This window comes from Centropristis striata, chromosome 8, assembly GCF_030273125.1.
Source record: "Centropristis striata isolate RG_2023a ecotype Rhode Island chromosome 8, C.striata_1.0, whole genome shotgun sequence".
Classification (NCBI taxonomy): Eukaryota; Metazoa; Chordata; class Actinopteri; order Perciformes; family Serranidae; genus Centropristis; species Centropristis striata.
Genome location: NC_081524.1, coordinates 33,159,247 through 33,302,066, shown reverse-complemented (window position 1 = coordinate 33,302,066; position 142,820 = coordinate 33,159,247). Strand labels below are relative to the sequence as shown.

Sequence of the window (142,820 nt, the reverse complement as noted above, 5' to 3'; positions counted from 1 at the left end):
TGCCACATTTCTTTAAGAATGGAAGATTTAAAAAGAGCTTTTAAAACAACTGATGATACAAATCTGTCTTATTTTGACTAGAAACATTAGTATAATCTATAAATAAAATTTTAAGCCGATTTATCTATTATCTGCACCTTTTTCTACGATCTCCCTTGATTTTCAAGTTTAAACTAAAGAAAACAGAAAAATATAGATTTAGGCATGAACCACTGATCCATTATTTTGCTTGCAGGAGCATGACTTGCAAGCATGACGTCCATGTTCAAACTGTGACCACTGATGCTGAATGGTGAAAGGTCTGCATGTTGTTTAGAAAAGGTTATACACCAAGTGACATTTTCTGTGTGTAGCTGAGTGTGTATGTGTACATTGAATTCAAGCAAACGTAACCTTTGCTCTGGGCACATGTACATGAAGTGCCGTGTGAGTGTTTAATAAACTTGTTCATGTTTCACTGAATTGCAAACAGAGAGCGGGATGCTGTGACACTCACGTTCATTCATATTAAATGAATTCCCACCGTAATGTTGTCATCACTAAACCCCACCACCCCAGCTCTGATTTCCTATTCCAGTGAGCATCCCATAATCCTTTGTGGGTGTCCGCTATGAAAGCAGGTGTGCTCAGTAGCAAAGTGAACATCCTGCTGGCTTAATCAAAGACATGGAAATGGAAGTATTAAAGTGTGAGAGACCGCAAGAACATCCCTGTATGTGTGTGTGCTTGTGCATACCTGTGAGTTCAGTGTGTGTGTGTGTGTGTGTGTGTGTGCACGCTTGATGTGGAACTAGTGGGTGGCGGAATAGCAGAGGTCTGGCCCTGCAGGCTAGATGTTGGCTGCTGATAATGAGGCACTGTTGGAGCTAATGGAGGCAAAGCCAATTTAGACTCACTCAGTGGCCGTGTGATATCACCACATCGACCAGATTGACGAGAACTCGAAGACAAGCTACTGTGCATCAGCATTTGAAGACTTGGGAATTCAGTCTAGACAGCCTTAAAAATACGAGAGGTGGCAACAGGAGTGGAATTTAAAATCAAATCAGGGTAACACTCACGGTTTATGGGGGAATGATTTGTTTCTTAGACCATGTCCACTCGGAGAGACTGGACAAATAAACCATGCCAACCACCTTTGTTTTTACACATTTATTCATCCCACACACATTTGTAATCACAAACCTGAACTAAGCCTGTGTTGTGCATGTTGTTTTAAGCAGAACCGTGCAGAGCTCCACTTTGCTTCTGGAGATTTGTCACAGCAACACATCTTAGCAGGGTAATTGCAGTATCCCAGAGATGGATCAGTCTCCCATGTGTACCGCAGTTTATTGCCTTATAATTATGAGACTAATTACGAAGATGTATTACAACCCCCCGTGTGTGTACGGATGTATGTGTGTACACACAATTCATACGCTCACATCAATCAGAAATACTGTAGCCGATGATTAAAATCTCAATGTGAAAATGGGAGGCAGTAATGACTACACCACTGCCTTTTCCGCGCCCAAATGTTTGCTGTGGAGCAATACCAATGGTTCAGTTTAAGGTTTGACTTTCAGATTTATTGTCAACAAAGCTCCTGATTTCATTTTTCACAAAGTGTGAGGACAACAAAGAAGCAATTAAGCTGCGTTCAAATTTCCACACCTTGTTAATGCAGCTTTCAAATCAAAACCTTTTAGAGAAATCCCCTACACCATCATCATTGCAGTTACAGAAAACTATTTTATTGTTAGTGCAGTGTTTCACTTGCGAAAGTTTCTTCTTGTTAATTAAGTTCCAGCCAAATCTCTTTTTTTTCTCCTATGCACCTGTCACCAAAAATACTGCGAAGTGCACTACAGCCACATCAACATTACAGAAGCACAATAATTGCAACAAGGCTCTTCTGTGTAACATCAATCAGAATACAAGAGTATAGTAAATTAAAACAACTACACATACAGAGCTTAATATTCTTTGGTCCTCAGGCATGTTACAAAAGGTTATACACTCAATGTTTGTTCAGAGGGCACACACACACACACACACACACACACACACAAACACACACGCACACCCTTCCTGGTGACCTCAGGGGGATCTCTAAGGACAATGGTGGGATACTGTACACAAGGACAAGGTGTGTCTTCTCGGTCACAGCAGGACTCGAGCGGTTTATGTGTTTTCACACAGTTGGAGGCAGGGACTCCATCGCACCAAAGAATTCCTTTCCAAAACAACTTAGATGTGAATCATCTGGGCAGACTGAGCCCAAAGTCCATGCTGTGAAGAAGAAAATAAAGGCTACATGTAGGATCTTTCTGCTTTATCCTAAGACGTGACAAAATTCAATGACCCTGTATATCTATTTCTGCTGGATTGAAACACACACAACTAGCAGACAGACAGAGCTCAGACATTTGCTGGTTTTATACAGCATTTTTCCAGCATTGGTCCAAAACACCATGGATGGATTACTGATTGAAAAAAATGACCAAAAAAACATTAAACGACTGCAAAGAGACTCAAATAGAATTAGAAATTAGAAATTGCAAAGACACACAAATTGACTCACAATGACTATGAAAAGGGGGAAAACATCTACAAAGAGACAGGAAATCACTATAACAGACACAAAGCAACTGCAAATATACTCAAAATGATAATAAAGACACCAAAACAACCACAAAGAGACACAAAGCAACTACAAAAACACTGAAAATTTCATATAGAAACTGTACAAAAACCCTAAACAACTAAACTAGGTTTAATAATTAAGTCTGTGTGTTGTGTTCTTATGGAGGGGAGGTGGCTGGGTCTTTGCATGTCTGTGCCCAGGAGCCCATTGTCTCATAATGGGCCCATGCCAAACAGCCATCCTGCACCCACAGACTGAGATACCACTAGAGAAGCAAGTTAAGGCCTTACAGTGGACGAAAAAATTTGCTTTCATTAAACTTTGACTGAAGTTCATCAAAGAGCATTCTGCGCCTTCAGCGCATCCAGTTGTGCTCTTGATCTGTAGCAGCGAACCAGTGATAAGTAGTTAACTCTTTCATGATAAAGACTCCATTAGTGCGACAAACAGAACTCTGGCGACGAGGGAGAAGTTGATAACTCCATGTTCCTAAACAACAGGCAGACTTATCTCCCCATGCCTTCCTGTCCAGGATATCTCAGTTGGCTCAGCAGCAATGCCATTAACATGGAAAAGGCTGTGTTTTTTTTTTTTAAGTTCACAGATTGTGATGATAATTGGCAAACTTTCACTTCTGCATGGCATTTTGCAAAGTCATATTAACACGTTAAGTTTGTCTCATCTTTGGTGTGTTGAGAGATACTGGAACAAAGGTTATCTTGGTGTCAAATCCCAGCAGTGGCTGTGCAGACAGGCTGGTGGGGCTGAACCAATCTGAACACACAGTCTGCTTATAAGAGAAACTAAGCAATTTCCTCTTTATAAAACAAGACACAGCCCCGTGGCCCCTCAAATCACCCCATACCTGGCATCTGAATGCAGAATTTGATGCCTACACATATCCCAACAGCACACCCACATACACAACACAATGAATACTATCCTGTTGTTCCAGTATACTGACACAAAAAGCGTACAAATATTCAAATATATGTTTGGCATTTTCACCACGACTTTCAGATGAATAATTCAGGTCTAATCTTCAGAGGGTGGCATGAACTGAACGTACACCAGTCAGCGGCGGCCATCTCTGTCTGGTGTGCTGTGTGGTTAGTCGAATGATCAACACACGGGCGGGTTGCCTCTTTAGCCCGCCTCTCATTGACTTTTAATGTATGTACGTGGAATGTATGATCATTAAAAATCAGAGCGGCAACGCAGGGGGGTCAAGCTGAATAAAAGCAAAAAAAGACAACCCCTCCAACCTTTACTGTCTGTCTGTCTCTCTCTGTCCATTCATTAATGATATCTATAGCCCTTTAAGCCCTTCATGAGTGTTGGTGGAGTGTCGGGAAGCTCTCTAATCCCCGCGTTGCTCTTTATTCTGCCCATGACGCTCATCCCCTCTGTGTCAGATCCTGAAACCCCGCTAATCCCCTGGTGGCACTGCGCACGGGGCCCCAGCTGTCGGCTCCCATGCTGCGCTGCTTCTCGCCCGTCTAATTTGTGCCCCTGCTTGGGATGCTATTGATGTCACCCTGCCCCATCTACTCCAATAACTTTTTTCCCTCCCTTGCTCTTTCCCACTGCTTCCTTTCTCTCTCACGTTGCCCTCTCTCTCCTGGCTGATGATGAAACTCCCAGCTGGCACCAAGAGAATGCTTTTGTTCCCTCTCTTGTATAAAGAGTCAATGTCCTTTTCCTTCCATGCCCGCACATTACAAATCTGCCACTGAGCCCTTCCTCCCTTCCACCGAAAGCTGAATGGACGTGCAGTGGAGGAGGTGGAGATAAATGCAGCACAGAGGGCAATTCGGACTAAGCAGCCGAGAGCACACAGACTAAGCATTTGAATGATGGCACATTAAGAATCCTCAAGTTCAATTAAGAGTGCTTAACAAAGCATCAGTATGCAGGCTAGCTCTCTCGGACTTATTTTAATGAGAGGAAGGAGGTGGGAAGGAGCAGAGAGGAAAGGGAAGGGCGGTGGGTGAGGGTGTGGGTAATGATTAGCCCTGTTTTCTTTCTTCCTAAGCTCCTCTGTGCAGCTCAGTGGAGCAATGGGCTGCACAAAGATTTTGGACACCTTGGTGTCGCCCACCCAGACTAATGCCACCCGCCTGGCACTCTGTGGGAAAGAGGGGGTGTGCATGTAGAGAAACAACACAGGTGCAGATTATCACCAGTGGTGTAATGGAAGTTTTAGTCAAAATAGAATTAACATAATACAGGAAAAAGCTTCACTTTTTAAATACACTTTCTGTGAAATGCTCTCAGGCATCAAATGGAAAGGTCTCACTATCAAGATTTGCCATTGCCAGTGGTTACATACTATTACTTTATATATATTATATTATAGTATAATTATAGATAATATAGAAGAACAGTTCAGCATTTTGGAATTATGCAGGTATTTCTTTACAAGAGTTAGATAAGATGATACCACTCTTATATATATATATAGTGTTACATATATGGAACTGGGATGCAGTTAGCTTAACAGTAAAGCAATATCTGCATATGAATGCAGAATCAGTAGGCAACAGGACAATTGGTATCAGAAATATTCTGGTTTCTGTTTGTAGTCTGAGTTTTATTGACCAGACACATTTGAGCTGACTTGCAGGTAAACGATCTGCATGGAGAGCAAAGTAGGCAGAACACATTAGCGGAAATGCAATCTCAGAACTTACTAGTTATTGTCTGGGGTTGCATTACTTTTTTATTACCTTTTTAAAAATGTGTCTGTATGTAGGCATATAGTTACAGGGTAAATTGTTGTCAGACCGATAGCCGATGTGTTCCAAGATTGCTGTAAGGCAATCTGTTTTTCCTCACATTACTTCTTAGATGATTTGATGTTGGAGTTGTTGTGGTTCAACGTGGCTCACTATTTTCTCGATTTTGCGTAAACAAAGAGGAAAAAAAAGCTGAGCTTACAGGGCATGCAGTGGGTCAGATGGACAGAACCTTCCAAGTTTTGAATTTGAAAATGTGATTCCCAAAATTCAAAAAGTGACAGTCCCATATCATACTATCATTTATGTTGCACAAACAGGCTTTAAAGGGGCTTTTTTAACATCCTGGCTTCATTTCTTTTACAAGAAAAAGTTTAGAGTTCAGAACATAGAAGTGAATTGTAAAGAGTTTGCAGAGCCTGAGAGAAGAGAGAGACAAAGAACAGAGTGACAGATGAATAGTGTCCATTGTCGAAAGAGTAGGGAAGTGGAGGGAAGAATAGTAACAGTGAAAGAGAGGCAGATTAGAAAAGAAAAGACGAATACAGAGACAGAGAAAGACCAAACAAATGATAGCAGTGAAAATTGGAGTTAGAGCCCCAAGCAGAGATGCTGGGAGACGGGATGCGGAGCTGACCCCGTTCTCAACTTCTCTCGGCGTGGCCTCATCGATGTGACATGCATTACCATCGCAGCTCTTGTCACTGGCCCTGCCGTCCCTTTCCTTCACTGTTGTCTCTCCACTGCCACTCATGATCACAGCCTCTCCCTAACACGCAGGGCCAACACACCGCACTGCTCTGGCTTTCTGTCATCCCCTTCTCTGGACCCACTGTCACAAAGATAAATAAGAAAAAGAAGTCAGTGAGAATTTTCCAACAGTCACTCTGTCCCGGCGGATTTCTCTGCAGAGTTTCTCTGCTCTTCAGCGAGTCTGCAGGATTATCTCGGAGGGCTGCCTGGCTTTTTGAGGTCAGGATGAGTATTTACAGGTCTGGTACGCAGAGACAGAGAAGCGGGGAGAGAAGATGTACTCACAAAGTGACACAAATCAAATCAGCTCGAGTCTAGTTTGCATAAAGCGCAAACCCTGGTACAGGTGTCGGAGCCCATTCTGCTGAAAAGACCATAGCTGGAAATGAGACACAGTTGACATTAAATGACATTAAGTACACTTACAATACCAGTTAAATGACACAAGTATAGGGAAGGCCCTAACGGGTTTTGGTCGTTTGTGTGTACTGTAGGCTATACAGACACACCATTAAACTCAAAAAATATTCATCTGCTTGTACAAGTGATACACAAGAGCCCCAATGTATTCCTGTGTATAAACAGATAAAACCACTCATGATGCTCATCTGTGAAACCAGCTCATTGAATTCCAAATTGCCAAATTGTGTTTCCACTTCTCATTAAACTGAAACACTGTAATTTCAACCATCACTCCGTGACAGATTTTTTTGTTTTCTTTCGTGTCACTTTGTTTGGAGGGAAATATACTCTAGCCACCCCCGAGTGGAAAATGGAAGTGTTTGTTGACAAGAGTTTGTAATTTCTATCAGGCACCATGCATCTGTTTTTGTTTGACAACCAAAAGCAGCACTCCTTATGATCACAATGAGAGAGGATTCAGATAGAGAAACAGAGCACTTTTAACAGAAGGACAGACAGTGTGAGGGGAGGCTGACAGACTGAGCATGAGAGGAAATGACTGAGGAAGAAATTGACACAGGGAAGTGCAGACCCTATGAAAAGAACACTTTCATTTCCCACCGAATGACTTTCACAGTAGAAAGTCTTTGCCTGTGCCAGAACGGCCAGACTGACTCTGCCCGGTTACATCTAAAAAGAGCCATGTGTGTAATTACATGCCCTAAAATGAAATTTGTAACATATTCCATTAGATTACTCAACTTAAATTGTCTTGCTGAGCTCATTTGTCTGTGTCTTATATTTCCATGCCAAAACAACACATTTCTGACAGTGTCCTGGCTGTGTTTCTCCTCTGCCATTGTTGTGTGTCAGGTGTCCTGCATGCACATTTGAATTTTAGAGCAAACAAAACAAAACAAACTCGAAGGGCATACGGAGAGTTTGAACCTTTGCCAAGGCCATGTTAACAAAAGCGAAATGTTTCAGATCCGCTTCAGAATTCAATGGGTTCTTCCTTCCTCTCAATACTGCACCCTTCAACTGGTTTTATGAAAATCTGGCCAGTCATTTTTCTGTTATCCTGCTAACAAACTGAAAAAATAACCCCCTTGGCAGAGTAATCCTTTCAAGTCAAAGTATTAAAAGCATATGTAATGTCATCTACCTTATCCTCAAATTAAACACAATGTGGTTTTAGTGACAGAAACTACCCCAACCCCCCACCCCAACCCCCCAAAAATCCAAACAAAAACAAACCCTTATTCCATTGTACAGCAGCTTATAATAACCCTTTTTGGTGGTGTCTTATAGGGGACGTAGAAGACTTCTGACGAAAGCCAAGTGATGTTACAGCGTATAAAGAACACAAAGTCCGCTTTATCAGTGTCATGCAAGTTCACAACTTGCACAAGCTAGCTCAAAGTTCAGTTCACACAGATTAAAATGAAATAGTTTATGTTAATCATTCACTATTTGGATTTTTAATTGAATTCACAGGGCTTTCACCCAGGACACCTGTGTTCGTGTCCCCAGCAGAACCCAAAAATATGTTACCATTTTAAGCTACCTATGTAAGTTAAATTCCATATATAGCTATCTCTTGTTGTACATCACACACCCAACCCCCCGCAGAAATGTGCTGTCTGTTGCTCCTAAGCCTTGTGGGTTCACTGGTGTGTAGAAAGGATGGGTTAAATGCAGAGGTTGAATTAATGGAACTAATAAGGGAATCTTAATCTAATCACCTGCGTAACTACTTAATGTCTAGCAGCAGTTATTTTACGCCAAACTATCTTTTTCTGGAGGACTTGTTAGAGTGACTATATGTCAGATCAAATCAAATTAAACTTTATTTATTAAGCACTTTTCATACAAGGAATGCAACAAAAAGTGCTGTACAGAATATAAAAAGATGCAACACTTAACCACCACAAACACACATACAAACACACAGACCCACGCATCCACACACACACAAAACTACACAAACTATCACTGAATTAACATGGCAGGGCACTGAGGAACCATGAGAGGAAAACCACCTATGGGGGGCTAATCCACACTGAGAGGGATCGCAGCCCATGGCTGCAGGGATGTGTGTCTATTCATTGTATACATCCTATACATTAACCCCACATGTACGCCCTTTCTTGAGAAGGTCCACACCCACAGACCCTACTCCCCTGCCACAGTATTAGAAAATCATATGCAGGAAATATTTCAAATACTGAGCATTTATCTACCACAAAAAAAAAAAAAAATCAGAAACGCAGCTTTGTGCTATTGTTCCACATGCCATTGACTCCTGAATGAAGGTATTATATGCACCAGAGTTCACACGAAGTTTGCAGGACAGATTACGGAGGAGCCAAAGAGCTGCAGTGCACAAGGTTATAAGCTAATTCCTCAACAACAGTGAGTTTGGTGGGTGTTATTGATGCCATGCAAGAAAGCAGACAATATGTTAGTGTATTTGCATTAATGCAGCATGTGATTGTTGAGTCACAGTTTCTGTAAAGTATGCGCACATGTACACGTATGTGCTTATCTTCAGCTATGTGTTTTTCCACAGACTCAACTTTCCACATTCCAACAGCATCCTCCTACTCCTGCACTCTCTGTAGATCATTTCAGCAGCTCATACTTTGCAATATTGTGTAATGCTGACTTTCAAAACAGTTAGAGTGTGTCTTGTCTGGTGCTGATTTGTGAATTGAGTCTTGGAATAAAAAAATGTATTGCATTGATAAAATAAACATTTGAAAAGGCAGCAAATAAGCAATACATATATGTATGTTCTGCTTGTTAATAAACCCCTCTGATCTGTTTTAAGTGAAACAAATATCAGATCTGGAATGACTTTGATTTATTTATGTGAAAGGCAAGATCTTATACACCAGAGCACTAATAATGCACAGAGGTGTTGCACCATCGCTGGGAGAAAAACCCCGGGGCAGGCTTATGCCCAGGATTTCTATTGAGATCTCCAGTGGGGTGCAGTGGGTGATTTGCATCGCCCCCTCCAGGCACTTTCATCCTGACCCGGCAGCACTGTGCATGTGGCGGAACGGTAGCCAGTGCCGTTGCCTGGACAACTGATCGCAGGATTACAGGTCGGGAGAAGGGAGAGAGACAAAGAGAGGAAGAGCCAACAAGTGTTTGTATCACTGGTGTTCAATGCTGGTCCTGCTGGTTTTTCATTTTGTCCAACTAATGATGGACTGCTTTAGGCCTGGGACACAAGACAATGTAATTAACCCGCTTGTTGGAAAGAAATGCTCTGTGGAGCACTGATGTGGGTTGGTTTAAATAGGCTTTCAGTGAAGATGTTTTTTCTTGTAGTTTTTATCAGTTTCATCCAGTCATAAACCCTTATTGCTAAACTGTATCAAGATGTGTCCCTTGTTGCCAGATTTCGATGTTTTCCACCAAGTGAGTTTCTTTTTATTTAACTGGGCTAATAATGGATGAGGGATAATGATATAATAACAATGGGATCATTTGGGTGACTGTTTCGGTGGCTCCCCTCTACAAAAAATTTGACTACATTCCAATATCATTCCTCTCTCCTGAGTAAATAATTGAGATTGACAGAGCAATGACTTTAGCAGGTTCAGCTCGACACTCAGTGGCTGATAACTCATAACTGTCATAACCAAATGTCATCGTAGTTCGTTACAACCAGATTTCAACTTTTTTTTCCCATATCAGGGACTATTCCACCGTAGCCAAGGGGAAACCTCTGGGCCTTAGAATGAAGCCAATGTGGAAATGCCTTAAATCTGCATTCTTTCTAATGGCCAGCAGGGGGTGACTCCACTAGTTGTAAAAAGAAGCACAAATGCATAGAGGTCTATCAGAAAATGCGCTTATAATAAGGTCCTTAATAACCATTAATTAACAAGTAATGAGGCATTGTTCTCGCTTTAGATCCGGTAGTTGCAAAAAGCATAGTTAACTTATAGTTAACTTATAATAGATGAGCAATAAAGTATATTTTAATATCAATAAGAAAACAAAATAAGATTAATAAAGGCATGACAAAGACATAATGGGTGGGTCATGGGTGTTAGTAATGCCATTATTAACACTTATATAAGCTTATAAACACACAATAATGTTAATAAGCATCTTGTAAAGACTTACAAGGGCCTTATTACTTGTTAATTAATGGTTATTACAAGGACCTTAATATAAAGTGTGTGAAGGAAATTTGGGTTTTCCTGCATGGTGGGACATGAAGTAGGAGGCGACCTACTTGGTATTCAAGACACAAGGCATTGTGGGAACTGACTCTGTGAACTTAACAATTGTAACACCATGACTGAGAGGAACGTGTTGACCAGTGGGCTCTGTCCTGATGTGATGTATAGGGCAGGAAGATAGGGCCACATTGAGGCTTACTGAAGAATCAATGCTGGGAACTGCAACAGTCATAAGTCGAGCGGTGTACGGGACTTTGTTGTATTGTGAAAGAGTCATTCGGGATTTTGCGGTGTATGGAATACAAATGTACTAATAAATTGTGCTGAACAGAGTATTGAGTGCTTTGTTCTTGGCCAGCTCACCCACTAACTTAGTGCAGTTGTCAAAACTGCCACGACAAGTGTTACCGAAAATGATTGTACTTCCAACTTGATTTACCTCAGTATAGAATTTCCTAATGGGATTATCACTTGCTAGTTTCAAGTCTTCTTCAATACAGCTTGTCCATTTTGTAAATTTTGGTCCCATTTACAGTGAACAAGGATAAAGCAGGGTATGTTTGAGGGTGTGACTACCTTATAATTGACATGGTGCTGCCACGGCGCACTGTAAACATTTCAATAGCCATGAACTTGTTAAAGGTGTTGTCAGTGTTTTTGTTTTAGAACTTTTATCTTTTCAGTGTGTTTTCAGTTCACAAAGTAAATTGTAACATTTTAAACACCTAAAATGTCTTCAAGACAATATAAGGAGCTGGCTGTTTTTTTTTTTTTCAGTGAGTACATTTTGTTTTTTTGCTAACCAAAATTAGCATCCCAGTTAATATCCCAATTAACATACATTATGGATGCACCTTGCTAACCTAGCTAGTTAGTTGGTAACTGTTCCTGGCCCTATCAGATTTTCGCCATTCAAAAAACAAAATGCCAAACTCTGGATTTCAAAACCAAAGTCCACAAATCAATGCAGTCTATGATCAAAGCTCTCAAATCTCAATTTATTCATATATGTTAAAAAAAGTTTAATGTTCAATAAATAATTTTCTATTGTATTCTATTTGTATTGTTTTTTGCCTCACCTAAATGTATAACAATTATACCAGAGAGTAGAAGTGAACCTTATTTTTTTTCCTGCATTTGTAATCAGCTACAGAACATAACAAGGAGGCTCTGGGGCTCCTTCCCACATCAAATTATATGGAGAGGGAAAAACTTTGCCAAAATGAAAACAAAAATTATAAAATTACTTTTATGACGAGCAGTTAGGTCTGAGGCTATTTGAAAATTTGGCACCATTCTCCTCAGTTGCTGTCTGACTGAAGTTTTGACATGAAGTGAAATCACATAGTTTGGAGTAAAATTGGATTCTAAGGCACAACTGCATACATTTGGATTAAAATCTGCTGTTAACAGCATGCGTATCACCAAACGGACATGTATGAAAACAGCAGCAGATATGTGAATATACATGAACTGTAAAATGTTACTGGTCTGCCTCACTCTGAATAACCTTCCCTTCAAATCCATTAAGAAGCCTCTTCTCATCTGTGTTGTACTCTGTTTCCATGTAGACCAGGCCATTGAACAACGGGATATGGCACACTCGAATCTAATGCCTTCAGGGGAAAGAAAAGTTCCTCCTGCTGCTGCATATTAAAGCATAGTTATTTTCTGTGAGTGTGGCATGTCTTTATTCAATATCAGGGCCTCCACAGGGACACGTACAGCTTAAGGCTGGCAGCAGTGCGGTGAGAGTGTGAGCTGTAATCTGACTGAGTGATCGTTTTTAATAATGCTCACCCCCTCTGCTCACATTTGTTCATATTTAACTGGGGAGATGTTTGAGTGGACCAGTGTTGCTCTGTTTTTCTATTAACCTGAAAGAAGGACAATGGTCATAATTTGTGGCAACAAGGGGAAGGCCTCCCTCTTTCACTGTTTAAATGACCTCTTGAGTTAAAACGCCTCAGCCACTCATGTTTGCCCACGCAGGAAGGAGAACTCCACAGGACCATAGCGTGTTTGTGCTAAGTACTTGCTATGGTTGTCACAATATCAGATTTTCAGTATATGATTATTCTAGCCAAAAGAATTCAAGATAATGACTATTGCAATATCCATGGGAAATTTGAAAAAAAAAAAAAAATAGTGTCAGTCAAATTCACGTTGAACTATATTTATTGTGCATTTTATCTTTGAATTAATTACTCTCAAACGTGTTGGAAGGTGGAGAGAGTCTGTAACCATAACTGCAGAAAAGTGTACAAAATTAAGACACGGACATGATTTAAAATGTGCTGGATTATTTACATGCTATTTTCTTAAATTCCTAGGTGTCAAACACATCCTGATCAGGATTTAACAAATGGCTCATCTTTCCACCCCCAGCTACCCATCTGTATGCAATGGACGAGTTATTTCATAAGTGTTTAATGACATCTAAAGGCCAAAGCATTCATACCTGCTCTGAATGAAAATATTCAAAGATGAGAAAGAAATCCTGCTGTGTGACATGCAGGGTTGAGACATGATAGTGATCCGAGTGGAGATAAGGGTTTCGGACAGCCTCTCCCCCAAGGTGTTCGTGGTATTCCATGTTGTTGATGTGTGAAGAGCCAAATTAAAGAGAAGTTATACCTTTTTTCTCACCTGGGCAACCTGACGGCAAATTTCCGATGTTACAAAATCTTTGGAGGGTGGCTCCACCACTTCCGACACAGACAGGCAAGATGAGGTTTTAGACGCAGTTCGATCATTTGACAAGCAGTTTTTTAAGTTCTCTTTTGCTGCACTTATGGTGATAATTGGTAATTGTATTTCTGTTTTTGGATCTCGTCATCTGTAAGTAAGTAAGTAAGTAAGTAAGTAAGTAAGTAAGTAAGTAAGTAAGTAAGTAAAATTTATTTATATAGCACCTTTCACAGACAGAAATCACAAAGTGCTTAACATAAAAATCATACACATAACATAAAAATGTACATACAAGTTTTAAAAGACCAAAACAACAGCAATTTAAACAACCACAGCAGTCCCAAAACAATTAATCAAAAGCCTGAACAAATAAAAATGTCTTCAGTTGGCTTCTAAAAGTCCTCACTCTTTTCTTAGTTTGGCCATACAGAACTTAGCTCCATGCTCAACTGACTTGATGTTTGGAAATGTTGCCAGTGCCACAGACACCAAGTTCATACTACTGCAAATGCAAAGGCTTTTATCAGTGGGCTAAGCCTATATATTTAAATGAAGGTACAAACTTTCTGTTGATTGGAGACTCAGCTATCAAGTTTGTTGAGATCTTTGGATGTCTCACAAGTTGCAGCACTGGTTTTAAAGTATGTAAGCATATTTTCAAAGATTCCTGGTCCATCTTAGAGAAATGAGAAGAAGTCTTCCTTGTTCTTTAAAGAAAAGATGAACTCTCTTTCTCTCACATGGGTCCTCTTGTTGACTCACACATTGACAGGTAACCCAACTCTTGTCCCAGTTCGGCCTCCTGTCTCCCACATCTTATTGACACGGTTAATTGCATGAAAATCTCCTCTAGCCCTGTGGATGTTTTGCCAACTCATTATTTAAAAGAAGCATTGGTCCAAGCCTGCATATGATTATTGAGCTGCTTTTCCTCTGGTTATGTGTCTTGATATTTAAAGCATGCAGGTGTTCATCCATTTTTTAGAGAACCAAAACCTTGACCAACAGCTTCACAACAATTACAGAGCCATCGCTCATTCTTTAAAGAAACAAAGATAAGCACTTAAATCAGGTACTATTCATTTAAAAGACATTATTATCTGAAAGACTCAAGTAGTGGTTCAGAGTCAGGGGTTAAGTTGTTATTTTCTTTCTTCTGTCATGTGTTGATGAGTTAAGACAACAAAAGAAAAGTTAGCCTTTAGTTTTACTCATTGATAAGTGTACCTGAGTAACCTCTATCTGATGTGTATATGCAAAATTTTATCTGTTTAATGTTCACATTTTACTGTAAAGATTTATTGTCTGCCTCCAGTCTCAATGACATCTCCTTTACATCTAAAAATATAAAAATAAAAATCTCTCATTCACAACAAAATTGAGCCTAAATCACATAAAAATTGTAAAAATGAGATCCATTCTGCGGGTCATGACACTTATAAATCCATCAGTGCCTTTGTGACAAGCTGCTGAGAATATTGTAAAGTACTTTTTCATTTACATTCAGTATGTCTTCAATAAATCACCTCCAGCTTGTTCAAAACTCTGCTGCCAGACTTCTAACAAAAAGACTCTGCTCACTTCAGTCGAGTTTTAGACTCATTACTGTGGGTTTGAGGGAATTTTTCAACCAGTTTTTTTGCTGTAATTTCACTGCACTACATGGTACAGCCCCAGAGAAGAACTCTAAACCTTTAAAACCACACTACCTTTTACTGTGTCTAGTCATCTATCCAAGATCTTCCACTAACCAAAGTTAAATCTAAAAAAACAGACAGTCTTTGTACACGATGCCCAAACCTATATTATGTTAGAGTGGTTGATTCTTTTGATATCATTATTTCACATCATTAGTCTTAAAGTGATAGTTCATATTTATTGAAGTGAGGTTGTATGGGGTACTTATTTATAGTCTGTGTATTATCTATAGTAGATGGGTTAGACACCCAGTTTGTAGAAGCAGGCAGGTGTACAGAGATAGAAGCTACACATAGTTCTGCTAAGCAGCTAAACACATCTTAGCCACCTAAAAATGAACTACACCATATTTTGAATATTTTCCTTGCTGTCAAACATACCTACATGCAAGCAGCTGGTCTGATCTGCCTCGATTGGTTAGTTTGTTCGTCTCATTGTGTGACTTTGGTGAATCCAAAGAAACACTTCAAACACCAAAGCCACATAAACTAAATGATCAAGGCATTGGTAGACCAGCAACTCCTATACTATGTTCTGCTTAAATTACTGCTTCTTTTTTTTTTTCCTCAGAAAAGCAGACTTTGACAAGAGACAAAAACAGCTTCAGTTAACCCCGGTGTCAACTCAAACTGGGGAGTTTGACAGCAAGGTAAAGTGGTGAAGATCTTCCAAATATAGCATACTCTAAAACTGATCTAGAATATTTGGTTGGGACATTTTTTAGGTGGCTAAATTATGTTTTGCTGAGGCCCTGTCCTTTAGAAGTACTCAGCTTAGCTTCTATTAGTTTTTCTGTCTGCTTCTCCAAACTGGGAGCGTGCAAGCCAACATCTACTGTATGCATTACACTGACTATGGATAAGTATCACATACAACCCACTTCCAAACTATCCCTTTCACCTTTATTTATTGCCTTACTCTGCCTTTTTTTTAATTGTTTTTTTTTTATATCTTAATGCTTTTCCTTCTAAATGCAGCATTAAAAAAAATTGTTGTGTTTTATTTTTCTAACAATCTGCAATCTTTTCTGCCTCCTTTTGTGAAACACTGAACACACTGTGAACTTCCAATTAAAATTATACATATATATATATATATATATATATACAGACATATATACATACATACATACATACAATATATTACAATATATTACAATGTCACAATTCTTTGCCTATTGGTTACTGAGGGAAAGTATTGAGCACAGTACACCTTTTGCTATAAAGAAAAGCTTGTGTAAAACACTTAGCCCTTGAATAGCAACCCTAGTTCTTAGAAATAATATTTTTCTTTAGAAAGCGAACCTTCTAGCTGTGACGCGAGAGTGCTCCCAACTGCGCCACCGTGCCCCTTTAAAAAAAAAGGGAAACCACTTTCTAAAGAAACAACATATATAACTTTCTAAGAGCTAGGGTTCCTATTCAAGTAATACTGTGCTCAATATTTTCCCTCAGTAACCAAGAGGCAAAGAACTGTGACATTGTAAAAAATTGTTTAAAATAGAAACCTCAACCAATAAACATACAATGTTCCTACTGTCTGAAAGGCATTGGAAAAGTATATTTCACATTGCATACAATATTTCACATTACATACATAAATGTCAGTGTGTAACAGGAGGCCTTTTTCCCACAGGCGGTGAGTGTTATTGGAGTGTTATTGAAAACTAGCCTCAGCTCAGTGTAAACAATGCCATTCAGATATTGTTAAAAATAGGAAATTAGTTAGTAAATAGCAATTATCTGTTCTGTTTCCCAGTTTTCTCAATTACACACCGAAACAGACGGTGTAGATGGGACAAGACTGCAAATGTAGGTCCACTGCTACAGTTCACTGAACGGACTGCACTCAATGAAAAAATATTGAAAACAGCTCCTGAGGCCAAGGACGCTGACACAAATATAAAAAAACACAACAGCGTTAAGGGAGTCTTTCTTTGAATGTTTTCCTATCCTAATAAACACTGTTTGTGCGCTTACCGAATGTAAAGAATGGTGTTTGGATGCTGATTTGGAGCCAGAACATTAGCTCTAACAACTTGCATCCCTTCCAGGAAAGAGATACATGTGTCCAAAACAGATTAAGGGCGAGAGAGTACTTTCACAAGAAGGAGGCATTCTTCATTCATTGGAATGCTTGCTCCAAATAGTCTTATATCAGTGTTTACATGATTAGCTCCTGATGTTCCTTTTAGGTGAATGCATATGCAGGCACCGAATGGGTCTGGTTTGACAAAACATTGCCATCTTAGACAAGGTCAGAATAGTCATCATCCCCAAAGCTGCATTATCTGCTGCTAAAGTACATTCCATTAACGTGGATGCTGTTTAGAAATATGTGGGAGGGCGATGAGGGGGAGGAAAGAGTGGGGGAGGGCGGAGGAATGAGGGAGGAGAAAAGAAATGTAACAGGTTTCCAGGAGGACCTGGGGAGGCATAGAAGAAGAAGAAGCTGCATGAATTATAACGTGGTGAAAGCCAAGAAGAACCTGAAGGAAAAGATGGACGTTATGAGAGAGAGGAGGAAGAGTTCAGCGTAATAAGAGAATCTCAGAAGGATCAGAAATGAAAGGCTGAGCTGAGAGCTTGGCATTAACAGGTTTCCCTTGAACAGAAATTAAGTTCTGATTTAGAAACGGGCCCCTGAGCAAGGCCCTCAGTCCCTGAACTGCTCTGTGGCCAACACATCCGATTGTGGTGGGACTGGGCAGCCTCCAGGTGTGAATGTACACTCTGTTAGTGTGAACAGCATGTTCCTAATAAAGAACGCTTTGAAAGAAGCTCCCCAGAAAAGTTAAAGTTTAACCATCATTTATTGTTTTTTATCAACCTATACAGTTGAAGCAGCAATTTTTTTTAAAGCAGTTTCTTACTTCAGGCTGCTATCATTCACTGTTCATACTAACACCTCTGAAAAGTAACGCACTATTATATGTATATAACCCAGATACTCGTGAGCCGGAAGGTTTGTTGTTCGGTGGTGACCTCTAATGGAGGTTGGAAAAGCACGTTCTGCCATTAATGGAGGCAAAGGAGGTTGTAGGCAACGCAGTACACTGTAAAAAATGTTTGTGGGAATTACAGTAAAACACTGCCAAATTACATCAGAAATAGGACGTCAAATTAAAAATTGTATATCACCATATTAGACACTTTTAATTACCGTAAATCAAAGAATAGCACAAAACTTTTACTTTAACATAAACTGTAGGAAACACTGTTTCGCTGTGTAACTTTTTTATTTTATTTTTACAACTAACACCATTCAATCTAAATTACAGTGCACTGCATTTTTTATGATGAACTTCTGGCAACCACAGCTGCCGGTATTTTACTGTAAATTTAACAGATTAATTTTTACAGTGTAGGCCATGGAGGGAAGAGGTCAGGAGGGATGGATGGGTCAAACAAACAGAGGACCCAGGAAGCTGGTGTTCCTTTCCCCTGTGAAACCAAAAGTCAATATCGTAATTTTCAGTTGGATTGCAAGTTAACTTTTAAGTTAATATCCATACATAATTTATACGTTCTACACCATGTTCTACAGGGTCTACCAATGCTACTTTAGTATATTGCGAAGACGTATGCACGATGGTTCATCTGATTTCCTATGTAGTGTGAACGTAAAGTTTAATGTTGTGAAGGTTACTGCTTTAAACACGTTACATTGGCAAGAAAGTGGTTAAAGTTAGAAAAGTTTGGATTAAAATAACTACTTCCTCACGTAACCACTACAGGTTGTTGTACTACTGTATGGTGATGTAGGTGATGACACCAAGAATTTGTAGAAAAAATAAACGTTTTACAAATTCACTTAAGATAACAATTCACTTTTAGTAAAAACATGAACAGCGGTTTCTTGTGTCAAAGTTTTGTGTTTGTTTGATTCATCCACCACCTGCCCCACCTTATCCTTTATCTATTATTATCATTACTAGTGCAGTGCCCGTCCATTGATGCTTAGCTAAAGTTTTGTTTTTACTGTTTTCAATGGATCAAACTGATGCGGAAGAAAGGGTTTAAATCTCCGCTTAGTATCGTGAGAGCAGTATGCTGCACTAAAAGTGCATTGACATGAACCCAATGAGCTGATATACTATATTGCATGTAAGTATCTCATATCAAATGATTATGAGCATTACGCTAAGCAACATGAAAGTCATTCCTGAATTATATATTTTACGATCCCCTTGCTCCCGTCACGATTACTACGGCTACTGAGGTCTCCACTTGACTACAAATAGCACCTTCTGGTTCATAATTAGATGAGTTTTCTACTTATTTTTCACAATTATATCCACCAACATTTGGCTTTTTAACTGCAAAGTGCTCCACAATGTTTAATTGCTTCTTGCTAACTTTGTCTGTTAGTTATTTAGTGTGAGGCAAATTGTGCACAGTGGGTGTTAGAGCTGCTTTAAAAAACAAAACAAAAAACTATCTGGTGTTAAAACACTGCAGAGCTGAGGGGGACTGTAGAGACTGTGATAATTCTTTGATGGTTCATCACAAAGAGCTTAACCCTATTCTCATTACACAGTCATTTGATCAACAGTGAACATAAAAACACTGATTGTAGCAGCTTCTAGAAAAAAAGTCCTGGTCATACTTCAAACAGCGATAAGGAAGGGGATTCTTCTTTTCCATCAGAAACCTGTCACCCCCTCTGTAGAGAGGGGTGCTATTTGTTCTTGCTCTACAAACACCCTTTATTTACCTTTCAAAACAGTGTATTAGAGAGAACCTGGCAGAAAATAGTGTGTTTACCTGCTGTTTGAAACACAAGGCTTGCACCAAAGAAAATACAAAATACCGTATTAAGGAAGGGTCAGTATAGAGTCGAAGCCAAAACCCCTAAAGGAATGTTGCATTTTTGAGTGCTGGTCTGTTTAACGGCAGAACATGCTTTTTCAAGTCTTTGCCAATTATTCTTTTGTGTTATTGTGGAGTCACTGACCCTCGCCGAACCTAAAAAGCACTCATTTGCCCTGTTTTGAAACCTGACATTTCCACTGCCTGTCCCTGCATCCTCCACTCCCTCTGTGTCCATCTGTTTCTCTGTCTGTCTGCCTGACGGCCAGAATACAGAGGGGGAAGACGGTCAAGGCCTTCAAAGACATCTGAGTAATTTCACCTCCAGAAACCCTGCAAAAGTGTTCTTCTCCTCATCCCCTCCCGATACATTTTCTCTCTTCCTCTCTCTCTCTGTCCCGTTTTCCTCTCTCTGTGTCTGTCTATTCATCTCCACTGCCTTTGTATTTCTGCTGTCTTTCATGGCTTCTCTCTTTTCCTCTATATTTCTATCTCGCTCCCTTGTTCCCTTTACTCCTGTTCCTTGCTCGTCCTCTCTCCTCTGAACCTCGGGTACACCTGGCTGGCTGCTGAGGGCTGACACTTTAAAGACATTGGCTTCAGCTTCTGCTGCATGTGGAATATCAATATCTGCTGTGCACACACACATAGGCAGACACATACTCACCCCGCCCTCCCACACATGTAGCAACATATAGCACACATAAATGCACACACGTATCACCAAACGCTGCCCTCTATCCACTAACCCCCATAGCCGGCTCTATTAGAGCAGACATAAAGGGAGGCTGTATCTGCCATGCTGCACAGTGGCGGCGACTGAATGACCGCCATACCAACAAGAGTGGAACCTTGGGAGAGCTACAGTGGAGGGCACAATGAGTAAACACAAAGCATTTCCCCCTCCACCTCCACATATTTTTGTTGCTACAAAGCACTTTTATTCTCTACAAATAACATGTCCTGCATGTGTTGGTTACATCAGAAGAATTTTAAGCAGCTAACTGTAAGCCCTTTAAGACCTCATCCCTGCTTGGGCATGTGTGAATGTACAGGAACACACACACACACACACACACTTACCTTCCCACCACAAAGCACCCTACCCAACTCTCCCTCTCTCTCTTTGTCTCTGTAGGCTACTCCTCAAGCCTCCGCCTCTCCCCCTCTCTCTTTGTTGATTTACGCGTGGACGTCTCTCCATCAAAGCCAGATTACTGCTCTCACTGTTGCCCGGCATGGATCTCTTTGCACTTGGGAGTAATACCCCTCGGCAGATTGACTCGAGAGGTTATCACATGATTTTTACTGTCTGTTTCAATTGTTCTGGCTATCTGTGTCTGAGTAAATGGCCATTTTAAATTCCACACCATGGGTGCAATGTTGGCAGCAATAAAAAAAAAAAAGAGATTGGGAGTTGGGAAAAATTGCTTTATTTTCTTTCTGAGTATTTTTAGAAGATATTCTGTTGTGCTGGCCTTAAAATAGCTAAATAATAGGTAAACAATTATCATCTCAGCAGTTTATATTTGTGTTCTGTTTACAGAGTGTGTTTTGAGTGTAGCCTTGATCGCTTGTTGGAAATCACAGGGGAGAAAGTAAGCTTTTCACTACTCTGAAATTTGCATAACGTTGGCCTGACACCTAGTGGATACAATACTGTTGCTCTAAAAGGTTTATCAGCAACACACTGTAAGCTTGATTACATTTCAAATCTTTATTTGTTTTGTTAAAATCAGTGACCTCAGAGTTCAGTTTTTATTGAAGAGTTGTCTGTGCACTCTACTCCTACAAATACAGTACACTATGATAGTAGGTCCACATCTTGAGTGTCTGGCTGAATCTGATGTCTAATTTACAAATGAGATATGCATGTTTAGTCAAGCTCAATAATCCATATCATTTAACACTTGAAAATGGCATTGAAAACTTGAGCCAGAGCAATATTAGCACATCAATTTAAAATTAAAATCTTTATTCAACTATTTATGGCAGCTATATCCATAAGTTGTATTTTCAATCATTAGTTCTCTCTATATACAGTAGTTTGCATTGTCAGTGGTGGAGCACACCATACCTGTCAGACTCTTTCAGACGGTGTACAGCCCATTCACTGATTGCTTCTCATATGTACATGAGTCACATGATAACAAAATCTGGAAAAGAAAAACAGCCTTTCTTGGACATTTATCATTTGGAACTCAACTGTATTATTTTAAAGTTCTTAGCATTACCACCAGGAACCACAAGTGTCGCCAAATCAACTCTAACTGAAATTTAAGGATTAATACTTTAAAGGTTGAGTCTGCAATTCTAATCGAATATACTTTTGTCAAATTCAACGAATGTCTCCTCACGCTCTGACTATTGTGTGCTGAGTAAAGATCTAGTGTTCATACACAACTCTGTAATCAAACAAAAAAAGCGACACAGCACTAATAAGTCAATGAGCAGTTCATGCACTAATGGGAAGGGTGTACTTGTATGGGCGTTAACTTCAAATATTAACAATCTTTCTCAAGAATCACAGACTCCACCTTTAAGGACTTCTCTAAATTCTGACCTAATGAGGGAATTGATGGCTAAACTCTTTATAAAGCTGTATATCGACCTTGTATAGCTCGGCTGACGATCTATTGCCATTTGCAATTTGCGAGTCATTAATTATGTTTTTGCACGAAAAGTCAGTGGCACAAATCAAAGACACTGGCTAGTCTTCTTGCACTCTGCTTGTGAAAAAGAGGCTTGTTTGCGCTGCAAATCTCAGCAAGCTTGGTCAAGCGCAGAATCAGTTCCCCTGGGGCCGAGGAAGTTATCCTAACAGACATGACAGAGTGACAAACCAGTATACTTTAGACCAGGACTCAGATTTATCACAGAACAACAAGACAGAGAGTCAGGAAGAAACTTCCAACGCAGGGAAATAATAAGCACTAAACTCATTCAGGAAAGATAGTTGGGTTATGTGCAGTTTTAGGGCTGGACTAATTGCTGGTGAGCATGATAATCTACAAAAACACGACTGACTGCATTAAACCTCATTGGTTTTTTAACTTTTCCCCCATGGGCTGTGGAATAGCTCTGACCAGGACTAATACAAAAGGATTTATTTACTTTCACATTGATTTAATAAAAAAGGCCTTAATTGTACAAACAGAGATGTAAGGGAATAATTATCTGGGCTTTTATCTGGATGAGCGATCCCCTTTCCCCTACTTATAGCCAGTGCTTTGTGTTTTCCGAAGCCATCATGGAACATTGAAACAACATTTCAATACTATTCATATTTAAGTGGTAAAAATAACAGGACCACATGCAAAATTAATATAATCTGCAGCGAGGCAATGTGGAGAGTCCAATCAAATACAGTCAAGCACAGAACAGAAAATAGGCTCAGTGTAAACTCACTGTCTGTGTTGCTTTAGAAAAGTCTTTTATTTGACCAAGGAGAGCTGTCTGCCCTTCACACACACACACACATACACGCGCATGCACGCACATGTACACACACACACACACACACACACACACACAATACTAATCAGTGAGATCTAAATCCCCTGGGTATGGGCTCTATTAGACCATGTGCTTATGAGAAGATAATCATTTGGTGATATGAAGACACAGCACCGGGCGGTGGGTGGCAACAGTCATGCTGCTGCATGAAAATGCTCGGCTGCACGCTGTCAATGTGTGCCAAAGCCTTAACTTTTAATATAAGTTGTTGCCTGAAGGCAGACATTAATGAGTCCTTTTTGTCAAGGTGAAGGAACAGAGATAGCAGACAATGTGCTTAACTTTAAAGGATGCAATCACAGCTTTGAATATGAGTGTGAGAGTTATGAAATCACTCTGGTGTCCTCTGGGCAAACAAGTTAAGCTTTTGCCCTTCACCGTACCGATCGATGAGATAGTTTTAATGTCAATATCACGCAAGAAGGGTAGGTATTCATTTATGACATTTAGTCAGGGTTGTCCTACAAGTATAGATGACAATTTATCACCTTAGCTGACCTGTTTATTGTGTGTTTTACTTTGAAAGCATGTCTAATTATAACAAAAAAAAATAAGAGAGGGAGTTAATTAGAAAAGGTACCAGTTATTCTCAATAACCAAAGTGACCTTTTTTAGACACAAACACTAGATGGTGCTGTTTAGTTTTAACTGCTTGCTAAGCATGACTGCTGACTGCTGTGCCACATTATTGTTACATGTGGCATATTGTACAATATTGTGGCCTTGAATGTATGTTTTCAGTCTGCTTTTATATAGTTTATTTTTTGTCTAATTTGTGCACGTCATGCATGTCATTTAGCACTGCTGCATGCATTTGCTGCAGTGTTGCCCACAAACAACAAAACGACAAGCTGAAGGCTAGCAGGCACAAATAGTTTGTGGTCCAAGCTTGTGATTTTGTTGCACAATCCACACTGAACTGCAGTCTAGTGGTCGTCAAAGCCCAAGCAGCTATTTATGTCTAATTTGCCTAGCTCTGTAAACAAGCCTGAGTACAAGAAAAACATCCATCTGTAACAAGTGAAGATGCACTTTCATGCTGTTTTTCTGTAGTCGCATCTATGAAAGAGTCCAGGAAGCACTGATTATATCCCAGTCTTTCGGTACCTGAACATTGTGGGATGCACTTGATGAAAGCTGGTAATATAGTGAAAAAGCTTGGTTTATTTCAGGGAGCATGCAACAAATGAGGTGGAAATGAACTTAAACAAATACAAAGATGGAAATTGAAGTTGAATAGTTGAATAAGGACTTTTCTTTAGGCTTTATGCTATAAAAACAATGCCAAAAACATCACATGGCCAGAGTAGGACTATTTTCTTCTCCACTAACTGGGTAAATCTGGGTAAATCTGAAACATCTTCACTGAATTTATGGTGACTTTGTTGTTGTTTTGCCAGTAGTCATGACAGGATGTTTCACATGTGGTTACTATCTTTGTGTTTATGTTGCTTCTACAGTAACCTAATCCTGTTTTTGTATCTCTGTGTTTTCAACCAGACAGCCAACAGTGTGAGCAGCCAACAAAATAGTTGTTGTCAAGTATCAGTGCTGTTTTTTATTGCTACAATCATGTGCCACACAGAGATAGAGATAATGGAGTGAGCAGGAATGTTGTAGTTATAGAGAAGAAAGGGCAGATCAGACCATGAAGAAGCACTGAAGTGAGGATATTATATCTGAGGAAGATGGAAAGAAAGACTGAGAGAGAAAAAAATAGAGATTAAGAGAGAGTCAGACGTATACTGAGAAAACGCTCTAATGTGTCACATGTGAGTCTGCAGCCGTGTTGCCAAAGAGAGGCCCTATTTTTAGGGTAGGAATGTACACAGAGGCCTCGTGGCAAGAGAGCATAAGAAACAAACAGTACGCAGCACGCTCCTACAAAGAGACAGCCCCCTTTGGAAGAGAGTCACACAGCATCAACACGAGAGCAAAGAGGAAGAAAGAACGGGAAAATGTCAAGGCATCAGATTTTCTGCTGAGATCTTGCCTCGAAAACAGAGTGGGACCCCCAGAAAACATAAAAACAAGAAGAGGAACAGGTAAGAGAGGTATTACAGTACAGCACTGGGCATGCTTTGCTTAATGTATGATGTTGGGATAACTTTGAAAAATTATTATTAATATTTTTTTTTTATATACTTAGCTTACATGGTGAGGAACAATTTAACAGTGTTGTATCATTTGTTAAAGTTGACATTTTTTGATGATGTTGCGAATATATTTATTTTGTGTTATTCTGACATTTTGCTTTCATATATAATGCATGTAGCAGAGGGGAAAAGCAGCAGTCACATTCATCCATTTTAAAAGTCAAAATCAAAACAAAACAGTTTTCTGCTCCACGTGAAGCACCATTACTCAACAGAAGCATCACTTCTTCCATGACAATGAATACAAATCCCACAGCAGAAATAGGTCTGCAGGTGTTTCTACAGTTATCTACTTAGACAACTTTCAAAATATCGGCACTCTGTGAGCCATATTTATAAAATGTCTGAGAGCAGCAGTGCTGAATTGGGCCCATGTGGCTGAAGGCAGGCTTTTGATGACTGAATGCCAGAGTAGGGAGCCGGCATTTGATTGAGAGCTTCAGATGTTCAGCCACTTTCACCAAGCACCAAATTCTCCATCACTGAACAGTTTAGCAATTTCCTGTGTTAAAGCTTCGCTGCTATTCACAAGATTTGAGACGCCTGTTTGGCAGATAAGACTTGTTGACACAGTTGAACCTTATGCATGCATTCTGCACATATTATTCTCCTAAGGTGTGTGGCATTTAACATTAAATTTCTTGAGCACCAAATTCATCTGTTTGCAGATAAGGCACTTTGTCTGCCCCCAAGGTCAGATAAACTTTATCTGTTTTCCTGAAACTTCCTCACCCATACAGTATTTTTTCCTCTGTGGTTTTCCATCCCTCTTCAAAGTTTAACTACCGAGATTTCCACAAAGGTTGTTGTTAACTTCAATTTACAGCACCAATATTGATGATCAAATGTAATTTCTTCTACATTTGCAAAGTGCCACCAGTTGTAAGGTACTGAAAGTAAAAGTATTGAAATAAACCACAGATTAAATTTAGTTTTTTTGTAACTATACACTGAATTCTGAATTTGATACACTCTATTTTTATTGACATTTTACAGGCTTGAGTATATGCTTATACTATTTGAGGAGGTTTGATTTAAAATTTATGAAAAAAAAAAACAAATTAATAGAAGTCTGAAAACCAGCTAATGTGACAATAACAACATGGTCTCTGTCATCAGAATGGACCAACCAGCAGTCAAAGTCTTCCACTACAAAGACAAGGAGCAGTCCTCCAACCTGCTCCTGCAGCTCAACAGGCTAAGACAGGAGAACGTCCTGACCGATGTGTCCCTTTGGTCAGATAACACAGAGATCCCATGCCATCGTAACGTCCTGGTCTCCAGCAGCCCCTACTTCAGAGCCATGTTCTGCAACAACTTCATAGAGAGGCAGCAGAACAAGATCAGCTTAAAGGGCATCACATCGACCATTCTGAACAGTATCATTGACTATGTTTACACAGGACTCATTAGTATCAGCATGGAGATTGTGTTACCGCTGATGCAGGCGGCATCCATGTTGCAATATGGCCGCCTTTTTGAGGCCTGCTCGAGCTTCCTTCAAGAGCAAATGAGCCCTGACAACTGTTTGAGCATGATAAGACTCTCTGAGATCATGAATTGCAACAGTTTGAGGGACAAAGCAAAGGAGATGGCCATGAAGAGCTTCTCCGATGTGTCAGCATCTGAGGATCTGTGCGAGCTCTCCTTGCCGGAGCTCATGGGATACCTGGAGGATGATGGTCTTTGCGCAGAAGAGGAGCAGGTTTTTGAGACACTTGTTGCTTGGATCCATCACGATCCTTTATCTAGGCGTGGTGCCATTAGCGACCTTTTCAAGAAAGTCCGTCTACGCTACATACATCCCACCTACCTCTTCCAGTTCATAGCCAACGACCCTCTGATCCAGTCATCCACACTCTGCACCGAGCTCATTGAATCTGTGAGGCGCCTCATGTTTTCCGTAAGCACAAAATGCATTGGCAACACAGCAGTTGACTTCAAACCTCTCTGGAAGGCACCGAGACGTTACTCCTACCACGACATGTTGGTGGTGGTGGGAGGGAGGAAGAACAACGAACAGACCTCGAGGGAGGCTCTTGTCTTTGATGAGAAGAGCGAGAAATGGCAATGGCTCGCCAAGCTGCCCATTCGTCTGTACAAAGCCTCCTACGTCGCCCTTCACAGTGTCTTGTATGTAATCGGAGGCCTGACCACAAACACAAAGTACAGCCAAGTCACTACAACCGTTTACACCCTCTCCCTTAAGACCAACCAGTGGCGGACAGCAGAGCCCATGCTGGAGCCACGCTTTGCCCACCAGAGTGTCTCCTACCTCCACTTCATCTTCGTCCTGGGGGGCCTTGGCCCTGACAGACGACTGACAGGCAGTGTGGAGAGGTGAGGTCGACCGTAATTATCCTCAATACAAAACTTTTTCTGGTAATAGCCTGCAACACAAACAGCACAAGATTAAATACAAATAATAACCTCTCAATCTCTCAATAATGCTATCAGGTACAACAGTATGTTCAACCAATGGGAGTCAATGGCGCCCATGCCTGAGGCGGTGCTGCACCCTTCAGTGGCTGCTACGAACCAGAGGATCTATGTGTTTGGAGGAGAGGATGCAATGCAGAACCCAGTCAGAATAATACAGGTAAGAAACAATTATTTGTTCTATCCATCCTCATTAAGGCTGGTTAAAAATACACTTGAAGGTATCGACTAAAACAACGTAGTACCGAGTAGTATTGACATTTCCCCAAATGATACTTGCATCAATCCTTGGTGTACCCAGATCTACAGTATTTGTATGGTTTTGCTTGCAGCGAATCAAGTGTAAGCGTTCTTTGATTTATTGTGACATGATTGGCCAACTACTGCAGCAGCTACAGTGTATTTGACCAAAACGTTCTCACTCCAAACTCAAAATTGTTCAGTGCACCTCAGTATTCGGGCCATGTCAGGGACGGTGTGTCGGTTTTGCTTGTTATGTGCCTAGTGGTTTTTCAAAATAAACTTCCATTTTCACAGGAAATGTTAAGTTATGGCAACAAAACAACTTGGATAAGGTTAGGAAAACTATGGGACACAGTTACATTAGTGATGTATATAGAATGTGTCATATTTACATATAGGAAGTAGTTTATTTACAAGTAGCTTAAAAATTATTGACTTTTAGTTTAAATGGGACACAAACCCCTTTCTCATTGGTCAAAGTCTGTTTTTTTAACACATGCACCCCCCACCCACCCTGCCTTCTTTATATTATGTCTAATGCCTAATAATAAAATGGTTGGGTTTAGATTGTGTTAATGTGGTGTACATTGAAGGTTAATGGAAAACATGGACATGAACACTTTAAAGGTACTGGTTTTGTTACTGGTCTGATGATACTAAGCCTAATTCTCATTCATTCACTCAGTCTATTTCCCCTCACCCCTTCTCCTCCTGTGCAGGTGTATCACATTGCCAGGAACATGTGGTGTAGGATGGAGAACAGAACAGTGAAGAATGTGTCTGCTCCTGCAGCGATTGTGGATGACAAAATCTACATTATTGGAGGTAGATAGTAGCAGTTTGCTATAATTCATTACTAATGATTTATATCTTCATGAATCAGATTAGAGTTACATCACAGCATTCCGCTTGAGCCACACGTGCCGCTCCTCTCAAATGAATGTCTGCCTTGTCACAGGATACACCAGGAGAATGATCGCTTACGACACCAAGGCCAACCGGTTCATTAAGTGTGCCAACATGAAGGAGAGGAGGATGCACCACTCTGCCACCGTCCTCAACAACAAAGTCTACGTCACCGGCGGACGCCACATCAACGGCCATGATGTCATCGAGGACTCAGACAGTTTTGAGTGCTATGATCCAAAGACAGACACTTGGACGTCTAAGGGGACTCTGCCGTATAAACTGTTTGACCATGGCTCGTTGACTCTAACGAATGTCTCACAGACATGGGCAAAATCATAGCTGGGATCTGATTCATAGTAATTCTATTGATTTAGAAAACAGTCAATCATGCAGAAAATTACACATTGCAGATACAAAGGTTTCATTTTGTAGCAAAACTGCACTTTTTGCACAATTTAAGTCCCTGACACATTAAATCAAGCACACCTCAAGTAATTTAAAGAATCACATAAATATGACTTTTGCCTGAGACATTTTTATATCTGGGAATGTACTTTTTTAATGTTCTATGCACTTTTCTATGTTTTTACTTTTATTTCTTTTAATTTTACACCCAACCCTATGAAAACAAGCTACCTTGCTCCACATCCCCTTCTCAACCTGTCTGACTTCACAAAGGGTGAGGGTGCTATTTTCAGCCTGCTCTAAATCATGAGATTTCACTTGTCATGTTTGAAATCCCAGGGCTGTGTACTGTTTGGTGCAAGTCAGAGCTGTGCTCAGCTGTTAGGTGTGAAGCTGCTGCAGTTTCTGGTGAACGTTTGGATCAATGTCTATTGTTTCAATGCTAAATGATGAACAAATATCTTTTGCAGTGCTGAAATCAAAATAGAAGCATAGTGTTTGAAATGTAGCTTTAAACTGCACTTAGACAAAATATAACTTTTGATTGTCGTTGTTTTTACTTCTTTTTTTACACTGCTATGGACCCATTATCATAGTATGATTGAATGCATCATCATACATATCTATTGTATGCTGAAATAATAACTGGCTTTGCTGAAAAATCTGTGGCTAAAAGAACTTGAATTCTGTAAATTTTCCCTTTTTTTAAATGTTTTTTGATGTTTTGTATTGCTTTTTCTGGTTCATAATAAAATTTCAATGTATACATGTGGGCTCTCTCCATCACTCAGTAAAGTATCATTTCATTAGTGTTCAGTCAGTTGACAGCAAATGCAATGTGAGCAGCACATGTGTCCTATATGTGTCATCAGGTATCTGCTTGGCCCACACAGACCTTCACATGCCCAGGCAGGTTGCAGAAGATAATATAGGAAAATGTATCATTTTACAAACAGCAGCTTTAAATATTACACAGAGGGGGAACATGTTGAAATGGCTTAGCTCCACCTGTTTGTTTCTGCTCATACAAAAACACATGGTGATGGGCAGGAAAATGGAAGACTTTTTTTGAAAATGGCATTTAATGTTAATATAAAAACATGCAAGCAATCCAGATATGTATTAAAGTAAGGATCAGCAACAGCTAATGAGACAACATAATTGAATTCATCAATGACTTTCAGAGAGCAGTGTCAGCTGTTTCATGTAGAGTAAACATAATGTGATCAGGAGGACTCTGTGTGCATTTCTTTGAAACCAGAAGTCAATGGGTCAGATGTTTCAGACGCTCACTGCCAGCGAATGGAGACCAGGGGACAGTGGGTGGAGCGGGTGAGAAAAGGCGGGTGACTGGAAAAACTATAGGTGATCTGATGTTATTTTGAGAAACAAACAAGAGGGCGAATGTTACACCACGTGAGGCATGTGGTCCTGTCAGTTGCCACGCAAGCTGGCAGATGTGAGGTGACCAGAGAGAGCGATGAAACGGATGAGCAGGGTTTCACAACAGAGAATCTGAGCGAGTGATGAAACTGAACCAGGAGGGTCAGCAACAGGTGTGTGTGTGACTGTGTGTACATGTGAGAGCGTGTGTGTTTGTGATTAAAAGGTTTTTGGAGGGTCGAGCACGACAGCTGTCCCGTCTGGTCACAACATCACAACAAAAACAGGGATCAGAGAAAGGGGGGTGGGTGGGGGTGGGGGTGTGATTCACCACTAAACTTTTAAATCGCTCTAATTTGATGCCTCATGCAGCCACATGTCTCAGAAATATGGAGATAAACATGAACAAGATTTATATTTTGGATGCTGCCAGCTAACATTCTCACAGTGACAATGCTAACATGCTAATGCTCAGCGGGAATAATGTCTGCAATGATTCCTCTTAGTTTACCACGTTATCATGCTGACATTTTTTGCTAAGGACTAAACACAAAGTACAGCTGAGCATGATGGGAAGTCAGGGAATCACCAATCAATACATTGTTTTGGGAAAATGAACAGATACACAATTTTGTGCCATTCAATTATGTCCATACTGAGATATTTTGATCTTGATGTAAAAAGTTTTACCTGCTGAATGAGCTAGATATAAAGGCAGTTCATCACTAAAGTCAGTGGGATTCTCTGTAGAAAACGTTCATGGCAATACATCCAGAGTGCTGGACTGAGAAACCTTTGGTAGTTATTGTCTGTTTCTGTTATGTAGATATTTTGTGTATGTTTGTTGATGTTTTGTGCCTCTTTGTAGTTGTATTGGGTCTATTTGTAGCATTTTTTTGGTCTCTTTACTGTCATTTTGTGCCTTTTTATAGGTGTTTTGTGTCTCTTTGTGGTCATTTTATGCATCTTTGTGGTTGCTTTGTGTCTATTTGTTGTCATTTTGTGTCTATTTGTAGTTGTTTTGCATCTATTTAGGGTTGTTTTTGCCCTTTCCATAGTTGTTGTGTTTGTAACACGTCTCTTTGAGTGACATTTTGCAGGTGAAGGCCTAGGGGGGCTCCTGACACTTTGGGCCTCTGGGCCTGTGCCAGGCAGGTCTGTTCAGTATTGCATCCATGACAGAAGCTTGGAAACAAACAAGCACTAATTTGCATTTCCTTTTGCCAATTTTCTCCAAATTCAGTAAACACCTGCAATACATTTGCATGGAGACCTGGCTAAACGAATCCACAAAGCCATGACACTGACACTAAACAGAGAATATCTGTTTCAACATTGTTTGTGATTCAGAGCATAAGATGAACTGATACTCTTCAGAGCTTTAGGTCATAGCTTCTTTCTTAGTTAGTCAGTCCCCAACTGACCAAACACTTGCAGGGACTTTCCATGTAATCCTGTAGTTTGGCCTACTCTGGAAATAGATTTAATTAGACTTGAGGGACTCACAGCAGCATCCACATCAGTGTATTTACTGTCTGCAGTTAACACAATAACTTTTTTAGTCTTGAAGTTCCACTTTTTTCACACGCCAATGCAGCTCTGTGTGGTTACATGGGGAACTGTTGAACTATTTCAATGTGGCTCACTTCTGCAATGACTGCATTATATTTAGTCATTTAGCAGACGCAATTGTAAGTTATGATAAGAACATCTAGTCAGAGTACATCTGTCCAATGTGCTTTGACATATTCTCATGTGACGTCTTGCTGACAGATTTTAGCGTGCAAAGTGTATGCAGAGCTTTGACCTTTTGCATATCAGGGTGTTACATGAAAACCACAGCCATGAAGTGACGGATACACCTGTTCCAGAAGCGTCAAACATAGATATAAAACACAACATTATATCTACGGCTTCAGTAACACAGGATCTGAAATGAACTGTGCAGTAATGTTTGAGCATATATATTCAAGGATTTCCATTAAACTGACAGCGAAATGCACTTTTTTGCACTTGTTCATTCTTTGTTCATGTCACAAAAAGGCAACTAAATGAAAGAAGAAGAGAAAGAAAGCAATCAGCAGAGGCCTTGTCAAAACATAAATTAATAGCACTAGATGTTAGTTTGTAACCACAAGTGATGACTCTGCATTGCAAAAATCACAAGCCTTTTCTTGCTTAACACACAATGTGTCTGAACACAAGCGCTGGATGAGCTGAAACACTGTCCTGCTGGTTCCTGGAAGGAGTGCACGTTCGTTTTGCACCATGTGCTGCTGCTGATGACATGTTTTGCAGATTGTATAGCGTGTCATGAATCATGAGGACCCAGAAAGCCCCTCCTCTCTTTCTCCTTCCTCTCACTGCCTCAATGCATGTAAGTGTACACTTATTCACTTACATGGATGCAGAGACACACACATGCAAACCCACAACTGTGGTGTCTTACTGAGAAATAACACACAAGTGGTTATCGTGTTGCAGGGTTTTTAGGAAGTGAGCCTAAGCCCTTCACTTCAGCAGTCACATGATCACTTATCAGACCAGGGTAAGACATTAACAGCCTTTGTTAACAATCTTATTGACAAATAACACTCTCATCTCTTCCTGATCATTCCCAAAAGCGTCACAAGTGACTGTGTAAATATGGCATGTGTATAATTAAGCTGATAATAGTTGACCCAGTGGCCTGGACAGACTTAGTTACACATTATCTTTAATGGCACTGTCCAAAATAAACAAAATACCCTGATCCAGTCCTCACAGATCAGCTGGTGCTGTTCTGGGACACTGAAATACAATGGTAAAGTCCCTGCAGGCACATACACACGCAAACTCCCACACAATCCACAATGCAGCCTAATACTCTGGAGAAATCCAAAGGACAACTTGATCTATTTATAATACCAGGAGTGAGTAAGAATCAGGGGACTTTACAGCCACCTTACTGTCAGCCTGGCTTCTTTTTCTTCACAGTGATGTAAAGCCAGCACTGACAAGCAAGGACAAAACACTTCCTGACCACAAATTACCTTTTGTACAAACCAAAGCATCATCCAATAAAACTGTTGTGTGACTATTCTTGTAGTTCAGAGGTTTTCAAATTGTGGGTTCCTGCATGGGCTCTGTAAGAAAATCAGAGGTAGGCTGCAGTTTGATTTTACCATTGTATCCCATACTTGAATGTGTACAAATGATCAAGCCTCATTAATAAAGTCACAACCAGTGGTGAAAGAAATGTTCAGATCATTTACTGAAGTAAAAGCAAGGCCACAATGTAAAAAACCTAATAAATAAAACTGCATTAAAATTTCTACTTTAATAAAAGTAGATAAAATGCCAGCAAAATGCACTTGCACTATTAAAAAGTCTCTCTTTAATCGTGTACAAGATGAAAAATAAAAATGTTTTGAGTCTTCGGGTGTGCTGTCTTTAGTTTTGTCGTGGGACAAGTTACCTTATTACCGTTGATAGCCTACATATCTTGTAACAACTCAAACCTGAGCATGTGTAATTAGGCACAAGGCTTTTCATATTTTACAATGCATCATATTTCACAAATTAGTCAGAGCCCCTTTAAGAAGCAACTGTTAAAAAGTCAATCAAATGACTACAAAGAGGTGCAAATCTCAGAAAACCACCAAAAGGACACACAAATTGACTACACAGAGATGCAGAAAAAGAGACTAAATATGACTACAAACAGACACCAAAGACAACAAACAGAATCAAAACTACAAAGAGCAGCTGTTCTATGAGTTACATTTGAATGTTGATTGCATTTTAAAATGCTTAAAAGTCATTTAATTCTGCATTATATGGCTGTTATATGCTATATGCTTGTCCTGGACTTTGAACCTGACATAAGCTGTGACTTGAGTTGACCTGCCCAAGACAAAATGACTTGAGACTAAATGCTTGAATCACATGTCTGGAAGGAGGGGTTAGGGTTTTCTGCACGGCTCACGACTATACTGTTATTAAATCTATTTTGGTTGAGTTACTTTTTTATTTCCTTCTGAAATTTGGTGAAGTTGGAGTACAAATTAAATATTTGAATACATGTCGAAGTATCTTTAAATTGAGTAAGGCTAAGTAAATGTAGTTACTCCCCCCTGACCACAGCAGAGCCAGTTACATAATAGTCTCCCAAGCCGTTTAACAGTTAATAAATGCTTTCTTAAGGGATTCATGTCGTTAAAATCCTTCAAAATTAATTCCCCTGATGTCCTCTGGCTCTACGTTTCCATGACATGCAAAGGTTTGTTACCTCTGCTGTTCTGTCCAAAAGGTTTTGCAACGCTGAAGTTGATAAACAAAGCCACGTGTTGCAGCGAAGTTTCCAAAGTGGGCGGACCTCGTGTATTTCCGGGTTCTGAGTTGAGGATATAAGAAGAGCTGCGCAATGACAACAGTAGACCAGAAATACGTCCAGACACATCGCTTTCAAGAGGAGATACACAATAACTGATACAGGGGATATTTCCTGATATTTTTTATTTATTTAACTCGACGTCATCGAACCAGGATGCCTTTCCTCGGACAGGACTGGAGGTCACCGGGTCAGAGTTGGGTTAAAACCGAAGAGGGATGGAAAAAGACAGCAACAGATGAGAAAAACAACAACATCTCCGTGGAGAGGTTGGTCACTAAACATGTCGTGAGAAATACCGCTGTTCCCATAGTGACAACAGTTTGCGCAAACGCTTAAATGCGCCACCACTTTTCAGTTAGAGGAAGATGGAGGGGGAGGAAGGGGGAGATGTTTTGAAGAAAGCTTCATGAACAAAGGCAGCAGGCCTGCACCTTCGTGCTGTGTCCATCTCATGAAGCTCTTTTCATTATTCTGGGACCATGTTCCTTTTCCAGGCTAATCACTGCGCTATTAATAACCTCAAAACAAGTGAGTGGATTAACAAAGGTCTGCTGAGTCTGTCCACTTTCTGAAACGCCTACACTAACATGAAAAGCCAGCCTACATTACAGTTCAACCACATGAGGAAGTTAGATTTATATGCAATACCTTTTTGCTTTCGAGAGTGTGTGCTCTGTACTGAAGAAAAGCGTAAAAAGTGCTGCATACTGAGATAAAGTGATGCCTTTAATGAAATATGTGTGTGTTTTTCCAGCTTCTGCAAAGCCGAGGAGGAGGAGTGTTTCAACAAAGAGAACCTGCTGCTCTCTCTCGGCTACGACATGGCTGCCAAGAAGAGGAAAAAAGACCTAATGAACAACAACACCAAGGTCCCCTGTGAGTCACAATGAAAGGGCCACACAGTCTGACTTATTGTTTTTAAGAATGCAAAGGATAACATTTTGTAATTGTATGTGTGGGGCTATAAATCACATAATAATATACCAAAGTTCGGTTCCTGACCAAAAATATTAACAGGAGAGCCTCATGAGGATGTTGTGTAAGGTTCACGAGGGAAACACTTCTGTGATAATAATAATGTTTGTGATTAATTTTCCATTTTATAAAGTCTATTTCAATAACTATACTGAGTCTGAAATTGCATCTTGTTGCTGCTGTGTGCGTGTGCATTTGTCACAATGCTTATAAGCTGCTTAATGAGGGCAGGCCACTAATATAAACATTCTGCTCTCTCACAGATTTCCACAGGGAAAAGTGGATTTATGTTCATAAAGGAAGCACCAAAGAGGTAACAAACCAACTCATTTAATTTCACATCAACTTTTCACATCATTGCTAATGTAAACATGCTGAGAAAACCTTGTGCTCCTGCCGAGGCTCGCAATCTAATACCCTGATAATTGAATTCTCCCAGCGCCACGGATATTGTACACTGGGAGAGGCCTTCAACCGCTTAGATTTCTGCAGCGCCATCAAGGACACGAGGAGATTTAATTACATCGTCAGGGTGAGTCTTCATCTCTTTCTCTTCTTCCACTTTCTTCTGTCCCTTTTGTGTTTGTCTTCCTCTGTGGTTGTTAATAGGAAATGTTTCGTAAGTGGCCGAGAACAGGGTTAAGGTTAAGAGGGTGTGGAGGCTTCTGCCAGGCTCTTATCAATGCTCTGCAGACAAGGGGCTCTCAATGGTGACGAAACCAACCCAGGGAGTGTGTTTGTGGTGGGGTAAAAGTGTGACATAGCATGACATTATGCTCTATCTCTAAAGCCATATGACATCCCTAAATCGAATAATGCTTTATTTACGATGAATGCCTATTTGCAGAACATTGTAGTTCATTGACTTTAAACACTTTATATGACACCGCACTTGTGCATTATTTTTCCATAGTACATACACTAGGGATGCTCTAAAGGTAGGATGTGACATCATCAACATTCATGATATCATTATCGATGCATCATGGGATATCAGTAGAAAATGCCTTAGTTAAATTACGAGCTTTCCCCCGGCACATCTAAGTGTCAGCACCACACTGAACCAAACTCTCCCACATGTGCTCCCATGTGAGCATGGCGCTGCATGTGGTCATGTTCTCCCGTGCTGCTGCTGGTGGTGGTGCTGGGGTGGGGGTGCTGTGGGGGGGTGACAGCTGTGCGGTGAGGTGCGACCACCCGACAGGGGTTTATGAAACCAGACCCGGTGGTTGTCAGGTGATTCAGACCCTCAAACACAAACACAAAGACACACACACGCACTTATCTCTGCCCAGCTCAAGCTGCCTCCTACACTTTTTTTTTTTTTTTTTCTCTCTTTCCAGTTTTACTATGCTGCAATTTTCTTATGAACTCTGTCTCCTATTTAACTGCCTGTCTAATGAATGTGATTGGATGTACCAACTCAGGAACAGTCAAGAGGAGACATACCAATCTTCCGTTCTGGCAGGGCAGTGAGATTGCAGGGGATCATGTTTTATGGCTGTTTTTGTTTTTCATCAACAGTCATTACCCCAGTGTAGGGTATCAGCATTATAATGTTCCTGTTACCAGAATATAAAATTATCAGGTATTCCTTCTCCCTTTGCACATTACTTTTCCACAGAAAGTTGTCCATTTGTTTCTGTCTCTGTGGAAGTTTTCGATTGACCTTTTAGTGCAGGTTCCAGCTAACAAGTGCAGTGTAGTGTGGTAAGTCCAAAGAACAATATGGCTGTGTAACACTAGCGTCTAGTCAGGACACCGTGTCCTAGGTCACTGCTCTTCACTGGTTGTGTCTGATGGCATTTGCGGGTTCATTTAACTTCGTCTCAGTTACACAGATCGGGTTCTTCCACAAAGATACAACAAGAGGTCTTCTCTTTTCTCAGAGCATGCACATGGAGGTTATTTGAAGGAGACAGAAACCTTAAAATGAGCGCACTGGCAGAGCTATTGCATAGAAACCACAAGATGCAGAGCTTCTGATACTGTAGAGCGTTTGTGGAAAAGTTTCAGCCGCACGCCAAGCTGTGAAGTGCAGTTTAGCGAACAGCGGGAGCTAAAAGTAGATACGGAAACGCACATTGTTCTGCCCGGCTGCTCTACAAAGAGAGGAACACTTGATGAGCTGCTAAAAGAAGAAGGGCATGGGATTAGGTTTTAGGAATGGAGCTGGAAAGAATGAAAAAGGAGAGCCAGGAGGAAGCGAAGAAGCTTAAAAATGGTTAAAAACAGACAGGGATGGCGAGGTTGTAGGAGAGAAGTAATTAAGTTCAAAGTTTGGATTTATTAAGACCACCAAACTCCTCAGCTTTTCAGTTTGGATTTGACTGAATGCTTAGTGTATGTGGTAATGAACTTGCATTTTTCATTAACGAGTTTTATGACTTCAGAAATATGCAATGAGGGAAGTTTGCGCAGTCTACTTTCTTTTATACCTTCCACAACTTGCCCATTAGGACTGAAGTAACCCCTCCAGTTGACCAGAAAGCCCCCCACAACATGTTGACGTTGATATGAGGACAAAGGTCACATGCTCCGTCCACAATTGAGCAAGGGGGAACTTGAGTTTCTCCATGATGTCACAGCATCTGCTACATGCCAGACATGCCATCCTGGTACCCACGGTTTGTCCGCTAGCCAACGGCAACAAGCTAGCAGACTCATGCACACACACAGAGCACAAACACTCTGTCAAGTGATTCAGCTAATTCACATGACAGCAGGATCAGGAGTCAAATGATTAAAAGCTTGTTTGCGGAGGCTGATGTTGTTGACAGCCCGGGCTGTTGTCCAACACCTTTCCAGGAGCTTCTTCCCCTGAAGAGACCCTGATCAGGAGCGATCCCAGCCAAGAATGCTGTTATGTGGTTGTTGGATCCAGTCTCAGTTGAGAGTAATGACCAGGTGGAGCGGCTCCAAATTTGTTCTAGACAGCGTTTTGTTAGGGGTGCAAGTGCCTGAGAATGCAGCATAACAAACATTAAGTAATGAGGCAACAGAACAGAGAGTCTCTGCAGCTGACAGGGTGAAATTTATGTTGTGTTTCTTTCTTTCTGTCTCTTCCTTTCTCTGCTCTAGCTCCTGGAGCTTATCGCCAAGTCCCAGCTCCCCTCACTCAGCGGCGTGGCACAGAAAAACTACATGAATATTCTGGAGAGAGTGGTACAGAAAGGTGAGCTCTGTCGCTCTTTTTCTGCGCTTTTTAAAATCACTCAACTAGTTTGTCTCTTAGTTTTTCTCCCTTTTGTGTCCAAGGGTTTAATTTTCTGCTATTTTCACTCACGCATGCACCTCTTCCATGCACAAAAACATTCAGTGTATCTTGTGACAAGTAGACTCAATTCCTTAGAGACTCATAAAATTAGCCTTGCTCTGTTGTTTGCACCAATAGGTGAGAAAACGAGCCCTGTCGACCTGTAAAGAAGGCCAGGCTTTAATGGCACAGTGAAAAACACTGACAGTCTGCAGATGCCTCAGTGAGCCACAGTGTAAACTAAATGTTCCCTCTGCTAAACAGATTCAGGTTGTTTAGGTGGCGTTATGAAACCTGTTGGCCGAATATCATTAACGTCACAGTATGAGAGTACAGCCACTCCAAAACGTTTGCTGCAACAATGTGCTTTCCAATGGCTTAAAATGAATATGTTTCAGTTTGGCTGGTTGTCTGGTAGCTACTAATTTCTTTGTAATATCCAGACTGTAAAGCACTTTAAGTCAGAATTTAAGTAATACATTAAGATCAATTAATATTTTCTAATTTCCTCCCCAGTTCTTGATGACCAGCAGAATGTTCGTCCCATCAAGGAGCTGCTGCAGACGCTTTACGTCTCGCTGTGTGGTCTCGTTCAGGACATGGGCAAGTCTGTCCTGGTGGGGAACATCAACACCTGGCTGCACCGCATGGAGAACATACTGCAGTGGCAGCAGCAGCTGGACAACATCCAGATCAACAGGGTAAACATCTGGCCAAAATACAGGGCGAGGAGCCACATTCATGATCGCTCTCTTATGATTGTAGCACAGGATGAAAACATTCATTATATTCATGACTTTCTGTGCCTCCTGTTTCCCTCAGCCCAAATCTACAGGCATGAGTCTGACCGACCTGCCTGCCAGTCTGCAGCTGAACATCATGGAGCGTTTGTCGGATGGCAGGGACCTGGTCAGCCTGGGCCAGGTGTCCCCCGAGCTGGGGGGCCTCACTGAGGACCGGCTGCTGTGGAAGAGACTCTGCCAGTACCACTTCACAGACAGACAGGCATGTACAAATGAATGGATGACCCACATATGGACAGAATGATGCACTCTCTCTTCTTACACACAGCTGATTACATAGTAGGTTAGCTGTCTTGTTAACTGTGTCACTGCTTCAGTTGACCCCCACGTTACATACTTGAAACCATTATAATAAGACAACAAAGCTATCTTTTTTGGTGTTTTTGGCATTTTGGATTTTTTTTAATTTAACCTTTATTTAACCAGGGAATATCCCATTGAGATTAAGAACCTCTTTTTCAAGGGAGCCCTGGCCAAGAGGCAGCAAACACAGAATACAGTTACATATTTACATAACATACAGACCTTAAACACGTCATGAGAAACAAGTGCATGTTATGGAATTGGCCTCAACAACTCTTAGCTTGGATTTAAAAGTGCTCAAAGAAACAAATTCAGTTAATTTCCATTCTTTCTGGTGCATATTCCATGCATAAGGTGCAGAGTAAACAAATGCCCTTTTATCCAACTCCGTATGAGCATAAGGGACAGAAAGCAACTACTTTCTATACTTTCTACTGGAAAATAGGAGGCCATCGAGTGTGCGGACAGTTTACAGTGAAGCTACATGTTTGAAACCTTCAGATTTAGTTACTGTGTGTAGAAGAGACTTTGGGATACAAAAGAAATTCTTAAGAAAGCTGACCTTAAAGCAGGTATTTCAAAGTATTTTTCTCTTCTTGGGTCTTAAAGTGTGTTTACCTCTCCTTTTTTTTAGATCCGAAAGCGCCTGATGGTTTCAGACAAAGGTCACCTGGAGTGGAAGAAGATGTACTTCAAGCTGAGCCGCTGCTATTCACACAGAGAGGAATACAGTGACACCCTGCACTTCTGCACACACTGCCACATCCTTTTCTGGAAGGTAGTATTTTTTTATATCCCCTTTATTTTGCACAGTGGATTTTGACAGTGAAATTTTACTTTGAGTGAAACTGCAAAATAGAAAAAAACATTGATCCTTGTGTGTTTGCGTTACTTTTCCCAGGACACAAACCATCCCTGCACAGCCAACAACCCAGAAAGTTGCACCATGTCCCTCTCCCCTCAAGACTTTATCAACCTTTTTAACTTCTGATCCAGAATCAGATGAACTGCCTGTACATACTGTACATAGAGGTGTACAATAATGTTTTTGTTTAATAGCCCAATCAATTCCTGGATGTGTATTTAGTCGAGGTATGACTGGAGGGGCCTCAGGCAGTGGGACAATTATGCAATAGAGTTTCTTTTGAAAGGGTACGGAGACCTCTGGGAGAGTTCACAGTTGAAAGTGAGTGAATGTGAGAGAGAAAAAGAGATGTAGCAGTCAGCCTGTGGATAGAGGATAAAGGGAACACTCAGCTGACAGATTTTAGTCTTAGTTTAATGCTTTTTTTTTGAAGTTGCTCCTCCAAAGTAAACACACCTTGACCTCAGATGTGTGCACTTTTATTTCCCTCATTAGGAGAATTTGGTTTTATTTTTTTGGTTTTCAAACTTTGTAATGTTTTTTTTTCAACACAAGAAGTGGGAAGATTATTTAAACCTGTTTGACACTTGTGATTTTAATATGTTAGAAGTCCTGCTCTCATGGGTGGATGGAATGTGTTTGATGTTTGCAGTACTCTTCTGCTCAGCACTGAGATGGAGTCGTAGCTTCTGTGCTATCTGAGAGATAATGAATGTAAGCAAGTCGGTAACTGTTTGTTAGACTGAGTGACAATTCTGTGATATGTTAACACAACAAGATCTTTTCTATTTCTCTTTGTTGTTTTTCACTTTTATAAAGATTTGATATGACTTTTATTTTTTAAATTGTGTGTTCATTTGCTGCTGTGGCTGCTATAGCAACAGCACCTGAGTGCAGTATTACCAAAGATTGTAATCAAAGTCAGTATAACGATGGTGTGTGCCTTATCACGAAACTTGAAACTGGTACAGCTTAATCCTTGTTTGCAAAGTTTTCAGATCCTGATGCTGTTGTTTTTTAAATTTTTTTATTATTTTGTTATCCTCAACAAATGTCTGATTTACAGAAGAGTGGTATTGAAGATCTGAGGCTCTGATATCAAAGTTGACTGTCTGAAGCATCTTGTTTTTCTGTAGCCTCCTGCATGTTTTTTTTTTTTTAAACACCCAGCTGATTGTGTTTACTTATTTATTGAGATTCTGGGCATATTGGTATAAAGATGCAATCTGACCCAGACTTTCCTCTATCACTGCCCAGACAGTGAGGGATGATGTACATGCTATGCAATGCATTCTGTTTATGTTCTGTTGAATAAATAAAAGAAAGTAACCTTACCTCTGCTATATCTTAATGTGACTGTTCTTATCACACACTAGATTTTGATTGTTGAACATAATCTTCAGATTTAGACTTTTTTTTTTTTTTGGTACATTTAAAAAAATGATGCTTAATAAATACATATCTCTAATCGATTCATGCAAACATCACCACACAATGGATAACCCACAAAAGCCTGTCACTTGGTCAAAATCCCTAATTTATCTCTCAAAAGTAAGCATTTAGGTCAATTAACATGTTGGTGCCATCAGAATAAAAAGTTATTCTTCATAAACAAAATGGTCAAAATGCAAATATGTTGTATTATAATGTCTATAAGATCATCTGACAATGTTATGATGTAAACTATGGTTAAGGTTTTGATGACTGATTGAAAATGCATAAGGCTCCACTTTTTTCTGTGTGGCATTTATCAATTCCAATAGTACCAAGATCTATTTTAATCAAGAGATTACAAGAGACTGGACAGGATTCAGATTTACGGCTTATTGTTTGTACTGTAATTTGTTGACAGACCATGATGTGAAAAAGAAAAAAAAGATGACTGTTTTACAGCATGGCATAGTACAAAGAAAAAAAATCAACAAAGGAAACACTGTTGTACATGTAGCACTGTTTTGGGAATTTCTACACCTCCTAACAATCATTTGTTGATCCACCACTTTCCCCTTCAACAGTGAAACCCAAGATCCACTTGCAAGCAATTCATCAATTCAGGACACAGTTGGAAAAATCTATAGAAAACATGCTTGAGAGGTTTTGACAACTTGATTAACCATTTGACATGAGATGACTTATGCAATGAAGTAATGGAGGGTAAGAATATTCAACAGAAATATACATAAAAATGTAATTGATCATGTAGGAAACGACAGACTGGTGTAAATTATGCTTTTATGATGTCCACAAGCAGCTAGATGACGTAGAAACTGAACAAGTAGTTTAAGGAATTTTGATACTGATCTGAAAAATAGAACAAAGCAACTGAGGGAAAGTGTAAAATGCAGTCTTCTTTCTAGAGCTTTGTATTTTTGCCTGTTGTGAACAGCAAAATTGTGCTCTCTGTTGGACAAATGATAAACTGCAAGGTAATAGCTCAAAAAAACAAAGTGATGCTGGGATGAGTACTGTTTGTACTTGGCAGCATAAGGTCATCCAAACAACAAGCTATCTCAATGAGAGATGGGGTTTTCTCCCCTCAGAGTTTCCATCACTGCTCATACCTGAGTGTTTCTTTCTGGAGCAGAGAACGGAAACAGTACTTAAATGATAAAAGTTGAGACTCTAATAAAACACAGAACAAATAGCATTCCCCGACCTCTCATAATCACTAACTTTTAACTACCGTCATATACAGGATGACCTCTCAAGAGTCTACAAATCAAAAATATCTCTTTTGAATAATAACACTATGAGCTGTGATAAGGAGGTTAAAAATGTGTAATGCAACGGAAATGATTGAAGACATAAAATGAAGTTATAAAACTGATTGTTTTGTTAGAGGAAAATGTTTCAATGCTTCTGCTGTGGACTGCCTGAACATCAAAAAATAAGCAAGCATAATTTTTCCTAGGGAGAGTACCAGTGGCGGTTCTACACAGGCGCCTCCAGGGGCCACTGCCCCTGTGAAGAAGCCCTTGGCCCCTGCTGTGGCCCCTGTGTCAAATTAATAATAAAATGATCAATTTATAACGATGAACGATGGCACAATTCTTACCTATTTTTTGTTCAAACAATATCTCATTGTACACAAAATGATCCCAGAATGTGTAAATTGTATAATAGTTTAATTGTGCAATAAAAGCTTGTGTAAATTTAAAAAAGATAATTCTCACTGTACTGCACTTTCAAAAAAAAAAAGTAATTGTGCACAAAAATGGGAAATGTCATTGTCGTACAAAAATAATTGTTATTGTTGGTAATTTTCATTGTTTCAATCAGTGTATTTGTATCTTCCAAATATATTTAGATTTTTAAATAAGCTAAAATAAAGGTTTTGAATGCTTAAATATCATTTTTGCCGTTTTTTAATGTGCCCCTCTGATTAAACACTGGCCCTTCCTTGGCGCCCACAGTAAAACTGGTCTAGAACCGCCACTGGAGAGCAAATTTTTAATCAGATATCTTGAGGTCAGCAGTCAAGCAACCTTTTTAAAATGTCAGTGTCTGTTTTTCCCTTGCTAAATTTTAGCCTAACTTTGGAGCTATGTGTAACCCCATTCCCAACAAGATACCATAAAATTCCACAGGACAGTAATATTGACTGGTTCTCAGAGTGTTAAAACAAACATACACTGTGTTCAAGTTGGAAAATATCATTTTCTCAAACAATTGTTTTAATTGTTGCAGTAGAACAGTTGAAGTTAAAACAAAAATGTAAAAAGCAAATTAAACTTTTTCTTTTTTTGTATGACATTCAGGCAATATAAACAAAACAATAATTCACTGCTTTTTACACAATATTTTTTTTAAATAAATAATATTTATACAAATATTATGTAAATATTATTCATTTTACAAAGAAATAAGTTTGAGCACATAAGTCTTTGTAATTGTGTGCATCTCCCACTGCAGTGGTGCACATACAGTACTGCCCTGCTCCTCAGGGTGTAAAGGTAGCTTTTTACAGAGAGGTTCAACATTTGGAAGCATGTGTGTGACTGGACAAGGCATGAATGATACAGCTGCCAAAACAATAATACACAGGCATCATTTTAAGGCATGTAAAAACATAATTCTGCCCACATCTTTTCACTGTACTGGTCACAAAAGCTGAACATGTCCCCTTCCTTATTAACTGAGTTACAAATCTGCTGGTTTTAGGCAATATTGCCCAGAATGTTGCCACTGTATTGTTGCCTTGACAGCAGAAAAAGAAGGCAATGTTACTGTTACATTCCCATCTTTTTTCCTCAAATACCCAAAATAATTGATTTGTATTCCATCTAAAGCTGCATTAGCAAATGTAAAGCTACCTAGCTACTACACGTGTTTCTTTAATACCCCCTCCCTTTTTTGCGACAATCATGCACACATATCATCTACAGTTTGTGCCTCTTAACACACAATAAGCACTTGTAAAAACCTTCAGGTTTGAACTCCTGCAAAAGGAGCCTCCAGTGTTTGACGTTACAGAAGAATTACATCATTCAAATAAAAGTTTGTTGCATATTGTAACTGTACCATATTTTGTTTTCTAAAAAACTGTGCGCATCTGCAGCCCTCCTCTGCCTCTCTTCCACATTATGCTAAAATATGACATGAGAGCAAAGGAAATGTGGGGTAGTAATATAAATGTTCAAACCAGTAAAGTGTGGTAGGCTCATGATGTTGACAGCAACACCCTTTAAACCTTCTGCTTACCTACACATCCTGTTCACTTTTCTTGTGTTGATTAGAATAGCTGTTAATGGGTTATTGAATACTGACTTAGCACTGAGCCACACCTACCACACTAGGACCCAAAACCGTTTAAATTACAGAGCTTGAATCCAGCTCTATAAGCATTCGACTTTGGCAGCGTTTCACTCTGCGTCCAGTGCATGGCGGTAGAAGTACCAACTGTAGATCCAGAAATGCTGAGAATCCCCGGTGGTTTATGAGGTGTAACGGGGAAAGTCGTCGTCACTGTAGAACTGCCTGTGTGCAAACCAAAGAGCTCTGAGCATTGTGTGACACATGCACACACAAATATAAGACTTTTGTAGTTTTGAGAGGGAATAAAGGAGTTGCATGCTGATAATAATTTGATAGGTTGCAAAGGAAAGCAAAGAGAGGAGTTACCAGAGTTAGTAAATGTCACAGAGAGGTACGTTCTCTCTTTCAGAGTTCTGAATAATCCACTCAATAGCATCCCAACCCTACAGATCCACACAGAGAAACAGGAGATTAAAGAAGTGACAAGAGCCAAACACAGAGATAGATAGGGAACGCTGCAGGAAATTGTATTTTTTGACTGAAGTACTGTGCAGAGAAACAACACAGTAAAGTCCCAATTACAAAGCGTGCAAAGAAATCACCAGCAATATCTTAATGATTTGCATTGAAGTTCAGACTCCATGCAAAAGTTAAAATAAGTGTATCAATATAAATGCATTGTTTAAATTGAGTTTTACCTTCCTGGCGTTAGCGGACATTCTCCTCGCCATCATTCCCTCGAGGTAACTGCTGAGACTCACTCCCTTGACTGTGATGATGGCCTCCTGGGTCAGGACGGTGCTGAGGAGGGAGAGAGGATGTAATTACTGTGAGACATAAACAAACACGGTGTACCCCTTCAAGAACACAATGTCCCTGTTAAGTGTGAAACTAGGACACAAGTACACACACTCTGGAGCCAGGAATGTTTCCAGAAATTAAATTATGTTGAATAAATTGTTGAGTGTACTTACACGTCAGGGTTGTCTGGGTGCGGTCTGTAAAGAAGCCTCTCATCCACAGAAATCAGGTTGGTGAGGGTAATCTGGAAGATATTGGATTTCCATTTTTATGGGATATTTACATTGTATATTATAACCCATATTCTACTGAGCAAAATAAATATTTTTCTCAGTGTAATGGTGCATTTTAACTGTTGAGTACATCTATATTGTTTATATTGTTCCAAATTCTTATATTTCCTTGTTGAATTTGTTAATATTTCGTTTTTTTTATTTTTTTCTTGTCAAGATTGTTTATACTTTTATCTTTATTTTGGTTTATATTGCACAGTTATTATTCATTGTTATTTTATTGCTTCTTTGTATTTATGTTATACACTGTTGCTGCTGTAACACTGAAAATGTCCCGTTGTGTGACTAATAAAAGAATATCTTGAAGCACCAATTGTGAAATTCTGCACCAATGTTTTAAAAAGCAATTCGGCCCGATAGCTGATGCCCACACAAATGTTTTTTGTTGTTGTTTACTTGGTTTTTGTTGTTATTTATTATCTCTTTTATGCCTGGGAAACAAAGAAATCTTCATTATCAAAAAATAAGTGACAGTTTGGTCTGAGTCCAAGTGCAAATAACCAAGACAACCTTTATCCAGTGCAAAATTCATGTGACACATCAGATAAACATCAACCACTGCCATCAGGGAATGTCATCTTATTTGCCGATAGGTCAGCTGCAGCCAGCAGGGCGAATATCAGCCAATACCAATCTTCAGCCAGTGTATCAGTGCCCCCCTTATATACTGCGCACAACTGTTTATTCACAAATAACAATTGATATCATAAGGTATCATATTCTTGAAAATAGGTTCATGCAGGTGGGCAGACTCAATATAAACTTACATTTGTTGAGCACAGCTCCATCTTTTTCTCATCAGGGTCCACTATGGAGTGTTCCTTCACGTACGTCTGCGTGTGGTTGGTACCCAATATCTACAAGTCAAAGTCCAGTCAAGTCAAAGTTTATTTATAGAGCACATTTAAAAACAACCTCAGTTGACCAAAGTGCTGTACAGTTATTAAAATAGAATAAATCATACACAACTGGGTATAAATAAAAACAATAAAATACTAAAAACAGTAAAACAATAAAATAAAATAGAATAAAATAGTAATAAAAACTCAATCCAAAACAGAGTTAGAGATAAAAAAGACAAATAAAAGGGTAAAAAAGTAAAAAGAAAGCCAAGGATTCTTGCCTAGCTGGGACTGAACGCCAAGGAGAATAAATAGGCTTTTTCTACACACACAGTAATACACAGTAAGTACAGTAAAATGAGCCCACACTTCATTTGACTTGTGTATGTACATGACACATTCACATAGAAGCTGTGGTTTGTTTCTACAGCACTGAAGGCGGGAATGGACACTACAAATGAATAACAACACACAAGCTTTCCAGATCTCTGCAGGTCACCGAGCACAGTAGAGGAACCTCCATGTCAACATGTAGCTTTCATGGTCTCTGACCATGTACGTGCCTATGTTTCTTTGCATCTGTGTGTGTGTCTTTGTGTTGATGACTTACAGCTCGTACAATACTCGGGAGGCCCCACTCTGTGCTGAGGAGTCTATGGCTGTGCAGGCGTCCCTCTGTATCCAGATTGCGGTCCAGCACGTCCACCCCAACCACATTAGGGTTCATGGGGTTTGGGTACTTCCTCATGGCAGCCTTGATCACTGTCTCCCATGGATAACTGCACACAAAGAAACCAGTACGAAATAACATATCAATGTTTATTGTTAGCTAACCTATGCTGGCAATAGTTTGTTAAACAACTGACAGGAGTGTGTGTGTGTGTGTGTGTGTGTGTGTGTGTGTGTGTTTTATGATCTCTTTATTAAGCCATGTGTGCAGAGTTATTGCAGAAAGTGCTTAATCAGGCTGATGTGCTTCTCTGGGATAAAACTGTTAGGGGAGGCTGTGGTTGTAGCTGGCTCCTGATGTTTAATACTCATCATAGTGATCAGCATCACCCCATGTGCCATGATAGAGAGCAGGTGCAATACCAAAATTAACAGAATCAAATAGTCGTGAGCTTCAGAATTTAATTAAATCCACATTTGCTTTAACTTAGTTGATGAAGTTTAAATAAAGGTCCCATCAGCCTAGACCATGTAATGACAGATCACTGCATTCTGCTTTATGGATAGTCTAAACAATAAACTAATAACTAACCTGAAAACATGTTCCGTGCTCCAAATCTTCATTTTTAAAAACACGAGTCTTGACCTTGTATCTGAGAAACCCTCCGTGATCCACAGCTACATTTCACCGGACCATGTTCATATGAGGAACTAATGTTAGCTCCAGTTATCAGGAGCAGGGCCTATGATGGAAGCTCACGACCGTCAATGGAGTGAGTCCGAAGAGCGCATCTCCGCTTTTCTTCGCATATCAACGTTGCGTAAAGAGTGCACAATTTCTTCTGATCCCCGCGTCACAGGAACAACAGGAAGAAAACATGTAATTTACATAGACTAGAACAAACAGCTCGTTCAGTAAAGGACAAGAGAGAAGCCGGTGCAACCGCAGAGCCACCAAGTGTCATTCGAGACAAAGTGAGATACAGGATATTGGTCATGGATGTCAAAATAAAACCCCTTTAATAACTTGTCACAATGGCAGCCTTTGTTTATCTTCCGCCTTAAGTGCGAAATGTATGTTTATCCGTTTCCCCTTTTATCATCAGCCCTTGGTGCAATGTGGCTTATATTTATTTTACAGCTATATTATAGCGATGCTGCTTTTTGTTTGATTTTGAAGGCAATACTAATGCGTTTCCTGCCTTGCTCTGGTTGCGTCTGTCTGACTTGACGAAGCTGATGAGCACCGCTGCTGCATCCGCCTCCACTTGTGCGCATGCGCTAAGCATCTTTCTATCATCCCGGTCAAGTGTGGCACCAAAGCAGCGGAGCTGCATCAAGTTAGACGCTGACAGCAACAAGCAACCAGGAAATGTAGTGATACCGCTTCCAAATAGACGGATTTGGATTGGAGACAAAAGAATAATCGTCAGTATCACTAAAAGTGACAGTCTTTGGTTTAAACCCTATCCTTTAACTTTTTATTAAATTGTTTACTTTGTAGTGGCTAAAGCATGAAGTCGTGTCTACTTAAACCAAACTAAGTGAAAAATGCTTTTAGTTAAACATTAAAACTAAACACAATTGTACCGTAAAACACATTTAAAACCATAATTACGAACTACTCTGCTCTTGAATATAGTTGTTTAAAAGCAGTGTCTTGTCTGGTTGTTTGTTTCTCATTAGCTACTTTTTTGGGTAGGCTATTTATTCTATTGTAAGTGTACCTTTGACACAGATGAAAATGAGGGCATTTCCTCAATTATTCCTCTAAAATAAATAAAAGTTGAATGAATGAATGAATGAATCAGCACATGCATAACATAATCATTATTCTTAGCTTACTATTATTAGTAGTAATGCCAATATTATCATTTTAAATACATTTAACTGAAAGAGCAAATTAGTTTTATTTTGAAAATTTGATCGGAAGTGTAAGTTGTATTGTGTTTGCTTTGACGCTGGTGTTGTGAGGGATCAGAGGAGGAATCCAGAGCAGCAGACGCGCAGTGGAGGCTAGTGTGGTCCCTTAACGAGAAATTCATGCCATCGCCGTTAATACAACGGCCCATTTATTTCACACTGGATCCGGAACAATAAATCCACTTATAGAGATCAGAGTCTGTCGATTACAGGCCGGAATAACGCACACTTCATGACCTTGCATTGAATGTCATAATAGACGGATTTCTTTTAACGCACCGACACGGTAAGGTAATAAGCATCTTCATTCGCACGGAGTAGAAGGCGAAACATTTTGAGATAGTATGTTGGCTGTGTGAAGTTGGGATTTTGAGATCATTTTTCGTGCAACATTATGTTGTTTGACAAATGTGAAAAGGAACCAGCTCAGGCGTTTTGGGGGAAAAATGATATTGATGATGGGATTGCTCATGCAGCCTGGTTGAAGGCCGGACTGCATACCGCAGAGTGCAAATATTCGCTCTTCAAATACTAGTCAATAATCCTATTTAAATACGTGCGCGTGACATTTAAGGCACGATATCCAATAAATGTTTATTTTTAACAGTGATGTATTGTTTATTCTCAGGGCAGTTTTTGCGGACAGCGCGTGCAGGACTGAGGCAGATGCTGCAGCAGCGCTTGATCCGCTCCAGGCAGGAGAGAGAGAGAGTCAGAGAGAGGGGGCGTCATCTTTTTAGGGATCATTCAATCACCCTGTGTGTCTGACTGCTACTTATCAGCATCTGCGTCAGTCTGGCGATGTATAGCAGATGACCCATTTCTATGCAAAAGTGGGACACGGGGCTTCCCCTCCCTCATTATAAGGGCACACCAGGTTGGCTGGTGGTCGTGCTCACGCCAAAAATCTGCTGACACATGCGCTCTGCCGGCCGGTGCTCTCAGCCTTTGTGCGCAATGAAGCCTATAGCCCATCTATCATGGCCTCATGGGGCCACAGGCTCCTATAGGCTTTAAACTGGCCTCGTGTTGGCCTCTTGAGGGATTAATCCTTTTTAAAATGGAATTATTATGTTGCAGTTTGAATTTCAGCCTGTTAGGGTGACATTGTTGATGACCGATCTTCTGGAAGATGACACCACTCTTACTCAGTGGCTCTAGCTCTTATCTGCTCAATGCTGGTTAAAAAGCTGAGACTTCAGAGTCCTTCATTCTCACATCCTTCTCTTTCATTTCAGGTCATCGGCCACAGCCATGGAGATTGTGACACATTTAATTAACGACACCATAGAGTTCTACAAATGGACCCTAACTATTGCAGGTAATCATTTTTGTCCGAAAGTATTTTTAGTGAGTGACTAAATATGCAAGTTATTTCGTGTGCACTTGTATACACTATGTATACATCTACATGTATACTTTTCCTGCAGTGAGTCAGTAAATGCTTGCTGGGAATATGTGAAGTATGAGTCAAAGTTGCACCATAGTTGAAGAGTGTGTGCAGGGGTGTTGGACTGGGGGAGAAAAGGGGACTGCGTAAACGGGGCCCTTGTGCAAGGAGGGCCCATAAAGATACTATAATGAATAACTGAATGCAGAGAGGAGGGGCCCATAGAGAATGCTTATTTACAGGGTCCAGAATTTTTGTGCTAAGCCCCTGAATATATGTTAGATATGATTATAGAAGCAAAATTATATAAAAATGTCTATCATATATATATATATCGTTTCTATATTTCTCATAAGAGATTTAAAATTCACTGGCATAAACAGTTCTGAAAGAATCACATGCCCCATTAAACGAGTGTGTCTCCATCAGCCTGACCTCCAGACGGGTCACCTCTGGACAAAATCTGGCATCTGTACTCCTATCTACTGTGTTCGAGCTGCACTCTCAAACTTAAAATAACTATGACAATGAACCCACACAGTGTGAGTGTAATGCAAACATTAAGAATAGTTATGTAACGCTGAGAGAACTTCTGTCCCACAGACAAGCGAGTGGAGAAATGGCCTCTGATGGACAACCCTCTGCCCACGCTGGCCATCAGCACCTCCTACCTGCTATTCCTCTGGCTGGGGCCCAAATACATGAAGAACAGAGAGCCCTTCCAGCTCCGCAAAACACTCATTGTCTACAACTTCAGCATGGTCTTCCTCAACTTCTTCATATTTAAAGAGGTAGGTTAACATTAACGAGATGTTCTTCTGTTTACTGGCAAAAACTATAGCAAATATGTGTGGAAGTCTTATCCAAATAACTCTCCATCCAGATGACTTTCAGTAGCAGTTACCCTCCTGGGTTTAGACTAACCTTATTACAGTGTATCAAATTTTCTGTCTGCACTTTATCTCTCTTCCTCTCTCTGTCACTCTCACTGTGTGGCTTTGTCCATTTATTTAAGTAATGCAGTAGAGATATTCTCTCTCTCTCTCTTTTTTGTTTAAAGCTGTTTATGGCAGCACGGGCGGCAAGCTACAGTTACATCTGTCAACCAGTGGACTATTCAGAGGACCCCAATGAAGTCAGGGTGAGTGTTTGGGACTGAGACACACACACAAAGACACATGCACAGACACACTCACTTGTAATAACCCTCTCAACCCGAGCTGTCACAGGGCGTCTGTTGCTCTTTTTATATTTTACTCACCGTGGCCTTGTATTTCACTGCAATATAAAAGTCATGCAGCTCTATGGAGGTGTGAACAACTCAAAATATCTTTGTTGCAGAATAACACAGTTAAAATGACATAAATCAGAAAAAAAGAAAACAACACAAGTGGAATTTCTCTAAACATATATATATATATATATATATATATATATATATATACACATATATATTTATATATACATTTTTTTTTCAAGTGCTCAAAATTGTAATGCATATTGGAAAAAAGGGCCTCCACATGTTATACATATTGAACTATTTGCATTTTTACAACCACTACTTACAATCTCTCCTGTCCTCTCCTCTCTGCTCTGTGTAAACAGCCTGCAGTTCTGTCTGTTTTCAGTGAATATTTGTCACATGTCTAAGCAAAACCAATCATGAATTCCCAGTTGTGCTAAGGAGTGCAGAATTTAATGTTTTCAACAGGATCTAGTTATTCCAAATGGTTTCTTTTTGGGGTTGAGAGGCTTAAATGAAAACTGAATATTCAGGTTACCACAGTGCACTTCACCTGCCCTTTTATGTCATTTACTGTCTCGTGGTTTATGTGTGCAGTAATTAGTTTCCAGGAGTAACAAGACACCTCTGCTACTACAAAGTAACATGTTTTACTGATTAATCTAACGTCGCTATTCTGCTCTGCTGTGCCCAAATGATTAAGAAATTTCTTGTGAGGGTGCCAGGGATGCTTTTTTCTCAGTGGTTTTAGAAACATGATCACCTTCTGTTCATTTGGACACTGCTCCTGTTATCAGAAATAGTGCGAGCTGGAAGAAGGATCATGGAAGGTGTTCAGTTTCACCTTCCTTCCTCCTGCTCCATGACGTTACACATCTGACACAGTCAGTCAGTCTCAGGTGACTCTGAAGTTAAGATGTTGCAGTTTAGAATAGATCAGAAAAGAACCGAAGTTAGAAATCGAAGTGCATATGAACTACTCCTATATTTCTGAAACAATCTGTGTTTCTCTTTTTGTTCCTGTTTCTTTCTTCCACCTGCTCCTGTCTTCTGCCATCAACCAATTTCTCTTGTTCTGTGTGAGACAGGTGGCGGGAGCTCTGTGGTGGTATTTCATCTCTAAGGGCATCGAGTATCTGGACACGGTGTTTTTCATCCTGAGGAAAAAATTCAGCCAAGTTACTTTCTTGCATGTCTACCACCACTGCACCATGTTCACGCTCTGGTGGATCGGCATCAAATGGGTGGCAGGAGGACAGTGTGAGTAGCTACAGTGGAGTTCTGTATCAGTAGAATGATGTAATTTACACCCTATTTCCTTTAGTTCTAGTTACATTGAATTGTAGAGAGAGTCAAAGGTTTTCTGGTCATGAATTGAGTTCTTCCATATTAGGCATTTTGTGGCATTAAGCATTTTGGTAGTCATAGTTAACAGTTCAATTAACTATTTTAAAACACTTTTTTATCGACTGAAAAGCTTAAAAGTGGGACAGAGTTAAATCTGATTTTGAAATGTGTGCAACAATCCTGTTTTTCATGTCAGGGCCCAGGAGCCCTTTGTGTCACAGTCCATCTATGCCAAAAGTATAAAAAACTTCTTGCATAAAAGACATAAAAACATCATCTCTCACAGTGGACTACTGATGATGTAATTCTTGCTCATCTGGAAAACAAATCAAATTCACAAGTTGACGTTTTTAGCAATAAATAAAGGTTAATAGAAACCAAAATTGTGTGTCGAAACCTTTTTCTAGCACCATGCCAAAACTAATATTATTTTGTTTTATTTGCAGCATTCTTTGGTGCACACATGAATGCAGCTATTCACGTCTTGATGTACCTGTATTATGGCCTGGCCTCCTGTGGACCTAAGATCCAAAAGTACCTGTGGTGGAAGAAGTACTTGACCATCATCCAGATGGTAAGATATAACCTTGCCGTGTGGCTAATTTGAATGGAAATATATTCCTTTAACACATTTTGGAAGATTGATCATGGAACATTTAGGAACATTTTACACTCTACAATCTCTCAGTGGAATAATAATCATCAGGCTGAAAGGTGTGAAACTAATTACACATCGCAAAAAATTGTGATTTTGTTTCCTTCTTTGTGTCTCAGATCCAGTTTCACGTCACCATCGGCCACACAGCCCTGTCCCTCTACGTCAACTGCGATTTCCCCCACTGGATGCACTACTCCCTCATCTGCTACGCCATCACCTTCATCATCCTCTTCGGCAACTTCTACTACCAGACCTACCGCCGCCAGCAGCCCAGACGTGATGCCTCCTCCTCCAAAGCAAGCAAGGCCCTCTCTAACGGGACCCTCAACGGGCTCAGCAAGGCCGCCAACGGAGCGGTGGTGACAGGAAGCAAAGAGGAGAAGCCCCAGGAGAACTCTGGGAGGAGAAAGAGGAAAGGAAGGGCTAAAAGAGATTAGAGGAAGAGGCGCGAGAGAGGTAGAGGTGAGGTAGGGCCTTGCTTTGGGTTCTAGGTTGATAGTGCTAAAACATGAAAGACTTAATTTGAGGAAGATTTAGATGGATGGATGCGTTAAAGGTGTGATGTGTTTATTTAAGCCATGATCTGAGTTGTAGATAAAATATGAGACAGGCTTGTGTTGAGAGAGGATCATTCTGTTAGTAAGAGGTGTCAAAGGTCACAAATAACCCAAAATACAGTAGAGTATGATACGGGGTAGATCTTAGTATTCCCTCTCTTTATTGTGGTGCCAAGTACTGTAGATCTGGCTCAAAAAGTGACTTTCAGCTACTAAAAACTGAGCCTGGAGAGAAACAAAACGTCTACCAGGCCTATTTGGCATGCTGGGAGAGCTACATTCTACGCGCCTGAGCTGCTTGAAAAATATTATATACCATTCTTATTGTTACTGCTGTATTGAGACAGGAATACACATCATTACACACATACACAAACATGTCAATTTATATTCAAGCGTATCATTTTTTGTTGTTCACCTTTACAGATATAAAACTGATGATGATGTACAGTATCATGTCATTCTTGTCCTCATCTTAATCAAGTTGTTATTGATGTGACGTGAGAGAGACTTAAGTTTACAGTTCTTGTTTTACTGAATAGACACCTCTGCAGTTATCCACTTGTTTGTGAACATGGAGTTGTCTTATTTATTCTTATTTATTTTGAGGTGTGGACCGAGCTGCCACTCTTGAGCTGTCACGCATTAGCGCACAGTTACGTTCTAATAAAGGAAAATAAATTAATATCCAAAGGTAAGATGTACATAGAAATAGAAATGATAGATTTCTAATCCTTTGAAACTTGGATGGGATTGTATGGAAGTTTATTGCTGCCACGACAGATAAAGAAAAACAGATCAGTATCAAGTTAAAACCTGAAAAGTTTATTGTAATAACAAGATGTTTTTCCCATAATAAGAATATATTTTCACATTAGCATGAAGTAAAAATGTATCATGTTATGATAAGAAAGTTATGACATCATAACATAAAAATTGTATGTTATAACAATGTGTTGACATGATAACATGAAACGTTTTATGCTATAAACATTAAGTTATCATGTTATAACATGAAACATGTTAAAAAATACAGTTTATCTTGATATTATGTTAAACATTTCATATTATAACAATAAGTTATCACATTACCATATGAAACATTAACAATAAAAATAGTATTATGTTATGACAAGAAAAGTTTCCTGTTATATTGTGATAAGTTTGTATGTTGTAATTATGTTAAAATATCTTGGTATTAGGAGAATTTTTCTTTCTTGCAACTTGCAAATAACTTCACATTATATCTGTTTTTATTTTTCTGGCGTGGCAGCAATATGCTGCTGTATTATTGTTCCATGGCTGGTTAATGATGTCACATCATCAACTGTATATCATAGAAGGTTTAAAGTAAGATTTTCTATTTCTGTATACAACCATAGCAGGTTTTATATAGCTCTACTTGTATGTAATGCAATGACATGTAATGAATATTATCCAGAGAAAAGATGGATCTGATGATTATCTCAATGTTCCCCGTTTTGACAGAAAAGCTGGTGGAGTTTCGTCTTTGCAGATGTTTATCTGTGTTTTTATATTATATCTGACGTTGCTGTTTGTCTAACATGCTGGTGAAAATGTTATGTGCCGAACAAAGAAGTGATGATGGAGAATTCAAAACTAGCCAGTTTTCATGAAGTTAACTATAAGCCTACTCTGTTTTCTTCCAATATTCAATCAAATATCTTTTTCCATGTTTTCAGGCGTTATCTGTGTCCTGAGCTGGCTTGAATGTAAATTTATCAGGGGAAAAATTTGGATTCAAAAATATGAAAGTTCTGATTTATATATAAAAAGAGCTGGTGAACCTCTATAGTGACTTTGTTTGTTATACCACTATGAAGAATAACTTTGCTCTGCCTGTAGTATATATCTATAAATCAGTGGCCGGCTCTATATCAACAAATCCAGCTTTATGTCATCCATTAACCAATGCATTTTGATGTTATTTATTGTTTTGTTTTCTATTTATTTTGATGTAAATACCAATTTTCATCTTGCTAAGAGTGCTGTCTGTGTATTTGTGTTCTCTTTGTGTTGTACATATTACATTGTGATATTTTGTACACTGCGCATTTGGGAATGTTCCCAGCTTGTTAGCTTGGACGTTTATATGTCCACATTGCTTCAGTGTTTTTTTTTTAAGTATCATAAATTTGAACTCTCTTCAAATTCAATTAAACTGAATGCCTGTACAAATGCTAGCTTTCTTCTGTTACTTCATTTAACTTTTAACTGTCTACTTTATAATCTGGTAAATCTCATGTTAAAAATGAATACTTTATTTTACATTTTATGTGAATCCAGACTGTTTTGACTAATGGTAACAGATGTGCAGAGTGGGTTTCCAACACTAGAGGGTGCCATGTTTGTGTTACAGGAAATGAACATTACAGTTACTGTACATGCTCACTCTGTTCCCCACTTTCAACCACCCACTGTAATTATGGAAGTGACTTATCCTCAAGATAGAAACTTCATCAAGCTCACAACAACTCAATCACTCAGATGTTTTAATGGTAATCCTTAAACTTCAATTCAGCCAATCAGTTTTGGTCAAGCTCTTTGCTTGATAATTTGATAAATGTCCAAGTTAACTCCCTGTCGTGCAGTGGTTGATGTTATAGAGGTCACATTATGTGCTTTATTTATCACATAATTATTATTTATTATGTGTTTTGACTAGCTCAAGCTGTTATGTTATTACTTGTGTTTATTATCAATGATAACCAATCATTAGCATCAGCTGTTGACTTTGAGCTGAATGAGTCTGTGCAGGTCTACTGGTAGGTCGAAGGATTTAACTTAATTTGTGCTGAATAATAATAATAATAATAAGTCATTAGCTGTAATATAAGCATGTGTTTGGCAAATGCATCAAAACTTTTAGATGTGAACTGAACTTTAAATCTGCATTTTGGGTCTTTCTCAGTAACCAGTACTGATCTGTAGGCTAAGCTGAGCTTTATAGTACTGTATGTATGTAAGTCTGAATGCTGTAAGAGATATGTCATGTGTCTGTGATATGTGCATATGTGCATATGTCATCTTAAGGTTTTTATATTGATGTCTTTTGGCGTTTCCCACTGATGTAAAACTTTGTTCTCATATTTAATTTGTTTTGTATATATTTAATTGAAGACAATAGTCTTACTATTACTCACTTTGTATCAGCACCTCTTTAACTGAGCTGAGTTTTACAGGCCTACATATGACTAACATGTACAAAACAATACAAACAAAGCAGTTAAAATGAGCTCCATCTTGACAAACTAGAAAACACTGCTTGCCTGTAATGCATTGTAGGTTATCATTCAGAAATAATTATAAGTGGGTGATTATGACATTATACTTTTGATACTTTCATTTAGATAAGAATGCTAAAAACGTTTACTTGAGATCTGAATGCAGGCCTTCTACTAATGCAGTATTTTTACATTGTGGTGCTTTTTACATTAGCAAAGAATCCATCCTCCACTGCTGAAGCCAAAATAGAGAAATTGAGTTTAAAATGTAAAACTGTTGTTATAGACTCTCCAAAACTGTTAAGCAATAGAAGAAATCATTGTGTGTGTGTGTGTGTGTGTGTGTGTGTGTGTGTGTGTGTAGTATTGTCAAACAAGTTGTTATTCATTTAAAAAGATCCCTACCCTTTCCAACAATCCATATTTATGGCAAATAAGCATCACAAGCTACAGCAGAATATCTATATAAATAAATAGTGTGTTTTCGAACAGGGTGTGGTCCTGTCTGTCATATATGTCTGATACACTTTAATAACAAAAAAAACTGCTTAAGGTAAATCATTGTTTGGCAGAAAAAAAGCCTCTAAAATGTAATTTATAACCCCAATCATCCTATCCTCGAATTCTCCTCCCATTTTGACGAGTTTAGACAAAGGTTTCCATGGTAACTGTACACAGCAGCTGTCAGACCCCTCCTACCCCCTCATCCACCCAAATGCCTCCCACCCCCACCCGCTGCATCCCCTCCTCCTCCTGCTTCTTCTTCTTGAATCAGCTGAGGGCTCTGTGGGAAACAATACCAGTGCAATAAACTATTTAAAACGCTTTAAGTGCTTGTGTGTGTGTGTGTGTGTGTGTGTGTGTGTTTGTGTGTGTGTGGGTGGACTAGAGAGCTTGCATTTGTGTGTGTGTGTACTTGTGTAATAGGTAGTGAGATTGAGAAACACATAAGTGTGTGTGTGTGTGTGTGCAATCCCCCCGCAGAGTTTATGAGTAGGAGGCCTCCACTGGCAGAGGGGTATTACATGGATGATGTTTGTGTTATTCTTCAACCCAGAGCAATAATTTCACAACTCTGTAACAGAAAACCATAACCTCATCAGCAACATTTTCCTTGGATTGCGGCCCCGTATCCTTCCAACTGTTCCAGCCCTTTCCTCCTGTCTCTTCTGGTTGACAAACACATCTCTATAGCAGGACAGCTCTGTGGATGAGGGTTTCGAAAGGGAAAATTATTTATAGCTGCAGATTTTTCATTGGCATTTAAATGCCTCTCATTGTTTTTAATTGTAAACCATTACATGTCTTTTATAATGGACACAAAGGCAGATTTGGCTTGCATAGCATCCCTATAGCCTCATGCCAGTTTATCTGTTTTGTGTTAGTTTTAACTCTCATTAGTGTAATCTTGTTAATGTGTGGCATGTCTGTCAATCTAATGTGCTTATTCAAATGTTGTTCTTGGATTAAAACAAAAAGGCCTCACTCTTTTTTTAATATCTCCACACACCACAGAGGATTACTAGTACTAAACACTAGATATACGTGTGTATAATACTGTATGTGTTTGTCCATTACTGACAGGATTCAGATGACTACATCAGCAATTTTAATGTCAGTCAGTGTGTGTGTCTGTGTGTGCCTGTGCAGAAGTGCTTCCTTCACTGAAGTCCCATGTGGATTTCACAGCAAAGTAACAATTTTCCTGCCTGTCAGAAGCTGAGTTGAAATCTGGAGCACAACAACTGAGACCGGAGACGGGCGTGTGTTGTTTTTTTTATGCCTCATGGGAGAAATGTATTGTTGCACCAATAAAGCAGCAGCTTAACAAAGCCCTCCCCTGCCTACCTTCCAGGATAAGGGCTTAAAGACTTGTGATTTTTCATTACTTCATCCACATCACGTCGTTATGTTAAGGATGATTGTAAATGATTAATGAAACCATGGAAATGTCATCTTATGCAAATTATTGTCCTCTGATTTTGTTTGCAGAAATTGATTTCTCTACACTGCATTTAAGGTAAAATCCAACAATCTATATAGTGTTAGAGAAATGCATTGAGGAAACCTTTAAAATTGAATTATCTGACACCAACAGAAAATCCTCACCTATTTCTCTGCGCAGATCGTTTGATGGGGAATGATGAGCAGGAGACGTCCAAGTTCTTAGTTTTTACATTTTATTACAATACGTCAAGAAATGTACAGTTACAGAGACCACTGGGTTCACTCTACATGTCCCTTATACACACAGACTGGTTTCAGGTCATGAAGTCTGGACCAGTCTCATTTCCCCCTAACCCCTTTTTTATATTCTACAGATTTACTAATCATGAAGGTAGATTTCTTCCAGGAAGTGCCGCCTTCTTGATCCGCTGATTTGTCAGTTTTTATCAATATGGGGACACGTCATGTCACCGGGCAGAGAAGATAGTTACCTCCTCTCTCCCCCACACTGTGTCCATGACCTGGCCTGTTCCCCAAAACATTCAACAAAACCTCCTGCCTTGTTATGACTTACAGAGATATAATTTGGAGACACAGATGTACACAGATTTGCACACAAACTATAAAACATAAAATATGAAACATACAATATATTTTTGTGATTATAGACTCTTACTAAGTTTAAGCAGTTGGAATACATGTATTTAAAGTAATCATAGTTTTAAAACAATATTAGCACACGATCATTGTATCAAAAGTATCTTACATGATTAATCTATAAATGCATAGACAGAGGGCACACACACAGTGAATTACGCATGCATAGTGGCCTTCACCACACAAAGACAGACAACAGAGACAGACAAAGAGACAGAATAACAGATTATTTAAACGAAAGAATTGAGTGTTGGGGCTTGTTAAGGCTTCCAGTCAAACTAAAAATAATTATCTTAATGTAAGTAATCTGCTGGGGAGGTTTTTATGGAGATATCTACTGTATTAGTTCAAATGTTTACACTACCTGCAGTGTCTTGAAATGTATGGCTTATTACGAAATATGTATTTAAAGGCTGTTTTTCTCAACCTGTTTTTTTGCTGCATACTTTTTGCTGAGCTAGAAATCGGCACTTACACACGCCGAGCTTTCCATTTTCATTCTCATCTATATTCTGAAGGGGTTTACAGAGCGGTTTGTTCATTTATCATTCCTAGCCTGGTTTATGGAACATTTTATTCCTAAAATCATGGTGAGAATAGATTTTTTGTTATGGCTGTTGACAGTTTTTTCTGAGTTATGTGGTGATAAAAAGAGATGTCCAAAATTCCCTCAACAAAAAACTTATGACTCTAATTCTGAAGAATTCTGAACCTGGTTTTATCGAGTGTTAAGATTTCTGTTCTTTTTCAAGTGAGCACATATTTAATAAGATACCTAATACTTAAAATAATCAACTGGAGAAGTTTCCAGGTGATATCTGTCCGTTATGGCCCCCTTTCACCTGGAGTGACTCTCGTTAATATGGCAATTATGTTAATGTTTCAAACTACATGTGTAAATGATTAATTGATGAAAAAATGTTATATGTAGTCAGTTAAATAACACAATGTAGTTTAAAGGCATACTATGCAGGAATTCTTAGCTTTCAGTTTGAAAAAAAAACAACTTTCAAACTTGGCCCCTCCTCCCCAGCTCAACCAAAGAGAAAGCAAACTCCGGATCACTATCACTTTGGAACAAACTATATTTGCATTTTTTTTTACGCTGTGTCTGCTATTTTTGTAGCTATGGGCTTAAAGTGTCACTGAGGCCCAGAAACATCCAGAACACAGCTAAATTAAAATAGAGAAGACAGACAAAGGACAGGATATCTGCAGATATAGACCACCATACTTTAGAGATGGATTATTTTTGTTTGAGACTATTATTAATATTATTATTTTTTCAGCAAAATCTTGCATAGTATACCTTTAAATATAGGAAACCCAGCACAGACACTACAACATGATGCTGCAGACTATTTCTGACTGTATAAACATGTGACACTTCACTGCCTGGGATCTCTCCGTCTACACATGGTGTTACTGTGATGATCCGAGCTAAGTGTGTTTGTGAATAATAGAGAAAGTGAGAACGAGAGAGAGAGACTTGGGAGTGTGAAATGAACGAGGCTGATATTTATAGATGGAAGTTCATCATGGCCTCTCTCACTCTCTCACAGCTACTCTTGCGCTCCATGCATGGTGTGGATGCACTGGGAAATTAAAGATTTACACTCAAGATGGACACATGCAGGGACAAAAATAACACAGTTACAAAGTGATGTACAGGTGAGATCAAATGATTGACATAGTCAAGATAAAAACAACACAACAAGAAAATTAGACCAGCAAAAACTGTAGTGTGTGGCATATGCATAGACTGTAAAAATAAGGGTATACGTGATAACAGAGGTCCAACAAAACATTAAAAAAAGCCTTGATGAGCAATAGCTTCACTGTAAGAAGGCTTGACTATAAAAATAAGTCTTGAGGAGCTAACCTAGCCTCACCTTACTGAAGTACAGATACTGACAACAATTGAGAGAAAGAAGGATGGAGAGAGAGAATGAGTGAAATATCTCATAATCACTGTAGAAAATGTCCATATTAAGTTTTTTTTTTTTTTTATCACATGTGAAGTCTTTTACAAGTCAGCACTTTATGTAATGAGATACAGAAGGCAACTTGAAGTGCATAAAAGTGCAAAAAGACACAAGGTCATTTGTATAGTATATTTATTTAAACTGCCAGGTTAAAGGGAAATATGTAACCAATTAAGTGATACAATCAGTATTTCCTAGTGATTAAAGAAACTGCTGTCTTCTCAGTGAATGAAATGACTCTCTCTCAGTCAAACATTACCTTCTTTTGTTTTTCCTCAGACAAAGCAGAATGAGTAATGTTGTCTGGCACATGGGAGCCTCCACAACGCAGACATCTGTCACTTTAATGCAAGCAAATGATTGAATAGTCCTGGGGCAGAAGGAGAGGATAGGTGGGGGAAGTGGTGTGTGTGTGTGTGTGTGTGTGTGTGTGTGTGTCTCACAGTGAAAGGGAGTGCAAGACCCCAAACATCTGTTATCCTATTCAGAGAAAATGCATCATCATTCTTGGCCAAAGCTGGCTGATTGGCCCCACAACATCTTGTCTGGCAATTAAACTGTGATTACAACAGAGAGCAGTGTGATTTCTGAATGGATCAAGATATAGTGTTGTAAAAGGCTACAGTGATACAAGCAAATGGATTGCACAGAGGTACTGTAGGAGGCTAAGAGCTGTGGTTACTGAAGCCTTGACAGGGACTAAAATCCACGCCATAAAACTTTCAGAGCATAGAAAATCCTTGCTTTCAATTCAAGCCATTCCCTGGCACTTCCTGCAAACTCACTTGTTATGTTGCTCACACAGGGATGATGCATGCAACGCCAGTCCCCCTCCTTTGCGATGTATCTTTAAACAACCATGAGCCATTTCAGATGGGTCTGTGTGTGCTTTATCTTGTCGGCACAGGGCCAGGAGTTAAAAAGTCCAAATGACTGGTGAGATGGGTCTGGCCTCCTGCAATATAATTCAATTAGAGACAAGATGCCTTGAGTGTATGAGGAGCCCACAAGAGTCGGGCCTGTTTCCAAACAGAATAAATGCTCCTCAGAAACCATTTCCACTGGAAAAGCTCACACATGAACCTGTTTTCAAACCAAATCCGCTCAACACATTTCCATTTTCCTGATTCTGGGAGAAATTAATGTCAAGCAGAACTCCAAATGAAATGTCTTATTCATCCCATGACAACATTAATTATCCCCTCTCCAAACACTGAGTAACCAAACACAGGAGTTTGACAAATGGTTCCTGGGCATTTGTGTGAAGTTTTTGTGCAACAGCTCGATTTTGGAGTTCTGAGAAAGATGAGATATGGGAAATGGAGGGCAGCAGCCAAAAAAGAAGATAAAATTAACCATTCCAAAAACTTTAGGAGGCAAGCCATCATACTTCCTGTATGTGTAGAAAATCCTATATTCTTGATACATTCTATACTTACTGTAGTTTAATGGCAGCTGTTGGATAAGGTCCATTGACTTCATATTGACATCAAAGCATTAGCTACATTGCTGTAACCTTTGAAAATAAAATATATTGTAAAACTTTGGAACAGTCATTTTATCTAGTGGACAATTAAAATCCACACACTCAAGGTCAGCTCAAATAACTGAATACAAGGTGAATGTACAGTTGCAAGTGGCTGCATCCAATCACTGTTGAAACAGGAAGAGAGGGAGGAGAGGGAGAGAGAAAGTGAGAGAGAGCATCCTGTCTTCTTCCAATGAGAGCAGGCTGCTGCGTGCAGCTTCATTTCCGTGCAGCCCCGGCCCTCCCAGCGATGATGTAATGTCATGAATATTGAAACAGGTTGCTTGGTGGTCGGGAGGCGCTCGAGTCAGCATCCCTTCTGCCTCCCCATCACCACTACCCTTCAGCATCCGGATAAAAACACCCAGAAAAGGTAAGAAATTCATATTGAGCTTACTGGTTTTAATTTGATAATATGTTTTCTTTGAGCACACGTGCGTTTTTTTAGATGAATGTGACAACAGTAACCTGTATGAAGGGCAAATGTCTGCCTGTGGTCCACATTGTGTTCTGTACTGTCAGGCCTCCAAGCTGGCTTGATTTACTGTTGCTGCTCCCAGTTGTTTATGTGTAGAGAAAACGGGGACACTGAGCTCTGCTTGCTTCTTTTTTTAGACTCATTTTGATTCTCTTTATTTAATCAGCACTGGGTGAGAGCTTTTGTGACAGTCAGTCGATTTTATTTGTGCTTTTAAAAGCAAAGAGACAAAAGAGCAAGAAATGCAGAAACTGTTCAAACAGGTCAAGGAAGCGATACTTTTCTAGCTCATCTTCCATTTGAGTAATGAGTCATCGTGCATGTTGGGTATGAGCATTAAGATGATGGCTGACGGGAAACGAGATAACTCCTTTAAGCCTGGATGTGGCTCATCTTGTACCAAGAATCTGGACCGTCCTTTGTTTCTGCTTCACTGGGGGATCAGATCAGGGACCACTCAGAACCTTATTTCTGTCCACTGAACAGGCACCGTGGACAATTGTCTGGCTGCTGCCCCAGGTTTAACAGTCAATGACATTGTCTTCTCTCTCTCTCTCTCTCTCTCTCTCTCTCTCTCTCTCTCTCGCCCATTGCCCTTTCGGCAGCGCACATGACGCAAATGAGTGTCTAATTGCCCGAGCCGCAGCTGATCTCACACTCATCTCATCAAACGGGCTGGATGGTGGTCACGTCCCTGTCTCTGGGCGCTACAGCCTAATTAGCCTGGCTTAAAATTCATGGTGCCTCTTTTTTTAACCAGATTAGTTCGTGTTCTTTTAGTCTAAGTAAGAAACGTGGATGCTTGGGTGGACCTGTGGATGATATTTATTGATTGTTATTTAGCCTGAATCTCATCAATCTTTTGCAGCCTTTTGGTGTGAAAAGTGTATTCTTTCCCAGCTGCAGGGATATTGGTGAAGGGAATGGATGTTGTTGAGGATGAGCTGAGCCTTTGACACCATGATGAACCCATCCTCTGCCGACTCACCGCGGCAGCCAGACAATAGCAGCCGGAAGCAGCAGCGCTCGTCGTCTCCGGCCGGGCTCAAAGACGGTGGATCTAAAGCTACACAGAAGGGCAGCAACTCGTCAAAGCCCATTACATCAAAACAAGCAGGAGGAGGTGGTGGTGGAGGAGGAGGAGGAGGGAGAAACAGCCGAGGTCACTCTCCCGTTTCCACAGGCAGGGAGCGGCAGGCCGGAGGCGCTCCTGCCGTCAGAGGCGCGGCTGCTGTCCAGGCTGCTGGTGCTGAAAGCCCGACGCTGAGCAGGTCTGCGGCGGCGGCGGCTGCAGACAGAGGCTGCACCCAGACATCAGAGGACTCCTCCCGCCTAGTCACTGATGCCTCCTCACCCTCCAGAGCAGATCCGAACCGTGTCGTCTCAGACCAGCCCTGCGCATCCAAATCCCCCAAACTGAGGAGCAAAAACCCAAAAGGAGGGGAGGCCGCAGCGGCGACGAGCGGCAGCAAGAAGAGCTCCAAAAGCACAATAGGCTGCGGACCCGGTTTCTGGAAGGAGGGATGCTTGCAGTCCGAGCTAATACAGTTCCATCTGAATAAGAGCTTGGGGAAGAAAGGGACAAAGATGCAGACGAAATCAGCATCACCGCCGGCATCGGAGCCGGAGCTTTCCCCCGAGCCTGACAGTCCACAACCTCCTCCGCAGCCGGACCAGAGACTACAGGAAGATTTAGAGAGGCTGGAGGATGAAAACGATGACCTTAAGGTAAATTGGTAACAAGCCTGACAATTAATATTTGTTTCAAGAAGTTGTCTTTTTTAACGTGCGTAATGGTCGCACCTGTTGTATTTGCTCATATGCTGAATAATGACTACTGCACATAACCGCATGCTTTGTTTTGAAAGCTTTGCATTTAAAACTCCTGAGCAGTTTCCTTTAAGGAGTCATATTGGATTTAATTATTTTCAGACACAATTACATTCATTCCTCTTGTGTTTTGCTAGACTGAAATCGAGGAGATGCGGGCAGAGATGGATGAGATGCGGGACACCTTTTATGAGGAAGACGCCTGCCAGCTGCAAGACATGCGCAGAGAGCTGGAGAGAGCCAACAAGAACTGTAGGATCCTTCAGTATAGACTGAAGAAGGCAGAGAGGAAGAGGCTGCGGTTTGCAGAAACTGGCCAGGTAGATGGAGAGCTGCTCAGGAGTCTGGAGCAAGACCTCAAGGTGAGTTAATGGCATGTCGACCAACACTCTATCATATTCTATCATATCAATTAAAATGTAAAACTTCTCTCCTTCCTTATATCTCCCAGGTGGCGAAGGATGTATCTGTGCGCTTGCACCATGAGCTGGAGAATGTGGAGGAGAAGAGGACGAAGACAGAGGACGAGAATGAGAAGCTGAGGCAGCAGCTGATAGAGGTGGAGGTCACCAAGCAGGCCCTGCAGAATGAACTGGAGAGAGCCAAAGAGGTGAAGGCCTGATGGGAGTCTGTGTCATGTGTTATTTCACCTTCTGTCTGTGTGCTCATGAAAGGTCAATGCAAATTGAGGTCCGACACCTTGAAAGGTCAGGTTGAAGATATTATTAAATGCCTTAAGTTCTATCGTCACTTGTAAAGGTTCAGGGAAACGCTGAACACAGCAAAATATAGTGTTGTCGACTGTTGAGGCAGCTTTGGTGCATTCCTGCTTTGTCCTCATATCCTTTATATCATTTGTGAGGTACCTTTTTTGAGGTTCCTTTTTTACCTCAAGCCTGTAAAATCACTTTCAGTGTGATTTGAGTTTGAATATTTTACCAGAAATGTTCTCAAAGGTGGCTTTAAACCGTCCTGTTTTTTTCCCAATACTGAGCATTTAATGCTCCATAAATCTGGATGATATCACTGCCTCCAGTAAGAGTGAGTTGTTGTTGATGATGATGATGATGACGATGATGATGATGATGATGATGATGTTTCCCTGCAGCTCTCACTGAAAAGAAAAGGAAGTAAAGATGTGCAAAAAGCAGAGAGAAAGACTCCACAGACCCCAGTCGAGGTGAGTCAGCATTTATGTTATTAGATTATAAAGTTATAAACTTCAGTGGATATGTTTCGTAATGTGATTGTCTTCCATTGCAATTTCCAAATAAAAACAAAATGTAATATGCAGAACTAGGCATCAGAGAGTCGTAATTTGTAGTGAGTGAAAGTAACATCAGGAGAAACATGACTATCACCTCATTACAATATGTGCTGAGGCAATGAAACTGATCCCAGGAATGTAGACTAATTAGAACTTACATATTGACTTTGTGAAAATGAATTTACCACTGAGTAGCAGGCAAATAAAGAACTTCTGTTCTCTTTTCATAGGAAGAAAATGAGGATTTGAAATGCCAGCTGGCCTTCATCAAGGAGGAAGCCATCTTGATGAGGAAAAAGATGGCAAAGATCGACAAAGAGAAGGACCGACTGGAGCAGGAGCTGCAGAAGTACCGCTCCTTCTATGGGGACGTGGACAGCCCTCTGCCTAAAGGTGAGGCTGGAGGGCCTCCCACCACCCGTGAGTCAGAGCTGAAACTGCGCTTACGTCTGGTGGAGGAGGAGGCGAACATCTTGGGGAGGAAGATTGTGGAGCTGGAGGTGGAGAACAGGGGGCTGAAGGCTGAACTGGATGACATGAGGGAGGACAGGTACTTTGCAAAGACTGGTTTAAATGTAGAGATAGTTGTAATAGAACAGAAAAGAATCAGTCTCATATCAGGGAGAATTCAATCCATAATTTGTGCCAAGGAAAATTATTTTCATGGTTGAGTTTAAGCAGAGTGTGTGATGGAAGTATTCTTTTCTCAAAAAAGTGAAATAAGAGATTGAGGTGTGCACTAAATGTCACAGTTATGAATGCTTCTTTCCTTTCCTAGTCTGGCGGCAGCAGGAGTGGACAGTTCTGGTATTGGAGGTCAACAATGCAGAGAGCAGGGCGAGGCCCTGTCGGAGCTGAGGCAGCAGCTTCAGCTGGTGGAGGATGAGGCAGAACTCCTCCGCAGAAATTTAGCAGATGTAGAAGAAGAGAACAAAAAGGTAGGTGGTTGGGACTCTGCTCCAATTGCATTGTTTAATCAAATATTTGTATCAAGATGGCAACAGACTGTAAATAATATATGACGTATGTTTGATTTAGAGATTCAGCAATGTAAGATTTAAAGCGTCTTCTCTTTCCTTATTATTGGTATCATCAGTCACTTTGAGGCCTTTTATAAAAGCTGTCTTTTATCTAAGTCTCATACATAACAATTTCAAATATGTGAATAACATTCATTTTCATCTTTAGGTGACGAGTGAACTCAATAAACTGAAATACAAGGCCGGATCCCATGAAGCTGGATCCAGGCATGGAGGAGGTTTGTTTGTTTTTCATCTTTTCAGCAAGTCATTGTTGCAGGAGACAAAACAACTGCACTGCAGAGCAAAAGATTTCTGTTCTCTTGCAGCTTGATAAATTTGTATCCGATGAAAAATGTGTTTCATAAAGCCTCCAGGAACTGCGCATTTAAGCCTCATTTGCAGAGGTGTTCCACTTTTCATTGTTGCCTTGTTTCAACCCCAGGAGGAGCTGACCCCGCTAAAGTGGAAGCCCTCCAGGAGGAGCTGAAAGCAGCACGGCTGCAGATCAATGAACTGAGCGGCAAAGTCATGCAGCTGCAGTACGAGAACCGCGTGCTGCTCTCCAACATGCAGCGATATGACCTGGCGTCCCACCTCGGCATCCGCAGCAGCCCTCGGGACAGTGACGCAGAGAGCGACGGGGGACGGGATGACGACACCCCCTCAGCCTCTGCGTCCTCCCCTCGCCTCCTACCTCCACATAGAAAGCGTGAGGGCCCTATTGGAGGGGAGAGCGACTCAGATGAGGTGAGGAACATCCGGTGCCTCACCCCGACACGTTCCCTTTACTCACCTGTAGACAGCCGTTTTTTATCGAGAAGCCTGAAGGACCGACAGCAGATGATAGACATCCGCATCGAGGCGGAGAGGCTGGGTCGGACCATCGATAGGCTCATTACTGATACCAGCACTATCATCGCTGAAGCTCGCGTTTACGTCACCAACGGGGAGCTGTTTGCCCGACTGGAGGAGGATGAGGAAGGCGGCAGGTAATAAACATATGAAACTCTTTAGATATCACAGTATTTCATTCAGCTCACTCTCACATTTGTTTAACTCAACATGGTCTCACAGAAATCCGTGAAATAGCCACGGATTTCGCTTAACGCAAAATCCGTGGAATAGCCACGGAATCGCTCAAATTTCCGTGAAACTGACACTGATTTCGCCACAATGCAAGTTAATGACAGTCATATTTTTCTGGCGAGATCTTCACCACAAAGTGATTATGTACATTCACTGAGTGAATATTTAGAAAATAAAACATATATTTCTCGCTAGAAATGTGATCAAAATCCATTTTCATGCAGAAACAAAATCAGAATATTAATTTTTTCACTAAAAATGAGAGAACTGTCCGCCATGTTTTTTGTTCTGACCACCGAAACCTTGAAAGTCATGTGACTTGGAGCAAACCAATAGGAACAAATATCCATGGAATAGCCACGGGATATGACTGTCTTTAACTTGCATTGTAGCGAAATCCGTGTCAGTTTCATGGAAATTTGAGCGATTCCGTGGCTATTCCACGGATTTTGAGTTAAGCGAAATCCGTGGCTATTTCACGGATTTCTGTGAGACCAGGTTTGTTTTACTCCAGCATTGTACGCAATACCTAAATTAACACACTCTACCTGTGCTCCACAGGATCAGAGAGCATGAGCTGCTCTATCGTATCAACGCCCAGATGAAAGCCTTCAGGAAGGAGTTGCAGAGCTTCATAGACCGGCTGGATGTGCCCAAGCAGGATGATAAACAGGCAGAGGAGCCACTGTCTGTAAGATGATGCCAACACATGAAGCAATGACTTTAATGTTTTCTAATATGCACTTTTCTTACTACTTGTCAATCTGTCCCTCACTCCCTCTGCCCCCCAACCTTTTCATTTTACTGCCATCCACCAGATGTTTCAGCCCATTATTTTGCTGATCCTCATTCTCGTTCTGTTTTCCTCACTCTCTTATGCCACCATTTTTAAATTGGTATTCCTTTTCACCCTGTTCTTTGTTCTGTAAAGCACACCCTCAGTTTCATATTATGTACATTTTCATTATTTATTTTTGACTTATTCATTGATTTCAATTTTTGTTATTTTTAACACGTCATATAAGGTCACTCAAGGTACAGGACATAATAATTTTCCAAGTATGAAGCAAGCCACTCATCTACTCAGATGCTTTCAACATTTATTGGAGACCAAAAACCGTGGAGCAGCAAGTGGACTGTTAGGTGAGTATGTCATTACACTGTGAGTGTGAGATGTTTACACTATTGTCATAGAGATTGGTGATGCTATTTAATTCTCAGTAAGGCTCAGTCCTGAGAGGTCTAAACAACCACAATTACTGAAAACACCTGTATGCAGTGTGCATGGCCTTTAATTAGATTTAAAATGGTTTTGTGGAGAAATGTGACTTTTTCAGTAATCTAATGGAGTTTTAATGGGTTTGTAAAGGTCAAAAGGTAATCCATACAACGCATATTTGAACCTTTACTGCTGCAAACCTGTATTTATGGGGGTTACACATGACAGCAGCAAAAACTAGGTTTTATTAGCAGCAAGTACAATATAAATACTGACGTTTCTGTTATGCCTGTAAGGGCAATGCACACAGACTATGCAGACACACCCAACTGCATGCTCACAATAATAACATTGACACTCATACAGTCCCGCACCATCTGGCAAAGGAACATTAGGCCTATGTCTCTTTCAAGTTCTTCTCAGGCAACTATACTGTCTGAGTCATAAGAAAATGTCAACATAATCTGTAACAAATCACCCAAATGTCCATGGGGAGTAGGCTATGATAGGATCATTGGCATTTTATCCACAGACCTATTTGAATGTAGGCTATGCGACATTCAGAATTGTGTAAAAATGCCCTCCGGTTGGTCTGTAAAATCAAGGCAGAAATGTGTTGAACTGTTTAACCAAAGGACCTTACCACCAGGACGGGGGCGGAACCGGTCCACTTCTTTCATCCCACCGGTGGGATGTTTTACGTCACATATTAGGGCCAGCTGTGGAGAGAGAGAGAGAGAGAGAGAGAGAGAGAGAGAGAGAGGATTTTATTCCCGTTAATGAAAGCATCATTTCAGCTGTAGGCTGTCGCTCTCCAGTTGTTTTTAACTAAGCCACTGCATTCCAGTCCAGACTTCATTTCTGCTACTTCGTTGGCTGAATTTTAGACACTTATGGCTGTTTTTCAAGGACATTCACTGCAGCATTCATATTAGAGGAAGAGGTAAGGGTCTCTTCATCCAACTGACACGTGCTTCGTAGACGGGGCTTCAGACAGCGGAACATGTGAGTCGTTTTCAAGTTTGTTTTGGCGCCCGAGCGGAACATTTCACAAAACCGTCAACGGCGTCACAAGTTCTGCGTAGAAAGCTAATTCGCTCGTTTCTATTAATAGCCTAGGCTACTACTACGAGTAACGAAAGAGCAACTAATTACTTTTCAGCCTGGTGTCACAGACACGCAACAATAATTGTGTTATCATTTCGTCACACTGTTAAAGTAATCGCCTAAGTCATTTTTTTTGTCAAAATTGTTTGTGTAATGGCTTATATCAAGTGTGGCTTAACGGGATTTATTATGCCTAAATCAAAATAAAATGTGACTTAGGCATTTTTTAAACATGCCTTTGTGACTTAAGCAAGATATGGTAACACTTTATTTTGAAGGGGTCATGTCATAAGCATGACGTGGGATGTGTCATGAACATGAATGAAACTTTGAAGTAACATCAATGCTCATGATACTTGTCATGTCATGTTTCTGATAGGCTTGTGTGACTCTTACGTAGACACCTTCAAAATAAAGTGTTACCATATCTTGCTTAAGTCACAAAGGCGTGTTCAAAAACTGCCGAAGTCATTTATTTATCTTAAGTTACAAAATGTACACACAGTGTTATTACTATGCCAATAGCCATCCTCTGTTACATCATTTTTGAGTGAAATGACCAATATATGTCATATGTTACACTTTTGGTGAAGTTTTTTGTGTTTCCTGCAAAACTTGAAAAAAAATGAGTTAGGCGAATATTTTAACAGGGTGACGATTTATATCACTAAAAAGATAATCCCACCCCACGCCGCTTTCCTCGTGATAGTCAGCCCCCTCTCATGCTAAAATAGCAGATGAGTAGTAGCTTACTCCTGCTACGGATGAGAAAAGAGGAACTAGCTTAGTTTACGGGCAAGGTAAGACACCTATTGCTTATTTTGCAAGAGTAACTGACATTCAGTGTAACAATTATTGCCCTCGGGTCGTAGTAAGTCATTTGTTTCTATTAAAATGAGTGACTGCTATCTTATTTCTGTTTTTGACTATCGACGAGTCTCCCAGGACGTAAATTGATTTGTTGCTATGGATACAGCGCAAGAAGGTAACCTGCGTAATAAGAGAAATCCGGTGTTGATTAACGGACGCTCCTCCGCTGCTTCTTCCAGCTATCTGACTCTAGAAAAGCAAACTCTTGGTTACAGCGAACAAAAATACTCCTCTGCTCTTACATCAGTGCGCTCCGTGATATTTTTGGGAACTTCTCCCATTCGCGTCGGAGTGGTTACTGGGTGTCTGTCTTTGCCAGCACTGGATTGTCGCCTACAACGACTCTGTGCGGGGGAGAGGGACGCACGCTCACACTGCGTCCTGGGATTTCGACATAAACATGTAAAGGCAAAAACAGTGCAGGGGTGCAGCAGTGAGGACGATTTTGAGAGAAAATATAGGCCTGTATATTTATATAAAAGGACACCGTGGGGACAATAATAACGAGTCGACCTTGTCTCTGTGAGGACATGGAAGGGACCAGAGCCTGTGTGAGCAAAGCGGAGGCTGCTGTCCTGAGCGCTGCTGTGCGGCCGACGGGGGACTTGGCCGGGTTTGGATAATTAGCGCTGTCAGTATGCGACCGGTCACCAAGTGAAAAACAATTTGAGTTGGGAGATGGCAAAGTATGCTGAACTGTGTCTACAATTATTTCAACTTATGCTTTATAGAGCAGAAATGGATACTTACAAAATAGCTTGGTGACCAGCTTCTAATTATTTATCACTGTGTTTTTTTTAAATGTTTTGTTTTTTTGGCCTGGAGAGATGTGGAGTGCGTTCATGAACGGCTCTGGGCTCCCCGGTGGGGGCGGTGCTGGTGGGGGCTACGTCCCGTCTCAGGGATGGGAGTTTGTGCCGTGCTCCAGGATGGATAGGGCAGATAGAGGCAGGGGCAAAAGTCGCAGTCCGTCGAGGAGGATCTCCTCTCCGCCCACCGTCTTCAGTCACATCTACGAATCCCAGTGCGGTGCTTCACAGAGTGGAACAGGGACACAACTTGAGGTCCTCAGGGGACAAATGTGGCCGGGTCCCGAATCCCAGCAGCAGCAGCAGCAGCAGCAGCAGCAGCAAACACAACACACGCGGCTTAAAAAGAAATTTGAAGATTTGAAAAAACGACACGTACAGGATAAGGAAGAATGGGGACGCGAGAAGGAGTCATTGTTGAGAGAAGTAGCTGACATACAAGTGATTGGAAATATTTACTACACATTTGAAAGCTAAATATATTTCTGTGTGTGCTTCTGTGGTACACCATGCTTTTTTTTTTTTTTTTTTTTTTTTTTACCACTAGGCCTATTGTATATGAAGTTGTACTTTGTCAATAAGTTCACAGTGAATTTATGGTGCTTGGTGGTATCATATCCTATATTCCCAGAATATTACTCAGGGCCCTGAATTCAAAATTTGATATTCTTTGATGCACTAATGCAAGCATCCGTTTATTATAATATTGATTCCACTCTTAGTTCTTCTCTGATTCCACTTTGTAACACTGTTACTTTCAAACATGCCAGTTCATCTGACATATTTGGTTAAGATAGCTGCCAACTGTGTTTCCATGCAGGGAGGGGAGAACAGAAGGATTCTGCTGGACTTGAAGACAGTTTTGGAGGAAGTGCAGGCGGAGGTGAAGAGAGAGGAGGAGAAGAGGAGCGACCTTCAGCTGCAGTACACCAGAGACAGATGTGCCTGGGAGCTGGAGAAGGCCGAGCTCAAATGCAGGATTGCACAGGTAATTCAGAGATGATGACAGTGATGTGTGAGTGGGACTTGAGTCTAAGACTGTATTCAAAAGCTTCTGCAAATTAATAATCTGTCAGAGTTTTGGATAGTGTTATGTGTGTGTGTGCTAGAGCAGTGTATTACTTTCTATATAACTGTGCATTTCTGTTGTGCGTGCAGGTGTATGCACAGTATGAGGACTGCTTTATTGCAACCATTACCTATATTTCTTGTGTGTATTATGTTGATGGATTTTCTCATGTCTGTGTATGTCTGGCTTTCAGTTTGGTGTAAATTGGGATCACCATGTTTGCCACCCACGTGGCAGGGTGATAAGTCACCCTGGCATCCATCCAACTCAAGCCTCAGCTTAGACAAAAGATTTGCATTGACGAGATAAACGTAGTTATCCCTGCTCAGTCAGACACAGACACTCAACTTAGCTTTTAACAGTTAACTCTAAGTAAATGAAATATTAACCTATTGTTGCATTGTACAGCTACTGTTAAGTGTTTTCTTGAAATGGGGCTGGAAATACTCACAGACTTAAGTTTGCATACCAGTGCCATGCTGTGTCAGGCTTTGCATGGAACACTTGAAGTACCATGCATGGCTATTCTTCAAAGCAATGTGGTTTTAGGGATTTAGCTTTTTTTCTGGTTACATCAGAAAATGGATTTATTTGGTTGCTTTAAAGTAGAAGTCTAATCAGAAAACCGTTTGATTCTGTGAAATTTGCTCAGCGTTAGATATCTCTGTGTGCTGACTTTGTGTGTCTCAGTACTTGTTAAATCTCTATTTTTTGTGATGTTGTGACGACAGTGTGGTTATCTGCAAGTTGAGCTACATATGATTACTATCACAGACTTAAAATTGATCGGTCACGCATTCACCCATTGCACAGCTTTTTTTCTACATCCTCTAAAACTACAACAAAAATCTAATGATTCTCTGAGTGAAGTGATGAAGCTCAGAAATGTGGTGCTGGAAACTAACAAGGTGGTGCAGTCACACTGCAGAGCCGTTGGTCATGACCACTGCTGACACGATGACACAAGAATGCAACATCGTAACATGGTTTTCCCAGATCACAGATGGTTTTACAGCCATAATGTCATTCCCTCTGTGTGAGTGGATGGCACAGTGTTATTGTTCAGCTCTTGTCTTTCTCTTGCTGGCTCTGTGCCTTCTCACACTGTGTCTGACAGAGAGCCTTATAAAAACAGAGACTTTTACTGTTCTGTTTTGTGTTTGTAAAGCCCATTGTGGCAGTGGGAGAAAGAGGCTTAATCTACTGCAGGAGGTTATACCATGATGCCACACACACACACACACACACACACACACACACACTGATGTTTATATCAAGATGTTGATGAGCATAAGGCATCTGTATCAGAGGGTGTTCAGTTGCCTGCCACTTCTGAGAAGTTTGCCACTCTAGAGATTCAGGGAGAACAACAATAATTTTAAATGGAACGCATGCAGACATTTCTATATTGATTGCAAAACAGACCAAAGGAAATGTGACTTGGAGTTAAGCCATGCTGGGCGGGGTTAGCTCCATTGTAAAAGTTGTTTTGTCTTGATGCCACTTCCTGCCACAGTTTATAGTTTTGGGTAAGTGTTTACCAAGTGCTAATCTAGGGTTGCTCATCAGGTTCGAAGTACATCAAGTGAAGTTCCCTGAAAGTATTGCAGCTCAGTAATCAAATGACTAATTTACTGACTTACAGACTTCTGTTTTTTTTTTTGCGTCATGGGGCAGTTTAAACTTAATTTGTAAATGGTCTATAATCAAAATTTGGACTGCTTTTAGTTCAAGAATGTAGCATTGATGTGGCTGCTGATCTTATACAAGGTTGTTGAAATCATATTTTTCTGTAATCTCTATATATTTATATACATTTATGTATACATTTAGACAGAATACAAAAATGAGTAGTCACAGGAGGGGCTCATGTGGGCAATGGAGAAGAATTCATGCAAAGCGATGCAAGGGGGTCAGTAGGGCAAAATGGGTGTAAACCTCATTTCACTTCGAAGTGAACTGTGAATAATTTCAGCATGGGTGAGAAGTCCTCTGTCATTTTCCACACGTTGGCTTCACTGTACAGGGCAGAGGAGATCCCATTTTTAGCTCAAACGGAGAGTGAAAGCAGAGTGTTAAAGATGAAAAAAGTCATTTTCATTCAGTCATTTACGGTCCAAAAGCTTTCTGTAGAGGATTCTGTAGAGGATTATCCAAGCAGCCAAGTGTGTTATACAAACCTGAAGTAAGTGAATGGAACAAGTGGTGGATACTTAAGGACATGGGTCCAGTAAGTTGGAATTTTGAGGTCACTTTAAATGATGCCGTAAGTGAAATGGCATTTGCAAGTTGTCATGGTGAAGATGTCCTTATCTGTACTTAACCAGGAGAGTCTGCTTAAATCCATGGACCAAAGTGCCACATCATTGTTTTATAGATGAAGTTTCATACAATTTCCACATCATCCATTATTTACGTATTTAAGTTGTGGTTATCAGTAGTTTAAATCCCTTTGTTGGTCATTTGATTGTTTGAGAAACTGAAGCTCTATAGCAACAAACAGTTAAACCAATTTATTATATATTTTAGATTTTGGCGTAATTGATGCTGTGTCATATGTTTTCCATACCAGAAATTCTTCTTATTCTACGTTCTAATCGGAAGCGAGTTTAAAAAAAACATAAACACAGTTATGAACACTTGCATGCTTGTTCTATTCTTGAGATTTTAATTACACACCTTTCACCACAGTAGGCTATGATTGTCAATGTAACTAGTGTATGTTGTGTCCACATCCTTTTTGGGCACTTCTACCACCAAATACCAAGCAAGCATCAGAGGTCCCAGGCAGAGGTCTTAGGCCGGATATTTCCCGGCATATTTTTCCGCATGCCGCTGATTTATGAAAGCTGCTGGCAGCTAGGAGACATCTCACTCTGCCTCAGCAGCCAACTCCCCCTCCTCCTTTTACCCCCTTCCCCCACCTCCCCTCGGAATGTGACATTGTACGAGGCTGTGTGTCCGCTATTTATAGTGGGTCACCGTGGTGACACAGTTACCTTTATATACCCTGTGCCGTACAGTGACAGACAGGGTGTCCAAGGGTAGCAGGACATGGCTCCTTGAGGGAGATGTGTGTGCATGCATTGGTGTGCCGGTTGCACTGATGTTGACCTGTGCCCATTTTTGCATGTAAACATATTTTCCTTTTAAGAAGACAGTTTATCTTTGCTTTCCCAATCAATAAAAAAGGTCTTCCGCTCTTTTATTTTGACCGCAACCCTCTTATTTTTGCACTTTCACTATTTGTTTACATTTGTATGTTTAAATAGACTGTGGACAGCACCCATCAGCATCCATCTGTAATTGTGGAGAACTTTGGGAAGAGCCACAGGCAGACAGAAAGGGTTGACTTGTTTTTCTACACCATAATTTCATGACCCCCGGCCACAGGCAGAAATAGCACCATGACCGAGGCTTGTAAGAAGGCTTTGGTCGCTGTCTGTGACTGAACTCTGAAATAACACACTCAGACATGCTCGTATGCATTCTCTCCCTCTTTCTAACACACACACTACACATACACACATGCTCAGGCGTTGTCTTGGGCTCTTTCCAATTCCAAAGCCAACATTTTTTTCCCCTTTTTTACGAGCAGCAAAATGCACATATTTACTGCAGAATGCACATGTCTGTGTATTAAAACACACACTTATTCTTAAAAGGAAAGCCTTTATCAGATATCCTTTGCATTATCTTGTTGGCAGAGGACATTTCGGATTATCTGATCTAGAGGTACAAATGGGACCACCGAGACGTAAATCTTAAATGTTATCAAATTCAATCAGTTTTAAGCCTTTTTTTTCTGGTGGTGACTTTTTGCTATTTTTTTTTAGTCATTCTCAGTAAAGCGGCAAAATTTTTTGGCCCCAAACACAGTAAAATTCCCAGGGGAAATGCCCAGGGTATTTCACTTAAATAGGGCCATGAATGGGAACACTCAGTTATGTTCCCAAGCATATTAGAACCTAATAAAATTGGCATTTTTGTAATGTGTTGAAAGGAATCGGAAGTTCCATATTGCTTGTGTTGAGAGATCCCCTTTGTATGAATCTATCTTTCTCTAAAAACTGGTACACAAGTTTTATTTGGCTGAGGCCACATGTATCCTCTGCAGACATATTTAGCTGTGCCTGATCCTACCATGTCCTGCACTGCATCCTGTGTTAGTGAAGTACCATAGAGAAGAGACCTGACCCCTGAACTCATGAATCCTGTATGTGAGCTGTTACAGGATATTTTCATCTTTCAATCTTCTCTCTTTTCTCCCTCTTCCCTCCTCTGAACCCACTCACACTCGTCCCCATGGTGCATTATTCCCCCACTTCCTCCACCTTCTCTTCCTGCCACTCCTTCATTCTCTTAATTCCACTTTTTTTTTTTTTTTTTACAATTTCTTTCACTCCTGCCCTGCTTGTCTCATCATCTGGGATTCATCCTTTTTTTCTCCTACTGTAATCTGTCCTTTATCACTGCTGACTGTTTTCTCCACTCTCTCCCACTCTCTCATTCCATCTATGTGCTCCATTTCCTCTCCTCCTCCGTGCTCTCTGCCTGTTTCTTTCTCTTCAGTTGGAGGCTAGAGAGGGTTCCGGGTTGGTCAGCAGAGGGGTCCAGTCAGGTCCCGGCTCTGTGTCGTCACGCAGTGCTCGAGAACAGCACGGTGAGACATCAACACTCCGCCGGGAGAGGGAAGAGCAGCGGAGGCTCCTGGCAGACACGCACTCGACAGCCATGGACCTACGCTGTCGCCTGGAGCACAATGAGAGGGACTGGCTAAGGGAGAAAGCAGAGCTGCTGGAAAGGTTCGATATGGAGAGGAGGGAATGGGAGAGCCAGTTGAAGGATATGCAGAAGAAAATAGAAGAGGTAAGGTGCATTTCTTTATATATTTCTTGGTTTCATTATTTTGTTTTGGTTAAGTTTGGATTTTGGTTAAAAAAATAAGTCAAATAAATGACTAACCCTTTTAAAGCCCTTTTAAAGCATGCACTAGCATTTTAAAACTTATGCAATTCCATGTTTGTGTATGATATATGACTTCCTATGCACTAAGCAGCCTACAGTGTGTAACACTTCCCTCCTACACTCATCCTGTTCATCATCAACATTGTCAAAACAATATCCCTGATCAGTGCAGCTGCAGAATATGAGGAAAAGAAGGAGTGGAAGGAGGAGGGCGAGGGTTCTGCTATTTTTCAGCTCTCTGTGTACAATGAGTCAGAGGCAGCGATTGAGATAGGTTATGACCTGGAGTCATGTAGAAGGGGAAGCTGGTATGCAAGAGAGAGATTGATATACTCCTCCATAGAACAGAACGCTTATTCATTGCCAATCACATTTTGGTTAATATTATATTGGACCCAATGTGCCAAATTAGTCATGCATTTTTTTAATGAAAACGTAATGAATGAACTTTACTGTTCTCCTTCACTATTTGTGAATGGAAATATGCCTGAGCATGTCAGTTAGGTCTAACCAAATACAAGATCTGTTTTACTTAAAGTTTCTAAAAAGTAGCTGGTTTCAGTTTATCAAATATGATGATAGTACATCTTAGAAATATATAAATATATCTTAGTATTGAGTTGTTGTTTTGACAAAACAAGCAATTTGAAGAATTCCTCTTGAAGTTTAGGAACTTTTGAAACTTTGATCAATTGAACAAAGCATTCATCATATGTATTAATATATTAATGTTAGTAGCTGCTCTAATGAGAAAGTGGAACTTTTTCACAGAGCTTGTTGGTTTTAAATGGTGGAGTTAGAGAATAAGTTGATACGAAAGTATAGCAGGATAAGACCAGTCAGGGAGGAAAATAATTCAGATCAAATGAATGACTCTTAGGGAGAGGATCAGAGGTATAAAATAAGATGGAGTAGCATGGGTGGTGACAAAGCCCGAGTCAAAATCTGACAAGCCCGGAGGAGCAGATTAGTGTTTTTAATGAGAGAAAGCCATACAAAAGTAGTTGGACAGAGTGCGAAGGCACTGGAACAATTTGCTATGAAAAGAACATGTGGCTCTCATTTGCCCCTCAGAGACCAGAAAATGAGAGAGGAAAACAGCAGAGGAATAAAGCAGGCTAAGAGGCAGTAGTCCCATCTAGACATTGCGTGATGGGAAGGGAGCCCAGTCAACATGAAATAGTTACTATTTCAGGATCCCGTGGTAGCAGGCCAGAGGTTATCCAATTTTATTCGAAGGAATTCTTTGAATGTTTTTTTTTTTAATCCTCTGCGGTCTAAATATGTTCATAAGATTCGTTGCTTTGCTGTCGTGCCTTCCTTCTAATCATCCCATATTAGTTTGAGAGAGTGTGAGCAGTAGATGCAGTTTTGTATAGTTAGAAGGCTATAATCATATTATGACATCCTTTGCATTGTCTGATGCTTTTATTCATGCCCCATATTCTCTCTGTCACTGAGTGATATCATTTTTTGGTTTGTGTAATATAATGTGTGTAGAAGCTAAGCCAATGCTTTAAGCCACTGAGGCATTTCAACAGGAAAACTTATTGACTCGCTTTGACTTTGCCATAAATGATGAATAAGAGTCCAGTTGCTTTTCAGTTTAGATGCAAAACAAGTCCATTTATTTAACATCTCATGCTTTAATCACACTATCTCTTATACATACATCTGCGCGAAGCATAACGAGCTTAGCGGTCAAAAAACGTTTTTACCCTTCCGGTTGGAAAACACCTGACGAGCCCCCAAAAGGTTCCCACCTATATAGGCTGACCCGCCAATCACAGTTGGACCATGACATACACAACAATCAACACTAAATCTGCTCTTACAATGTGTTTGCTCAATCTTTGAAAATACTGACATCACCAAAGGGCAATGTTTGTTTCATTTAACAAAGGATTAATGTGCTACAACTGATAAGATGATGACCTCTATACCTCTTCCTGTTTCTAGCTGTACTGTGACGTGAGGACCAAGCCAGGAGTGGGCGGACTAGATAGTGGGAGGCAGGAGGGCGACGAAGATGCTGTACACAGACTCAGTGTACGCTCGACCAGCACCGGCTCCAGTCTGCTCAGTGACAACGAGCCGCTTAGTAGCAGCAGTCAGTCACTACAAATCAGACATCCACCTTCACCTGGTTTCTGTGGCAATAGAAACATCAGTGGCATCGATGGTCACCATTCAACCTGCTTCCAAGAAGACAGCCTCTGTGATTTTGACGCTGGTGGTCAATTCACTCAACCTGAGCTGGTGGATGCGTTAAGATCAAGAGGCACATGGCAGCAAGACTCACTCACTGATAGCAAGGAAGCTGTGGATACAATAGATCTGGATGCTATGTTTCATAAGGCTCTTGGATGTGGAGTACTACAGAAAAATGTCTCAAACATACAAAGTAACGAAGACAATGTCCACGTTAGTCCTGAAGAAAGTCCTCTCTGGGCAGAGCAGAGTTACAGCACCGACAAGAAAAAGAACACCACTGCTCTCAATGCTGTGAGTGTTTAAAACTATGTTGTATTTGTTCAAAACACTTTATTAATTTACAGACAAACCGGTGTGATTATTATTACTTGTTTTGTTTTTGTTTCTTTAGTCTTCTGATACAAACTTGTTTGATCATCAGTTTTCCTGTACTGTCTCCTGTATTCTTTTCTTTGTCATCCTTCGTCTCTTTGAGTAGATAATCCTCTCTATCTACCTCATCATCATTTTATTTGAAAAGAACTTCAACAACACACAGTATCAAGCATTGTATCTCTGACGTCCCATCTCTGTGTCTCAGGCTCTGAAAGAGATCGCCCGTGTGAGTGAGGAGCTTTGCAGCTACCAGGATGAGATCAGAAAGAAGAGTGGGGATAAGAGGTAAATAAATCCCCCTTGCTATGCTAACTTTCTGGAGTCAACATGGAACTATAATAATCGCCTTACCTATTATGTCTTGCTGCTCTTACTATAAGAGTAAATGCATTTTACTGTTTCATTCCCTTCAGGAACCGCTCTGAATCCCTGTGCCTACCTGAGGAGAGCAAGATATTTTCTGGCCATGATAAAACCCGACCTGAGGTGGATGAAGCTCCCTGTGACCTCAGCCAGATTTATGATGACCTTCGGGCCCTGGAAAGGGAAAACTGGATCACTTTGTCACCAGATAACACCTGGCAGGCCGACAGAGAGCTGAACAAATCCTGGCGAGCAAATTCCACTGATCCAGACGGCTACAGAGAAACACAGACCAGCCCTGGAGGACTCTCTGAGATTGATACAGCAGGTCCTCCCATCCCTCCACGCACCTCCTCCTGGAATCTGAGCTCCCCAACCAGTCCCGACACAGAACTCCATATCCCAGAATCTCCCATGACGACAGTGAGGAAGTGCCATAGCCCCTGTGTTCTAGTGGACAAAAAGTGTAGCAGCCCGTCTATTGTCAGGAAGTTTGAGGCCATGCTACATGAAAATGAAGGAAAAGTTTTAAAAGACGGTATTGTATCATCCTGCTCTGTACCAACTAACACTGAATGTAATATGGGCTGCTGTCACAACCGCTGGTCCTGTGATGTAAGCAAGTTCACCAACAGTAAGCTGTCGACATATGGGACTGTTCAGAAAAGCTTCTCTGAAGTCAACATTTTGTCTGCTGGGAAAGAGTCGCGCTCAGATTACTGCCCTGGTGTTGGGAACTTAAAAAGCCCTGAGCTACAAATGCCTCAGACTGTCAGAGAATTACCTTTAGATTTGCTCTTGTCCTCTCTTGAAATACCACCTGCCAGCTCCAACCTCCAGGGCTCCAAAAGAAACATAATGCTGGAACAAAAAACAGCCGAGTTCAATAGGACTTTGTTTCAGGCTGAGATGGGCCGGGGAGTAGGAGAGAAACGAGACAGTTGTACAGGAACAGATGCCCGCTCTGTGGGTTGCCAACCAGCCTTTCCGCCATCAGATGAGATTTTGCCTTCCAGGGAGACAACATTTCAGCCACATTGTACTCATGGCACCACTAACATCATGGGTGTGCATCCTGAAATCACATTGGCCCTCTCCACCTCAAATTCTACAATTCAGAGCCCGAATGTCCAACCAAGGCGATTAAGATGTGGTCCTGAAGGTGAAGAGGTCAGAATAAAGCAAGAATTCCCTTCTGAACTTTCATCTGAGCAGCCACAGATTGGACTCAAGGAGGCAAAAACAACAACCTCTAAGAGTCCTGCACACAATTCTGAGGTCAAGCACAAAGTTCAAACAGCAAGCAGTCCTTCCAGGAAAACACTACGCAGAGCAGCCACAGAGCCTCTCTTTTCAGAGCCTGTCTTGCCTGCAAATACCCAGCCAGGTCACATTGTGGATGGTCCCAGCTCCAAGAATGAGAATCCCCATGGAGCAAAGCCTCAGCCAGCCAGGGCCAGTGTCTCACTCCAGCAGCCGTCTGCTGAGAACAAGCAAAGACAGAAGACAGAGCCAGGGCACCAGGCACAGCTAAGGCATGCATCAGCTCTGCCCTCCCAGTTGGACTCCTCCAGACCTGGGCCTCGAATGATGAATGACCATCCCTGGAAGGCCCTCACTCTGGCAGCGTACCCACGGCCTGAGGGATCCAGGTCCAACTATGGCGCAGTGGAAAGGATTCTGAAGAATTATGAGAGTGCATCGCGGGCTCAACAAAACCAGAGCGAACCGACCGAGATCCCCTCAAGTCCGAATGTCAGTGCCAGGCAGGAGGAGAACATCATGGAACTGGACATGCTGGACATGGACCCTCTACCCTTACCTCCCACTCTGAGACACACGCAGACTTCACACACATCACAGACGCACATCACACAGCTCAGCAGCCACAGTGCCATGGGTGTGAAAGAGGTACATCTCACAGTGCAGGTGGGTAGAGTCGGAAAAATACAATCTGTACTCACACTTTCACATATAATCACCCTTTCTACTCAGCAGGTGTGATATTCACTGCACAGATGCTAACATTTAAAAGGCAGTCTCTTAAAATGTTTTGTTTTGACTAAAATACAATTTAGTCAAAATATATTTTCAAGGCCAAATACACCAGTGGACCTAGGTGAACTCACACACGTTTCATTCTGTTTCATTCCATTCTGAAACATTACGTGATTGCCCTTGACTGAGGACAGCTCCGGTGGGAATGTTGTTTATTTCTGGTATGTGCTAAGAGACAGAAGCAGGCCAGAGCCTCCATTATAATCTGGGCATCTGGGCCAATCCATTGCTTAAAGGCTCCTAACAAAAGGAAAGGGCGACGTGGCACATAAAGTACTTGGCAGGAGGTCCATCACCCACAACTTGTCTTTCATCTCCCAATCTTTCCATGGGGCCTCGTAGTGGAAGTGTTTTTCTGGCCTTTATGTACTAATTACAGAAGTATCTGCAAGAAGCCAGCTGACTGAATGCCCTTGGCAGAGCACAGAAATGAGAAAGCTGAAGCGATTACACTGCTTTAAAGTCATGCAAATGTTAACGAAATCGTGGGAGCGATTATCAAGGCAATTTCATTTGACCTCATGAAAAGAATGTAGTTAGAGGCACCCCTTTAGCTTAACCTCAACCAAGGAGCACTGTCCAACATAAAATGCTGAAGGTCTGCTAAGTGGCAGCAGAACCACAACACGTGTAAGGTATTCCGTTCAGCTGCTTGACCAAAAAGAATTGGAACTACTTGCGTGACCTTTCCACATGAGCGTGTTCCTGTTTGAAATATGCCTGTTGTTTCCCCTAGGGTCAAGACGACTTCAGATGGAACACGTGACAAAAATGTAAAGTATCTGCGTGTGTGAATTTAATTGTTGATAGAACGGTGTGATAATCCTAAATGGTAATTCATTTGTTTCTCCACAGGAGAACAAAGACACCTCCTCCTCTGTTCAGAAGAACTTCTCGAGACCTGCCCGTCCTGCCAACAGACGCCTCCCGTCTCGATGGGCCAGCCGCTCCCCCACTACTTCCTCCTCCTCCACCTCTCCTTCTCCCTCTACTACCCCTGTTGTGCCTCAATCCTTCCCCCTTCAGAAACACACTTCCTCTTTTACCTACTCACATGCCTTTCACATAGAGACCGTCATTATTTGATCACCGTATGATTGAACCAACGAGGAGCCTTCAGTGATAACCTGTGAACACTGAACGCTCCTTTTCATTGCTGTTGTACATACCAAACCCAGACTGCTCCTCCACTCCTCCACACAGACTCAGAAGTGCTTTAGTCGTGAGTTCACCAACTCATCTTTAGAATGTATGTGGTATCTAGTGGAGCCTAACTGACCAAGAAAGGCAAGAAAAGGATCTGAAGCATCGCCGCTCATTCAGCAGTATGCTCCAATTAACCTGCCAGGCATCATGCATCAGAGGACAGTGAAAGCATCACATCCAACATTCATTCATGCCACCCATCTGAATGGATGTCCTATGCTCAGGTCTGGATTCTAGCCTCGACTAGTGTAGCCTTGCAGATGTACCAACAACAGAGCCTCCACTACTCTCTCTGTTCTATATACTGTATTTACACCTTAAAAGTGATGCTTGCTCATATTCAAATGATGCAAAAACTTACAGCCAAATGAAATCCAGAATGATGTTAATATGTACTGTATTTTGTATTTAGAGTGCAACATGTTTTGTGTACTTTTCTTGCACAAAATATGATGTTACATACACAACATGCAGCATCATAGTGGGTTCAGAGTGGAGCATAGACTTCACTCTGCTGAATACAGCAGTGTTGGTTTCTGCCTTCTTGAGTATTACCTAAAGTACATGCCTGGACTGTACCTTGCCTGTGACTAAAACATTTCGCTTTACATTTATCACTGGCTTTACATTTTTCATGATTACAGTAACGCAAAAATGTGAATGTGAGTTCCTTTTTTTATAACTTTGTACCAAAGGCTGGTTTCTTTATATGCATTTTTCCTGTTTTATTTTAGCTGTCCACCCAAGCTGTTTTCCGATCAAAACGTATGTTAATGTCATTCATGAGAGCCTGCTTTTGTGCATAACATAAAAAACGATGCTTGTGAAAAAAAAAAAAAGATCAAAAAGCCTTTTTTCTACTTTTACTAATTCTGAATGGTCACATATCAGGACATTGCTCAGCTGAGTAGGACAGTTTTTTGGGTCAAAGTGGTGAATCATATCATGATGAAGGTAATGCCTTTGCTGTTCTTTTTGTGTAATAAACATAAGGACATAATGATTTCTCCTGTCTTTTCAATTCACATTTGTATTGTTCTGCATGTGGTGTTATGCTGTGCAGCATTGCCTGACTCATAATTACACTTCTAAATATTATTTCTTGGCAACTTAAAACCCATTTGTGAACCATAACTGTAAAAACACCATTGCAGCATAACACACTATAAATGGTGCATTATTGTAAAACAGCCATTTAAAAGTTGAGTATCTCTGTAGACAAACCCTTTTTAATTTAACATGTATTATTTTCTCCAAAAATCCTCAAGAGTTTACAAACTTAGCCGAAATTGCCACTGTGCAGTTGCCATACCCCAGTGCAGGCCTCTTGCATACAAAAGGAGCACTAATAACTTCTGGACATCAATAAACCATGGAAGAGAAATATTTCTGCATCAAGAGGGGTCCGAGGTGACCGTTCCACTCATGGAGATTAAGCACTAGAACCAAATGACTGTCTGGCTCCTTCAATCTTGTTGGCTGACATCTCTGGTAACACTGTGATCTCTGCCTGTGACTGATGGCTGCAGAGATACATGACAGCAGCAGAGGGACCGTCCATCATTTTCATAGTGTGCGTGTGTGTTTTTATGCATGTATGTCTTTCTCCATAATAATGTTATGCATTCCTTTTTATCAATCTGTGTGGTTGGCTTGATGTGAGGATGTAACACTATAGTACTGTGTCTACAACATGAAAATACCCAGATTTCATAATGCCACTGCACTATCCGGTAAATGAATCAATTTTGCACCTATAAACACACACACACACACACGCCCATTCACTTACATAAACATACCAGGGGACACACACACAACCATACACATCCTTAGATCTGAGAGGGACAGACACCTAACCCCTCACCCTGAAACCTGGCACCCTAGGCTGACTGAAATAACAGGTGCAACAATGTTATGGTGCCAGAAATCCTACCCTGGCGCTGATATAAATATAAATATTGTCATCCTTTCCTGATGCCTAGCCTAGCGCTGTGTTGGCTGTCTCACACTGTTTTCCCGTGTCAAGGCTGGGTAGGAGCGTGGATTCCCAGTACTGGCCTGTGCTCAAGTCTAGAGGTTTCCAGATGCTGAAACCATTATATAACCAGTACTAACTGTTTTGATTCCAGTGCTTCTTGAAACACAATAACACTGGAAAGAATTTATGGAGTAATCTGTATTTTATCATGCAAACAATGAACACAGGAGTCTAATCGGACTGCTGTATACAGCTTGTTATTCACAGACACACAACACCTTGAGGCCATGATCTGATTTGATGTGATCTGTGTAGACCAAAGCAGGTCCTTCCTCCAGTTCTCATCCTCTTACAGTCTTGAGGAGAAGAACTCAGATACAATTTTCACTCATTCCAGATGCACAGGAATTCTAATTTCAGTTCTGCGCTTTTGGTTGTTGACTACTAGTGTCGGTGCTATATTTTATCTTGCGGCTTTCTGTGCGTTCACAGCCTTGTTTGTTTTCACTACAAGCAGGGTGAAGCTAGCTGCTAGATAGTACACAATGGTAAAGCCTCACTGGCCTACAAGGAAGCTTTTTTGCCATCATTAGCATCATGTCCACTGCTAGTCATATTTGGTTCCTTATTAACGAAATCTTGGCAGAATATTTCTCGTTTATGTCAACCAAGATACCTTAGGAATGGTTCTGAAGCTTTTCAGTTGTTAATATACTAGTTTTGGTAGTTTTAGGTTTACATGTATTACATAGAATTGCTCCATTTGATCTTTCAGTGATTGTGTATTGTGAGTTGCTGCAGACATGAGCCGATTATGAGACATTGGGCCTCTGAGACGGACATGCAAAAAGCCCAAACATCTTCACTGTGGGAGAGAGACACACAGACTATGTGGTAGTTTTTAACTCTTTTTGTTGTTGTTGTTTTGTGTCTATTTGTAGTCATTTTGTGTCTTGTTGTGCTTGTTTTGCACCTTTTTGTAGTTGATTTGTGTCTCTTGTGGTCATTTTGTGTCTCCTTGTGGCTGTTTTACTCCTATATATATTTATTTTGTGTCTCTTTACAGTTGCTTTGGGCCTCTTTGTTACCATTTTGTTTCTCTTTGTGGTTATTTAGTGTCACTTTTTGGTCTTTTTTTGCATCTTTGTAGTCATTTTGTGGGCGGTTGTGTCTTTTTGTATCTCTTTGCAGTTTCTCTGTGTCTCTTTGTTTTCACTTTATGTTTGTTTGTGGTCATTTTGCATCTCAAAATTGAACCCAGTCAGTAGGTGTCTCTTTAAGTCGTATTTTGCAGGTAAAGGCCAGCACCGCCATTGACACTTTGGGTCCCTGGGCCTGTGCCCGGTAGGCCCATTCAGTAATTCATCCATGGCTGCAGACACATAACAGTTGCTGTGGAAAAGTGTTCATTGGTCGTCCAGTGTCTCCTGGCTCTCTGCCCTCCAGCTCCACTGACCTCCCTACACCCCTCACAGGAAACCTCCAGGCCCCCGAGAGTCTCTGGCACCTGCCAACCTGCCCTGAAATAGACCCAAACTGGCACTTATCTGATGTGTGTGTGTATGTGTGTGTGTGTGTGTGTGTGTTCTTATCTTGGTGAGTTGGTATAGAGCCATGCTGACTGCAGCGCATTTCCTGACTTCCTGTGGAGCCCCAGACAGCTGCATATCGATCAGTGCACTGATGCATCACTTTAGAGGCCACATGCAGCACACACAGAACCACACACTGAAACACACACAGCATACAAAGAACAATGTTTGTGCATGCATATAGACAAATGTGTGAAATGTGTATCTCTCTCTCTCTCCCCCTATTAGCCAGTCTGAAATTTCAGACAGGCCTCCATTATCAGCTGGAGTCTGTGGCAGCATCACTGATATCGGGACATATCATAAAGCAGCAGGGCCGACTTTAATCAAAATGACTGAAAGCGCTGAGCAGATGATGAATGAAGTAGACAGGCACAGTGAGATAACGGTTTGGGAATTAAAGTTTCAAAAAGATTTGGGCCTAACACACACACACACACACAAATTTACCATTAGTGACTCGGAGGCAACAACTTTGAGACGACTATGCATGCAAATTCCACTAAGCCACCGTGTCCTCCAGGTGCTGCACTTCACAGAGTGATATTTAGAGACAGGGTGCAGGCTAGCTGACCTAGCTGACAGTACTGTACAGAGCAAGCAGGAGAGTCAGCGTGTCTGGAATGCCTGCCTGGGATGAGTCCCACCGACCTTTTTGAATTCCTTCCCCACTTTTAAATAGACCGGAGAGGTATGGACTTTAAGTCTATTGCAGTCTTGGATGCGGTACACTGTATCCTTGTTGATGACCTTTTATGCTTGCAGTACAGTCATGAATGAATTTCCATTTAGGGAAAAATACCCCTGAGTGGCCATTACACACAAAATCTATTGATGAAATCTAAAACAATGCTGCTACTGTCTTACATGGCTAATCCAAGTAAATGACTGCACTTTAAATGGTAGTTTACAGTATATAGCTAGCCCTAGTTAATCCTTGTGGAATTGTGGAACAATGTTCTGAAGTAGATCACATACAGATGTTAGGTTACTGATGGGTTTTGGTGTGATTACAGTGCATGACACATTGTTTTGCTACATTTACATTTGTTTTAAGCTTTTAAGTCTGCATGTCTCATGCTCAGTGTTTTTTTTTCTCACATATTTGTTCAGGGCTGTGACTAGTGGTCGAGGATGTGGATAGAAGTGAAGGATTTATGCTCTCAGTAACCATAGATCAGACCACAGGACAGGAAGTGTCTTAGCCTCCCTCTGTTTTGGCACATCTTCCTTCCTTTTCCTGCACATCTCTTTATATCATCCTCTTGTTCTTGTTTGTTTATGCCTGTTTTACTCGCTGAACACTATTTCCCATCTGACCTTTCAGCTGTCTCCTTTATACACAAATAAAATTGTACAAATCGTTACAAATCTTTGGTTAGACTTGAATTATTTTAATAACTCGCCTACAAGTCTGTGGTAGTTTATGTCTGCCTTTTTACTGCCCTGTTGACAGGTGGTAGTCCCTCTTGGTTTGCTATTACATGTTTCTTGGAGGAGTTGAACAAGATGGACTATATCTTCTAAGGATGTTTTTTGCATGGCAAAAGTGCAAAGATAGAAAGATGTTTAAATCCAATCCCTCACATTTGACATTATTCCAAACCCTTTATTTATCTTTGTCTTGGACACACATGAAAGCAAATATCAGAGCAGATTTGTGTTTGACACAATGTTGACATAGCAATGTTACCTTTAAGTCTCAGCCAGCTCACTGATGTCAAGAAAAGAGGTGTTTTAGGGCTTGAATCAAAAAAACCCTCCTATTTAGCAGTTTTCCTTCACACAGACACAGTAGAACAATGAAAGCTTCAGTTGACAATAGGCTACGTTAATATAACTGTCAGTCGCCTTTGCCAACGCTAACTGACTAACTCGTAGCTGTTATTTAAAGCCCTCTGTCAATACTACTGAATAAGGACATGTCTGCAGAGCAGTTCCTCAGTATACTGTGTTTACAGACTTGTGACAGACAAAGAGCAGACCTCTCTGTGCAGTACATTGACCAATGATGGGTAATATTACAGTTCACGTTGAACAATAAATTAAAGCTCATAGAGTGTTTCATAACATGTATTTGGCCCCCTTTTACAAGTTCATAATTAACGGCTATATTTGCCTCAACCCAAGAGTTGACAAATTAATGTCAAATCACGCTGCATGGCAGTATTATTCCGCCCCCCTGTGGGAACCTTGAGGAACTACATGTGTGTGTTGCCATTATCTACTTCCGAAGAGCTCTAGTATCCGGGGGGACGAATTTCAGAGTAACACCACACGACTGCCAAAAGGTAAGGTTTGTACCTGTGGTTTGTACTAGCTTTTTTGTTGGTAAATGGTTTGAATATGTTATGATGCCAAACCAAGAATGTCTTATGAAGATTTTTTTCCGCTGGTCGTCATATGCGCACGTATAAAGGTAGAAAGAGACACTTAATACTCGTATGACATTCATGTCTTAAATAGCATTCAATGGTTACTGCAAAACAATAGGTTGTGAAATAATTTAAACTTTGCGTCAGTTGTGCTTTTTTTTAGAGGCTACTTATCAATGATTCGTGTAGCTAGTTTGCTTCCGTATTGCCGTGGTTTCAACTATAGAATTATTGAGACCTTAATGATATTTTAAAAAAAATAATAAAAAAAATAAAAATACATTACAGACCCTAAAGTCGTATCCTGTCCAGTGACTTTAGCAGTCTGTCGAGGGTTTTGACTATTTTTTTTTGGGTCAATTTAACGGCGTCTGAACTTTCCACCAACTTTTTGGTGGAAAGTTCACCAAATTGCACCAAATTGGAGTGACATTTACTTAAAAAAAGCTAGACACGTTTTTCCACACAGAAAGTGTTTGTAATCTTTACTCAGGCTGTTTCGTGGTAATATTTATTTAATAGAACCACTTATTTAAAAAAAAATATATATATATACACAAGTAGATTGCAGATTCACTGATGTCCCTCAATTACATTTTACTTGGAAATTTCAACTAATAGTCAATGAACTGGTTTAGTGAATATTACTTAGAACGAATTATACAATTTACATACAAAACTGAGGACACATGTAGCGGTATTATAGTAGTATTTTAAGCAAGCTAGCTTAAATAATATGATAAGAGCACCAACACACCTCTTACCATTACAACAGCTTCAGGAGTTTTGCCGGGAGTCTCTGCCTACGTCACTCATGTTTACGTGCACCCCTAATTAAGGTCCCCCTATGCTACAGGTGAAATGGAACCATACAGACATTCAGCTAAATAACTATACAAACAATAAATATCACACACAGGTTTTGAGAATGTTCACAAAAATAAATAAAAATAGAAATAAAATGAACAACATATTGGCTCAGCTACACACATATTAACAAACAATCACTAAGTAATGCACTACATGAAAAACTATTTTAAAGTAAAAGCACTGAATTCGTATTTCTTTGTAGAATTTATACAGATGATTGAAATAATTACAGGGCCAAAAAAATCTGGCTTACTACTAATAATTAAATTAAGCCAGAATTACTGTGGTCATTACCTAAGAATGTTTTCTACTCATCTTTTTTTTTACCCAGTTTACATTACCATCTTGGCATTTTTAAATTCTCTTTCAGTTAATTAAAAGAAACACAACTCTCGTTTGTTCGTGCATCGTGACTAAAAGCCTCAAACAGCCACACGTTTTTTTAATTACTCTGGACAAATGGTCAGATGAAAGCTGATTATGTGATGTCACAAACTGTGTTGTGCCCTAATCAGGCAACAAGAGTGGCTTAACTTCTTTCATAGCTTACATAGCTATTTTTATAGCATTTGTACCAAATAAATTACAATAGCACGGTGTAAATAATTAATTATAATTATCAATCATTAATGGTTGAATTCCATTTAGCTGCTTTAGTTTCATTGTGATGGTATTGTTCATATTTACTGTAAGTCTGCTTTGAAAGGAGTCTGTCATAATCCACAAAATCAGTAGTAAAAACAGTCACTGCTGCTGGTCTCTCTGTCAGCAGGGTATCTGGGTAGTGCTCCCAGTACTTAAACTGTGTCCCCACTCATATGTGCCCACAATTCTTTAATAAAGTAATATGTCTGACGCAATGGGGGCAAAAGTGAGTATTTTATCCCACTTTTCTCTGTCTCCAGACTGCTGCAGGATGGTACTGTGTGCATTGAGGCGACAACTTCTGAGGAGTGGCAGCAGCTGTGGCGCCTTGGCCAGGTGAGGAAGTTTATCACAATGCTGCTGAGAGTTAATAAAGTCATAAATAAAGGAACATCAAGTCGACGAGTTGAACCCACATTATTCACTCACAAATCAAGTCTTAACAAGCAGAATGCATTTCTGAGATGCTGGGCTTTGTGAAATGCCAGATCTATAAAAGTGACAACTACTGTGATTCTGACGACAACAATGAGTCAGAAGCGGAGATGGTTCATTCATACAAGTTTGTTTGTGTGGCTCTGTACCGTGCCTCCTTCAGGCACATTTACAGAAAGTTAAGAGAGTGTATTAAAAGCATCCTCCTCCTGTTTGTGAGTGTAAGCATGACTTTTCCCTAGCAACAGCAGTATGAGCTACAACAGGCTGTTTTGTTTGCCATTTGTTTATACTACAATTACACATAAGGGTATTCAGTTTGATTTGAATGAATTTATCATGGCACACATTTGATCATGTGAACAACAGTGGAGGATAAAGACAGAAGACATTCATGTAATATAAAATCTACTGGCAATGTACCAATAAAGTGTATATATATTGCTGTAGCAGTCAAATGTATCATCCATTTTAAATAAATCCCATCTTTCTAACCTTCTGTAATGCCTGCATCTCGATATTGATTAAACTTTTCAAATCTTGTTCCTCCAAGGCTGCTGCAGAGACAGAGCAGGGCCTGTGTGTACTCAAGCGTCCACGGCTTCAACCCAGAGGAGATCAGAGAGAAGCTGCAGGCCTTTCCTGGAGGCTCCATCGACCTGCTCAAACAGGAGTCTGGCATAGCTGTGCTGACCGTCAACTACCCCTCCCGCATGAATGCTTTCTCCGGTAAGGTACATTTAACACTGTATAATTTCAGAATGATCTGGTTCTCTCAGGATGAAACTCATTTGCACATAATCGGTTGTACTAAAACATAAAAAAATTACACTTCAAATGAATCTATTGTTTTGAATTTGACCAGGCAGTATGATGGTGGATCTGGAGGAGAGGGTGAGCCAGCTGGAGAGCTGGACAGACGGTAAAGGCCTCATTGTTCACGGTGCCACCGGAACTTTCTGCTCTGGATCGGACCTCAACGCTGTCAGGGCGATCTCTAACCCACAGGTAATAATAATAATAATAATAATAATAATACATTTTATTTGTAAAGCACTTTTCATACAGAAATCTCAAAGTGCTACAGAAACCAGAACAAGAAAGAGGAAACTCATTAAAATCAGCAGTAGATAAGAAAAAAAAAAAGACACGGGTAATAAAGTACATTATGCAGAGACAAAATAAAAACATCTAGGGACAACCTAAAATGCCTCCCTGAACAGAAAAGTTTTAAGCCCTTTTTTAAATAGGTAGAGTGAATCTCTCTGCTATGACTATCTGCACACTGCTGCAGTCACTCTGCTTTGAAGATCTCTATATGATGTTTATTTTGCCTTGTAGGATGGGATGAAGATGTGTATGTTCATGCAGAATGCTCTTACAAGGCTCCTCAGGTAAGGGCTCTCATTTCCCTCTCTACTACTTTGGTAAATATCAGTGCAGACTAAATCAGCAACAACCAGTCTGAGCTTTAAGGAGTTATATAATGTGCACTACAGTATGATGACAGAATGGTTTTCTCAGTGCAGGCTGCCTCTGATCTCTGTTGCTCTGGTGGAGGGGAGAGCGCTGGGAGGAGGTGCAGAACTCACCACTGCCTGTGATTTCAGGTACTGTTTTAATGCAAGTGAATAAAAGAAAATAACTAAACACTTTCACGTTTCATTTAAATGTTTGCTAATGATTTAACTTGTGTCTGTCATCTCCCTGTACTAGGTTAATGGCATCTGGCAGTGTGATCCAGTTTGTCCATAAACACATGGGCCTGGTCCCAGGCTGGGGTGGCGCCGCACGACTTGTCCGCATAGTTGGAAGCCAGAATGCACTGAAGCTGCTTGGTGGTGCTCTAAAAGTGGATCCCCATCTTGGCCTGCAGATTGGACTGGCAGACGGAGTTCTGGAGGTCCCTCTGGCAGAGGAGGGTGCAGAGACTCTACTACAGAAGACTGAAATCTGGCTCAGTCGCTATACAAAAGGACCCGCCCCTGTGATCCAGGCTGTGAAGAAGGTAGTGTTGTCAGGGAGAGAGCTCCCTCTGTCAGAGGCTCTGAGGACTGAGAGGGATGTATTTGGGACTGTGTGGGGTGGTCCAGCTAACCTGCAGGCTCTGGCCAGCAAGTCCAAACACAGATAAGTGTCTGTGTTCACTTTCCTAAAAATTTCCAGATCAGTCAAGGTGTTCAACTGGGGTATTTTTGGGAAGTGTGTGGAGGAGAACTGCAACAGACTGACTCTTGATTGAAAACAATAAAGTTTGTTAGTTCTTTGGTGTGCTGAAGACATGTACAAGTGCTTCATGTAAGGAGTTTAATGCTGTGTCTAACCTGTGGACTCTGGGAATGTAGAGGCATGTGATAAAAGCTTCTCTGTTTGTTAGGACTACAAACTTAATCATTTCAATAAATCAGCTGCGCTGTTGCCTCTAATACACTGATAATTATAAATCTATCCTTGTCACATACTTTAATGGCAGAATGATTTGGATTTTCCTTAAAACAATGTATATACTAATACAAAAACAATCCTTCTCAGTTATCACTTGTGACCCATACAAAGTGTGATGGCCTCTGTATCTGCCGAGTTCAGTTTCTAAACCCTAACCCCAAGACAACAGGAGAGTTTTTATCTATGGCTTTAGATCTGATATCTTTATAGTTTTGGTGCAGTGTCAGCTGACCTGAGAAATTAGTTTGTTTTATTTATACTCTGGTCCTGTATATGAAGACTTATTGCGTGTAGCATTGACCCCTCAATGTAAATATAATTGTAAAACGGTGGATGTGCTGTATAATTCCATGGGTATTTTGGTCTCATATTTTAAGTATGGATGAAAACAAGTATCAAAAACACTCCATTCTCCATTATCCAAATCTTTTCTGTCCCCATTAGTCAAGAAAATGAACATCAGGTCTCCTGAAAATGTGGTTATGGTAATGATTAGCTAATGCAAGGCTGAGCCGGACTGAAGCAGACAGATAGCAGCAGCATACAAATAGATACTGATGAGCTATAACAAGCATGAGGCATCAGCATCTGTCTGCATGATTGAGAATAATACTGCTCCACTTCTTTCCTCTCTAAATCAGTTTTGTAGATAAGTGCAGCTGATCCTCCAGTTTCCTCTTTGCTTGTGTCACGTGACCACCTTGATCACCCTGCTCTCTGTCTCTGTTCTTCTGGCAGATTCTTACTGTAGCTGAAGGTGAGGGCATTATTTGGCTGATATTCAGTACTCAGCTGCACAATGGCTCTCATATGCACGTGGAAAGATGCAGAGGCACAGAGCTAAATTAAAAATGAAATGTGCATACTTAATTTTTGTTAGCTTTGGCACCAATTTGTAGCTTATTTTCATTTCACATTTAAAATGAGCAAGCGAGAGATTGCAAAAGTACATAAGTGCACAGGGTGAAATGTAAAGAACAAGACAGATCCCTGGAGGATGCCAGACCTTTATCTCCTGTTCCCCTTCCAGAGGTCATGTTTCCTGGCCAGACACCCAGCTGGAGAGCTGATAGCTGCTGTGATCAGAATACTAAACACCTACAAGGTGAGTGAGGGACAGTCAAGAGTTGGCCTCATTATGATATGCAGCACATACTTGCACTCACTTGTTTCTGGTTTCCAATGACAGGAAAGGAGGGTCTGTGTTGCATACTGTGGGCTTTATGTATTAAATTGCATCTTTTTGGTGTATTTGATGAAGCATTTATAGCCATGTATGGCAACCTTGATTTTTCAAATTCTTGGATAAGCTCATCTGCATAATGTAGTCTACTTTTGGATGTTGTTCTCCACACTACCACCCTTGAGGTGGTAGTGTGGAGAAAGAGGGGTGAAATCTTGCATAAGGAGGACTGAATGGGCCCATTGTAACACACATTTATTTTAAAGAAAGAACAAACTGGCATGCACCCTGTCGCACAGTAAAAACAAGCCAAAGAATACACCAATAATCAGAGACGAGCACAAAAAGATTCGTTTTAAGATGAAATGACACAATTTATTCTTAAATTACAAACAACGTAACAAAAAAGTTGCCAAGCAAAAACTGTTACACTTTATTCTTCAGAATGGAAAGACTGAGCTGATGATGTAAGCATGTAAGAAATATAAAAATAACATAACTTGAAATCTCTGCAGGACGGCCAATAGCAATGACATGTTCTTGTTCTCTTACTGCCTTAGACATCATACAGATTTACAACCATAAGAAACACAAAAAGCAAACAAATTAAAAACATTTACTCAAACTCAACCCAAAAATATCAATCCTCATCATCCTGTCAACCAGTAGTGTTTAAATAACTCTCTCTTCAAACATGCAAATCACAAAACTTTAGAAACACACCAATTGAGAATACTTTAGTCGGGGACAATAAGAATACTAATGAGGCTACAGAGACCTCACTCACTTTGAAGGGAAAACACTGATACTTCACATTATAATGCCAATTGTTTAACGCTGGGAAGATTAAAATAACTGTACTTTTATGCACACATTTAAAACAGAATTTGTAATTACCAATTTTAGAAGCAGAAGAACTGAAATTAAAGACAAAGTAGCCAGATAATCCTGTGGGCTCCTGAATGATGTCACACATTCAATGTGAAATTAAAAAATCCACACATTGCTTCTTAACAAAGTACTTCTCCTTATTCTTTCTTTAAACAACCTGAAGATTTTCTTCACACCACAATCTGCTCTGAAATGACACAAAAGTTAACAGCTACATTTCATAATTTTTAAGGTAAGCTTTCATAATCGGTTACATCTGTAGTAAGGAAATCATTTAGGTAGAGTGGAGATTGGGAACAAGTTATCAAGGATTAAATTCTTTGCAAGAGAAGTCACATGACTTGAGCTCTAACAAGCCCATTTCTGTGTGCTATGTTAGCTGAGAGAGTTAAAGTGTAGATGATTAGAATGTAGCTGTTCATGATAATGATAATGACACAGTTCCATTTCCAGGAGTAACATCCCCATTTATGCTTTCTCCCTCCAACGTCACAGATCTGGCTCAGACTCCCAGAAACCCTCTGGGTCTTTTTTTTTTTTTTTTTTAACCTTTTTCACTCATGTTTGTGGAATTGAAAAAGAACTCTCTATATGCCAGGAACCAAATGGCAAAAAGTGAGCAGATTGATGGCAGCTGAACAACAAATTCTGTTAACTAATATGATGTGCTGGATAGTTACTTATGATACATCATGGCTCACAACAACATGCTGTATCCATCTGACTCATTACCCAGTTGTGCCTCCTGTCTCAGTGCTAGAACATAAAACTAACATTTCTCTATATATTGGAAGAAACTGACAAATAATAGTGATACTTTCAGATAATTGTGAGCCAAATAGAGGCACCAAATTTGAGTTGTTTGGTGAAAAACATGGAGTATGTTATGCTTAATTTCTCTTTTTCAAGCAATCCACCCACATTGGATCTGTGACAGAGTGAACGACAGCATACAGCGAGGAATAAATTAATGAAATGGAACATAGCCATTTGGTGATGATGGTATCATTATTGACTTCACACTTCAGTCACTGTACACTGACCATCAGGCATTCTGGACCTTCCACTGCTACTGGATGAAGAAGGGGGAGAGGCAGACTCTGCGCCAGGAGGGGCTCTGTCCTCTGGATTCAGTCTTTGCCTCCGTGGCCTATCCTCCCAGGGCTCCACACGCTCTCCATCTCCCCCCTCTTCTTCTTCATCCTCCTCTTCCTCGTCATCACTCCAGTCTCCGGAGCCAGACTCGTCCACAGAGGTGTGAGGGTCAGAGGACCTGGAGGGTGAGGCCTCCTCTTCCTCGTCTTCTTCCTCTCCTTCCCCAGCCTCAGACCGCTCGTGAGCAGGTGTGGGCCTGGGGCTAATTTGCAGTTGGGAGAGAGCATCCTCCAGAGTGGGGCTGCTGCTGCTGCCAGGCTGACCACCCAGGGAGGTGGGAGGTCTGGCAGGAGGGGCTGTAACAGTAGAGGGGATAGCTGTAACCTGCTGCTGTACACCTGCTACTGTGGTATCAGCCCCATCAGCAGAGTTCTCTCGACCGGCTGCCCCAATTGCCCCACTAACACCCTCAGCGTCCAAACGCAGTCCAGCCACTCCCTTCTTGGGGATATCCAAAATGTCCCTCTTCATCTTACGTCTACGACCGTGCTCATTGCGCCTATACTGCACCATGTTCTCCAAGTCGGCTACATACAAAAACCCAGCAATCAGCATTTCAGCCGTCTTCTTGCCCTTGGAGAAAGCGTCCTCCAGCTCACGGCTGGTTCGCTCATCATACTGCCACCACCCGTTACGACCTTCATAATACCAGGCGTGATCACTTGCTGCCCCGCCACGACCTCCCGCCGATGCTTTCAGCTCCTCCGGAGAGAGAAGTGTAGGCCTTTCCAGGAAGTCATCTGGTACTTCCTGTCTGCAGAGAGCGCATCGTTTGCTTTGCCAGGATGCTCCCTTCACACACAGGAAACAGAAGACGTGATGGCATGGCAGCTGGACAGGGTGGACGCAGCTCTGCAGACAGATGGCACACTCGGGTACAGACAAGGCTGGGGATGAGTTGCTGGAGCCAGAGCATGATGATTCTGCACTGTTCCCACTTCCACCACCGCTGTTGCTGCCTTTCTTACTGGATGGTAGGGAGCTAACAGAGTGGTCTACCTCCCCACAACTAGCCATCCTTGGAAAGTACTGAGGAAAGGAGACAATGAAAATAATGGTTATGGCGAACAAGTTAGTCAGTACTATTCAGTACGAAAAAGAGAAAGCACTTTTCATAATTATTATGGTTGTCGTTTAAGGTCCACAAATCAAAAATTACAGTAATGTATATCTGCTACGAAAATTATTATTTTATTGCTGGTGGCAGGATCACATTTAACACTAACTCCCCCGTCAAAACAGTCTTCATCTTGGGACTGTCACTAAACAGCTAACAGTCCCAAGATGTTGACAATCTAAGACACATATATTGAATGATATTACAATATGCCATCTGTGACTTCAAACAAGGCTGACAGACATGCTATTTGATACTTACTTCAAGTAGCCTCAATGCTGATGTATCATTAGGAGAGCTGATGGACCTTCAAGCTTGCCACTTCCTAAAGAAAAAGAGCACTCGGTGAAAATGTCTTTAGGCAAGGCAAGGCAAGTTTATTTGTAAAGCACCTTTCAACAACAGAGCAATTCAAAGTGCTTTACACAGAACATTAAAAGCATTTAAAAGAGATATGTAGAATGACACTCTAATATAAGAAAATAAATCTAAAAACAAGCAGATAAAAGACTAAAAACAAGCAGATAAAATTTCTTTATTTTCAGACTGTCCTGAAAGTAGGGTACAATTGTGATACACAATATTAAGCTTATCGTCACACTGTTAATCATCATGCTAAATCATCTCCTCATGACACCGGCCACCTATGACAAAATCGCCTACATTAAGATAATGGCCTATGTCAAGTGTGTCACTTAAGCGGATTTATTATGCCCAAGTCAAAATAAAGTGACATGAGCCTGTCATAATCATGACATGGGATGTGTCATGAACAATGACACTTTGAAGTAACATTAATGCTCATGATACTTGTCATGTCACGTTTCTGACAGGCTTGTGTGACTCTTATGTAGACACCTTCAAAAATAAAGTATTACCATATCTTAATTAAGTCAACAAAAGGTATGTTCAAAAAATTGCCTAAGTCATTTATTTCTCTTAAGTTACATAATTTACACACAGTGTTATTACTATGCCAATAGCCTTCCTTTGTTACATCCTTTTGAGTGAAATGATCAATAAATCTCACATGTTAAACTTTAGGTGAAGTTTTTTGTGTTTCCTGCAAAACTTGAAAAAATGAGTTAGGCGATTATTTTAACAGTGAGACGATTTGTTACAACAAAACATCATGAGACAAACAAGGTGTCCTTTTAGCCTAATGTTTAAACGGATTAGCTAAAAGTAGGCATTAATTCACTTAGCTATGACTGAAATGTAACCCAAGGGTTTACTGAAGTCTGAGGAACAAAGGGCTGCTCTGTTGACTGTGTCAGCTAACTTATGTGCTAACCCAGCTGGCTTATGACAGCGCTAATGATGAACACAGCTAACGTTACTCGAGTGAAATCAGCAGCTAACGATCCAATATTCATATTAAACTGTGACAGTCTAAAAGCAAACTAGTTAATTTCACGTTAAACACTGAGCATTTACTGAAAAGCAAGCCGTCACAAGTACAAATTCAAGTCAAACAGTACAGAAGGATGTGTTGCCTGCCGAAGCGATCATAACAATAAGACCTGTTGTAGCTAACGGTGGCTAGGCTGATGGCAGCACCCAGCAAATAGACGGAGTTCATCTGACGGCGCTAGCTTATTTTAGCAGGGCGACACAAACGGCAAAGAGAGGCATTTTCTCACGACAGAGACAATATAACAACTGCACAGGCACCGTACCGTTAGATGTTGCTGTGTTGATCTTGTGTGCAGTTACAATGCGTGTAACGGCGCTTATTTCTAATGCTAATTCACCGACTTCCAATGTTAACTGGCTTTGTTTTCCTCTGAAAAAGGAGCTCAGATAAAGACGACGACGTAACACTGCGTGCTTACGTCTTCTGACGTAACATCGCACGACCTTTATTCTCTACGCATGACAGAAATCCTGTCTTCCTGTTCACTCGTGGCTAGAGGACGTTGGTGTCACAGAGGAGAGGGGCTCTTACACCGTTTTTATTTTCACTAAAGCAACAAAACCAAGGAACAAACAAGAATGTTTGCCCGTGCCGTGAGACCGACCGTGAGCCTGGCTCGGAGCCTGTCCACCTCTTCGCAGAACAACGCTAAGGTGGCGGTGCTGGGAGCGTCAGGCGGCATAGGCCAGCCGCTTTCTCTGCTTCTCAAGAACAGCCCCCTGGTGAGTCACCTCTCCCTGTATGATATCGCTCACACTCCCGGGGTGGCTGCAGACCTGGGCCACATCGAGACAAGGGCCCAGGTGACCGGACACATGGGTCCCGACCAGCTCGATGCTGCTCTGCAGGGCTGCGAAGTCGTGGTCATCCCCGCCGGTGTGCCCAGGAAACCCGGTATGACCCGTGATGATCTCTTTAACACCAATGCCACCATTGTTGCCACCTTGGCCGATGCCTGCGCCCGCAACTGCCCCGAGGCTATGATCTGCGTTATCGCCAACCCAGTCAACTCCACTATCCCTATTACATCAGAGGTCATGAAGAAGTATGGAGTCTACAACCCCAACAGGGTGTTTGGTGTCACAACCTTGGACATTGTCAGAGCAAACGCCTTTGTGGCAGAGCTTAAAGGCCTTGACCCAGCTCGTGTCAATGTTCCAGTCATTGGAGGTCATGCTGGGAAGACCATTATCCCCCTGATTTCCCAGTGCACACCCAAAGTGGAGTTCCCTGCTGACCAGTTGTCTGCTCTGACTGGAAGGATCCAGGAGGCCGGCACAGAGGTGGTGAAGGCTAAGGCCGGAGCTGGATCTGCTACCCTCTCCATGGCCTATGCAGGTGCCAGATTCACCTTCTCCATCCTGGACGCCATGAATGGAAAGGAAGGTGTGGTGGAATGTGGCTACGTCAGGTCTGAGGAGACAGACTGCAAGTACTTCTCCACACCTCTTCTGCTGGGGAAGAATGGCATTGAGAAGAACCTTGGGCTGGGCAAGCTGACTGCCTTCGAGGAGAAGCTGGTCGCTGAGGCCATGGATGAGCTGAAGGCTTCCATCAAGAAGGGCGAGGATTTTGTGGCTAAAATGAAGTGAACATTTAGTCAATTGTAAACAAACAGCAGCTGTGATTGAAAAGTTGTTCTGTCTTAACGTAAAGGGCATCTGGCTACATCCCAAGATCTGTCACAGTGTTTCCCGTTTGTTTTTGTTTCAGCAGCAGGGTTATTTTGATTCAGAAAAAAATGGTTTTAACCAAGGTCATCTTTCCTATGTATCATTTCACTCAACTGCCGAAGCATGGCGTTATCTTGCACTTATGATTTGTGTACATACTGTACTGTGACTTATCTATATTTTGCAAATGTCAAATTAAACAAAAATGCTATATTTTCATGTACAGCCTGTTTTTAAGGGGGATTTCTCTGCTTAATGAACGAGGAAATACTGTCATCATGCCTGTTGATGCAAATAAATGTGACTGATGAGCAAAATACGTACTCCACCAATAAACAATTTAGCTTTAAAATCATTATTCTTGTTTTTGTTACACAAAAATTATTTGATATGACAGCGTACTGAAACAGAGACCAAATGTTTATGACTCTTTCCATGACACTAAGCCTTCATTTTAAATTTCATATCTGGTTCACTGAAAACCCTTATAGCAGGGGTGTCAAGCCTGATCCATGAAAGAGTCATGTTGCAGGTTTTTGTTCCAACCAAGCAAGAGCACATCTGATACAACAAATCAGTTAGGATAGTTCAGGGGATTTGAATGACTTGAGTCAGGTGTGCTCCTGTTTAGCTGAAACTAAAGCCTGCAGCCACCCCTGACCTTCCACGGATCAGTTTGACCTTTATAGGCACTGAGTAATTTAGATATTGGTTGTTCAAATGCATACAACTTAAACTATTGCTTCTTTGCAAAAAAATAAGTAAAAGTTGCCTAATGTCCCTGCAAATGCTAAACCACTAAAACATCGCTATTGTGAATTTAGACTTGAGTCATAGGGAAGCTTTATTTTTGCTTGATTCAAAGTATGGGCTGAGCAAAAACTTATAATCGGCACATTATTATAACGCAAGGAAAAACTTTTTTTTGCTGCAGTGGACAAAATCCCTGTATTTTTCAGTGTAACTGTATGTTACACCATAAACCCTTTTCACAGCAGACATTTTGTCTTGTCAAAGCAGGAAAAGCAAAGGTGCATTAACAATGGTTGCATTAGTCAGTTCCAGGGCTTTGGCTTTGTGCATGCTCAATTGCAGACTGCCACTTAAAGGTATAAAGCTATTGTCAATGTTATTTTATTTTTTTACACCTGTGCTTTTCCTGCTTTGAGTTATAATGTTGTGAAATGGTTCTGTTGCAACATAATATTTATTGTGTTTTTAGTGACACTTGGATGTGGACGTCAGTATCTCCAATAAGTGTTCAGGTATTACAGTATGTGACACCCTTCCACTGCTAAAGCTTTCACTGAAAATGAGCTCATGACACATGACTGAATCAACAGTTTATAGCTGCATATTGTTCTGAGTTACACTTTATGTTTACGCCTTTTTCAATTTATAATTTTTACGAAAGTTTAAGTGGTTTGCACAAGATGACATTCACACCAGGAAACAGATAGCAGACACAGGTACAAACCCATTATAGTTTTATTTGACATACAGGTGCTTTTGGTTCCTAGTCAAGGAGCTTTACTGAGAGCACAGATTCCATTTACACAAAAATAAAAACCCATGGTAGATTAGATTTATCACGTATCTGGATAAAACTAGCTTTTGTCCAAGACAAGAAAACATGTTAATGGTATTCAGTTTTTGACCATGCTCCTTTGATTCACAGCATGCAGGTTCTCCTACATCTGTCACTTGTAGCGATTATGAAGATGTCACAAGATGGCAATAGCAAACTCACTTTTATTTTTTTCTTTACAAATTCTGCACCAAATAAAATAAAGTAAAGAGATCTAAAGAACAGGAACAACAATAATAAACAATTGTTCTACATAATGTTGCAAAATCTACATTCAAAAACCAAGACGCGCAATGTTGTACCAGGGCCCCATTAAATAACCATATCAACAAGCACATAGTATAACGTCTTTGTCTCTCTGTCCGTCTGTCTGCCAGTCCGCCACACAGTCACAGACATTTCTCACTTTGTTCTTCAGTCCCATCAGCAGTCTCAGCAGTGTCTCCTGCACTGTTCAACAGAAACACTCTCTCAGCGGTGGAAGTGAAGGAGTAGAGGCTACAGGGTAGAAAAAAGGACTTTTTAAAGTCCATAGTGGCCCAAGCCTTGTGGCTGAGTGTGCCCCATCCCGTTTGTGCATAAACATTATATTCAAATCATACAGGTAGCAGCAACACCCCTGCAGAGAGGGGTCGAGGGGGGTGAACAGGATGGGGGAGTTTGGGAGAAGAAGGTATGGGAGGATAACAGGAGAAGGGTATAGAGGCGTTAGACTTTGTCTGCCCAGAGAACTATTGTACAAGAGTGTCTTCAGGGGAGACTGGGTCTGTGACGTGGCCTCTGCGATGCCTGTGCTCTGTTTTGTTCCTGTTATCAGAGTCCTCACGTTCAGCTGTGTCTCTCTCCCTCTCTCGCTCCCTTTCTCGCTTCCTCTCCCGTCGCCCCTCCTGGTTCTCTTTATCTTTTCGGTTGTTGCGATTCCTCGGTTGTCTTTGGCCATTCTTCACCCGACCTCCTCCTAGGAAAAGTGAATAATAAAGATTAGTAATGCAAGAGAGTGGGCGAAGGTCTTCATCGTCTCTCTGTCAATTTCAGGAGGTAATATTCAGTTAGGAAATATTTGACTTTAATGAATTTTCAGAACCAGCTGCATGATGTGGAAAAAACTTTTTTCAAGAGATCACTTTATCATGTTTTGACTACAATAAGGGCACCCATCCTGCGTTTATTTTGAACATAGGGACACCCAGTTGGGTGGTTGCTCCCCTGCCCACTTCTTGAGTCCACCAGTGTTTGTAGCATATTATGCAATTCATATAGCCATTGAAAATGTTCAAAATGCAGCTCTACATCTCAAATAGTACCAGTCATCATATATTTGCCACTTAGGAAATCAGTTTCATAACATATATAGTTATCATTTTAATAAATATTGTTCCTTTATTCCTTATTCCTTTATCCTTTAAGCCAGAGTCAACAAGAGTAGCTCAGCTCAGTTTACCGCTGATTTTTATCTAGCAAACACAAGTAACTGGGATTCATCCCTTCAACTACACCATGCATCAGCCTGTAAGTCATGAAAACCACCATATATCAAAAAGTGGTCGCACTATAAACACATCACAGAGCGCAGCTCTACCATAGAGTGCAACACGTGATATTGCAATGCTCTGTTTTCACCACTAGATGCCAGTCTTTAATCACAGACTGCAGCCCTCTCCATGTGATGAGCAGAGCCCTGTCCGAAATAGAAAACCTTTAAATAAACCCCAATTTATCTCCTCTTGCAACACCATCTCATAAACAAAACCAAGAGTTTTGGAATGCTGAAGGTTTATCTCTGCTTGAGCTACAGTTATTAATGATAATAACAAGATCCACCCCCAGGGAGGTTGGAGACAGGACCTGCAAGTGAAAGCAGAGGAGGCCCTTTCCTGTTGTTGTACTGCTGCTGTTCATGTGTGAGTGGAACGGAGCAGCACGGCCTGCTTGGCTGTTTGGCTGGCCAGTCGGGGATTGTGAAACTGCTGAAGTAGGCAGTAGGCACAGACACGGGGAGAGAGAGAAAGAGAGATAAAGGGAGAGAGAGAAAGAGATCTCTCTCTCCTGTTTGGCCCCCTGTGCTCATCCTCTCTCCCTCTGTCTGTTCATTAATCAGGCCAGGACTCTGGTTGGCTCAGGGGCCATGTCTGACAAACACAATCTGGACTAGTGATACCAATCGCTATACCGGCCCACTATGTTTAAAGGGATAATTCAGATTTTTTTGGGAAATGGTGTTGTGTGAGATACTTTTCCATAATCAGTGTATTATCTACAGTAGACAGTGGTTGGCAGTCCACCAGTTTGGAGAAGCAGGCAGGACGACCGACAGTAAGCAATTCACTGCTCTTGAAGGGGGCAGCAGTAATACACATTTTAGCAACCCAAAAAAAGAACCAGTTTAAGTGTACGCTTTATTTTGAATATTTTCACAGCTTTACCTTACCATCAGACAGCCCTTTCTAATGGGGAACTAAAGCCCTTGTATCATCTATGTTCTCTTCAAATCCTTCAGACTTTTACCTCACATAACACTGGCGTCGCAAGTCTACCACTGCCTATAATTCAGTTAGTTTGTTTGGGTTATTGTCTGACTTTGCTGGATCCAAACTAACTCTTTAACACACAAAAGTCACACAATTACAACAAAGGACACAGCAGAAGATAAAAAGTCCTGTGTTCTGTGAGTTAAAATGATTGTTTTTGACAGAGGAGTCTGGTGACTTTGGGGTGGGCAAGTCAATACCCATAACAGCAGATGGCACTATGGTCAATTGAAGCTATATTCAGCTGCTACACATGTAAGAGCTGAATGGCTTCCTGTTGCTGATAGTGACTGCAATGATGAAACAGCGTTGAATTTCTTCTGAAACACTTTTTTAAAGGCTGACTCTGAAAGAAAAGGCAGGAATTTAACCACTGGGTCCTGATAGAGAGGACATAATTATCCAGCGTTGAAGGACGGAGTGACAACGTATATGAGTCAGGTTTGTGTGGATCATAGTGTGGATACCTTTTTCCGAATACAGTGTTATGTTTTGCCTGCCTCCTACTTAGAGATGGAACTTCAGGCATGTGTCATTAAGCGTAAATGCACTGAAAGCATCAATTGATTCGCAATTTTTATGTAGGCAGGCACTTAAATCTTATTAAATCCCATCTGCTATTAATCAGGTGCAAGTTGTGTTCCATAGGCTCTCATGGGGTGGAAGGGATGTGGGTGATACGATGATGCCAACAGCCAACCACCGGCCACCACTAGTGTTAACACAGTTCAATTCCAAGACAGTGAAAAATAAGTTTTAAAAAAAATCCAATATAGTAAAGATAGGTGGGTGCATGGATGGATGGATGGATGGACAGATGGAGTAATCTGGTTCACTGAGTCATTCGGGGTCTGCCCCCTGTCCTTTATAAACACAGGAAGTCCCCTTCGCTCTCATTGTTTTCTCTGTCCTGACACCATTTACAACTATTTACAAGTTCAGTGGATTAGTCATACTGTAGCCCCCGTGCTTTTGTCGAGCCAGAGGAGAAACCTAATCCATGCCAGTGTTGAGATGATTAGGGGAATGTTTATCAAACCAACCTGCATTTGGTTAGTTGGAACAGTTTCTGATGGGCTTTTTGTAAACTGTGTAATGACATGTGTGTAATGGTCCCCAAATGAGACACCTCTGGAGGTTTTGGAACATTTTCAATAGACATTTAGCATATTTCCAAAAGCCAAGTTTTAATTAATAACGTCTGACTGGCAGAGAGTGAGAATTGGCTTTTGTGACAACACATGACAAATTTCCAGTGATTTTATGAACTGGAACCTGACTGTGCAGTGATTTAGCTTTTAATTTTTTAAGTTGAAGTGAACATACTGGCATTGCTCAGGAATTGTTATATTTGTCAGTTTATTTTGCACAGGAATATGATTTAAACCATAGGTTAATTTAGAATCACCAACACTTACGGTAATGTAATTATGCGCTGTAAGACATTACATTTGTACGGTCTGTGCATTGTGTGTGTGTGAGGTTAGGTTATTGTAGGTACAATCAGTATTGAAGAAATTCAGTCATACTGAGGTATTTAACTTTAAAGTCACTGCAAAATTGCACCAAATGAATGTGTAAACACTGTTAATCAAATTAAATAACTGTGTTGGACTAATTCATTAACGATTGCTGCTAGGTTTGATGTTATCAAGTCTGCTTTAGTAGTGCTGGTTATTGCAGATTTTTAAACCCTGAACAGAGTCAGGCTAGTTGATTACCCCCATTTCTAGTTGCTAAACCATTTCCCAAAATGTCAAACTATACTTTTAATGAAGTTTCAGTTGATGAAACTGCCACAACTGAGCACAAGTGAAGCATCTGAAGCATTTATTTAACACCAAGCCCCTGAGCATTGTCTATTTTGTTGTCCAACAATAGCTTTTTTTTTCTTTAACCGTTGCTCATGTGATGTGCTTCACTTAACATTTTTAATAATTTTTACTAGAGAGGTCTTCGAATGGGGTTGTGTTTATGATGTTTATGAGATGAGCCCATATGAAGTGGAAAATATCAGAAAATTCTGACTTCACAAGTTGCTACATGTATGCTGACATTTTGAGAAAATTGTAGAGGGTGAATGCTGAAGTTGATATTGTAATTATATTGTAATGTCTCATAAAGTTTTTCTTTGTAATTTTATAATATGTAATATCATGAGGAAATTTTTTATATTCTCAATGACCATTATTCATTAGCATTTCCTGCATTAATGTGATGTTAGCTGTTTACTAGCTGCCCACCTTGTATTTATAATTTCACCAGTTCCATTTTAAAGCAGCATACAAAAAGACACGCTGTTACAGATTTAGCATGACCTATACGGTATGTCAATATATAATGACATTCATATCTAATTATAGTAAATCTGGATCCAATCAGAGAAGTCCATATTTTATATTTTTTTATCAGTGTCAAGTTCAGTATACAAGACAAGTATTTGTCATCAAAGTAAAGAAATTTTGCTATGATCTCTAGTTAACAAGGGATTCAGTCATGTTTTTATCCTGTGTTATTCTCCGGAAAGCCCGCCCTCACAGTGTAAACACTGTCTGCTGAATTGTCTGTGGTTGTAATGTAACTTCTAGAAATCTGTTGAAGTGCATTCACAAAGGACAGGAGTCAGTAAACTGTACTGAGAGCACACAGAGGGGCTTTACTAGGTCTGTGTGTGTGTGTGTGTGTGTGTGTGTGTGTGTGTGTAGGCATGTGTAAGTGAGCATGCTTGTGAAAGAGACATGGAGAGAGAAAGAGAGCAGTAGAAGAGATGAATAACAAACCAGAGAGAGTATTAAGTGAACTAAATAAGAGAGTGAGAGTGGGAAACAGACAGAGATGAAATGAGAGAGCGGAGGGGCACAGAGGGTAAGGGGAAGTGTGTGTGTGCACGTGTGTGCGGTTGGAGGAGCACTGTGTGTTTTATGGTGGCACATCCTCCGTGGCAGGCGTTCTGTCGTCCGGGGAGCTTTTGGCGGGAGCCAGGCTGGGATTAAAGGCTATGGGCTGTCCCACAAGTGGAATGCCTGCCGCATGGCCGCCAGGATGTCATCAGGGGAAGGGGTTTGGGTGTGTGTGTATGTGTGTGTATATGGGTGGGTATCAAAACCCCCCATCCCAATGACTGGTTGATGCTACCTTGCTTTACTCTGTGTGTAATAGCTGTGTATGTCTGTAAGCGTGTGTGTGGGAGTTAAAGGCGGCTAAGGTTTGCAGAGGGCACACAGTATATCCGGCCACAGAGATAGAGAGGTAAACAGCAGGTCGATCGAAGGACAAATTAGCCAGCATTAACTTGAGACAGACGGCAGCACAGATGAGGGTGTGTGTGTAAACATTCACAATCTCTATCTGTGGATAAAGGAGGAATTGAGCCAAGTTTCTCTGACTGGAAAGCCTGAAATATCAGCGTGTTTCATACATTGTTTCATCATGTTATATCTGTTATTCAAAACATTGTTTAAAGATTATGAATCAGCACCAACTGGAAGTTCTGATTTCACAATAGTTCTGTAGAACTGGGGTTTGGAAATGACTGGAAGTGAAAGTGTAAATGCGGTTTAGGAAATGGACTTTCCTGCCAAGAGTTCTATGATAATATTGATACCACCACCATATCTGTGTATTAAATATGAAACTGTAGCCAGGAGCGGATTACTGAAGCTCTGAAAGCATCGGAAACAAGCTTCTTTAGCACATAACATAAAATACAATGCGTACAGTATATTGTAATTTTTAAAACTTCGTAAAGAGAGGCTAGCTGTTTCCCTCTGCTTCAAGTATTTATGGTAAGCTAAGCTAATCACCTGCTGGCTCAAGTTTCATATGTAATAGACAGACATGACAAAGCACTTGTATTTCACAAAATGTCAAAGTGAACTTGCTTTAAGAACAGATGACTGAATGAGTTAGGGGCAGACAAATGGATGAAATGAGCAAAGACTCGTGGAGGAGTAAAATTGTAGTAGCAATGAGAAGAATGGGAAGAGGGGAGGCAGCACAGAGAGAGAGAGAGGAGAAGGCAAAAGGAGAAAGTGCAAACGAGGAGGAGAGGAAAAGGAGGAGGAGGAGGATGTATCAGTGTCTGAGGGCTGCTGGAGGATTACCGTGGGCTCTCTGAGGTCGGACCACTGACCCCCCTAGCGTGTGCAGAACGTAAACAGCAAGGAAAGACGCGCCGAAGCAGATAATTAGCTCTCATTCACTGCGGATGCTCTTGGAGCGAGGGCAACTGGTAATCACTAGCAGGGGCAACATCGATAAATGGGCTCTGTGCTGTGTGGGACTACACACAGCTTTCTTTCTTTTTCTTTCTTTCTTTCTTTCTTTCTTTCTTTCTTTCTTTCTTTCTTTCTTTCTTTCTTTCTTTCTTTCTTTCTTTCCTTCTTTCTTTCTTTCTTTCAATTCACCTCCCTTCTCTCTGTGCCCCCTCCTTTCACCAGGCTCAGGCTAGATCAACAGAGCCGTCGACTCCACACTAAAGTCTCGGCCCCGACCCGGCTGACTGGGAGCGCCAACAGGGAGCTTATATGGGGGTCTGTGTTTTCTTTGGTGTGGTAGGGAGTGTGTATGTGTGTGTGTGTAGGGGATGAGGATGGGGGAATGGATCAGTCGAGAGATACAGATAGAAAGTGAGAGAGAGAGGAATAGCTGGGGTGACAGAGGGCACATTTCACAGTCTGCCTTACAAATCACGTCGACCCAGTTGACTCTCTTCACAAATTACCACCAAGAGCAACGGCTGTGTAGTTATTTTAGTGAGTGTGTGTATCTCTGTGCATATGTGTGTGCGCACAAGCAAATGTGCAAGTGTGAATTTGTGCATTTGTCCGAAAGAGAGGGTGTATCTTTATCTGGATTTGTGTGTGTGTGTGTATTGGCAGCTGTGGGGATAAACCAATACTGATCCCTTGGTCGCCGCGTGCCTCCCAGGGGGAGGATGTTGATGTTGAGCTGGCTGTTTCTGCTCCAGAGTCAACTGCTTTTCTGCTGCATCACACACACACACACACACACACACACACTTGCACAGAAACACGCACGTACACACACACACTGTTTGTTCTGTAAGTGTGAGGCCCCAGGGGGCTGGATCTCAGCCTTCTAGCCTGTCTGCAATCTGTCATTTAACACTGCAGAGCCCAGGCTAAAAAACAACCAGCCATAGCCGCCAACCAGCTCAGTAACCACACACACGGAGTGCACACGTAACACAAAGTGGTCGTAAATGCGCCACAGCATCGGGGTTTTCTTAAGAAGAGCAGTCTGAAAACAGTTTTCACCCTCTTCATTAGAAATGATCACGCTATTCCCTGTTTACTAGGAGCAGAGAAAGCGGTTTTATTGTTTAAAAATCCAAAGAGGTCTCGTGGGAAAACACACAAAACACCCATTGCAACATCACACATGTGTTCCCCCCACTGTCTCACTCTAACCACAATGACAATACTCTGAGTAAACAGCCGTAGTCCTGAGCGGAAGACTGACGAGCTCTGATTGTACAAGCAGAAGCAGCAAAGTCTGGAATTCATAGAAATCGTGCCATGTGTCATAAATACAGTCGGCTTTGGGTGTGATGGGCCAACTGCAGATATGATAGACAGTGTCTGGAATGCGACATTTTAAAAATAGTGTAATATTGTTTACCTAGACATTTCCTCCTCTTGACCAGGCACTCTTTGATCTCTGAGATCTCAGGGCATGGATTGCCAAAGGGTGATGGGTACTGGAGGACTTGCCGCGTGCGGGTCTCCTGACCTCGCTTAAACCCACAGGTTCTACCGGACCGAGAGCAGGGGCTCCACTCGCTCCACTCACCCACCTCGCAGTGCACTGAAAAGTTGACACAGAGGGATGAGAAAATGTTTAGCCATCAAGGACCAAAAAACGTGGCCTCTACCAACATGACAGACTTGTGACACATCCACATCCAAACACAACATAGACTAACCTTGCGTTGTGCACTCCATGAGTTTGTCATTGGGCTCGTAGTCCTCTGGACAGACATGGTGGCACCTCCCGCTGAGCTGGTACAGGCTTGGCCTGCACCGCGTGCATGTTTCACTGTTCACACACGCCTCACACTCTGCAGGGCACCCTGCAAACACAAAAGCACATGTCATGTATCTGTGAATGTAGTGGCCAAATTTAACACATTAACATGTTTTATGCCTTTTGTGCCTCGTTCCAAAGTCAGAATTGTTTGGTAAACTCTGCATGGCTAATGTGGGATAAACACTCACTGGGAACACACTCCCTCTGTGTGTCGCTGCGGACCAGCCCCTCTGGACAGTTCTCCTGACACTTGCCCAGGTGAAGGTAGAACCCAGGTCGACAGCGTGTGCAGAAGTTCTTGTTGAAGCAGGAGTCGCACTCCGATCTGCACTCTGACAGAGAAACACAGACCCACCGCCAGCGTTTATTTAAACTGTACAAGTTATCGTGTGTGTCCTGCGTGTTAAATATACAGGGTGTCAGTGTGTGTGTGTGTGAGTGTGTGTGTGTGTGTGTGTGTGTGTGTGTGTGTGTGTCACTGGAATATGGGCCACTGCATTAAGAATTATGTCTTACATAATTACAAAGAGGATAAATGATTTTAGGTAAAGCAACACAACCAAAAGAAAAATAGGTACTGTATGTATACATAATGCTATATTTAATGAGCAGGTCTTTTTTTTCAGATTTTTGTAACCCATTTATTTATCACCCAGTTGTCCATATCTATATCATGATCCTGGGCGCCACCTCGTTCCACCGGTTCCTCTCCCTCCCATCAGGCGCCCCGACCGACCAGAGGGAGGCAGTATAGCGACCAGGATCAATGCATGTTTTTGTGAGAGGTCCCCCTGTAAGGGGAACCTCGGGGGACACGGGGAGAACATGCAAACTCCACACAGAAAGGTCCTTTTGCCAACACCGACCAGCCCCACGGCGCTGGAGACATGGAGGTGAGGACACGCCTCCAACGCACACAGCGTCCCTCGAACCCAGGACCTTCTAGCTTTGAGGCAAGAGTGCAAACTGCGCCACCGTGCCCCTGAATGAGCAGGTCTTGAAACTGTTCCTTGTGCATACTTTTTCACAATTGGTTGGAGCTGACTAGACTTTTAAGCTTTTGCCTGCAACATGTAAGTAAAAAAGTGTTAAGAGGTCACATTTAACTCAAGGCAAGCTTTTCTGTGTGTGTCATGAGAGATGATTATACTGAATAATTATGGCCATTAATTCAGAAAACTATTAATAACATGCAGCACACATCGGACTGTTGATACTATACCTGCAGTGTCCATTTAAATAAGGAACATGTTTTTAATAATATTCTGCTATACAAATACAGTTTGTTACTCATCGTGGCTTACTTGTGCAGGTGTTTCTTTCCGGGGAGCGTGTGCCGTAAAAGCCCGGAGGACAGGAAGTCATGCACACCCCGATCTGCTTCATCCCAATCCTCTCCAAATGCATGAAGAAGCGCGGCTTGCAGGACAGGCAGCCATTGTAGTCAGAGCAGGTCAGACAGCCACCCTGCTGGCACCCTGAGCTCACACCAGAGATCTCTGTTGACAGGAGCAGGGGGTGTTAAAGTATGGATTTCACATGGTAAAAGATTGCTTCTGGGCAGTTTTAAACTATAGAAGTTGAAGTCAAATTAGTGAATAGATAAACATTTAAGAAGGAAAGTATCCTTTGTCTTCATATTTTTTTCATGTTAAGAACCCAAATGTAGTCCAGAGAGAACCAATTTAAGTCCTAGATAATAAGACAACAAGTGGTGAAATTCAAAACCTTATTGAGTTTTACAAAATCCAACTTTAAAAACAACAACTATTCATCCCATTCATACCAGCCTCTTCAATGCCATATGTCCGTATGGTACGATTGTTATCTCTATAGAGTAGAATGGAAAATTTAATTCTTTGTGATCATTTTAATGATTGATTTAATGATTGTTTTGTTCTCTTGCCCTGCACAAATCAGGATCAGGCTGATAACTTAATCTACAAAGTTAAAACCAGATTGTGGGAGTTATAAGGGTTTTTTAGATTCCAGTGTAGTTTCAGTGCAGATGTCAGGTCAGACTGTCCTGTGGCACCACTGTGCATGCTGCTTGGCTCTACAAAACCAACATCAGTACCTCATCTTACTATTGATACTCAACCTGGGTGTTATCAAACTATTGAATGGGCATTATCTGCGCTTATCATCCCTTAAGTATCGGCAAGCAGGACCTACTCTACCTTCTTATAGGTTTCCATCAGCCCATTCAATGGGCTGTCCCTTTTTTGTTACATTTCACTTTCAGTTTCATTGGGTGTAGGCACTGAAAAAGGGTGCAGTTTCGTTTGGGGCAAAAAATAATTGGTTAAATGTTATAAAATATACATATATATATATATATATATATATATATATATAGCAAAGTATATGCAAGTAAATGCCAAGTTTCACTCAGGGTACAAACGAAAGTCTGGGTGAAAGTCCTGGGTTTGTTTGACCCATACACCACCCCTCCCACCTACCCTAAAAGCAACTTTTCGTGCTCTATATTTGTGCTCTGCTTTTCATAATTACTACCAACAGTAGAGGGTGCCACAAACAATACATGGTAGTATACCCTGTCCCTTAAATAAACCTAGTAGAAAGGCAGAGTAGGCCCGTACTCAGCTATAGTTATGGGATGAAAACCACAGATAGATATACATTCAATAGTCTAAGAATGACAGAATCTTTTCCAAGAAGGAAGGGAAACAGAAAGTAAACTGTATGATTAAGGGTTTAATTACAGCGTCATATATGACTTATCACCTGCTGTCTCAACACATTGACTAGTTATACTATGTTTATAGGTACTGTGGTGTTTACCTTATTTAGATCCCCTACTCTTCACTCATTTGTGGGATGGTCCACCAGACCTGGATGAAAGCTCTGGTTGTACGTTTTAATCATTTTAAGTGTATGTTGACTATTTGTCGCAGATGTTTTTAGTGTCTCCCAAGTTACAGCATGTGTATTTTTTTTTTTTTTTAATTTAGAGAAAAGACCAGAAAAACGTAGGGCTTAAATTCTGAAAGAATGAACTATATTTAAGGAAATAAACCTTAAATATTTGGTGCTCTCAGTTCCCTGGAATTATTTCATCCTTTTCAGCGTCTGATTGCACTTAATGGACAAAAATAGTAACAGACTGGGATTAGGTGGAAAACTACCAGATATATAACAGGCTCTGTGACATTGGGCAGTTCAGAGAGCATGTTATTAGCTTCTGGTCCCGATGTTTCTGTCACTTCTTAGTTACCTCTTCTCTTACCATTGTTTCTTTAACTCCAGAAAGTGATACAGTGCTTCAGGGAATGAGAAAGTCAACAGACAAGCAGCCTGCTTATATATAGGAGTGACACTTCAATATCTAAGCAATAGACATGAGACACGTTCCATGTTTTACATACTTGTGCACCCATGCTGCAATGGTACTCCATTCCCCAAAGCATTGATTGGAAAATGTTGCCGTAGTCACACATGGAAAGCAACCTCTGTAAGCGTACAAGGAATTGGTTTTCCTCTCCAGCATTGGCATCTCATGCCACTGCTTTAAGCTGGCCCTCTTCCTTCTGCTCTAGGTTCAGGGTTTGGCTGCCAGTTTACCATAGATCATGGACACTTTGTTTGAAATATCTCGACAATCTTTACAACTGCTGTCCATTTGCCCACATGTGTTCCTGCCAAGCTGCCCTGATTCACAGAAGTCTTAAGACGCAGGAATTTGGCCTTGCCCTCACACTTGCACCGACAAAACCTCAGTTGGACTTGCATAACATACCAACAAAGTCACATATGAATAAACACATTGACATGCCTGCACACACACAAACACAGATGGTTCATGGAGAAAATAGAACTGACCAACAACATAGAAGTAACATGAAAAAATAGCCTTAACTGTTGAATGTGTAGCTATTTATAAAATCATGTGGCACACTTGATTACCCAACTGTATAATACTATGATTAGCTTTAAATCAAATCACTGTCTTCATCTTCTACTGAGCTGACCTGTTATAATATATATCATTCTCACTGTTAGCACCCACACGCCTTCAATTTCAGATGCATCATCACAGACAGGAAGCTTGGAGCTCGGGTTCAGTCTCTGCATGGTAAATTTGTCCAGTTGACCGAATGGTCATTGACTCCCAACTCACTCTTACCCCCTTCTTCCCCTCTGAAGTCTGTACTCATTCACCCCTTCGCCAACTAATCCCTCCATCCTCCCTGATATCTCTGGAAGTGTTAGATATCTGTATCCTTGGAGGAAGTTTGGATTGTTAGAGGCACTTGTCAATTAATGGGTACTGAGTCAGTCTGTCTGGAAAGGCAGACGTTTTCTCCTGATTGTGAACTAAATCTTCAGAATGGACAGAAAAAACTTGGTGCTTAGTGGTCGCCATCCAACAACGGAATTATATCATGTGTGTCTTTTTTTGTCCATAAAACGCATTTCAGTATAAAAATCAAAGAGATGCTAATTTGAAAAAAAAAACAAAAAACCCCAACAACCTGAAACTGAACAAAAACCATACTGTTTTCAGTCTCAGGACATTATTTAAGAAACCGAGCACTGGAGTACTCTCAGGAGCCCCTCCTGCCGCCCCTCACGCTGTGTTGAGAGGCTCTTTAATAGTGTTTAGGGGGAAATAAACATTTAAAAGGGAGAATCTGTGATGCAGCGTAGAGTGTAAAGCAGACTCTATAATGTCTATATATTCTACATTAGTGCAACACAAACACAAATGTAAGTATGAATAATCAACCTTTTAAAACAGTAGGAAATGTTGCTTTTCTTATCATTAAAACTGATGTCTGTTTAGTGAGATTAAATAGGATCTTCAGTACATAAGGTGGTTACCCTGCTGAACAGCAAAGCCATCCACGCTTAATTCTTCAGGTCTGACCTAAACTACACTGAACAGAGCTGCCAAGAGTAAAGGTAACCCCAGGACCCCTTTAAAGCTACACAATAAACACACAGTTAACCCCACATGCTGCCATTCCTGGCTTTTTTTATACACTTTGGTGGCCATGAGGGAAGAAATTACTTAAAGTTTCAACTGCAGATCTGAGCTCTGGATGTAAAGAAATCTATGTAAGTTTGAGCCCCAGGTGGCACGCATAAAAGCATCACTTCCAAGGTCTATTATTGTAGATCACAGACAGTCTTCAGCCACGCTGGCAAGCAATACATGGAATATTCCAGTTGTCACTGCTCTTCTCTAACAGACTTAGTCACAGAGCACATCTGGAGACCCTCAGTGATAAAGTGTGCGTAGGAAGAATAGAAAAATATACTTTATTGATACTTATTTCATAGTGTCATGGAAAAAGGCTGGCCGGAGCTAAGAGATGAGACATAATGTTGGACCTCAGGGAGATATATGGCGGATGAAATATCACAAGTTTTTTCACTATCTGCTGTTTTTAGCCTGATCAAATTGGCATGAAGTCAGATTTTGAGCAAAAATGAGAACAAGATGGTACATGATTTGAAATTATGATACTGGGTTAAATTTTCTGACAGGCATGAATTATAATCCCACACTATGTGAGCAGAGCCAACAGAAGAAGAAACTTTCCCCCATGAATTCCAAAATGTGGCAGAGAATAAACTGATCACAGAGGTTACTGTACTGAAGTAAAGCTGTACAGTGAACAATGATCAGGCCTGACACCGGGCAGGCTGCACACTCCGTGCCTGAAGTCTGCTGCTCTGACCGCTAGAGAGCGACGGGAACCAGGAGACTGAGCGCAATGAGCAGCGGCTGCAGGCTTCAGGTCATAATCCACAACAATTAATTCATAAAATTAAGCTTCAACGAAAACACAGTAAAAGTGGACTAAATATGGTGAACTTGCTGAAAGTAGCCTATCGTAAAAGGACCAGACACACAAAGAGTTAATTGACTGGAGCACGTGCTTTAAGAACATTTTTTAAAAACATCAATTTAGTAATTTTTTTTAGTACATTACCTCATAATGCAGAAATGTAGGGTTGAACATTCGTAATAATATCTCTATTATAGGGAAGATAATCAAAAATGATCTGGGAAATCACTTTTATAATCTGGCAAAATTATTAGAATTTTGATCTTGGTTGTTCTGAATTATAATAAAGACCAGGAAAAAAAACAGCAAATACAAAATAATTTGTTTAGAAAAACTCACGCCAAAAGAATATTGCCCAGTGGTCCCAGCTGTGCGCATGTAGTTTTGTTTTTTAACCTACTGGTACAAATGTATCAATTTAATACGCTGATCAAATAAAAGTGTGTTGTCGCTCATTAATGTGCATATTTATAATAGACTGAATATTGGACTTTGTGAGAAATAGATGAAGCTAGAGACCGTTGTGATTTGACGCCACTTTGCGTAAAAGGGCCAATAAATGCAGAATCAAACATTAAAATGGAAAAGCCAGAGTGCAGAGTACGTGCACGCACATCGCGCCGCACTTGAACCTACTCACGTTTATGTTGCCGGTGCCTGGAGCTGCTGTGCTGCTGACAACCAGTGTAATCCATGCAGTGCAAGATGATCCAAACAAAGGAGATCAGTTGTAATTGCATAGTAGCCCAGAGATGAGACTCGTAAAGCCAATGTCAATGTTCACCAAGTCACTTATTGGATAAGATTCCGTTGTCTTCCCCCTCACGGAGGCAGAGTGTGGAGGGCAGGTAATTCCTACACACAGCAGGACACCCAGCTATGTGGTGATATATGGTGGTTGTAGTGTACGGTGGCCCAATGATGCCTGGGCCGTTTAAACTGTACCATCCTGTATAGGATCTTCATATGTGCCAGACTGAGTCAGGGACCCGTTATCCGCGCTGTGATAAAGAACATGCCTTCCAAAATACAGAAAACAAACAAACACGCCAAAAAATCTCATCCGGTGCGCGCAGGAGCAAAACAAAATCAATCATCAGTTTAAGTTAAAAAGATGAGTAGATTTATTATTTATGATTAACATGGCTCTAAAAAAGTTTGAGATGTTATATCCATGTGCAGAACTCCAGATGGACCTCTCTCCCTCTGCTCGTCTCTCTCAGTGGAGATGCGCCGTGCGTCCCGGTGTGTGTGGATACACTAATGTGCCAGGCGCGCCGAGGGGCTCGGCTTCATCTCAGCATCAGCTAAGGCACAAAAAGTAAAAGCCACCAACAAGACCCACGCTAGTGATTAAAAAAGATGTGTAAGTTGAAGGTTTCGTAATTCTTTTGGCTGTCAGACACACACCTCCTCTCGCTCGCTGTCGGCAGCAGGCAACTGGACCAAAGTAAATCTCCGCAGTTTCAGCGCTTTTCTGCTTTGCGTGCAGGACCTATTCACTCCCCTCCTGCCGGCCGGCTGATGACTTCAGCCCTCTGCTGTCTCTCTGTCTCTCTCTCTCCCCCTATGAGCTCCAAAGTTTATTTAGAGGGCAAGCCCCCCGCGTCAGAGAGAGAGAGAGAGAGAGAGAGAGAGAGAGAGAGAGAGAGAGAGAGAGAGACAGACAGACAGACAGACACACACACACACACACACACACACACAGCGCATACTTGAGTTATTTCAACCAGGGTTTAGAAGTATGTACTGTCTGGCATTGTGCTCACAGTGATGCTTTAAATAATTAATGTAAACGTGAATGGACTCCCCTGTTTTTGTTTCATTGTTACATTGTCATGATATTTTTTAAATGTTCAATCAATAAAAGCCCTTGAACATGATTTTTAATTTTGTTAAACACATAGGCCTACTGAACACACTCTCTGCAGCCGGATTACATCAGTGCTGAATGAGGAAAAAGCTCCATTATGACAGCAGGTGTCAATCATATGCATATTATATATTTACGAAATTACTCCCAGAAAATGTTTCTTTCCTTCAAAGATGAAGTAGTTTGAATAATGCAGCCACACAGTGAGTCTTTTTATTATTTATTTATTTTCAATTATGCTGTTTGGAACTGAGCTTCAAAAATGCACCTGAATATGCTAGAAAATAGAATATTCTTGTTAGTTTAAAGGGTACTGTGTAGTCTAACTTTCTATTTCTGTGCAATATGATTTTTTCATTTACTTTTAACTTCAGTGGTGGTGAATGTTTGGTGTGAGGGGAAACACCAAAGAGAGAAGTAGCAGCATCTCATCTTATTACCTCTAGAGGGAGTTAGTTCCATAAAAGCTTGAGGCCCATTATCATAACAGACAAGCACGGGTGATAGTGAGTTCTGGTAAACTGTTGCACTTGACCTTTTCCTGCTCTGTCCAAATGTAATCAAGAGAAAAATAGCCACAAACATTTCAAATACAGATCTTAAAAATCATACAAAGGAGCATTCAGGAGTGGTTTTCTCTTTAAAGTATTCCATCACATAAAGGAAATAATAATATGTCATCCATCATCAATCATTGTTCCAGATCATTTATCATCAGAGCCTCAGTTTGCAGGTTTGGTGATAATTGGTCCTAAATGAGGAGACGTTTCTGGGTACCTCCAGGTTCAGTGAATTCCTGCCTCTGGAGATGAGAGCAGAGCAGTGTAAAGGGGGGCTAAAGCCTCATTTGTCTCACTGGTGTGTTGATGTTTAGGGGGAACAGTATGCACAAATCCAGTGCTTCTCCTCGCTGTGGCTTCTGGTCTTTCATCAGTCACTGTGCTGAGGAAAGCAATGCAAACACAGTGTGGGCCTTTTCTTTATGGGAATACTTCCCTGTTTGCCCTGTACTAACTCACGACCAAGACAGTGAGACATAACAGAGATTGATGCATTGTTTTAAACCCTTTCACCTCCACTGAGGCACACTGCCCGATCCAAACTCTACCCAGGACATTAAGTGATGCATTATATTTACACATGTGCAAATTCTAAATGTCAAGTTCTTTTTTTTATAGATTTATATTTGAGTAAAAGCCCTGTAGTGTAATGGACAGTTACATTTAATATCACCTGTAAGCTCCAATTTGTAAGAAACAGTAAAAAAAAATTGCAAAACATTATGATGAAATTATGAAATCTCCCTCCCCCCTCTCCTCTTCCTGGTGTAAGGGATGTAGAAGAATAATGCTCGTCTTTGTGTCCCAGTCTGATCTAGCCCCACCATCCCCTGGGGGTAGGAGCATGTGTGTGTGTGTGTGTGTGTGTGTGTGTGTGTGTGTGTGTGTGTGTGTCTGGGTATGTGTGAGTGTGTATGTGGCATTGGGGTGCGCAAGGTTAAGGTCACTTGGTCAGTCCCTGTGACCGTCCAGTGAGAGAATCAGTCGACACCTGTAAATGAAGTCGGGCAGGTGCATAAACCCTCCCGACCAGGGATGGATGCACACTACAACTTTTTTTTAATAATACCACATTTAGTCCTATTTTAGCCTGACTCTAATTTGGGCCTTCAGCTAAGGGGGGCATGAGAGTGTACTGCAACATCCTTGCTGACATAAAGTTTGGCTAAGCACTTAAAGCTCACTAAATGTCTAAAAATACATTTTGGTCTCCATCAACTCCTGAAGAGGAATAACTGACTCTTGAGATGCTAAATGCTCCACTATGACCACCCATCTAGTTATTGACTACATCTATTACTCTTTTAGTGCTGGGTAGGTGGTGTACAGTTGGTTTAACAGAGCTGAGTAATTTCTTCCATTGTTATTTTGAAATATAAATTGAAGGCAGCTTTAAAGGGGACGTATTATGCTCATTTTCAGGTTTATACTCATATTTTGGGCTTCAACCACTTTGCATTATTTGAAACGTTTGCCATAAACTGCCTTAGGGTACCCTGTGGAGTTTTTGACCTCTAGTATGGCACAGTTTTTCAGTGGGTCCCTGTTTAGTTTGACATGTTTGTTAAACCTTGAGGTTACACACAATGCATTTTAGTGAGTAATACTGGATGTAAACATAACTTTTGTTTGTTTATAAGAAACTGCCACAAGGGGAATGTCAGGGCTTGAGGCTGGAGTTCAAAGTGTATCAAAAGCTAATTTCATTTATCATTCCCCAGTCTAAGCTACAATCAAAGGTTACAATCATAGGCTAATATCATTCAGTGAAGCAGATGTCCACTTATATTCATATGACATTGCACAAATCCATTTACGCTCTTAATCCTCAGTCGCATCAGAGTAGCAAACATACCACTACACCACAAAGCTCATGCCTGTGATCTCCAAACTGTTCATTCCCCGGCCAATGACTCATAAAATTCCCAGATGACAGTGACAATGTTGATCCACTGTCCTGTCATCAGTTAATGAATTAGGCTGGGCTCAGTATGGACAGCAATTGATAGCGCGTGCCTCATTGGGGTCTGTGAAAACATAGTGGTGCAGTCTGTGGCCTTATATGCAGGTTTTTCTTATGTTGCACCTATTAAAGCTGCAAATAGCCCAGTGGCAATCCTGTGCATTCTCTCAGCATGAAGCAAGCAGAGTGGGGCAGTGACACAGGGCAGCAGAGGGTGTACAAAGTTATGAAAATAGACACACACACACACACACACACACACACACACACACACACACACAAATACAGGATCTAGAAGTTCTAATAAATAATTATTGATTCTTGAAATTCTATTATACACAGAGACCGGGAGGATTAGATTAATACAAACAAAGATAAGACAGGTGCAGGTGTTGTGGGACGGCAGGTGGGGCGAAATCATCTTAAATGTGTGTGTGCATGTTTGTGTGGCTGCATTTCAGTGTGTATACTGGGGTTATTGAGGGGATCATTTCATAGTAAGAGGGATTGAGAAGGTTGTCAAGGACAGATAATCACTGTGAGCAAGAGCTGTCAGCTGTACACACAGAGGGAAAGCAGGTCAGAGTTTTGTATAGAGAAGGTCACAAGAGAAGGGTACTGTGTTTGTGTGTGTATGTGCATGAGTGTGTGAGTGTGTGGTGAAGGGGGGCAATTACCTCAGATTCCCCATCTTGACCCATATTTCCCTCAAATAACAACAAATAATTCTCTTGTGTTAAATTTGTGTAAAAAGCAATAGCTTGACATATTAACCACTCTCATGTGTGTCCAGTCAATGTGAAGCGGCAGCCAGTAGATGTTTCTGTAGCTTAGCCCAAAGAATGGAAAAATGGTAAAACAGCTAACTTTCAAATGGTAACATAGTCCACCTACCAGCACCATCTAAAGCTCACAAATAAATAATAATAATAATGATACACTTTATATGGTGTATGTGTATATATATATATATATATATATATATATATATATATATATATATATATATATATATTCACTGCACCAGGCTAAGAAGTAATTTGATGCATAATGTCTCAAAGTGATGTTTTAACACTTTGGTTTTGGTTACCAGATTCAAACGTTATCACCTGATTGAATGGGCGTTGTCAATGTTTATAAGCCTCATAGATACAGTATATGCTAAATCCAGAAGGCTGTTATCAGCCCATTAAATGGGCTGCTTTAATGTTTATTGTTGGTGCAGACCTCTAGTGGGACTGTAATTATGACCGGAGGGAATGAGAGGTCAGGCGGTGTGTCCTGTAAGTGTCTCTGAGTATGCTCAGTAATTTTCAAGGTATTTCATCCAAACCATGGTTTCCCCCCCTAAACTTAAACACATAGTTTTTGTTGTTTAACCTAACCATGTAGTTTCGGCACTTAGACCTAACAAAGCTGAAAGTGAAACCTAATGAAACCGAGACCAGACATTCAATGGGCTGATAATGGCCTTCTGCACATACTTTTTAACCACTATGTATGAGGCTGATAGCAGCTGATAACGGCCATTTAATGGGCTGATAACATTCGAGTGTTTTTGTTTAGAGTTTTGGTTACCTTTGGACAGAGCCAGACAAGCTGCTTCTCCCTGTTTCCAGTATATTGCTAAGCTAAGCTAACTAGCTGTAGCTTTTTACTGTTTTATTGACCTTAATGACCTCCGTATATATCTCCTGGTAATAAAGCAAATATGTGCACTATTCCTTCCAGCGTATTTTTTCTGAAATGATACACTGTCTTTATCTAAAAGTTGCTAGTAACCCTGTTGTCCACCGGAGTCTTCCCTGTATGTGTGTTTGTGTGTAGCTTATGAATGTGTATTTCCACATGTAAGTATGGAAATATGAGCTTCATGGTGATGTGATGTACTGTGTGTTGTGCTTCACTGTGGAAGTGACCCCGAGAGGAATCCCCTCAGCAGGCCTGACTAATTTGGCCATGAGCGTGGCATTAACTACACATTCCTTCCGAAGCGGTGTCTCCACTTCCCTCTCCCCCTCGACAGCAACACTTTAAATAAACTGAGCACAGGACTGTTAAGAAAGGGCACCGCTTTCTGCGTCTGACCCTCTGGACGACCTCAATTGATGTATTTCCTCTTCTTTTTAGCCTCCAGTTGTAAAACGTGACTGACCAGTGAATTGTCAAAGTGACTGGTATGACAGGAGGGGGGAAAAGTAAAGAAAGTCCCGAGTTCACTTGAGTTAGGGTGAGGGGGTGGGTTTCTCTATCCTCCAAAAATTAGAGAAAAAGTCAGTGAGCAAAGCCAGCCACCTCTTGACAAGAGTGAGAAAGTTTATATATTCTCTTTCCTCTTGCTTCCCCATTGCTGGCGCTCTTATGAAGCTGTGGAGAGACAATGACAGCGTACTGGGGATCAAACACTGCTACCCAGGAAATTTTAATCATCGGAGCACCACCAGCTTTTTTTCCCATCAATTGTTGCCAGGCAACAGGTAAGGCAGACCCCAGATATTCTGTATGTGTGTGTGGTATTTCTGGTGGGGGAATGGGAGGGGGTGCAGATCAGGGTGTGTATAGAAGGACCTTGGGGTTATTTTATTAATCTGCATGGGGAGTCTTTTCTTTTTCTTCTTGATAAAACCCTTTCAGCTCATTCTTTATGGCAGGCGGCCCGTCTGCCCTCGACTTTTGTCCTGTGATCACTGAGCTCCGCAGGGACCCGTGTCAGGCATCCCTCTCAAAGAGAGTCTGTGTTAGAGTAGGTGTATGTGAGAGATACAGAATGTTGTAATCGTTATGGAAAGTTTGCTGAATCTCCAAAATGAAAATCTAGTTGGTCATGCAAATACTGTAAATCATTTTTGTTGACTTTTTCAGAACATATGGTCCAGGAACAGCGCTTGAGAAACTTTGAGATTACTTGCTATAGAAAGTTGAAAGAAGGCAGATGGCCTGAGCTTTATTTTTCTAGTGAACAATTTCCTCTCAATCTAAGAGGTTCTAATGGAAAGACCCTGAATTAAAACATGTGTGAAAGTACAATTTACCCCTTCGTTTCTCACCCAGGCAGAACAACCCCAGCGAACCGCACTGAAAAAAGTATTTGTCTTTGTATGAAGTAAATTAATGCAGACATTTTTCCATCCAGTGAAAAAATTAGGACTCTTTCCCTCTTCCAGCAGCCCTGAGCGTTGGCCAAATCTGTTCTGCTGGAGCTACCAGTGGCTAATGTTGGATTGTTGATTTCAGGAACTGTTGAGACAGTGTGGTTTTAACAGTCAACAAATAGCTTCTCAGATGTTCCAAACATTAAGACACTGGAGTGATGCCCCTCCTCTCTCAAATGCACCACATAATATCACGCTGGAGCACTTGGAACAATTTTGAAGGACAATATACTAAATGTTCCCTTTTCCCACATTGTTTTGAGCTGATTCAAGGACCTTATTGCAGAGGAAGTGTAATTTACAGTATGACAAAATTGTATGTATAATAGGATACACGGAAACTAACTGTTCCCTACAGAGCCAAGAGCAGTCATCCAGCCAGCTTCCACCCAACACAAACAAAACAGTCTATTATCCGTCTGAACAAGAGTCTACATGCTAACAATGACAAAGCAAATTTTCACCTCGTGTTACTTTTGTGAGTTTGACTACAAGATCTTATTTATTTAGTCATGTCAGTGTAAACAATGGCGCCATTTCTCTCGGTTATCAGCGATTGCCAAAACAACCACCATTGCTGCTTTGTACTGCTTGTGGCAATCCCAGATGGGTCGGTAAAACTAAATTGGTCGAGTTTGGGTGCACAGATCCTTCTCCAGGAACTGCATCTGGGGGACTGCTGCTACGGGACTCCTACAGCGGGATGAACCCAGAATGGCTGTGGTTTAATTGAAATAATTAGACTAAAAGTATGCATTTTCATCCCCTGGGGAACATTAATGTGTGTACCAAATTTCAGAGTGATCTGTCCAATAGTTGTCTATCTAAAAAGCATCATGGTGGTGCTAGGAAAACCCCAGGGGATCATAAAAGTTAGTTGGATTCATCCTATGGGGACCATGAATATTTGTATAGTAATTTTATGGTAATACATCAAAGAAAAGTTGGAAAATTTCAGTATGCCCAACAGACATTGCCTTACAGATCCACAGAGCTACTGTAGCGTGGCTAAAAAACAACATGAAGTATCTTTTAAAGATGTTTTTCTAGATGGCTTTATGTAGGCCCTAAGAGGTTACATAATACATTTGTGAAACCTAAATACAAGCATATTGTGATGTTTATGAAGAGAATAACATCAAGTATCTGTCAGTAATGATTCTGTTTAAATGTAGTCACACATTGTTATGGTATCCAACAAAAAAGAAAGAATCTCTCCTTCCAGAGGCTGGAGGCTCTAGAAATTAACAAGTGTTGATTATTCGCACACAAGCAATCCATTTCATGTTTGAAAACCAGTCATATAAAAATACCCAGGACCCATAAAACAGCCAGATTCAAGTGCTGGTGATTTATAATTAAAGCCAAAGCTCATTCCTGCTAATGACCAGAGTGGGAGTGTTTAGCTGGGTCAGTACATGTGTGCTCCACACAGGCTAAACACAGCTGATGTGATCTGCAGCGGCTGAAGAAAATAAACTAAACTCAGATAAACTAAGGAAAACAACAACAACGAGGGGATGGTGTGTGTGTGTGTGTGTGTGTGTGTGTGAGTGAAAATATGAGCACGAGGGTACAGCGTCTCTGAATGTCCCTGTTGTTGAGCCAAGGCTGTAAGTGCAGAGCTGGTCTGATTGTCATTTGGCATTGTATAGGTTTGATCTGGACCAACTCAAGCATGGTTTACAAGCAATGGAGCTGTAAGTGCTCCAGTACTTAAACACATGCATAAAGAAAAGAGAAGTATTATACAATTTAAAAGGAATCTTAAAACCCATTTTTATTCACTGGCTTTAAACTCAACATGAGTCTTTGTTCTGTTTTTATTTGTTCTTTGTGGGTTTTTTAAAATTAAGATTAATTTTAAAATTAAGACTAATTTTAAAATTGAGATTCATTTTAAAACCCACTTTTTTTTATTGTTTTTACCCAGCATGAGACTCGCTTTGTTTTACTTGTTTTTGCTTGTTTTGTTTTTATTGTTGGTCTGTCCTGCCATGTACAGCACTTTGTATCAGCTAACGCTGTCTTAAAGGGCTCTATAAATAAAGTTGATTTGATTTGATTTGATTTACATTATAGTTATACATTATAAAGTGATGAATCATTCAATTCCAATGATCCAGACTGTTACCATATATATTATAAAAATGCTTATATCTTAATATCATGTAATTTCTCAAAGTATATGTGATGTTTTGTTATCTGGAAAAATTGTATATGAGTAACTTTTAAGACATTTAGAATAACAATTTGATCAAATAAAATCCATGACAATATCAAATTCTCCAAAAATGTAATAAAACCTGCAGTAACGTCAGCAATATGGCAAACTTCTTGAACCCAAAGGCAAGCATGTATTGGTTCAATGAAAATGACAAAATAAAAAAATCACCAATGTTTGCAAACTGTTCAGCAATGTCAAGCAATACGGACCACATTCAAATTATAATCAGTGCCCACATTGGAGATGATATTTTTTTTCCTCCCTCCTGACTGTGATCCCTGAGTTAATGTGAAATATACCTGCAGTATCTACCCACAGAGAGCTGGAGTGGAGCTGGACAGCACACATGCTCTACGTATGTGAAGCACATGAGGCCAGTAAAACATGACTGATCCTGCATCTGACCAAAAGAGAGGGGCGACCGACTACAGTGGCTGTTTATAGCCAGTGATAATGGCCTCCATATAAAAGCAACAGTAGGCTAATTATGCTAGTGAGTTTGTGATACAGGGCGGTTATTTCATAAAACAAGAAAACATTCATACAGACTGTCACCAACTTTTTAAAAAACCCCAACATTTTTACAGTACAGTTGCATTTAGGGAACCAAAAAGCACTTGGTTAAAGATTGTGGTTGTGGTTATACATGGTCGCCCATAAAGTTGGAATAAAATATTTTTTACCACGGCCAGGGTTAAAATCCGACTCGGAGCCCTTTCCCGCATGTCTTCCCCTTTCACTCTGTCTCTCTCCCACTGTCAATAAAGCCTTAAAAATGGCCCAAAATATCAAAAAGCAAAAAACAAACAAAAAAACAACAACGGATGATTGTGTCTGAAAATAAAATTATTCCAACTTCATGGGCAACCATGTTTATTGAATTTTTCAACATTTTGCATCCCCACATAGATGCCAAATGCAGAGATGCAATTAAAGTATGATTTAGTGGAGATGGGCAACACCGAGGCAAATATGTTCCATGGAAATGTCACATGTAGTAGACTGTAAATAATAATTCCACATGGGAGCTGTGACCTAAAGCGAAAGTCAACATCTTTGATTTTTACTAAAGTATGTTGATGTTGATTGATTATGAACAATATTACACAAACATTTTGTTTTCTTGTGAATTACATGGGCCAGTTAGTGAATCCATCAAAGATCTTTGTCATTTATAACTACTTGAACTGTGTCCATATGTAAGACAAACCTCACATCTGGAAACTATGCTCTTCTTCTTCACTTGTTTTAATTTTTGCAATTACATGACAGAAGACGAGGCAGAATCACGCTAGGAGAATCCCATCAGTTAGGTCCAAATGGTACTGAATGAGGCTTTTATTTTGTTGAAAAGATGAGAAACATATTCTCCCAAAGGTGAATAATTACTACTTGCTATTACAACCACCACTGGGGCTCAGTGTCCTAGGCCATGCATAGTCAGGTTGATTTGAATGTTTTTGCATGCCTCAGTGTCTTTGGGTCTGAGCCTAAAGTGGTCTCTGCACAGTCCCCTAATGACATGTCTCCTGATGTATTTGAATGAGTCTGAGATCCAGGATAAGGCTGAATTTACTTTGATTGGACCCTGACCGGAAAAAAGTGTTTGTAAAACCTTGGCATAGACCATTTTTTTCAATCAGTAGATCTTTATGTCCTCAGAAGAACTCTTATTAGGGTCAAAGAGCAAACTTCTCTGGACATAGACAGACATGTGACGTGGGATTGGCTGTTGGGAAGGGCTAATGCAGCACAGATTTGGGTGTGCTGAGGGACCGTGCTAGGATGCGATTGATATGGGCAGGTTTGTTGTACTTGGATGATTTGTTTGGCAGTAGATAGTCTCATTCTTGATCGTGACTGAAATGAGTTGGCTCCGATGGTTCAAACCAGGAAATACCACTTACCTGACATTTAGTATGATGCATGTGTATAATAATCAGACATCAGAATTATCTTGGGAAATATAGCCTAATTGAACAGAAAAACTGTGGTGAGCTACCCAAAGCTTGGGGGTGGAGTTGCATGAGCACACACCACACACACACACACACACACACACACACACACACACACTTGCAGACAGACAGGATACGGTGGATATCACCAATCATCATAATAGATGACTCATTGTCATTTCAATGTGGAACTTACTGGAATTTTCAAATTATCAACAGGTGGCAAACACACAAAGAATTGTGTGTGTGTGTGTGTGTGAGAGAGAGACCTTACTTACGATACTTTCACGGATACATTTCAGACTACAGAGACATTTCAGGGAAGCTTGTTCAATTCGGGACAGAAGTCGCCTCCCCATTGATTTTGTATTGAAAGAAGGAGCTTCCTTGACAATTTGGTCAGCAAGGAAAAAACAGAAAACTTAAAAAAAGTTTTTATAAGCTGATGGACTGAGAAAAAAGTGGATACAGACGTGAGACATCTGCAGTTACAATGGGGAAAACTGAGAAATCCTTACACTCTGCATTTTTAATTTTAACTTTTAGACAACCATGGGCTGAAACACTAACATATGTATATCATTTGATTATATTAGCACTCTGTGTCTCCCAGAAAGGGCAGGTTGGCTGTTAGCAAGCCAATGTTAGCTAATATACACTTTGGTCCTCTTAAAAGTAACTTTTTCGGTTTGTCAGTTGTAAAAAAGAAAATAGCTCTGGGTTCTTTAACTTGTTGGAGTGCATTTCAGCACACAGCAGCTTTTGACCAAGCAGTATTTTGCAAGCAGACGACATTGTCAATACAAAGTCAATGGAGTTTGGTCCTCGATAGTATGACACATCTGTCTCTATAAGGACCTAAATGGCTTTTAAATTGCATCACTGGACACAATTTAATCGGACAGCTATGCAATTCCAGTGGGAATCATACACTGTTCTTGAGAACCTAAATATGAAAAGTGGTTTCAGAAACACATAGGCCTCACAAGCTATAGCATAAATAAATAGACAGATAAATGATATGATATGTCATATATTATCACACACACACACACACACACACACACACACACCCACACACACACACACACACACACACACACACACACACACACACACAGATAATTGATGGTGTCCTGTTGCAGAAGTTGTGGTCAACAGCAGCTTGCTCAGTCTCAGAGGGATTTTATTCACTGTAGCTTAAACCAAACAGAACTTCTTGTATACCCGGTCCCATGAATCATAGCTTTCTCCAGTCTCCATTTACATTACCCTAAGCCCACCGAATAACTTTTCTTAAGCCTGACGAGTGCTGCATAGTATTTTGCAGTGAAACAATCTATCATTTAACAAAAACAAATGGCGGAACAAATGGCTGCCAGCAGCTGTGGCCTGAGAGTGAATTAGTAGATTGATGTGTTTGTTATAAGGTGTTAAATCAAAGTTATTAGGCTATAATACTTTTTTACAAGATGAGACTAGCGGCTCAATTCCCTGCTGCTGTCGTTTTGTGTATGTTTGGTTCTGGGAGATAAAAACATTTTCTCTGTCTGTGCTAAGAAGAATTTATGGTCTCAGTGGTCTTTCGCCTTCACCGTGGCTTCAAAACAGCTTTAAAGCGATGCTCTTGGAATTATTTACACCAGGAAGAAGCACTATTTGACACCAGAGATGGCACAGCAAATTACCTGGCTCTTCTGAGGAAAGGTGGATTACTCTAAAAAGCTGCATGTGATGTTGTTTTAGTTGTTAAATACCTCCACATTTGACTGTTGGAATTTTTAAGCACTAAACCATGTGGAACATTTATACATCATAAAAAAAAGTTTCCTTGCACTTATATCCATGCCGTTTACATTACTGCACAATTTCTGAATCATTCGGAATTCCACAACCACAACTTGACAATGTTTAATCAAAGACACAAGCAAAGAGAAAGAGAAAGAGAAAGAATGGGAGACGGAACAGAAAGCTGAGGAATAGAAGAGGAATGCAAAAAGAGACAGAGAGGGTGGGGGAAAGATAAAATGGCATGTGTCTGCAAATAAATCAAACACCCACAACATCCTTCTGTACCAAAGTGAGTGATGACAACATAGAGTAAGTCACATAGCAACTGACTTAAGTTCAGTTGTTACAGAGCGAGATATTTCTGAGTATCAAATCCTGCAAAGCCCTCAGGATAACAATCTGAGAGGAGACTGGCCATAAAGATGGATACTCTCTCTCTCTCTCTCTCTCTCTCTCTCTCTCTCTCTCTCTCTCTCTCTCTCTCTCTCTCTCTCTCTCTCAGTCTGCAGTAAAGAGTTGTCTTCCAGCTATTTAATCAGAGATGTTTTAGTGCTGGTAGTTAAGTAGTGGAGAGTTATGGGTGTGTAGAGAGGTGTTGCATGAGAACGGAAAAACATAGCCTTGCTGAACCCAGCGTAAAGCAGAGCAGCGTGGATGAGACTGACAGGTTTGGGTTGAGCTTTACCTCTCCGGATCTCCTTCTCTATATCAAGCTGCTCCCTCTTGCCTGTATCTATATTTGTATCTATTTATCATCCACCTCCTCATTTACAGCTGTTTCATAACGACTCTGAGCAGTATTTTAGCCCATAAATTAGATCGTGAACACCTTGCGGCTATGCAGACGAGTCTATGTGTGTACACGAGAACACACACACAGAGCGAGTACACACTCTTGGAGGAATACCCACTGCAGTAAATATGTCTACAGTCGTAACGCAGCAACACATCCCAGTAGTGTTTTCATCAGCAACTGTGTAAACAAATACAATGAACCGAGTGGAGTTAGAGGCTAACAGGTGCCAGGGCGCCTTGGCAAAACAACGTAAGGCATTTATTTCGCATGAACACATCTATAGTGATGACACGCGCAAACAGAGTAGACACACTATGTCATGTAGCTAACGGCACATACACAAATATGCACACACACTTTAAATGAATCTACAGTGTGTGATAACTACAGTGTTTTTTTTTCACATTTTTCAGCAAGAGAGAGACTTGAAGACCTTAAAATATGTCAAATGATTTATCTCTAACATTGAAATATATACTTTATTACAAATAGTTTCTTCAGGTTTCTATGATTTAAAAAAAGAAGACGCTGAATCCACACGTTGTGTTTTTCATTCTGCATTTCTGTTGCTTTGTTCAATCCAATTTAGGACACCTCCCCATGTCGTGATATTTTATCAGACAGGATGCTAAATAATGTTCTAAAGTTAGGCAAAATGTTGACGGAAAAAAATGACATGGTATTTTTCAAAGGGTCCCTTGACCTCTGACTTCAAGATATCTGAATGAAAATGGGTTCTGTGGGCACCCATGGGTCTTCTCTTAACATATATGCCTATTCTAAAATGGTTCACTGCATGAATTGGATATTACTGGAAAGAAATGCCATTCTTGCAGGAATCTCCAAAATCAAAGCATGGATTTGTATATTGATGTCTAAATGTATTTTTTTCAGAGAGATTTTTGGCCATTTTTTATCAATGCTCAAGTGGTGCCAAATGGCACAATTTTGCACCAAATCTGTGAACACTTTCTTTCTACTGATTTCATAATAAATAATAAAAAAATGTCACCTTCCTTCACACAATTTCTAATTTGATTTGATTCAATGTATGATCAAGGCCTTTATAAAATCAACATTGCTTTTGTGAGCAAGTGTGTTTGTGTGTGTGTGTGTGTGTGTGTGTGTGTGTAGGAATACATGTAATTGGTACGCCCTCGGGGTGTAAAGGGAATCTCCACTCTCAGGAGTTATAAACACCTCAGCACGGGGCGATGTGTGTGTGTGTGTGTGTGTGTGTGTGTGTGTGTCTGTGTGTGTGTGTGTGTGTGTGTGTGTGTGTTTCTCTTAGGGCACCTACAGGGCAATGGGAGTGTGTCCATGTAGGTGTGTAAACAAACACACACACACACAGACACACACACACACACACACACACACACACACACACACACACACACACACACACACACACACACATTTTATGAGCCATCTAGAAAAAACAAATAAACAAGCTCCACAATCCCACACAGCAATGACACACACACTCCAACACAGGCATGTCGCTGTCTGTCTGTCTGTCTGTCTGTCTGTCTGTCTGTCTGTCTCTGTTTATTTTTATCACTCACTAACACACAGCTGCATACAGATCTGCATCAAAGATGTGCTCGAAGAAACATTTAAATAAATAAGACAACTAAAAGAGAGTATTCAGCATTATTACATAATGAGGAATCCAAGTCAGGAACATAAAATCTCCATTAAAAGTGCAACCTTTTCACCTCCCCCTGCATTGTCAATGAAGATGCTGCTACACTCTTCGTTAATCTCCCTCCCTTCATCTCTTCTCACCCTCCTCTCCTCTCTCATCCCACTCTCCCCTCCTCTTTCTCTCAGAGTCACGGCTCATTGGAAGACAAACATCCTGACCCTCCACACACCCCCACCACTCCCCCAGGCCCATCTATAAACTATGCCTCCCTCTATTCCTCCCTCTTATCCCCTCATCCCTTTCTCCCTCCCTCTCAGCTTAGCTTGTAACCATATCCTACCTGCAGCGTATCCTTTACATGCATTCATCAACGTCAGCCATTTAGACAAGCTCTTAGAGGGCAAGAAAAAACAAAACACAACATTAAATTAGCGGCAGAGGGAGAGTTGTTGTGTGGTTGCTGATGTGATGTGAAAAGGAGGTGTCCTGGAGAGAAGGCATGCGTGGAATCAGTAGTATGGCCCCCTTGCTGAGCCTGAGAATCACTGATTCAGGACATCTCAGTGGCAGCTAGGATTGTGTTCTTTATTGACTAAGGATCCATACACTGAACACAGAATGATTTAAATGAGTCCCTCAGTTAGTTTTAGTTTATAGTGTTGGTTGCCAAGGGATGAGCGTAGATAATCAGCAAGAGATGCTGTGCAGTGATGTATACAAGTTGATTCTGAATGGTGCAAAGCTGGATGGAGGCAAAAATAAATGGAAGCTCCATCCAGATGAGGCACAGCAGTGCAAGGTGTTGGAATTTAGTAAAATCACCAGCATTTATTGTTAAGATTGTTAAGATTCTTAATTCAAAAATAACTGCTATGTGGCAAACCCAGAACTACTAGTGCAAGTTCACACTTTGCACGAACTAGCTCAGAGTTTGGTTCACACAGGTCAAAACAAACTCGTTTACATTCAAGGTTCTCCAAGATATTCTGTTGTTTTATTATTCGGGTGCAAACCAGTGACTAATCTTGCAGATATTTCCCAAGACTGGATGGATGCTTCAGCTCAATGTGTGGTTTCAAATACTTTGCCCATGTGGCTGAGGTTTGGATTTGCTTTTTCAGACCCAGCAGACACAATTTTCATAAAAATGAGACTGATTGAATCATAAAACTCCTTCAGATATTAAAATTAGCCTCAGTGGTACCTGTAAAATAGTGTTGTCTGTGTTGCCAGTTGCAATAGCCATGCTGGTGTTGGTATGTGTTTCCCCTACTTAAATCTGAACCAAAACCTTAACCCTAAACATGGGAAAAATAATTTAAACAGGAGTGAAACACCATTTAACGGGGGAACAGACTTTGACACCAGCACAATGCTGTGCCAGAAATCTTAAGGTGCATTAACAGTTGCGAGAGTTAACAGCACTCACATTTGTTTGTTGCAAATGAATAAGTTAATTTAAGTAGTTTTCACCAAATAAATGAGGCTGTTCAATGAATGTGTTGACTGAATGATGCACTGCCTTGAGATAAAATGGGAGAAAAGCACTACCAAATATTGACAGGGGAGTGAAGTGAGGAGGAGGTGAGTTTATTTCTTTCTTATTTATTTTAAGTAAAAATATTTTTGATATTCAGCAAAAGTTTGGGTTTGAGTTTGCTGAGGTTGATTTAGGTTACTGTTGGCAGACATAAGACCCCATGGGCTCTATCACAAGTGTGACGCCACCACCAGCAAACCACCATGTCTCTCTGCTTCCTGAATCAGTTCCACATTTAGGAAGCAGGGCACATCACCAGGAGTAAACCTTCATGCTGGCTGATTGCTGATTCTCGCTTTGTAGAGAAATGACAATCAAACTGAAGGAGATAACACAGAGGAAATGCTCACCTGAACTCTGTGTTTGGGTGCAGCCAATGACAGTTCCTCAGTTTGTTTTTGCGTGCTGTGGGTACGCTTTGAGGTCGATTGTTGAAATTGAAGCTGGACAGCGGAAAATATGAGTACAGATAAGCAGAGCAGCCAGGGGATGGTAAGAATCAGACGGATATTAAATAGACTTTGGTGAACAAGTAGACAGTCTAAATGCTCTTGTCTGGAGGGAGGCAGTAATCCTGTCTGAATTGTTTTTCTCCTCTCTGATTAGAAGCTGTAATTTCCTCACCAATAGGATAATTGCTTCGGAATAAAATCAAACAAGATCTCCATTCTTTCATGCTGGATTTCGACTAAAGCATGTTTAATGCTATTTCCCCTGTAGACAAGAGGTATGACTTGACTAAAGTTAAAACTAAAAATATGAAAAAAATGCCCCTGCTGTGGAAGAAAGTGAACATTAAAACTATATTTCCAAGAAAAGCATTTTTTAAATTTGACTTGTGCATTTAAAGTATGTTTAAAAATGTTCGGTACCTCAGTGTTGGGATAAAACTGTTGGCTGCTAATAGCAACCCTTTTCAAGCTGTTGTTTGGTGAATTGGACTCTGACAGGATCAAAAGTCCCCGAGTGGTGCTTTGTCATTCTCTGGCTGGACTGCGACTGTTTGAAGTCAAAGCCCTTCATTGATGAGCACAGTGCGTTGCAGAGCAAAGATGAGCTCTCTGGAGTGATGTGTCACGCTTTCATCTTTTGTCTTGTTTCTATCATATGTACATAGCTTCCTCATGACAGGAGACTTAAGACCATCTGAGTCACTGAATGAAGCCAGAGAGGAAGTGATGGGACTGTCTTTGAGGTCATGAGGAACAATAAGAGATAAATAGGACAAATAACTGGTGGGTGAAGAGGGTGTGTTGTAGTTCTTACCTTAAAACTTTTTGGCATAAATCCTGCAATAAGGCCTGGTCACCCCGGCATCTGACAGCAACTTTTGTCAATGGACTCAACAAGATCAGTTGATTTACACTGTAAAGTTCAACAGGTTTTTACAGTTGATTAATAGCAATTTGTCTAATAGCCTGGAGATACCCAGATGAATGAAAGTATTGTGGGTTATCAGCTTTGTTGCACCATCCACCTTTATTTAATGTCCTCTGTCAGAGTATAAAAGAGAGGTGGTTTGCACGCTTGTTAACTCTGGGAGCTTTTTTCCCCTCTTGAATTCCTCTAGTGCTAGCATGTTCCTAGCTGGCTAGCATGTTTGTGGTTAGCTTATTAATTCAGGGACTAGCCCTGCCGGTAGTCACCCAGGAGGGGAAAAGGTTACATATGCTTTAGAAATGTCTTACCTCTACCAAGGAGGTTATGTTTTTAGCTTGTTTTCTTTGTTTGTCAAAAGGATTAGGCTACGGTAAAATAAAAAATGGAAGAAGGGTGTAGCATGGGCCAGGGAGGAACCCATTACATTTTGTAGTGGATCTAAATGACAAGACATACACAAATTATTTTTCACATTTGTTAGCATTGCGAGACAGAGTATTTATGCTGCATTCAGGTGCCAGCAGAATATTTGGAAAAAATAGGTCTTGACTGGGGAATTCCAGGGGAGTTCTCATAAATACACTCTCAAGACCACAAATCTGTTTTACTTTGCTCTTTGTTGTCACGTTATTACTATAAACAGTTATCAACTTGTTGTCTTAACCCATGTAACGATGCAAATCGGTTTTATTCTAGCATTCACAGTAACCTTGTTTTTGACTTTTACTGTTGTACCCAAGAGCTTAGGGAAATTAGCAGGCACATAAAATGCCATTCCAATTAAAACATGAGATTCAGTGCATTTGTCTCAGTAATGGACTGAATATAATGGTGTGGTTCCTCATTACCCAGCAACAGCAAACATTAGATCAACAGCAACATAAAGAAAACACACTCCCCCACTATGCAATCTAACCAAACATGGCTGACTTTGTGGGTGGGAGACCAGTGTGGGATCGTGACCTTACAATAACAGTGGGTTACTGCTGTGGTATGGTGCGGTCCTACAGGTTTGTTGAGGCACAAAGCAGAGGACAGTATTGTGAACCTCTGCTCATGTTGCACACTCCCAGTGAAGCTTATGTACTGGCAGGGGATGACAAGAGGTTGGTGTCTTGATGTATCACAGGGGGCACATGGTGTTTTATATCCTGCCCAATCCAACAGAGGAGTTAGCAATGACCAAGAAGGAAATTGGCAACTCCAGATTGATTTGAAAATGTGGGCAACACAAAAAATGACACAAAGAAATATCAGCCACCAACACCACAAATTAACCTTAATGCACAATTATTTTTAGCCATAGACAAAAACATTCTTCAGCCAAATTAAAAATGATTTCCAACAGGATGAGTAAGTGCAGTGAGTAAGTATTGGAGAATGTGTTTTTGGCTGTATTGTGTGTAAGCTACGGTTGGCAGCCAACATTTCTGGAAAATGGCGATATTATCTTCATTCATGTGCTACAATCACAAACCAGGAAAGTCCCAGATATGTTTTGGGACATCTATTTTGCACGTTATTTAGGCACTGCTATGTTGTTTTGATTGTCCATAAATCACTATTACGTAATGCACAATACCAATCATTTGTTCAGACAGTGGTATAGTGGCTTTCTGTCTTAATAATTTGTTTTGTGGAACAGTCTTTAAAGTTTTCCATGAAAAGAATTGAGGAAATCTTGTACATTGAGGTAACTTTAGTTGATTGAAACAAAGCCTCAACCCTTTAGTTACAGCTAACACCTTGCATCAATGCTGTGCACGCTTGACTGATGATTTGGAGGACTCCCCTATAACTGATGGAAAGTTTGTAGGAGAGAAGAGAAGGGGAGAAGTGGAGAGAGGAGAGAGAGGAGGGGGATGGAAGTAATCTTGGGCTCTTGAGCCTGTTTGTTTCCGTCTAGTGATGAAAGACTATCCTTTCATCTCTACTCATATACTGGTGTCTGTCTACACACAAAGGGAAGCTAGCACAGCTTTATCTTGCAGAGATTTACTGAGAATTATGAGGAGACCCAGTGTCCTCAGGCCCAAGTGTTTAAGTGGCTGATAACGCCTTCAGAGATCTCTGTCTGCGACTAGATGTGTGGAGACCCGTGTACGGCAACTCATGTCAGAGATGAGATTGTAGCAAAAACTCCACTCTGTGCAGCACTTCAGATTTCAGATAAAATTGTGCACACCAGTCACTTACACAACCTTATTCTTGGGCAACTCTGATTCAAGATAAACTACCCTTGTTATTTCTAAATTTAAAATATATATTCTAAAACATGTATTTTCTTCTGACTATTTAGCACTTGTCACAGTGCTTCAACATGTCAAAAACAATATTAATAACATATTATGTCAATTTTACTGAGTCGCCAACATTCTACATTCAACTAGGTAGAAACAGTACACAATGTCTAATGCTTTTGCAGCTTAATCTCAGGAGCTGCTGCTTTTACTGAGCTTCAACCCCAAATACATACATACTGGCTCTTCAGAGCCAAATCTGAGCAACTCGACCATGATCTCATTTTAATTGGTCAAAAAGTTACCAACATACAAGAAATATTTTTTCTTTAATGGGTCAATAATAATACAGGTTACAGATGGACACTGCGTGGCAATTAGTGGTGTGATCCCATCATATGATGGTCACTAGTTTTTTTTTTTTTTTTCAATGTCAAAGCAATCGAAGCAGTTTCCTGAATCTATTATTTTTGCCATATACTATATCAGCTTTATAATTAGATTTTTTTAATGTTCTGTAATTACATGTTCGCTGTCCAGGGTGCTGAAGTACTGTATGTGGAAATAGGACATACTGTATGCACACTT

At 40.7% G+C, this 142,820-nt stretch overlaps 10 protein-coding genes across 15 annotated transcripts; 7 read left to right on the top strand and 3 right to left on the bottom strand.

Moving 5' to 3' along the window:
* Positions 1–26,660: 26,660 nt before the first annotated feature.
* klhl38b (kelch-like family member 38b) lies at positions 26,661–29,654 on the top strand. The gene is made up of 4 exons (XM_059339745.1): positions 26,661–27,939; positions 28,057–28,198; positions 29,001–29,106; positions 29,240–29,654. The coding sequence occupies exons 1-4, from the start codon at positions 26,702–26,704 to the stop codon at positions 29,527–29,529; spliced, it is 1,776 nt and encodes a 591-aa protein (XP_059195728.1). The 5' UTR covers positions 26,661–26,701; the 3' UTR covers positions 29,530–29,654.
* Positions 29,655–35,348: 5,694 nt separating this feature from the next.
* Positions 35,349–42,889, top strand: fbxo32 (F-box protein 32). The gene is made up of 9 exons (XM_059340271.1): positions 35,349–35,619; positions 36,108–36,229; positions 36,592–36,641; positions 36,768–36,860; positions 39,410–39,503; positions 40,101–40,285; positions 40,407–40,589; positions 41,325–41,468; positions 41,592–42,889. Exons 1-9 carry the CDS (start codon positions 35,507–35,509, stop codon positions 41,679–41,681), a joined length of 1,074 nt encoding a protein of 357 aa, XP_059196254.1. The 5' UTR covers positions 35,349–35,506; the 3' UTR covers positions 41,682–42,889.
* A 3,502-nt stretch (positions 42,890–46,391) lies between these two features.
* Positions 46,392–49,842, bottom strand: prelid3a (PRELI domain containing 3A). The gene is made up of 7 exons (XM_059339132.1): positions 49,508–49,842; positions 48,857–49,025; positions 48,172–48,261; positions 47,285–47,355; positions 47,009–47,111; positions 46,677–46,753; positions 46,392–46,532 (listed from the first exon to the last, which is right to left on the bottom strand). The coding sequence occupies exons 1-6, from the start codon at positions 49,537–49,539 to the stop codon at positions 46,682–46,684; spliced, it is 537 nt and encodes a 178-aa protein (XP_059195115.1). The 5' UTR covers positions 49,540–49,842; the 3' UTR covers positions 46,392–46,532; positions 46,677–46,681.
* A 1,058-nt stretch (positions 49,843–50,900) lies between these two features.
* On the top strand, positions 50,901–58,233 carry elovl4a (ELOVL fatty acid elongase 4a). Of its 2 annotated transcripts, none has more exons than XM_059339129.1 (7): positions 50,901–51,124; positions 52,077–52,159; positions 52,832–53,019; positions 53,289–53,369; positions 54,560–54,731; positions 55,265–55,392; positions 55,593–58,233. In XM_059339129.1, exons 2-7 carry the CDS (start codon positions 52,093–52,095, stop codon positions 55,911–55,913), a joined length of 957 nt encoding a protein of 318 aa, XP_059195112.1. In that variant the 5' UTR covers positions 50,901–51,124; positions 52,077–52,092; the 3' UTR covers positions 55,914–58,233. The 2 variants fall into 2 exon arrangements, with proteins under 2 accessions (XP_059195112.1, XP_059195113.1); XM_059339130.1 differs by having other exon boundaries at positions 50,901–51,129.
* Positions 58,234–66,531: 8,298 nt separating this feature from the next.
* On the top strand, positions 66,532–80,863 carry LOC131976328 (protein SOGA3). Its single transcript, XM_059339309.1, has 12 exons — positions 66,532–67,601; positions 67,841–68,065; positions 68,155–68,313; positions 68,812–68,883; positions 69,201–69,520; positions 69,749–69,908; positions 70,159–70,228; positions 70,435–70,981; positions 71,640–71,769; positions 71,897–72,221; positions 75,904–76,071; positions 80,725–80,863. The coding sequence occupies exons 1-10, from the start codon at positions 66,834–66,836 to the stop codon at positions 72,005–72,007; spliced, it is 2,562 nt and encodes an 853-aa protein (XP_059195292.1). The 5' UTR covers positions 66,532–66,833; the 3' UTR covers positions 72,008–72,221; positions 75,904–76,071; positions 80,725–80,863.
* On the top strand, positions 80,579–88,336 carry soga3a (SOGA family member 3a). The gene is made up of 5 exons (XM_059339308.1): positions 80,579–81,021; positions 83,080–83,625; positions 83,915–83,994; positions 84,123–86,001; positions 86,986–88,336. Exons 1-5 carry the CDS (start codon positions 80,887–80,889, stop codon positions 87,214–87,216), a joined length of 2,871 nt encoding a protein of 956 aa, XP_059195291.1. The 5' UTR covers positions 80,579–80,886; the 3' UTR covers positions 87,217–88,336.
* A 4,835-nt stretch (positions 88,337–93,171) lies between these two features.
* On the top strand, positions 93,172–97,697 carry echdc1 (enoyl CoA hydratase domain containing 1). 5 transcript variants are annotated; one of them, XM_059339572.1, is made up of 7 exons: positions 93,172–93,200; positions 95,060–95,135; positions 95,788–95,963; positions 96,100–96,242; positions 96,576–96,628; positions 96,764–96,844; positions 96,951–97,697. In XM_059339572.1, the coding sequence occupies exons 2-7, from the start codon at positions 95,071–95,073 to the stop codon at positions 97,366–97,368; spliced, it is 936 nt and encodes a 311-aa protein (XP_059195555.1). In that variant the 5' UTR covers positions 93,172–93,200; positions 95,060–95,070; the 3' UTR covers positions 97,369–97,697. The 5 variants fall into 5 exon arrangements, with proteins under 5 accessions (XP_059195555.1, XP_059195554.1, XP_059195556.1 ...); XM_059339571.1 differs by lacking the exon at positions 93,172–93,200 and adding an exon at positions 93,296–93,328; XM_059339573.1 differs by lacking the exon at positions 93,172–93,200 and adding an exon at positions 94,603–94,616.
* A 1,514-nt stretch (positions 97,698–99,211) lies between these two features.
* On the bottom strand, positions 99,212–103,856 carry LOC131976334 (E3 ubiquitin-protein ligase rnf146-like). Its single transcript, XM_059339322.1, has 3 exons — positions 103,705–103,856; positions 102,287–102,350; positions 99,212–101,937 (listed from the first exon to the last, which is right to left on the bottom strand). Exon 3 carries the CDS (start codon positions 101,923–101,925, stop codon positions 100,771–100,773), a length of 1,155 nt encoding a protein of 384 aa, XP_059195305.1. The 5' UTR covers positions 101,926–101,937; positions 102,287–102,350; positions 103,705–103,856; the 3' UTR covers positions 99,212–100,770.
* Positions 103,857–103,900: 44 nt separating this feature from the next.
* mdh2 (malate dehydrogenase 2, NAD (mitochondrial)) lies at positions 103,901–105,467 on the top strand. The gene has a single exon (XM_059339323.1). The coding sequence runs from the start codon at positions 104,021–104,023 to the stop codon at positions 105,032–105,034; it is 1,014 nt and encodes a 337-aa protein (XP_059195306.1). The 5' UTR covers positions 103,901–104,020; the 3' UTR covers positions 105,035–105,467.
* Positions 105,468–106,594: 1,127 nt separating this feature from the next.
* Positions 106,595–122,595, bottom strand: rspo3 (R-spondin 3). The gene is made up of 6 exons (XM_059339509.1): positions 121,742–122,595; positions 116,587–116,781; positions 115,471–115,614; positions 115,179–115,325; positions 114,875–115,060; positions 106,595–107,661 (listed from the first exon to the last, which is right to left on the bottom strand). Exons 1-6 carry the CDS (start codon positions 121,839–121,841, stop codon positions 107,435–107,437), a joined length of 999 nt encoding a protein of 332 aa, XP_059195492.1. The 5' UTR covers positions 121,842–122,595; the 3' UTR covers positions 106,595–107,434.
* Positions 122,596–142,820: the final 20,225 nt, after the last annotated feature.

Coding starts and splice junctions, on each gene's coding strand:
- klhl38b (XM_059339745.1), top strand. CDS start 26,702: ATGGTCTCTGTCATCAGAATGGACCAACCAGCAGTCAAAGTCTTCCAC. Junction 28,199..29,000: donor ACCCAGTCAGAATAATACAG/GTAAGAAACAAT, acceptor CCTCCTGTGCAG/GTGTATCACATTGCCAGGAA. Junction 29,107..29,239: donor CAAAATCTACATTATTGGAG/GTAGATAGTAGC, acceptor GCCTTGTCACAG/GATACACCAGGAGAATGATC.
- rspo3 (XM_059339509.1), bottom strand. CDS start 121,841: ATGCAATTACAACTGATCTCCTTTGTTTGGATCATCTTGCACTGCATG. Junction 116,782..121,741: donor CAGGCACCGGCAACATAAAC/GTGAGTAGGTTC, acceptor TCCTGTCAACAG/AGATCTCTGGTGTGAGCTCA. Junction 107,662..114,874: donor CAAGAGGAGGAAATGTCTAG/GTAAACAATATT, acceptor CACTTTTCCTAG/GAGGAGGTCGGGTGAAGAAT.
- elovl4a (XM_059339129.1), top strand. CDS start 52,093: ATGGAGATTGTGACACATTTAATTAACGACACCATAGAGTTCTACAAA. Junction 53,370..54,559: donor AGGACCCCAATGAAGTCAGG/GTGAGTGTTTGG, acceptor TGTGTGAGACAG/GTGGCGGGAGCTCTGTGGTG. Junction 55,393..55,592: donor ACTTGACCATCATCCAGATG/GTAAGATATAAC, acceptor TTTGTGTCTCAG/ATCCAGTTTCACGTCACCAT.
- mdh2 (XM_059339323.1), top strand. CDS start 104,021: ATGTTTGCCCGTGCCGTGAGACCGACCGTGAGCCTGGCTCGGAGCCTG.
- prelid3a (XM_059339132.1), bottom strand. CDS start 49,539: ATGAAGATTTGGAGCACGGAACATGTTTTCAG. Junction 47,356..48,171: donor TGGAGCTGTGCTCAACAAAT/GTAAGTTTATAT, acceptor AATATCTTCCAG/ATTACCCTCACCAACCTGAT. Junction 47,112..47,284: donor CACCCAGACAACCCTGACGT/GTAAGTACACTC, acceptor CTCCCTCCTCAG/CACCGTCCTGACCCAGGAGG.
- soga3a (XM_059339308.1), top strand. CDS start 80,887: ATGGACCTACGCTGTCGCCTGGAGCACAATGAGAGGGACTGGCTAAGG. Junction 81,022..83,079: donor TGCAGAAGAAAATAGAAGAG/GTAAGGTGCATT, acceptor TCCTGTTTCTAG/CTGTACTGTGACGTGAGGAC. Junction 86,002..86,985: donor AGGTACATCTCACAGTGCAG/GTGGGTAGAGTC, acceptor GTTTCTCCACAG/GAGAACAAAGACACCTCCTC.
- fbxo32 (XM_059340271.1), top strand. CDS start 35,507: ATGCCTTTCCTCGGACAGGACTGGAGGTCACCGGGTCAGAGTTGGGTT. Junction 36,642..36,767: donor ATAAAGGAAGCACCAAAGAG/GTAACAAACCAA, acceptor GAATTCTCCCAG/CGCCACGGATATTGTACACT. Junction 40,286..40,406: donor ACAACATCCAGATCAACAGG/GTAAACATCTGG, acceptor TGTTTCCCTCAG/CCCAAATCTACAGGCATGAG.
- echdc1 (XM_059339570.1), top strand. CDS start 95,002: ATGTCTGACGCAATGGGGGCAAAAGTGAGTATTTTATCCCACTTTTCT. Junction 95,964..96,099: donor CCGCATGAATGCTTTCTCCG/GTAAGGTACATT, acceptor GAATTTGACCAG/GCAGTATGATGGTGGATCTG. Junction 96,845..96,950: donor ACCACTGCCTGTGATTTCAG/GTACTGTTTTAA, acceptor TCCCTGTACTAG/GTTAATGGCATCTGGCAGTG.
- LOC131976328 (XM_059339309.1), top strand. CDS start 66,834: ATGATGAACCCATCCTCTGCCGACTCACCGCGGCAGCCAGACAATAGC. Junction 67,602..67,840: donor ATGAAAACGATGACCTTAAG/GTAAATTGGTAA, acceptor GTGTTTTGCTAG/ACTGAAATCGAGGAGATGCG. Junction 71,770..71,896: donor AGGCAGAGGAGCCACTGTCT/GTAAGATGATGC, acceptor GCCATCCACCAG/ATGTTTCAGCCCATTATTTT.
- LOC131976334 (XM_059339322.1), bottom strand. CDS start 101,925: ATGGCTAGTTGTGGGGAGGTAGACCACTCTGTTAGCTCCCTACCATCC.